A 121896-nucleotide genomic window follows, 5' to 3' on the forward strand; every position below is an offset into this window, starting at 1 on the left:
ATAATAACACTAAGTTCTACCGCTATTTGAATTCTCCAGCTATCCTTATTGCGAAAAAATTCAAGACTGAAACAGAGCTTTAGTCTGTAAAATTATGTTTTTTACGATTCCCTCTGAAAGCTACGCTCTAGTGCTCTGTCTACATCATTATCAGCTAGTTGTCTGAATTTATCCCTTTTTAGTATTACCTAATTGTGCCCAGCTCGCAATGTTCTCTAGAAAGTATTTTTATACCTTTTTATTTAGCGTCAATATATCAATTTCCAAGAATTTAAATTTTGCTATTAAATCGATAAACATTATATGTAGAAAATACCATCTGTTTTTTGTACATTAAAAAAAACCAATGGTGATCCAATCTTTTACGTCAATTAGATTTGTATGTTCGTGATCAATTGTTTTGTCTAATAGGCATGTTCGTGATCAGTCTTCTGTGCCTGACGAGCTTAAAAACGACTGTTAAATGCGCATATAGGTAGATATTCTATTGTTTCACAGCCGGGGTTCGAACCTACAATGAGAGTCGCACGCTGAAGGCACTTGGTCACTGCTCTTATTATACATAAGTCCGGCAAAACAGGCATTTTCTTGATAGTACTTTACACCCAGTTAACTTGGGTGTTCAAAATAATTTAATTTATTTAATGTTTGGTCCTAACCGCTACATCGAAATATATAAACGCGTTCTTCATACTACATTACAATTTACTGTTAAGATAAGAAGCTTGATATTAATATCACTTAGTTGCAACAAATGTTTGAATCAATCACAACGCATAAGTGGTCATTAGTGAGCAAGAGAGTACACTCTTAGTCGCGTGGCAAAGCGCTCTCCTCTCTAGTGTCTTACACTACATGTCATCATCTTGATATGACGGATATTTTGACTTCACTAAAGAATATATGACTCTTAAACAATGTCGCATAATATGATTGTGACAATTACTTGTATCGTAAACCTTTACCAAATTTTTTAACATTGCTGTATTTCTTATTTTTATTCTGTATATTTTTCTTTTTTTGGCGCCTAACAATTTTTTTTAGCAATCGCCGCTTGCTTGCTTGCAAGTGCTTTAAAAGCACTCGTACCGATGAATTATGTAATCAACATCCGTTGAATAAGTTATTTAATTCGTAATAATGCAGGTAAAGCGAAATTCACAGAGCTACCCAAAATGGGGCTGGCTTACTTGATATACGTATAGTCTGCACTACCTGGACTACTACTATAGGACCTTGTCAAGTCAATAATATATGGATTTATAGTTGTATTGGTATATAATCGTGTTGAAGGGAAATAAACTAACCACTAATAACCAACGCCAGAGTTCGATCCAAAAATTATTTATCGCGTTACTCGCGATTCTTTTAAGCTCATAATTAATGCACATAAATTACGTGAGAGTACTTAGCTGTCGGGCATATTATGTGAAATTACGTATAATATGCAACTCGGGCGCATGTGAGGGCCATTACGGTAAAAGTGGAAATTGTAATAAAGCCCGCTTTAGAAGTAGGCTGAGCGATACAGCCTTTCATGAAGTTTTTTGCTGTATTAGCTTTTAGTTGTTGAGTCCCCGCTTAACTTACAATTATTGTTACCGTAACTACTGTCAATTATTTTCAACTTTGTAGAAATTATTTTAGGCTCTATCTTTAGGAAACCAAACATTATGTTTTACTATTATTTCAAACAGCTAAGCGTAATGAAACATTTTGTTTTCTTATACATAGGTCAAGTATTTTTCATACCTTTTGTTTTCTCTAAGAAGCTGACCTTGTTTATGCAACGTAGTAAGAGTAACAACAATAGTAACCAATGTAAATACCGCCTACACACAGCCTCGTACCAATTAGGTTTGAAAAATCCCATTTGTCATTTGTTTACACGCCGACTATAAAGAAATAGTTTGTAATATGCAATTTATGAGGGATGGTAAAAGCCAAGAGCTTTATTAATTTAATTGGACAGAGCCTTTGATATAGATAAAGCACGGCTGAAAATGCTTCTTCTGTTGTTAATTAAAAAGAAAATGCAATGCGTAGGTTATATATAGTTTAACCTCCTTGCTCGTAAATTTTAATTTATATTGAAAAGACGAATAAAATCCTCCGTTTCGTTAAAATCCGGAATTTAAAAAAAATGTTTAGTCCATTTATGATTCTTATAATTAGTAGTCGCTTATGTTAATTAAAATATGAACGCGAGAGGAGCGCGGGTAGGAGGCTCACCTGATGTTAAGTGATACCGCCACCCATGTACACTCTCAATACCAGAGGGCTCGCGAGTGCGTTGCCGGCCTTTTAATCACTCTTGTATTCAATTTTTTTAAACATACTTCAGTATGCTGACAACCTCAAAAACAAGTATTTAACGAAAACTTCGCGTTTCATATATTGAACTTTGATACTATGCTATTTATACCACATCTTTAAATAATATTTGCCAAAATTAAAAAAAAAAACACATTTATTGAATGGAATATTTCGGAATTTCAGCATTCATTCTTGTTATTGGTTCCATTGTCTTAAAATGAAGCCATTGTATCAGATCCTATTGGAATATATGAAGCGGGATTTTAAGCGCTCTCGAACTTTTTCGTTGAACTTGTACACTGATTGGACCCTTAAAAACGAAACATTAATTACATCAACTTTTATGTATACGTTTCTAAGCATTGTCAATTGTCAAATTAGGTTTGAGTTTAGGTTCTCTTGTGGGTCTCCCGTATCTACTATTTCATAAATATATTCGTCTTTAATGCAAGTTGTGCCCCACGACTCCACACACATTAATTATATTATTGCATGATTATGTCTCTCGATACATGAACTATTAGTAGTTGTTATATTTTATAACCAAAGAAATCTCTTTAGCATTGAGATATTAAAAACTTAAAGATTCGCAAAGATCTTTAAATTTAAGGAAAGTAATATCTAAAAATCACAAAAGGCTGGTTTAGGTTACAAGTAACAAAAAATTTGCTTCAATATCCAAGTTTAGCGGTTCATTAAAGTTTCAAGACTCCAAACATAGAAGAGTCTCCGTAACCGCGCCGACTTAAAAAGGGGACTGAATTTCGCGTTTGAATTTTAAATCATGTCGTATCGCGATGTAAGAATTTTGTAAACGGTTTTCATACCTCGTAGGTCTTTGTGTACTATCTATGTATGTATGTAGGTAGTGTGACTCAGTTTGACCCGTTTGACCCATTAAGTTCTGGCTAATTAAGTCAGCTTAGCTCCTACCAGAAGCTAGGAAATTTCCTGGTCACAGAATGACTTCACAGAATGAGCTCACTGCTCCAACGATTTCTGTTCGTTTGCTTCCAGGACTACGTGGGTGACTCATAATTCATTAGATCAAAGAAGCGTGCATGCTTCTTTGATTTACACATTTTATTAGAATATTTGTTCACGTAGGGGCGGTTATAAGTCTGCTCCAGATTTTGGCTGTTTGGGATTTTTAATTTTAAAATTTATTTTCGTCGTTTCTATGTTTTTATTTTCTATTTCTTATTACTACACGTACCACACTCCAAGGGTCTCTTGGGTTTTACTTATGAAATTCCGAATAATAAGAGAGCGACTTATCATTTCGGTGTGACCATTTTGTTTCATCTTTCATTAACAATACCTTATACTGTATAATATGTGAATACAACCTCTCTATTACATACCCTGGCATTATATTAATAGAAGGAGAAAGTTTAATATGTACGTGTCTCTACTGAGTCGTAAAAGTATAACAAAAGGTTATATGCTAAAATTGAGGACCCTTTGTCCCTTATGACCCCGTCTAACTAATTATAACAGATCTGTGGGCATATTGATGTTGAGATGTTTCGAGTACAAAAATAGCTTTAACATTTTTGATCGTTGGCTGAGGACCAAATGAAGTTTCTAAAAACAAAAACAAAAAATCATAATTAACAATACATTCAATTAATAATAAAATAATTATCGAATCAATTATTTACACGGACTGTATGGAAAACAGTGCGGTCTACCCATACAACTGAATTACTATATAAGACTTTTATATTTGTTACACTTGCTTTATAGGAAGTTAATTAAATTTAGGATAAAACTCTAGGTAAGTTGACTCTTGAACTCGTAATAAGTTTGCGAACAAGGTCTTCTCTCTATGCTTATAGTGTCTGAAGGTAAAAAGTCCTCCAATGTAATCATTTTGTTTTTCCAGAAACGTCACGTTTCAAACTTCAATTTAAACTATTATAATTGATTTAAGGATAGACTGTGGATGCACACTAAGGTCACATTTATCGTAGCGGTCCGTGTGTTCTCTATAATCATTAGATATTAATGCTATATCGTACAAAATGTACGTCTAAATGCATAATGAGTTGTTCACATCAACTTCAAAGCAACGTAATACTATAATTAAACTAGGTTCTCAAACGTTTGAATCGCTCGGGAATGACGTTGGCGGTGAAATGCAAAATTAGCCCATTGAGAAAGCTTCCTTTTGCTGAGTATGTGCGAAATTGCGGCTCCCAGCTTGTCGTAGCAACAAAGCCGAGAACCGACGCCGGAGGCTTATCGCTCAGCGTCCCTTCTGTTGAGCTTTTAAAAGAATTCTATATTTGCATAATAGCGGTTCAGAGAATTTCGGCCTAAACGTACTTCAAGTCTTAAATAGCTATTGTATAAGAATCAATCTCTCGTACCACTTTGCAAATAAATGTTTAATAACTGTTTAAGATCTAGATCTAGATCTTAGGGAATAGGTACCAACTATTATGTAATTCACACATCATGGAAAGGATAAAAATCAAACGGCCCAAACGGCGACCACAAATGCGATGGGAGGATGACCGTTCCAAAACTGCTAGTTCAGACTGGCTCCAGGTTACTTGTGTAAGAGAAAATGGATTTTTGAAGCCTATACCTGTGAAGGGGGTTTTTCTACGAAAATATTAACTTGAATATATGTTATATGTATCATGCATTTTTTTAATGTATGTGTATTATGTAAGAACTTGTAGCTCAACTAACTGACTAATAACTCTTTATTTCGAGATCGATAATTTGGTTCAACTACTGTAATTAGACTAATTTAGTTTTATTAAAAGGGTATGTAATGTTAGGTTTTGAGACAATTTAAACTAATATTGTATTTTACGCGACCTATACACATTTATATTAAACGTCTTATACCACTATAAACACGAATCTGTTTACACAATACGCGGCATTCGAAAATTATAGGAATAAAGATCAAATTCGCGTTTATATCTGAAGTTTTATTAGAAAACTGAAGCTTAGAATTAACATAATACTCGAGTATATGTGGTTACAGTGGGTTATTCATATTAAAAAAACCTCAGTAGCTATGGCCGCTCTAAATGTGTTTGTGTGAGATCATAGAGAATTCATTTGTTTTTTAATGAAGTAACATAATTTTTAGCCATAGTTGCAAAGAATAAATTCGATAATTAATCGTTTTAAACAACGCTTAGTTAATAACGCATCGATTTAATTTTCGGCTATACCGCGTCAATTAAACCCTGAAATGGAGTGCAGCGTTCTGATGACCTTAATCAAGACTTAAATCACACTCGCCGGTCCGTGCATGGAATTATTTGGGTGATTGGACCGATTAATCCGTGGATGTGTTTAAACGACACCACGCATGACCACCCACTTGTTATTTACAATCCTTTATAGAAGTTTGATTTTTACCATTACTTTGAGGAAGAAAAGAATGCTTTCAATACGTGTATAATAGTCGTAAACATTTAAAGAGTTGGTTTGTAGCAGCATTCTTGTCTATGCTTGATTTGGTCATCTTTCTGTCGTTTTAATTATATTTTCTTAAGCCTTGCTGGTGTTTAGCCAATACGGTGCGGAGGTGAAGGCTGAAATGAAAGGATATTTTAGAAAACTTTACTGAGAAATTCCAAAAAATTTCAGCATTGTTAAACGGAATTATGGTACGGATGAAGTTATGAATAGGAAAAATAGCTTTCAATTCCGTTGAAACAAAAGATTCATATAAGCGTTCTCTTTTTATTCAACCTATCAAACTTTATTGAACCCGCTTTAATACAATATCCGCCTGGAACAAAGTGGAGTGAAAATCCTGAGTAGACATCGGATACATGCCATCGAAATTCCAATCTAAGATGTTTGCCTTAAGGAGCTTTGACAGGGACGAGCAATGATGCCTTAAACAATATTAAAACGAAATACTACATGATAGATATATAGAGGGGGTAACGGAACAAAAATCTAGCTTGGGATGATTCTATGATTTTGATTATGTTTTCGAGGTTTTCCGTTTTTAATTCGTCGAAAAACTCATATCGAATACCATTTTATAACGATTGAATTGTCTGTTAAATAATTCCCTTTTATTCGAGTCCTATGGCATATTTTGATTAATGTACGGTCTCATATCTGACCGTGAAAATAGTACTTTAGTTAAAACTGCGTAATTAAACTGATTTATTATTATGAATAAGGAAGATAGAGATGATGAATAAATTAAATGTTCGTTTGAATCGAATTTGATTGTGTCAGACTGCAACAAAAATATCGTCTATCGCATACTAATATCAATTTCGTGTGAAACGTATTCCGCATATATGATTCATCATATAAATGTAATAATGTTTTTCGTCGAAATACGAAATAACAATTATGAATATCCGTAAAGTGATTAATTAATTAATATTTGATATTACATTGCAAATGTATTATAGATATTTGGAGCTTACAGAGTGCAATCATGATTAATTAATAGCTAACTAATTAGCTGGATGGTATTTGAATCTGAAATAATTTCACTACCCAGAGAGTAGATATCTCATATAACGGTAATAAAAAAAAAATCAATGGCGCAACAACCTTTTTAGGGCCTGAATCAGGTGATAAACCTTCTGTGCCTGACGCCGTCGACTTTTTGGATCTAAGGCAAGCCGTTTTCCTCACGATGTTTTCCTTTACCGTTCGAGTGAATTTTTAAATTACACAGAGAAAGGAAGTCCATTGGTGCACTGCCGGGGATCGAACCTACGACCTCAGGGATGAGAGTCGCACGCTGACTCCACTAGGCCACTGCCCACATATAACGGCAAAGCTTTACTATAAAGCTTTTACTAATACAGTCGAAATCTGTTATACTTACATCGAATGGTATAAAAATGAAAAGTGCGTATTTTTGTCATGTAGTAGCAGAAGATGCTATAGCAAGAGAAAGCCTAAAGAAAGACTCAATGCGTGTAGTCTCTACACGGTGGGGTATGCTGATGACATAGCTATTTTACTATAGAACTTTGAAAGCACTTTATGTGATATCATGAGAAGGGCCCTCTGAGTGATTGAGCGATGGTGTACTTAGCACGAGCTGTCCGTTAATCCAGTGAGAACTGTTAACCAACTAAAGAGTCTTTAGTTGGTCCCAAAAACTTTAACTAAAACTCAACGGTGAAATCAAAAATTTAGTTGTTATTCTAGACGGTAAGCACAACTAGCGCATTGGAGACAAAGTAAATAATAAAGCAACGATCACCTTCAATCGATGCAAAAAGTTGGTAGTCGTTAAATAGGGTTTATCGCCTAAAATAACATACTGGCGTAATTAGGCCAATGCACTCAGCATTAGAGCTTAGGCTAAGATTGGAACGGAAATCATGAAACTAGAATACTTCCAAGGGCTCACTAGTGGTTGCATGAAAACAACGCCAACAGCGGTGATGAAGACAGCCCTACAAATCGTACCCCGAGACCTCTACATACAGCAGGAGGTGGCATCAAACTTATGCGTATAGATCCATGGTTAAAAGCACTACTCACACACAGCTGGTAGTAATAAAATACTCATATAGAATGGAAACAAATAATGCCTTTCTCGAGCTCAAATGAAGAAAAGTAGTTAAACATATCACATAATAAAAAACATACCTTTAATCGAACATTTAATTTTTAAGCGTAATCACGAGGAGGATTATCGCAGGCAAGGTTTATAACAGTCAGTAATGATAATCAAATAATTGTCGAATTAGAAATAACATAAAAATATATTATATATATATATAATATAGTGGAAATAAAATATATTGATAAGTTTATATCAGATCATTAACCCATATGTGGTTCAAAGTGTTAGTCGTAATTTAGTGTTGTTTCACAACATCAGAGTAGAGGTCAAAGCACTAGGTCAAAACTCCTCCTAAAGAACTATACTTCTTTAAATAACAGACAAACTTAATAAAGAACTATTTACAGCGTTTGTTTTAGCTGTGGCTTAACTTGACGACTACGCTAATTTGCAAGAATGAATACTAAGCGTGTGATAGTGACTGCCAGCTTCTTTGTAATTCATATATCGTGTGAGATGCAAAGTGCTAAATGCGATATTATGTAATTGCTGCTTTTTGCTTGTGTTTCTGTGTATTTTAATCATATTACCAAGAATTGTATTTGTAATATAATATGGTTACATAAACTCACTGAGGTTATATATTTTTTGATTTGATATATATGGAATTACCATATATCATTAAGATATTTTACCATCATTTACATAAATATCTTATGTAATTTAACTTTTAATAGATTTTCCAAGACTTTCAGTTTGTTATCTGTGGGGGGGGGGGGGTATTTAAATGATACAAATGTTGGACTCTTAAACGTCTAATGAGCTGAATATGTGTATGTTAACAAGCTATCAATCATTATCAATATGAAGTTTAACTAAAAATACACATACATTACATACAATTTTTTTTATTGGCTAGGAGATTTCTCTCTTTTTTTCGCTCCACCTGGGATCTGAAACCTATGGCACTACGAGTAGTGGCTAGATATCGAACAATAGATTTCTTTTCTTTTTAAGCAAACAAACACAGATATTATACAATGTAAAAATTAAATTATGTCAACGAATAAAGTCTTTACTATTATGGGACATTTCTTATCAACCCCTTATTGATCATAATTTGACCTTTAAAGGCTAATCATTAGGCAATATTATTGTAAATCCTACATAATTCCGATGTTTCATAGATGAATTTAAACGAGGAATTGATCCTACGTATCCAGAAAGTTCGACCAGAAATGTAAAATCAACTTAATCCAATAAATTCATGAGTAATTCCACTATATTGCGATTTTAACAAATAAGGCTAAATTGAATATAAACGCTTAATTTAATTGCACTATCATAAAATGTGTGTATGTATGTATACCAGAGAAAATTACAATCCATTACTTATCTTTGATATGACGGTTCCGTTGAATCTATTTAATTAAAAATTTGACTATGTGATTCTTCTGTACGTTCTGTGGCGACGATTTTCATATCTAAAGCGTAAGTATAATTTTTTTTACTAATCTGGTCCTTTATCATTGACGGACGGCTATATATGGGGCTAATATTTGGTACAGGTGAGTACCTGTATAATACCCCGAAATCCCCGCTTGGGCAGCCCTACCATTATACAGTACGTATTTATTTGCCCTGTAGAAAGAAAACTGAATTGGTACAAAGACATGTTTCCAACACATGGTCATAAGTTACGCACGCCCTATCACAAAGTTTGTATTCTGTGTATCTGCGTAGGAAGACGACTTAGAACGTGGATAAACCAAATTCAGAAAAAAAGCTGCAGGCAGAATGGCAGAGAGTGGCACAGTGCTTAAAAGAATGGCGAGATTTGGGCGAGGCTTTTGTCAAAAAAGGCACACAGATATTTAAAAGAAGGTTATAGAAATACAAATGTTTTTAAGATTTATTTTTTGAAAAGATTATTAAAGGCTATTATTATTCTGCAAAGGTTTCTATACTTATCACTCGAACTGAATCTCATCTCATGTATGCATTTAAACAGTTATAAAAGCGTAATCTGTAACTACTATTGGGGTTGTAGGATTTTATTTTCTACAAAAAATATTACAAGGGGAATATTTAGTTGATAATAAAATGTAGCAGCTCTGTCTTAACTTAAAATTCGCTATGATAACTTCATTAGGATTGCCTTCCGGCTATTCCCTCGGTGTTGCGGAAAATTCTGCTCCAGCGGCTAATCGATAATATTAAAGGCAAGATAAAAATGCCGGAATGGAAAACGTAATTCATGTTCCATAGTTTATTTTTGGTATTCATTTAGAAAAATCTTCAGTATTGTGTAGAAAATTTACAACTGAATGTGGATGAAGAATTTAGATACAGACATCTTATACATAGATAAGATCAGATAAAAAATATAGAAGAAGATAAGAAATATAGAGAAGATGTAAGATGGTCTTTCTATCCTCTGATTTGTAATCTTAGTACTATATACTTCATACTATTCCGCGACAATTATCTCAGAACTTAACAACATACAACTATTTTCCTTTTTTACAACAAATCTCATGCAGGGGGGGGGCATACATAGGCAGGAGGCTCACCTGATGTTAAATGCCCATGGACACACCCTGCTAGAGCCTGTTAAGTCGAATGACATTTATTACCTATGCAATAATAATAAATTTCAAATCGTGTATAAGCTTGTTAAAATATTTTCATAACGAAAACTTTGTACGAAACGTCCATATTATATCTTTAATTAACCTTATTCAAAACACAAATCCAGAGCTTAATCTCCGAGTCACGTTCAATAATACATGAAAATCCCTATAATACGCTCACATCACGTTTAAACTTCAGTAAAATAACAGTATATTCATTAATCTGTATGTCATTCTGTGATACAAACTTATAAGCCAATGTAAAAAAACAATTGGTGTTCGAAACTTATAATCATTAATTACAGTATAAAATTGTGCATGAAAAAACACGTTTGCATTCATACGTATTCTCTTGTACCCAGTTAAAAATCAAAATAAAATGTTATAATTCAGTTATCCTAACTGGCCCACAAGGGTACCTACTAACATCGTAGTAGCAACGAAAGGTCCCTTCAAGAAAAGACCGTACGAATTCTTAAAAGACCGCAACGCTCTCGCGTGTCACTAACGTCAGGTGAGCCTCCTACCCGTTTATCTCCTGTTCTATAAAAAAGCAGAATATACCACTACGCGTACTATGGCTGTATTTATTAATTCCTCGTTAGTATAATTCAATAACATAGAGCAAAAGTGGAAGACAATGAGGTACTAAAATATTATCTATCCTTAACAGATTTAGGTGAGGTTAAAAAATTACAAATTTCATTCATAATATCTACCCGCTCACCGTCTACAATCTAAGAATACGACTAAAGGACTGGCTTATGAACACACCCTACGCAGTGTTAGAGCTTCTTCTGAGACCTAGTATGTAGTCAAAGACTTTATTCATTCACTCACTGACTCACTCACTCACACATTTGCACTTACACATTCACTGATGCGTGTTGATAACAGTTGAAAAATCAATAACAAAAATAAATAATATAAAAGATGTAATTAAATTATATATAAATTAAATATTTTAAGGAATGTATAATTAAGTTTGTTATGAAAGAGCTGGAAGCCCTGTACACGTATTTTTTACTTAAAAGGGTTCCCAAATCTTACACATTGTATAATGCATATGTACTTAAAATGAATAAACACATTTATTAAAAATATGAAATATATTTTAAACTTCAACACAATATTTGCCATAACAATTCCATTTTATTGCATACTAAATTGAACTAGGCTAAAAGTTAACTAACTATTTACGACCTTTACACGTTTAAAAAAAATATTGTATACTCTCTTTTTTATAATAATCTTTATTTATTGCAGTCTGTTTGTTCTTAAGTATTGGAGTAAAAAAATAAATTATCGTTACAAAAACATTATTTAACTAAAAATAAATAGTTATTAGTTGATATAATATTTCTACACCTATTATATTTCCTCTATTTAATAGGTATATTTTTTCGAAACAAACTAATATATGATTTTTAAATGTGTTTTTCATTTTTTGTCATAATTGGTTGAAAATAAAACATTTTTGCTGTAAAGTGGTGAAATATTCAAAAGTTTATTTTTTGTTATTTACGTAGTTAAACGAAAAAATAAGTTGCCTATTTATTAAGAGAAAATTACTAAACTTCGTCCTTACGTTTATAGCATGGCACGTAGCAAAATCTACAAATTCTTTAAAAGTGAATATATTCATTCAGAAACTTTGTGTAGCCTTTTTTGTTACTTCGTTATTGCTTGTATTAAGATATAATATGATATTCGGCAAAAATTTAAACTTTGTACGAGCCAAGGCTGTACAATAAAAATAAAAGCAAAACTTATTAACAAGATGCTTAACACTCCGTAAACATTATTAATGGTTGAGATAATAAATATCCTGTATTTCGTATTAAACCACTATACCATTTATTACACATGAAGTACGTTATTGTTTAAAAACAAGATAAATCAGGTATATAAAAGGATTAAAACTATTGACAATGTTAAATAAAATAAAGGAAACAAATACAAAAAAGGAACTTAATATAGTCGTACTAAATAATGTTTTACATAATACAAATGATATTTATTATTTATTAAGCGGATAAGCGGTCATAATAATGAAATAACGTTAAACAGTTTCTATGCTATTTAAACTAACTAAAATATCGATATTTCTCTTTAATATTAAATACGATATTCAATACTAGGAGATAAAGTAAATAAATAAATGGGTCGATCAAACGTTTCATAGACAGCCCATAAGTTACCTGTCCCATAAAAAAAGTATTTGTTTTGATATACGGATGACAATCATACAGGCATTAGTCATTATCGGCCTGATGCTATGCAACATATCTGATGGCTTAATAGTGGGAAAGATGTCTGCGTTGATAGACGCCTTACGATTTGATGACAGTCCTAAAAAGGAAGATTTATCTTGGATACGTATTTGAATTTCTACTCTAATTTGAATGCTTAATATAGTCAATGCACATTTAGACACATTTGTCTACTGTATTGACATATACTTATATATATGAGTACATTAAAGTTTGTTTGAGATTATACACTTAGAGATTATATTAATCTTTTGACAACTAAGTCAGTTCTTTAAATCGATTAGGCTGTAACTAAGTTATGGCTTTCTATTGAGGCACAGACTCATTTTGCCCGTTTTACTGACCTTGCATGAAAACAGACAACTGTATATCGAGCAATTTACTACGGTGCCGAATTTGACCATTTTGTTTTCATCATTTGTCGTGGCTGAATCTGACATGCATTTTTGGGTATTTCCTGCTTGCAGTGATTTGTGAGTTTTTTGGGTGGAGACTAGTAGTTATAGTGCAGAGTTTACTTAGTCTATTATATTACTTAGAAGACAAAATAATTTTACGGATCTCGCCTTTTTCTTTGGGGCGATATTGATATTACATAAGCATAGGAGAATTACCTTATTTGTGGTGTCGCACTTTAATAGGTATAATAATACTTGGACATCGTCTCAGCACTATATTCAGTTGCAGAGTTGAGGTATTATTCGAAGTAGTTCCAACGGAACTTTCTATAATACCCGTTTGTGCTCGCTTTTGGGAAGAAAGTGCAACGTGGCTTGCATCTAAACGACACTTTGATAAAACTGGCAAAACGAAATACAAAGAAGGTAATAGCAACGTTGATTGAATACGAGAAACAAAAACAAAGGCTATAATAGGCTTTTGTATAAAAAACCTTCGACCGCCTCCAAAATATTAAAAGCTTTAAAACAAAAGTCATTTTGGAAAGTTATAATGTAGGTGGCATCAGTATAAATACTGAAATGCTCGGTTTTTGTTTGCCACGTATGCTACAACATATAATACGAGAGGTATCGGGCAAGTCTAATATAACGTATTTACATTTGTAATTGATATTTCTAAAATAACCTGAGCATTATTTTCCTTCTTGTCGTCCTTAGTTTTTGTATATATTTACTACCAACTGGTCTATACTAATATTATAATAATTCATCCATTAAAGTGTTCATTTTTCCTTCACACTTTGTGATTTTGAGTTCCGGCCCTTTAGCCGTATTAAAATCATTGATGACCAAACTATTCCCTATTGAGCTTAAAACATATTGTTAAAAAAAAAACAATTTTTTTTAAGGATATGTAAGTGTCACCATACCAGTTGTTAGCTATTAAGTTAGCGCAGATAATATTTCTATATGTTACCATGGAGTGTTTCTACTAAACTGGAATTATTACATTATGGCTGTTATGTATATGGGCGTTTCTGCCCAAAACAAAAGGCGGACGTTGCAAGAAATCAAGAGATATTTTAAGGTAGGCAAATTTATAGCAAGTTAAAATCCGATGGAAAATCAAAAATAATAAATTAATTGATTGCCTTGTACAAAAACAAACCAATAATTAAAGATATGCAATCAGACAAAGAAAATACCATAAACACATTGGATCTACAGTCTATACCATAAATAGTCTTTGACAGTAATTCAAAGTGAGACCCATTTAGATAATTGCAGGATTGCGTCGGAACTTTGTTGGTTGAAGCTTTTGTATTGTCCAGAGCGCTGTGAAGTGTGTAACGATAGCTAGATTGGTGCATTGACGATGACGCCTGACAAATTGTGACGACTACATGAATCATCCATTGCAATTATTGTCTGTGCTTCTTTGTTAGGCTACACAATGCCTTACTTTATATAACATAGTTGTTCTATATGTGGCTCTCAATACGATTATAAAATAATATAATAAAGTCTATAATATATCTATGAAGCCATATAAGCCATATAAGTAAATTTGAAATAAAAAATTATTTCAAAATTAGCATTTAGTTAAACTATTTTACGTTTCATATTAAAATGTTTAAGATTAAAAAACAGATATTAATCATTAAAGGAAACGTCAGTTTCTTTAGAGTAATCTCTTGTTAATTCAAGAGCGCATTAAATGGCTATTAAAATTCTTTATTATTTTAAATATTAAATAGTTGTACAAAATGTATATACATATGAATATATCAGGATCGAGATGTACTTATATGGGATACAAATCATGTTTCGGACCATTGGGCATAAATGGATGCACTTTGATCTGACATCGTCGACATTGTACACACATAAAGTACTGCAAATTACGTTTTTATTGATGTGAATGTCAGGGTTTGTCATAAATTTTTTCAAATTAGTTTTTTATGAAGTCCTTTGCCTTATTGTCTATTATCTAACCCTATGCTGGAGCGTATCATGAGTTTCATGAAGCACAAGAATATGTTTTGTTGGTTCATCTACAAACCTTCTCATTTTTATTTGCATTAATAATTACACCTAGACATCAATGTTATTTTTCAAGGTCATAGAAATACTTACAGCATTATATACATACTGATTTACACGTAATAAGCGCACTAAGTATTTTTATCTATTTTTACATATTAAGTACATTACATATCAAATGTAAAAAAACATAATTTTATTGTTAATTTAATTATTTCTATTTATATTATAATTCTATATTCGGTTGTAGTGAACGTGTTAATAATGAATAATAAACAATGTTACAGATTGATGTACTTTGTTACTTTTTTAGGTCTAAAATATAACAAAATATATTATAGTACAAGATAAGAAATATCGCACTTTTATTCAAAATACGTAAATAAAATAATGTTATCTTTATATGAATAATAATAAAGTAAACAACCGTTTTTGGTTCTTCGCTACGGATATTCTTCGTCTTCAATTTTTTTACAGTTATATTTCTATCCGAGGCACGTCTTTCGGGTTTAAGACGGTTTCCTTACGATGTTTACTTTCACCGTACGTTACTCGTACGGTACTGTTCACGTACTGTACTGTTCACGTACAGTACTGTTCACGTACAGTACTGTTCACGTACAGTACTGTTCACGTGCAGTACTGTTCACGTATAGTACTGTTCACGTGCAGTACTGTTCACGTGCAGTACTGTTCACGTGCAGTACTGTTCACGTATAGTACTGTTCACGTTACAGTACTGTTGATCGACCATATAGATAAACCCCTTTGGTGACGAATAATACCCGGTTTCAAAAGAATGCCCCGAAGATGGACAAACGCATGAAACATTTATTAATTACTACTAACTAATACTAATATGCTTCCAAAAAATGACATTAAACACAACAAGCTCAGACAGAAAACATCAAATGAAACAATACAGTTTACCAACGAACTTGTCAAGTATTTAGCCTTAATAAGTCTCCACACAAACTAGATCTCACTTCGCTAGGAAATTAAACAATTTTAAAACTACATATCGTTACTATATTATAAATATACAACTTTATACTTAAATACTGGCTGGTAAAAATAACATTAGCCATACAATTGTTTAGGTTCGGCCCTTACATTTCTGAACCGTTCCATGAACATTTGTTTTTTATTACGCAAGTAGAATTAGCCTTCTGTGCCTGACACACACTGTCACTTTTGGGTATACGGCATGCCATGCCACAGAAAATCCTTACGAGGAGTCGTACGCTGAAGCCAACATCACATACATTATATTAAAAATCATTTTATAATTTTACAATTGTGCAAAGATTCATCACAGGATAGGTTACAGTTATATGGTTCACCGGGCTTTAATGGAAAATGGATTACTAGCGCACCTATAAAGCCAGTTATCTATTCAGCCGTAGAGAGCTGAAACGTTGGATACATAAAGTTTGAAACATATAATGGATATTTTTTTAACCTATTTAATTTGATGAACAATTACACTACACCGTCCAAGAAAACCAGTGTCAATTGCGATATAGGATTCAAAAATGCGCTAGATTTGTTCGCTTTCGGAGAACGAAGCGTTGAAGGAAATTTTTGTTTGATAAGTGCTAATTATATTTTTTAGCTCTGTCAAAACAATTCGGCTGAAATTTAGATTACCTGTATCAGGCATATAAGAATTACTTCATGGATAATTTGTTGTATAATTAGTCACGCAATACCTAAGTGGTATAGTGATTACGAATGTTAAATTTGTGTATCTGTGTAATATGTGGTTTTCACTACCTTAAAAATGATCACCTGTGAGAGACATATAAATGTACCATGTCAGTACCATGCTCGATATTACGGGTATTTATACAAATAAGAATACATTATTGAGTAATTATTAGATATCTCATAAATAATATGCATACAATTATGCATATTATTTAATACGATACAATATTATCAAAACAAAACACGTTCCTTCGTAAAGGTTCACGAGTTCAGATAAGCGGCATTGCCTCAACCGGGATAATGAGACCGCTCTGTACGCAACACTTACATGATTACATTATACTCCCTTTGTGTTAAGGAATATTCATTTTTAAAAATATACTGTGAAGCTTTGTTATATTTTTAGTGGCATTGTTGCAAATTTTAACATAATGATTACTCTAAACAAGCGCTCGCCGCATGAGTTCCAAGTGCCTTTCCAGCCTATAATGATACACGTTTTTAATTAAAGTGTGTCGAGAATTACACGATGAATAAACACCGATTAGCACTTGGTTCGACTTTTGTGCCTGACGCATTTCGTCACACGCGTATGATTGGAATATAATTCGCTGTTTGAGTAGTTTCCCAGATAATAAATAAAATTAATAAAATTATATCACTATTTCAAAACTTTCGTGACTGTTTTTCCTATGGAGCGCACATTTTTGACATGTAGACATCATGGTATAATAAAACTTTTAATTATTGTTATAAATTATTTCATAAATTTATTTTTATTTAAAATATACTTTTCTTAAAGGAGGTTTGAAATTGAAAACACAACTTTTCCACAAAAACAGTACATAATTGAACAATATTTACGAAAATGAACTAATTTTAGTGAATAAAATATGCAGTGGTTAATTTCTTTTCATATAACATTAAACACATTGGTATTAACGTCTACAGTTTAATACCTACTAACCCAGTTAACATCTTGTGCGGTTCAGTTCGGCGTTTCACGCGTCCGTTGCGATAAAAGCCTCTTTGTGTAAGGCTGTATGGCAACGGAATAACTCCTTCAGTGATTGTACACATGAGAAAAATACCAGGGGCAGCTTTTCAGCTCGGATTTTTGCTCGTGATACATTTATTTTAAAAAGGCTAAGGGCCATTGAGCTACTTGATTTTTTTAGGAAATAGCTTCTGTATAAAAGTTTTAAAGTTTGTAATTACTAAATAAAACGATATAAAGCTGATAAATGTACATTAAAACCATATTATAAGTTATAAAACATTGTGTCTGTTAGCGAAAGAAGTCAATAAAACATTTCTATAGCTTAGTATTTCACACTATACTAACTAGTATACAGTTGTTTTATTCTCTTAAGAGCAGAGTAACTTTCTGCCTGCTAATAGGAGAGGATATAATTCATTATTTGTCAATATAGTTTTGATATATTTTTGTGTACGTTGTCTAAACGTATTTGTGATAACATTTAGTTAAACAATTGTTATGAACAAGATATTGTTAAATAATTAATTAATTAAAAACCTATGTAACTGATTAAATATAATATACAGTGTAATCTCCATGTAACGACCCTTAATTTAACGACAAACTCCCTAAGGCGTCGAAATTAATTGGCTTTGGTTGATTTAGCTTGTCTTCCATTCGATACACTCATAGCATTTATTTTATTACACCCACTCTCAATAATTGAGTAATAAAATACTTTATAAATAATAAATTGCTAAAATTCGTTAAATGTGCGCGGCTGGTTAAGTTCTTTTGTCGCTTTATTATCCTAGCCAGCAATAATCTCGACTATCGGTATCATGCATAGGAACTTTTTAAGAAATTCGTTCTTTTGTTTTAAAATTGGGATTGTTTGTACGTGCAGGCTATTGTTGACCATGACTAATAAGTAGGAGTCATGGGTTAGTAACCGAGTGGATTCAACAGTTCAACATGGCAGGAAATACTGCAAATCTTCAAACCTACATCGAAGTAGACTGTCTGCTTAAAACGGCTTCACTCACAGACAAATAAATTTTGGATTCAGTGAGAAGCACTGAGGATCAAGAACAAGGAGATGAAGAAGATGAGACCTGAGCCTTCACCAAGCATTAAAGAAGCTCCTGAGGAAGAAATACTTCCTTTATCACCAAGATGCCTCAATATCGCAAGATATGAATGAAATAAGTAAAAAAATACAATTAACTTACTAGTGCAGCAAAAGACGTCAGACAAAAATAACATACAGATAAGTTTCTTTTCCCATATATATAACTACTAACAGTATTTAGAAATAAAAGTTTTCTTTTTCTAATTCTGATTTTTCTCTTCAGTCTCTACAGTCCCATCAGTGTCGTTATAAAGAGTTTACACTGTAGTTTCTTTGTAGCCTTTTATACTCCAAATCGCGTAAATTCTAATGTAAATGAGAGATTCGCGTCGTTTCCTCCCAACATGATACAGCTTTTAGCGGCTTGGTCCATCTGTCGCTTTTAAACTTTTATTTCAATCGGGTTTACATTTTGAAGGATTTACTTTTTTGTTGAAAACCGAGTTGATAAAAGATATTCATTGTTTATTATAATAACAACAGCAGCAAAAAAAGTTAAATAATTCTTGCATCTTAAGAATATGTTTAGTGATATAATCTCATATATTTGTTCTATGATTTATAAAGTATATAATGTTAATTTATCGAAAAAATGTGTGCTTGTACTAGTGTACACACGTAAGAAGTGAAACATCTTTAAGACCTTATTTTTAAAAAATTATCTACTATATGCTTCTGCATATATTTCTATAATTTACAGAAATTTGTTAAATAAAGTTAAATAATATAAAATTTAACAAAAGGCTTTTATTGTCATAGACATGAATGCAAATAATACAATTATCTAATTCATTTTACCTTATTACTACTAAGATTATTACAGAATTTCATTAATTGTAATAGAATTATTACTATTATTGTTAGTGTTATTATATATTTTGTTATTAATGGCTTCGAATCAATGGCGCGTAACGGAAAAATGTGACACGTAACCGAAAAAGGTGACTGTTTTTTTATATTTTTTTTAATCAGCGATTAAGAAGTTTCACATAAAAAAATAATTAATTCCTTCTTTGTTTGATACAAGCAAGATAAGACAAACAAATATAAAAGTATGAAATTTTTCATTAATGTTTTCTTATGACGATATTGCGTAAAATTATCGTCCATAAGCCGACTTTACACACAACCAAAATTTTTATAAGGTAAAGCAGACAGCGGATTATATTAATTACATAAAACTGTTCTCTATAAATGGATATAAATATATTATTTATTGAAATCCAGTACATTCATTGTATCCTCTGAATCGTGATTACCGTCAGTAAGGAACTCGGTAATTCAGTGGAAGTCACGACACATCCCGTTTCACGTATTGACATTAATTGTTCGTTAAACATTGGAATTTCAGAAGTGCATCAACGTTTTATAATTAATATTGACATAATCGATTTAACTATGGCATAATTATATTGCAGTAAGTGCATGTTTAATAACGAGTTCAGCATTCAGTGTTTTTTTAACATAACACAAACTAATAAGTACCTACTATGTTATATTTATTTTAAACTAGCCTCCGGCATCTTCATGAGGGTGAACACAGCAACAAAAAACTACAGATTTCAGCAAAAAAATAAGTCTTTAGCACCTGTATTCTACCCTGCATCGAAATTGTTCACTCTCTAACCAGTATATAGGGACATGCTAGCACACTGCCAAAGACCCATGGAAAGAAGCTACTGAAAATAAGAAAATTGGACGAGTAAAGAAACGCAGACATAACAGCTTGAACAGGTGTGACAGACATTCTCACTAAGATCAAATGAAATAAAGATGGACGGAGCATATGCTGCGGAGCCCCCGCGAAAAAGATTGACGCAATGGTACTCTAGAGACGGAAAACGAAAAAGAGAGAGAACGAACTCAAATTGACGGTAGGCTACAACTGGTGAAAAGTCGCAAAAGATAGAGAACAGTGGAAAGGGTTAGAGAAGACTTTTGCCAAGAGGCACACAGAACCAAGATATACTGTAGTAAAAATATATTAAAGATCAGAGATCACAGAGTTTCCGAATGTAAAGGCTATATTATAATTATTATTATTGTACCTTTTTAATAGCTACATACCAACATATGGAATACTTTGCTATGCTACCCCGTATGTGTCAGTAGTATTTATTTAGAAAAACTATAATTGTATTTTTTTATAAATTTCCAATTTTCCATTCATAGAAACCTTCCTCAGAGTTTAAGGAATAAATAAAAAATAATCGTGTTGGTCTTTAAAGTTTTGTGCTTATTATACAATTCAATTTTGTTTATTTAGATTACTAAAATTACTACTCCTTTATAACTTTGAATTTTTTAATAGGTTAAAAGAAAATACAATTCTCCAAAAATACCAGCATTTAATTTAATAATGAATTTAAAATTGTAACCTTGCATCTATATTTAAATAGATGCACGGTTACACGCGTTATACGTTACTTTATTTTGGCGTTTTAATCTTTATACGTATCTTTATATATATCGTATGTATGTAAAACTCCAAATTTAGATTGTTCGAATTATTGATTTCGAAATCCATTCTCTCTTATATAAATATACGTTACATAAACGTCGAGTATTTTTAACCATGTTTAATGACTATATACAACGAATAAATAGCTCCTTCTTTGATAAGCGACATATAGAGCACACGACAATATAAAACAGTTTATAATTACATTATACGTAGAGTTGTGCATCCAATCTCGCACATCGTTGGAATACCTAAGTAATTACAGTAATATAAACTACATTACAAGAAGGCTAAGACAGGAAATTTTTCATCCTTCCATCATCTAAAGTAATTGAACTCAAAGTAGGCAAGGATCGTCGCAAATAAACTCTCCCCAGTGAAAGGACTATGCAGGAAATGAAGGTTGTCTACAGGGCGGCACCATTTCCTTCTCGACCGGGCCGGAAGTGAGCACTCGCACGACCATTATCTTTGCTGCCATCTGCCTCTATTGTCTCTGCTCTTTGTCATGATTAACAGGTGTCAAAATGTGACGTTATTGTTCGCGCGCGTTTGATGTTATTTTTTCTGAGTTTTAATAATATCGTTCATAATGAATATTCGTTGCCTATATGAATTTTGTAAGCCGTATTTATAGTAATACAATGGCGCATAAGGGAGATTTCTGGCTTTATTTCATCAGTATTTTACCCGAAAAAATATGGAGGAACCCAACACATTCATGCAAGTTAATCACTAAGCTAGAGGCTTTATAAGAGCAAACATATGTTAATTAAAACCAGATAATGTAAAGTTTACGAGTATATGTTCGAAATCCATACTTTTATTTTCAAACACTTTGATGAGGGTGATCTTCTTTGTTTCGGTCGGGTTTAGACGCATTTTTATTTTGAATAACTTTGCCAATTATATTAGTTTATTATTTAGTTACGTCCTCAATTGTATATTTTTTTATTGATTGTTTGTGCGTATTGTATGTATAAGGGTAAAGAATTAGTAGTTTATTATCAGTCTGACCTCTCTAAGTGTTTCCATACTAATTATCTCCATATGCTCACGACTGACAATTGTGGTGGCCTTTCCTGGAAACGAGGTATGGCTCAAAGATCATTATTTTGGTAAATTTGTTGAAACTTGACTCCACCTTTAAACAGCTCCAATGTTTCTATCGTTCACTACGACTTATATGTAGTACCCCAAGTAATATTAAGGAGGCGCATGGGTTTGGATCTCTTTAAAAATTTAAAAAACTGATAATATTACATGCATGATGTAAATGATATTGTCTGGGTTCCCAGTAAATTACATTAGGTTAGGTTAGGTTTTTTTTATAATTTTAAGTGACGTTTGTGTTTTGTATGACATTATAACCTTAACAATATGTTACACAGAAAGGATAAAGACAAAAGGGGTTATTAAAAGCCACAAATTTGGGCCTTCTTTCATTCATTTCACGTGATGTTTTAATTAATTTATATAAGGGTTAAAGAGGATGCGCAACCACATTATTACATGTGATGAAAGAATTTGGAGGTTTAAGGTGGAGCCGTGATTCGTCAAATTGACTATTATTTTAATATAAAATTCTATACCAACAGCTTCGGATACCGTTTGTAGTACAATATATAAAAACATTATACAGGCAATTGGTATTGGTATCAATTAACATTAATAACAGTAAAAGGTATACTCAGAACTATAGAAAACTTGTTATGAAAAGTTCCATTGTCTCGATAAGATTTCTTATAGGTACGTAGGTAGGTAAACATCTTGTACAACAACTACAAAGAGCATTTGCCTTTTGACAACCCTTCATATTACGATAGTGCATACGAGGAATATCAGTGGGGAGTCTTATTATATTTGTAACGTGAAATAGTGTGATTACTTATATGTGTAATGTAAGAACTATTATTTGATACGAATGTATTGATAAGACTTAATTTTAGATGTGTATTTAACATATTTTTAAATACATCATACTCTGTTGTTTTAGGTTGAAGCGGATACTACACAATAAAAAAAAATATTTACCTGATATAAACGCTAATTAATTACATAAGTACTTTTTAGAAATCGTAGGCAACGAAGGATTATTAAATTTAGTTGTGGATCCACCAGCGCTGTGGCATTTTTACAACATATACTTGTTACATATTATACAACTAAAAGACATAACTCGATAGTTTTAAATATAGATTTACTGAAAACTTCATCTAATTATAATAATCCAGTGGCTTTAAAACTGTAAATAGTTCTTGGATTATTTATTTCGTTATGCAATTTGTCTTTATGACACATTATGCTGGCTTTCTCATGGTGTTTGCCTTCACCGTACAGGCAAATGATGAATGTGAATCCATCCATCTGAACCTTAATGTAAATTTTTATAGATTTATAAATTTAATTTATTAAGAAACATACATATGTTTGTGACGGTGGAACACAAATTGGAGACCATTTTTCCGGCTACTGACGATTCAACATACATACATAAAAAATATCGAATTAGGGATGCTAATTGATTTGCAATTGGATTTATGGTATAATAGTAGGTAATATATAGTAATTTGTTTATCAATCGATAGTAGAAGTTAAGAAAATATTTCTCTGATTAATTATTACATACACGCATACAGTTGCTTTATTACCTTCAGAACGGACGAACTTTATGCATAATGAATATTTGTTCGTCTGCAAAATTTGAAATGTTAGTATCGATTTGGCTGTCAACAATTAGACTAACGATTTATTTCAAGTTTTGTCCAGTCCTGCCTTGATGTTTAACTATATTTATATGTACAATATGAGGTCAGTTTGTGAGATTTTCTTTGGATCTATTGAATCAATTTTGCAAATTATTTCCCAAGTACAAAGCCACTGACCTGTTTGGTTTGAGTTGACTTATTTGAATGTGATTAAGACTTTCACTTTCATAGGTACACAATTATTATTTATTTATTTATTTACAGACCATGCATGGCCAAATTCTAACTAAAAATTATATGAAAATTAAAATTATATAATAAAGTTGTTTTACAAAAGTGACAGAAAACCTCCTGCTTTCCTTTAATCTTATCCAAGTATATTTTTAAAACACAGTATATTACCACCATACGCTTCACAAATAGGTCGGCTTCACTCTCCGGAGAAGAGTCGAGAAATCCATTAAGCACCTAGAGTAACCGGTGAATGGAAGCTTATTGACGCTGGACAGTGCGAGCCAATTGCACAGCAAAAAGGTTATAGTTCCGGCAGCGGTAATAATTGTCCTGAACGTACAATCTCATAATCTCTCCCAGCAAGTGTGCGCCGTTTCGTTTTTAATTATGCTTAAACAGAATTTGAATACAGCTAAGTCTCTACGTTGTTCTAATGAATTATATCCTAAAACCACAATCAGAAACTTAGTAGGTTTAAGGTAAGGAAAAATGTATACCTTCTTTTATACAAATTTATTTTCCACCGTTTCAATCATATCTCCAGAATATCTTTTATAAGGAGACCATTGTCCCCAAATGGCGCAGCTGGTTTTTTAAGAATTGGCCATACTAATGCTAAAGATAGCACCCTAGTGGTAGTGTCCGACAGACCAACAGAATTCAGCAGGACAAATCCCAATCTCCTAAATGCAGCATCTGTTATCGTCCGAATATGCTCCACAACTGAGAGATCTGGAACAAACAAAACACCCAAGTCGCGGAGCCTAAGCGGCTAATAACTTTAGATCGTATGCTATATGAATTTTATTCGTACAGGCACTAAAGGTCATCGCAGTCTTCGCATTTGTCTTAGCTAAAGTGGAGTTTATTTAATTCACTCCAATGAAGCAGTTTAACCAAATAAAGTTGCATACAAAGACACTTATTGTTTATCCTAATAAGTTTTAAAACCTTAACGTTCGGTAAATAATAGGAATTTTGAAATAAATAACGCTTGGAAGATGACATACCTTATCATTAAAATATAGTAGGGACATAAAGGATTTACTTGATGATTTTCAGTTACAATTAACGCAATCATTAAAACGTCAAATGCCGTCTAATAACCTTTTTCTTACTTTGATGTGTAAATTTGATTTTGAACACAACATCAACACATCGTATGCTAAGAGGGAGTGAAAATTTAGTTACTTTAGTTTTATTTCGTAGCTTTAAAGCGTACAATTGCTCTCAAGAGTTTGTCGCGAAACTTATGCATAACCTGCACTTAGTGACAAAGATAAATAAGCTTCAACGTTGAAGAAAAGTCCACTTGCTTTAATAAACTTTATAGAATACTGGCCATGATGAAAATGAATAAGGCTTTTCTATCTTGGTTGGATGTATAAAAGATTTACTATAAATCTACATTAACATTAACATTGTACATAATAATATAACGTCTACCATTTCATTAAATTCGCTAAAAAATAATAATTTTAATGTAAATTCTTTGAAAAAAAAGTTTTTAAAGGATTTTTCGTTAACCAATAATGTTGCACTAACACTTTGATCTTAGCCAATAGGCCGAGAAGTGATACCCGATAATAGTATAAAGATTTTGTAGTTTGTCATTCGTTTTTTATATTAATAAAACATGTACCGTTAATTCTTTCAACATTTCTAAATAACACTTTCTTACCTTTTAGCTAGGAATTTTCAAATGTTCCTTCCATACACTAATAAAATGAGCGTGCCAAGTCCAGTATTAGTACAATTTGCATTTGTAAAGCGATATCGCGACAAAATATTTGGCAGCCTCCCTTATTAACACTTCCTTGCTTATGATAACACGTGCAACTGATATATGAGTTTAATTTAATTTAAGTAATTCTCTCTCTATATATGTATTTATTTACACATATACATAAAATATATAACATTACTATAATATTCAGCATTACTCAAGAACTAACGCTTATTTTAAACAGATTCCATTTATGTAATTGGTCTACGATTTACTGCTATTTACGCCTGAAGATTAAGAAGAACTTTTATACAAATATATTTAATATAATGTCTAGGTGGTTTATGCACATACTACGCTTTGTACATATATTTTTGTAAAAATATATTTTATATTAGTCGCTAACATCACTCACGTAATCTACATTTCTTTCGATTTATAATTACTATGCTATATCAAGGACCAAGGATTAAAGTTCCTTCTTTATCTTTTTTTACCCGAGAGTAGAAGAACCAGTGGCACAATAGCCTATGGCCTTGGTTTCGTGTCTGTAACGTTCTAAAAGACGAACCTCCGGACTAATGCGTTATAAGCAATGATTTCAGATTATTTGAATAATAATCTATATATAATCTATACATATATTGACTGAATAAGAGTGTACTAATTTAGCAACCAAGCGATATTTAGATTCTACCCACGAAAAATAATTATTCTAGAAATAAATTGTAACAATCCAGCAAAATAACCGCTGAAATTATTAAAAAACGAACAGAATATCGCACCAGCGGTTATGCAGCAACTATTTGAATGCAATGTTCGCCGGCCATTTTACAACGCAATTAAATGTTGCCATCTGAATGAAACTTTGAAATAAGCCTCGTTTCTATTCTTTCGCTGAAATGTCCTTTGTCTCTGAAGGAAATAGATTATGTCCTTTCGAACAATAGAATTTAAAGCCGTAATTTCGTCTCGCTTTAAAAATACGTTCTTGATACTCCAATAATGCAAGCTGTGTTTTTAGAACTAAAAGATATAAATAATATATAGTGATAAAAGTCCGCTCAAAAAGATAAGAGTTATTCATTTGTTTTAAAATAAAATCATTTTGCGCAGTTTTAACGGAAGTGGTTATCTATGTCTTTAGCATAAACACAATTTAAGTACTACGAAAGTTCTTAAGTTAAAAGAGTGCTTTTGGACTGATCATTATGTTAATAATAAGTGAGTTTATACTGATAGTCTATCTATTACTATAATAAAATGTTTAAAAACCCCTTAAAAACCCCTTTAAAATGTGACCTGTCAAAATCTGTAAAAATATAAATGATCAAAGGAACGGATGAAACGCCGCTAAATTATTATTATATAAATTAGCGTAATTTTTAACATAAGTTACGTGTTTGTTATGGCTAAAAGCTCTTTATTTACAAAGGTGCTAATAAATTGGCTATTGGATGTTTTGTCTTAATCGTTCGCATGTCACTCTACAAAAATTTAAATAAAGAAAGTTTTTTAGATAATTGTAAACCGTAAGAACAAATAGTAATTGCGCATGTATAAAGAAATACTTTGCATAGCTCGTCCGAACATCAGGCCTGAACTGACTTACTAGTCACAAAGTTGACTGAAAGCATTTTTTACATTTTAAAGCTACTTTATTCGATTGCTTTGAAATTTCCTATTCAAAGACGCCACTTCATGTACAGTAAACTATTTATACTTCTAGATTAAATTTAACTACCCTTTAACAGCATCCTTATCTATGTGAGAGGGTGTTACCCACCCCCAGGATACTTTCCTGTGCCAGTCTGCGCGGGAACTCTTTGGAACGTGGTCGTGACGTGCAGAGTTTCAAAACTTCACGCGTAGTATGGCTCGTTTAAATGTTTTTTGGACTGTCTAACAAGTATGCGTGTGAAGTATAAGACTATTTGTGTTCGTGTTACGGAATGATTGGTTTGTAATTTAATTAGTTATTAAAAAAAGTCGTTAAACGTCGTTTTTGTAAATAAAAATTGGCACTGACTAACTAATAGACATCATATTTTCAAGTTTTCTTTTCTACAAAATATCTACTGTTGTTATATGATGTTAATGATAACTATTTGAAAAGTTATCGAAAGAGAGTTAAATTTAAGAAGTATCTCTACTTTAAAACCTTCCTTTGTCCTATTAACTTCGTTTGCTAAATTTGTTCTTTAATTAAAAACTAAACGTATATTTTCATATTCTATACACACACTAGTACACATACTAGTATACTAGGGAAATAATATTTATGCAAATTGAAAGATTTTTAAACGTGTGAAAATTTATTTAGTGCTGAGAAATAATAATTGTTTGACAGAATTTATTTTACCCGTTCATTCTCAGAGCGACTTTAAACTGAATTAAACCGTCATTAAACAGTTTCATGTATATGTATATTGAATCCCTGGTTCCCTTGGTCACGGCGTGAACGCCTGAACCGATTTCATAAATTTTTTCTTTCGTTGTGTTTGTTATTGTCAGGAGATGGTTCTTATGAAAGAAAAATTGCGAGGAATATTTTAAAATTTAAGAATACTGCTTAGCCACCATATTAAGTAATCCCGAATTTTGTTACGATATCTTTTTTTCAGTGCTTTGTATAATTCAAACTTTTTTGATGTAACCTTATACGCACCAGAAACAAATAATGTTGTATATTATACATAATAAACACTTTCTTTCTAAAATATTTTCTTTGTTTAAGACAGGACAACGTCTGTCGGGTCCGCTAATATGACATTTAATTATAAACGAAATTAAATATTATTCAAACAAATGTTATTTAATTTATAAATGACATAATGGAACTTCCTTTGCTTAATACTTAACAAAGAATGTGATGGTGAACTTAGCGGTCAAAAAATTATTAACTTAGCGGGCCAATGGTAGATGGAGACGACACGCAGAAATTGACTTATCACCCAGATGCATATATGAAACTGTATAATTCAGTTTTTAAATTTACAACTGAGGACTTCTCAATTTAACATTATATAAACTATTAGGTGTTTTAATATATGTATATAAATTTAAATAAAAACAACAAATAGTAATTGGGAAAGAGAATAAAAATATCAGTTTTTTCGTCATAAATTGCACATATGATTATCCTCTGATGGGATGCAGGCCTTAAAGGCTTATGGGTCATAATGCTGGCCAAGTGTGGGTTGGACCATAACGTGGATTTTGCGCATTACAAAGCGGGTTTTATTGCTATTTATTTTTCAAGGAAAGTTTTAGATTAAACCAAGAAATTATATATTTTAATTTAGACACTAAATTAAAATGTTGTCTTTGGTTTGGTGAATGTGAATTTTAGTTATCGTCAGCAAGAACAAATACTCATGTTATTTCGAAACGAATTTCTACTTCTTGATTTTATATGTGGTGAAATATAATTTGACTTGGATCATGAAGGCAGGCATTAAGAGCACCTACTTCCGTATACATCAATTATCACTGAAACATACATGCAGACCTCATGCCCATTATAAGGGTTACAAACCCTGACATCATGGCGAACGTGAATACATTTTTTATAACATAATTATTTTTGTAGGGCATATGCGATGGGTGTTTGTGGTGTCGCTAGCGATCGGCCTGGCTGCAAGTGCTGATAAGCGGCCGCACTTCACCACAGAGCCACCCCCTCGGGTGTTGTGGCCGGCCACGAGGGGCGCTCATGCAGTATGCAGGGCCAATGGACATCCGACACCAGAAATTCACTGGGTTACCGCTGAGGGACAGGTCATTACTACCATACCAGGGTTAAGGTACGTAATGAATCAAATTTAAGGACAGTTTCCCTACAACTCAACTGTATTAACAATATTCGTTCCAACAATACTAAGAATAATCAGTCTTACAAATGGCATAACACTCCTTCATTTCCTTCTATCAACTTGTTTTTACGCTTTAATGAGCAGAGATAGATCAGTTTTTAAGCTACAACGTTGCCAAACAACGAAAAATATCATCTAAAAGTAAAGATGCTTTTTACCTAAGTTGTATGTTTTTAAGTAGAAAGTTTAACAGTTGACATAGAACCCGTACATTGAGAATACAAATTAGAACTTCCACTTAGCAATAAATTAATCTTCAAAATCCATATCAGAACCATCAATCGCGATCGACTAATTCGGCTCTTCATGTAGTTAATAAATTGGGATTTCAGTTTCCAATAGTGGTCAGAAGTTTGCACGTCCGAGCAGGCTTTGAAACTTTCTAGATATATGAAGCTTGATATTGATTCGTCAATGTGTATACACTAATAGATAGAGAAAAGCATTGTGAAATCAATTAGTCATTGATGACTATTCGTATTGAAGTTAAAATAAAATATAAAACTGAATGAAAAAGCTTTTTAATTATATAATAAACAGCTATGATAGTTTTTGACATTCAACACCTTTTGTCTTCAGTTACCATGACCAAGCACGCTGTAAAGCACGCGAAACGTCGGAAAAAATATATTTGAAATTATGAAAAATAATTATAAGTTTATAACAATACATAGCATGTATCCGTTAAAAAAAGTGTTTTCTTTAAATGTAGATATCTGTATATTTATATTTTGATAAGACTGTGATAATTTAGAAGTATAATAAAATATTCATGACAGTTACATGTTAGTGACACTATTCGGCTATCGCTAGTAAACTAGAGAGCCACTGTGTTGTGGGTAACTAGATAATAATTATCGCGTAAGAAAAAGTAGTCTTAGTGTGACAACTCATCAAACACAAGTTGTATTCTTATAATATATTAAGTATGCGTGAATGTAAGAGTACATTAATAGGTGTGTGTGTGTGTATGTATTTGAGAATGTAGCTGAGAGTTGTTATAAGCGTCTGTGTTAGTTTTTGTAACCTCAGTCATAATACATAGTAAGGCCTCTGTAGAATCGAAATCCAATTCGGCCCTTAAACGGACAGATTGTTGTAACCTGTATAAAGGTTACACTGACGACAATATGTCAGTATCTAAGCTAGTTAGAGAAAAGCCTTTAATGAACTATAATATAGTTTAGTAGAAGATTACGTAATAAATTCCTTTAGTCAAATCAAGCCAGATATCTCGCGAGTGGCCTTTCGACTTTATAAGAATTGATACGCTTTTCTGTTTGTTATTTACTATATGATTAAATACAGCTATAGATGTGTCAAAAATCTAATGTTGTATAATAGGGAAGAAGATAATAGATGAAATAAAGGATAAATCATTAAGAAAATCCACTAAGATGTTACAATCAATAAACTTAAGTGGAAATGAGCAGGGCATATGACAAGAGGTACAGAAAACTGGATCAAGAAAGTACTAAATTGGTACCCAAGGTAAAAGTATAATAAACAGTAAATCGGAAGACAATTTGGAAGGTGGATAGACCAAATATCAAACAGCAGGTGGCAGAAATGACAGATAGGGAGCAGTCAGAGTTACACATGAGGTGCACATCATAGACAAAGTTATATTATGTATATTTATTTCCCCGGAGCTGATATCAACTAAAAGATTAAGGGGTTTTACAGAAATGACTCACGGTGTCCTTTATCTCGCGGATTTGGCGGATTAATATTAATTTTAAGTTTATAATAATACATAGCTTCAATCCGTTAAAAAAGTTCTCTTTAAATTACATATTTATGTTAATAAAAGACACTACTATATCTACTAAGCATTCATTTTCGAAGTAACCGTTTATTTTACTTCAACTATGAAATACTGTATTACCATCAACGTTATTATATCGAGAACGTATTTGGTAACTATTAAAACTTTGTGCTAAGGATATTGAAAATTTCACAAGGAAATAAAATCAACATATACGATTAATATGAAATCTTGCAATTGAATCCATAACTCAAGAAGTATATTACCAAAGTTGTTAATGTTACGCTGCGAACGTGATAAAGTTTAGGCACAATATTGAAACGGAAATTTGTTATTAAACTGTGTCGCCTTGTTAGTGAGTGTTGTAAGTATTGGGGAAATTTATTACAAGACTTCGGTTCATTCGGAATTACATATAATGTGACACGTACATATAGAGCAGCGTCGCAGTTGTGAAGGGTCTCGTAGCCTAGCGATATTGTTAGGTGTCCGTTAGGTGACTTCGAGTTCAATTCCCAGTCTGAGCCCAATTTCGTTTTTATAAGTTGTAATTTTTCTCTGCATTTGGTAGGGATGTACGGTAATTGGCGAGTGCTCAAACTGTAAATGGCGGGCACGATCTAATTAACTTTAATTAGCAAGGAGACTGTGAGGCTTAGGATGTACGTAACAGTATATCCTAGACCGAGGATGGTAGTTGTATGTGATTGGCAATTCAACATTTCTTTTTCGAACCCTGGAGGACATCTTAAGGTCGTTTGGAATTATGTGGTGTTTTTAGGAGTTCGTTATTTTAATGTAGTCTTGCTACCCTTCTGAATAGCAGAGGGCTTTGGGTGTAGATCCAGCCCCAGAGTCCCCGTGTCAAGCTCGACTCGTAAGCGCATTCAGAATATAAATAAAAGCTTCGCGAATCTGAGCGTGCGTTAGTAGTTAGTGAACGCTCGAAGTTAAGAGTAAATTTATCATTTTATGATTTATATTTAACAAGAATTTATTTCTCAAAGTAATTAATTCATTAAAAACGAAGTCTTTGTATTGGAGTTTAATAGATTGAGTAAGTTACAACGTGTGACAATCCCAATGATTCAGCAGCATACAGATCCAATGTATTAACAGGCTGTACTCGGGAATCAGTCGTTAAATACCACAGATCAAAGAAAAATCATCAGCATTTACGGGAGAACGGAACGAAAACGAAAAAAATGGTACCAATGCCAATAATGGACCCAAAATATAGAATCGCAACTATCGTTCGAGTTTGTTCGTAATAATGCTACGAGAATTTTGACTTTTGTTGAGGTAAGCTAAAGTTGGACACTTAGGCGAACTTCACTTTAAATTGACTTAATTAAGAGTACCCGTGACTAATGATGCTTGATTTTGGGAATCACTTTATATTTAACCAATTAATCTTTCCTTATACAATTAACTTATCCGGAGGAGTGAATGTGCCGATACATTAAAAATAGAATCTATCAAAATACCAATATGGATTAGATACACAAATACTCAAATGAAAAAATCTTAAATTAGCAGTTAACAATGTATCACCAAACTTTAAGTTATGGTGTGCGCGTTGTTCCCACGAGAATGTTAGTGCGTGCTCCTATTTCACCATGCCTCCTGCTGATTGAGGACAAATTTGTTTTTAATTTATTTTATTATTATTAATTAACCATCAATTACTTAAGAAGTCATGTGAAACATGGTGGAAAAAAAATGGTGATAAAACAGAGTGACGGAGATTTTATTGCCAGTTCTTCTCGTCCGTTCTACGCCCTTGATTTGAGAACTGGCAGAAATGTAAAATTAGAAGCATTTATTCTGTATTTATTCTTTGACGTTCATACGTGTACATTGTGTTACCTATATGAATGATGATTTTGACTTTGACATTATAATGCTCAGTTTAAAATCAATAATAATGTATTTATGTCCCATGATTTACAAAGAAAATTACATTATAAACAACGTGCAGCAAAGCGAGCATTCCACTGGGAATGCGCGAAACATGTATGACTTTAAAAATATAAATAATTTCTTATACCTCTTTAAGTTTTCTAAAAGCATCCTTCATAGCATATGTCAATGTTTGTTCTAAATTAATGCATTCTATCGGAAACTGTTTTTATAACATTATATCAATCCTCGAATATGAATACGTCATTAATTAGGCGTTGCTAGCTTTGAACAAAATGGCTACAGACATCATTTGATTTCATTGAATGTCTTAGGAGATAACAGTTTTTAACTTGCTAACAAAATAATAGTCAAGTACCACGTGTGCATGACATGCACGGACTTAAATCAACATGGTTGAAACCGCGGGAAGCAGCTAGTACGCTATATAGTTCATTGCCATCGCTGAAAAAGAAACAACTTGCCTTACGGACAACGCACTGAAGCCTAGACTAATCAAGTCAAGCAAGACAAATGACAGTTACAATATTTAAAATACCAATCTGAATATTTGCTTTGAAACTTGGTGATTAAATAATTTCCTATGTAACACAAAACATTATATAACATTATAAACCATCGTTTTTCTTTATGACCTGAACCTAAAAAATAACGAATGATATTTCTCTTATTTTCTCTCGCGAACGAAATGGTTGTAATATGATTTATAACACATTAGTAGGTTTTTGCTTTGAATATCAATAACAATTAATCAATGTAATTCTTAAAATGATCGAAACACATTATTTTGCATTATAAGTTTTTGTTTTATTGGTTGATTATAATACATAAAAAATAAAAATATGTTTTGATGTGAAACATCTATAGCCGCACGTGAAACCGATTTGACGTGAACCGTACACACTACTGCATATAGACTGTATATATATACCATCGTATATATATATCGTATATATTGTTACAATAATAATTAACAAACAAATTTATTGTAAAACATTCATTATTTATACTTATAATTTACGATTTTAGTAATATATTGAAATAACTAGCTAAGATTTTTGAATTTACTAATATATTGAAGCCAATTAAAATTTACTAATGTTATGTCCAATACTTTTGTTACCATCGACCAATTGTCACAGTAATACCGTGCTCAGAGGCAACATCGAATATAACTATTACCGAAGTCACTGATTAAACGAATTAAGTAGTCACGATTTGAAATAAATTCGTAAATTTATGTATTTAATGAAAATAAATGTTTATTCAATAAATAGTCATCGATATCTGGAAAAAAATCGTAATATTTTATTTTATCATTATGACATATTTAGTTCCTATCACAATATGTTCTTTTCTGCATATTACTTTTACAAAATAATGTCGATGTTTCACATCTGCCAGGCGTCCCGTGACGGCTCACATTTTTTTTTACATTTCATTATTAATATTTCATAACTAATGAAAGGCAGAAAAAATTACTTCTAAATTTACGTTCTAAACTGTCTAAGGGCGTAGAAAGAGAGGAACGGCAAAGAACTCTCCGTTAGGTACTTTTCTACATCGCCAAGGTTTTGTTTGTATTTTAGAATGTATGCCTATTTAGGTCATAATGTATACGTATTTTTTTAACAACGTTACAATTATGAATTGCCGCCTTGTAGTTGACACATATGGCGGCAAAATTCAATTAACATTTTGTTATATTATATAGATTAACTTGATTTAATCATGGTATGAAAGCTTATAATATATATTAATACAGCGCAATTACATTGTCTGATTACATACAAATTATTATAATATGCCGTAAAGAACTTTCTAGAAGATACCTATAGGCTTTTAATCGTCAAAGTTAGATCGTTATAGACCCATTATTATTCTTGTATCGGTTGAATAACGGCTAACGGCAAAATATTTTGATGTTAATGTTTAAAACAAATATTTTACGGCATAAACTTGGTAATATTTATGGTACTTTGCGCTTTTCAAGATACTTTGATATCGATGGCTCATAACGGTAAGATTTTTTACTTTAACTTTTAACTCGCCATCTTACAACTGCTGTTAATTTTAAAGAGGTTAATAATTAATCAAAACCTCCTTTAACAATTTCGGAGTATTTAGTATTTCATAATTTCTCTGCTTTTCGTAGGTATTTAAAACGAATCCTGTTTTATGTGTAATTCAAACAGCTAACATTAATTAATATATTTCCCTATAATGTAGATTTTTTCAATTCATTATCCTGGGCTCGATGAAAATCTAGAAATTTTTAAATAGCCATTTATATTTCTGTTAAAATCACTATTTGTCTATTAGTAAAAACTCTTGACCTCTTGAATAATTTAATAAATTTTTTAAAGTAACTTTAAATTTCTGCAGGCATGTTCTAAGCGATGGACGTTTAGTAGTAGGTGCGCGTCGGTCCATGCTGGACGCTGGAGGAGGTGGAAGCAGCACCATTCTTCGGTGTCGAGCATCAAATAAAGCTGGCGTCACACTTTCTCGACCAGTTCTTTTACAACCAGGTAGGTTATACCTTGTATCTAGTATGTAGGTATCTGGTATTCCTCTATAATTGTATCTCAATTATCAGAGAATTAAATCAAGACAAAAAAGGTTGTCAAAACTAAACTCTCAAATATTCTCGGATGTACGGACCTCATCGTGTAGTAGGTTGAATTTGCGTGTTCACACATGTGTTTGTGCCATTCAGTCATAAATACTGGGTTTAGAATCGAAACAAATAGGCGAAAATCATATCAGGATTTAATTTCTTTCTGATATAGCCCGATTTACCTAAGCACTACTACCGTTGTCTCAAAGTTCAAAAGCTAAATTATGACTCTATTAAGTTGACCAATTAACTTTTAGTTACGAGAAACATAAAAGTGGAGACAGCCCACGGCCGAGTACATATATAAACTTTTAATTAAGGCATTAAAACTGGCACATAACATGAAGTTCGAAACTGTCTTTTGTTTAAAGAATAATTTAAAAAGGCGACGTTTTCTAAACGAAGTTTTCACGTTTTCCGAGCTCGTTAAAAGTTATAATAATCTTCTAATGATATCATGTTACGAAACTTAGCGGCAGGTGGCAGATAAAATTCATTTTTATAGTGTCATTCATTATTGAATGGCTTGGTTTAGTTTTTTTTATAAATCGGCCGAAATATTTTACTATACACAAACATTTATGTTTTCGTTAAAGGAGCCGGTTGACGCTTAGCTTTTAAATTATTTTTTGTATTTTTTCCCCTTTATTAAAAATACTTTCTTCTTATATCGAATTAAAAAAAACGGACTTATGGAACGAACTTCGAAGAATCTTTGGTTCTTTTTGCGACGGCGGTGTTTGGCGTATTCGTAACAGTGAAGAACTTTATAACATCCTGCACAACGCCAACAGCGTCCAATTCATCAAGGCTCAAATGGCTGGGACATGTGCACCGAACGGTGGACGACAGAACTCCAAAGTCGTTTCTGAACTCACGCCCGGTACCAAGATAAAACCCTTCCGAGCCTAGGGGTTCGAAATTGGACGCGGGAAACACTGGATAGATTGCGATGGCGTAGTGTACTTGAGCATGCTAAGGCACAAGAGATGATGATGATGATGATGACATGCAAGGAACAAAAATACGAAGCTTTTATATTGTGGAATTGGTGACAGGGCTAAAATGTGCTGTCGAAAACATATTCAATAGAATTACTTTTCCATTAAAAGAAAAAGTTTTAATTAAAGATTAAGCGACGAAATTTGCTGCGTCTTGTACAAAGCCTTGTTATAAAGAATTCAGAATATTTTTCATTGAAAATAGCGCTTTTATTTTACGACGATTTTTCATTATAGAGAATTTATGCACCCACTGTTTGTGGAAGCACTTAAAGATTATAAATAGACTCTGGGCGCTTGCCCCGTGTATTACTTATTCTTTTATTATTACCAATCATTTGCAGTACTATTTTTATAATGTGCTAAATAAGAAAATGCCTAATAGGTAAGATGAGATTAGTTTTATGTTAAGATATTTATTTACAATTTTGTATTAGCTTCATAAAACTCTCAAAACATAATTTGACCATAAATAAGCAGAAGCTTGAATTTACAACGTTCGTTTTTTTATAATAATCCAGAGTTACCTACTAAATTTATGAAAACCGTTTCCATTTTGTCAGTTAACTAACGTTATCGTTTTTGTAAAGTCTACTTGACAATACTTGACAATACTTGACAGATGATTTGTACATAATATATATATATAACTTACTCTTGTCACCTATATCTAGAAAATGACCAAATTTATTTAATATTTACTGAAATATTCCAAGACGCCCTACAAAATATGGACTACATAGGTTTACTTACCATATTTTCTTATTCAATGAACTTTACTACAAAGGGAAACATATTGGAGGGTACTGGGAGCTGATTTATATTCAAATAACTTTTAAAATATTCGACTCTTGTTAGACTATAAAGTATGCATTAGTACTTTATAAATACATGTTGTATATGGTGCAAGAACCGGGGGAAAATGACAGCGAATCGAACCTGAGTTCGATTCCCTATAAATCATTGCTTTTGCTTCAGAGATTCCAAATGCGGTAGCATGCGGACCATTATCGACGAAACACTAAAATATATGTGCCCTATTTCGTTCTGAATCATGCTATTTTTTATAGCATGATTCAATGGCGCTACAATCTTTTTTAGGTCTGGGCCTCAGATTTCTGTATCTGATTCATGATTATTGTTTAATGTAATAGGCAAGTAGGTGATCAGCCTTCTGTGCCTGACGCACGCCGTCGACTTTTTGGGTCTAAGGCAAGCCGGTTTCCTCACGATGTTTTCCTTCAACGTTCGAGCTAATGTTAAATGCGCACATAGAAAGAAAATTGGTGCACAGCCGGGGATCGCACCTACGACCTCAGGGATGAGAGTCGCACGCTGAAGCCACTAGGCCAACACTGCTCTGAATCTTGCTATATACCAAAATAAAATGGTATTTTGGAAATGGTTTTAAAAACCTTTTTATGTCATACAAAAGACACTTCTGTTAAAACTGGTATTTTTTTATCAATAAATTGTTTCTGGTTCCTGAATCAATAGTTCAAAAACTACCAGAACTTTTGATCTACGAATAGCGTAGATGCCAATAAAAGCAATACCAAACAATATAAAAAATTGTTTGTGCAAATTTTAATTGGCGTAAAAAAATTCAATGACAAGGACTTGTAATTGTGCGACGTCAATACGCAATAATGAGGCATTCCAGACAAAACAGAATCGGATTTATTTTATGTTTGTTATAAGAAAATTTTAATAGTTTTAATGCCTTAATTGGCAGTTAATTGTTTAGTTATTTAGTGAATGAATGAAGCATTCATTTGCTATTTGGTCTTAGAAAATATAATCCCATAGAATAAATAGAAATTCTTGTTGAAATCACAATGGGTGTTAAGTTCTACGGTTACGGTTAAGAAACGGTTAAAACATTCCTTCTCTAATCTCAGGATAACTGTGTACCCATTAGGTACGTATTGAGTCACCAAACCCGCAAGTGAATAAACTAAATTTTTGTTATCCTTCGTATGTTATGTCACCAGCATTTCAACTTAAAGGAAGGAAAAGATTACACGAAAATCAACCGCTTGAAACGCAGCCAAAATTTGATAATGATACGAAAAAAACATCCCATTTTTATTCTAATTGTATTTGTAGTTGACGACAGCATCCTCACAACTACAGTGAAGCAGCTAACTCCCGCAAAATTAGGCGGATCAGTAGTTTTACGATGTGAAATATCACCACAAATAGGCTTCACAGACATCAAATGGCTTCAGGATAGACTTCCTCTTACTACCGGTTATATCGGTACAGGTACGTGGTTACTATGTCTTGTTTCAATAAACAGTTTTCCTTCACGAGTATTTACACTTTTTGATGGAAAGTTTTATTTATTTTGTACTTCTTCAGCTAACTTAAATTATATAAAACAAAAAATAATTATACTAAAGATATAGCCAGATATGGAATACATAACATATACAAAAAAGTTCAAATATTTAGAAAACATAGAAATTAATAAATAAATAAAAATATTATATACTCGTATAAATTTAACTAAGTAGTACCAATTCGGGTGTTTTGTGCGATAGTTTGTATGTGATACGTGAACTCCTTTTAACTATATTTCGCGATACTTTTGAGTAGTAATCTAATAAAAGTAGATGAGTTCGATATTAAATCTTATAATGACTGGAAGCTGAGTTATACGTTGTATTTTTAGAGACAAGGTGGATATCTGGTGCGGGAGGCCTGTTATTGGGATCAGACCTGACGCAGGCTGACGTAGAAGCTCAATATACATGTGTTGCGGTAGATACACCCAGTTCCACTTTAAAGATAGCGACAGATGGTAAGAATTATTCGTAAAATTATGAAACGTAATTTTTTTTTTTTGCATCAAAATTGTAAAGCGTATGCAAATAATTATATGTAAGACGTTTGTATGCCGTTTTGGTCAATTATTATAAGCAAGTGGTAAGGTTCGAAAAACTTTTTTAACCTACAATTCGAAAAAAAAAATAGCTTAATTATATGTTTTTTTTATAATAGAAAGCACCTGGTTAGAAAGCGTGGAGGTCAATTCCATTGAAGCTCGTATGGGCGACACAGTCATATTGCCGTGCATTTTTCGACACATCAGCAAATACGCGATTATGTAAGTTTGTCTTTAGTATAAGATGTATTAAAGTAGGTTAGTTACAAATTTATATTTTTTTCTTATTAAGTAACTTATGTTTAATATTATTAAAAATATTTCCCATTTTAAACTTAACATATATCTTAATCAGTCTTTTAAGTATCTCAAGTCTGTCTCTCGTGGGAGAGTATTTAGATCATACATTTTGACAATAATTATTCTTAACTGTTCTTTTGTCGTCAATTATGACATGATAATTAGTATAACAATATAATGCCTATTTTTATATGGCTAATTGTGCGATACTGTTTTTGTAATTGATTAATCAAATTATTAGAATATAGTAATAAAGTCTTATTTAAATTTTTCAAATTTACTTATCACTATTTACTTGTGTCATGTACACCCTGAATATGCATGTGAGACAGATATATTTAGTTGAACACTGGCTGAATTCGCAATGATTGAATTATTTTGTCTATGTAATAGGAGGCAAACGGGCAAGAGGCTAACCTGATTAATATATGATATTTCATAATTTGTACAAAAAATATTTATGTTTTCACGTTTTGTTTATAAGTTATATTATATTTTTAGTTAAATTTTTATATTTAAAAGTTTTCTATTGAATATGAAATAAAGTACTTAAAAAATAATAATGTATCGACTTTCTGTGCCTGATACGCCGTTGACTTTTCGGTCTAACGCTTGTCGGCTTCACATGATGTTCTTGGTCGGAGTTCGAAGCTACAACCATTTGAAGGATTGGAGTCTCACGCTGATGCTACCAGACTAGCACTACTCCTTTAGCGTATACATATTTTTTTTATTTTAAGCCTTAAATTATTTCCTGATCCACTAATATCCGGTTATCCTATGTGTTAGTAAATATTTGTAACAGTTAGTATGTATCAGGAACCCTCTCCGGTAAGGGGCTCCTCCAAGGCTTGCCATCTTTCTCTATCTCGAGCTATTTGCATCCATTGAGGACCCGAGATTTTTTTGATGTCATCATCCCATCGAGCGTAAGGTCTGCCCCTGTACCGTTTGCCTGGTGGGCCTCTCCATGAAGTTACATCTTTCGTCCACCTGTGATCTGTTAGGCGTGCTACATGACTCGCCCACTTTCACTTCAGTTTTTTAGCGTGGCTGAGAGCATCAATTGCTTAGGTCTCTGATCTTAATTTTCTGTGTCTGATCCTGTCCACCTTTTTAATGTAATACTAGCGTATACATAAAGTAATACTAAATCATTTTTTTCAAAGATGGCAGCGACAAGACGCGAATGGAGTTTGGGTGACTGCCTCTGGTGAAGGGGTTGTTCGAAGTGGCGCGTTGATCTTACCGAATGTGCAGGTCCGACACGCGGTCAGATACGCCTGCTCACCTGGTACAGAGAGCACACCGCGTCTCATTGTAAAGCTAGTCGTGTATGAGCCATTGACTGTAACCGTTACGCCGAATCCTTTGGTAAGTCTGGTATATCTCACTAGGGTATTTTAAATTAATACATTGTGATTAATAGTTTGATACACAATTTCCGGATCGAATACTAGAAACAGACACAACTAATGAGCCTTCTTTGAATAACAAAATAAATAATTAAAAAATATTACAAAATGTCTTACACAAAATCGAAATACTACCTACAGTTTAATTGTTAAAGGATACAGTTCAGTAAGTTAATAAAATAATAGTTTTATTAGGAATATAAAGAGAGCTTTAAGTTACAAGCTACAAGTAAGCTCCTTGTTCTTATAATACCATTGATAGAAGATATTGTTTCTATAGCTTTTGATTAATTAAATCTTAAAGTTTGTTAACATAAATACTTTCAAATACAGATTCTAACACAAGTAGGATATAGAAGGCAACCGTGGATTGTGAAACCGGGTTAGATAGGCCTGTCATACTTACCTGGACCAAATCCATGAGGTACCAGAGAAGGTACAAGATAATAGTGCCCACTGACATGCATTTATTTATTTTATTCATAATATTAAATAGAACAGAAGTTGCTGTGGTGGAAACACAAACTAGATACAGTTTTTCTGTCCAGTAGGACGTCGAACTTATTTAAATAATTAACTTATATACTAAGGCCAGTGACATATACACTATAACATTATAACCATTAAAATTGGAAGCAAAACGTCACAAACCAATTGAAACATTGACTCTCAACAGATAGCCGATGCTATCTGACGAGAATTCTCATTCGAATACAGCATATATATTTGAATAAATAAATTAAATGAAGATTATGTCTGATTACCATAATATTTGTCATGGAAAATTTATAATTGTTTGATTTATATAATAATTTTTAATTTAAATTTAATATTGTTTCTTGTTATATTAGTAAAAAGTGCAGCTGGTAGCAAGTTTTTTTAAATATGGAAAAGATAGTATAATGTTTTTTCCCATACATATTTGTTTTTTAATTTTCTACGTGTGAATGTGAATGTGCGTGGTGAATGTCATGAAGCGAGGTCCGTAGCCAGTGGAGGTCCGATCTCTGCCTACCCTTTTGGTAGGTAGTAGAAACGCGTGACAAACTATTTTACAGATTCGTATGTATATTTAATTTGGTTTATCTACAGCGATTAACGTAAATACAATTTTTAGTTGATAGGTACTGGAGGGTCTGGCCAGTTTAACTGTTCAGTATCAGGAGGTAGGGGTGGAGGGGTCACACTAAGCTGGCAACATGAAGGCAGGCCGTTACATTCTCCACAGTCCAAACTAACACTGGGACCTGTGAGGGCTCACCATAATGGTGTCTACCAATGTACGGCGTATGATCACTCGGATTCAGCAGTTTCTGGTGCTGAACTTATAATTGCTGGTAATATTTTGTGCAATTCACTATATTAATTTTATTGTTTGCGATTTTTTGTACTTAAACGAAGACAATAATTTATAAAAATACATTTAGAGCTAAAATGAATAATAATAAAGAAGGCGGTTTAATATATATGAACTACGTTTTAGACAGACCTCCAAGACTGGTGACGACATTTAGTGAGGCCATAGCTCGTGTTGGGCAAAGCATTGTTCTAAGATGTGCATCTACTGGTTTACCACCCCCTAGAATAGTCTGGACTTTGGACGGCAGACCTCTTCCATCAGCACCGGAAAAGTGAGATCCTAAATATTCATTATCCATACCAACGGACACCAAATAGGTGAAGTTTATGATGCTGTAGGTATAATCTCTGGATCTACTGAACTGATGTTGAAAATTCTTTCGTGCCTTAGATTATAAACACTTTTTGTGGTAGTCAGATTAATAACTATATAAATAAATTAATAAAATATAATAATTTTTTTCTTTAAAATATTAAGTATTATTTAATGTTAAATTTCAGTTTTCTTTAATTTATTTTTGCCTATTAATGTACGTACTTATGTTTTCTCTTTCATATATATTGTTTATCTATGTAATCTGTTTTGGCGTTCTATATTGTCGAAGTGTTTTGTTTTATAATATGTATGTTAGCTAAAAGATTACTAATAAATACAAAACGTTCAAACAAAAGAAAAACGAATAAAAGGTGAGCTTGTGAATGCCTACGAAAAAGCAGTCAGCGACGTATGACAAACTTTTATATTATGTTAAAACAAGTCCTTCGCCTGACTGTTCGCGATAAACTCTAAAACTACAGCACGAAGTTTATTGCGGTTTTCATCAATATTTTTCAACGTCTACGGGTCACTGTTGGCGTAAGCCGGGCTGGGTCACTAGTAGTATATAAATTCTTAGAACATATCTGTCTTGCGCTTGCAGAGCATTTGTAAAGGCATATGACACGGAAATTGAAGATCTACTACAGCTTGTAAAAATAAATATTTTTGTAATATATGTATGTAATACTGTAATACTTACAAAATTCATAATATTTAGTTAAACGGCACGAAACACTAGTAAAATATTAAAGACTTGACATTTATTATAATTTTTATGTTCTAAATGGACTAACTATATTAATGATGTTATCATTGTACATCTTGTTTATATTTTAGATATACAATAAATACGAGGGCAGAATCCCTCCCAGGCAGTGAGGAAGGGAGCATAATCTCGATTTTAAATATAAATATTAGAACTGCCGATGAAGGGGGCCGATATGGGTGTAATGCATCAAATTCTGGCGGGTCTCAGGCGCATCATGCAAGGATCAATGTTTTTGGTATTTACTAATATGTCAATCATGCGTTCACTCTTTTAATCATAATCCGCTATTGGCCTTACTTCAAAACCATCTGAATTTTCCTCTCTTTTTGCATACATAAACTGAAAAAGATTCCATGATTTTTTTATTATTAGATATTATTCATAGTTTATATGGAATTTATAAATATTAGAATTACTTTCTTCCGTGTAATATACGTAAAGATGTAGAATTGAAAAGAGTTGCTTGCAAAAAAATTTCAAAACAAAATTTATTGTAATACGATTCGGTATCAAAAACCAATCAGTTTCGTAATCTAAAACCTAAGTATATACGTGTATATAAATGATGACCATTCGGTAGTGTAAAGACTTAGGAAATCACTGAATACATACTTTTACTATGGTCCGCTCCCTTATACCCCGTAGTCAATAAATAAATGATCGTTTATCAGATTTAATTCTCTTGGTAATAAAATTAACTCGACTACTATTAACTAATCATTCCTACGTATTTCTTCTGAAATTCATTATGAACTGACAATGCTGCAAGCTCGAAAATCACTTTAAAAAACTAACGTGCCTGACGTGCTAAACGCACAATTGACATGCTTCTAAAATTTTCTTGTTACTTTAAGACTGATTATATTTTGCAGACTATTCTTTACAGATCGTTTAGCCAAATATATGATGCAGTTCCCTCCTATCTTTAATATATTTTAATGAATTTTCAAAAATGGTTTGTGAATAATTTTAGGCTCCCCCAACATCAGATATTTACCACCGCTGCATGTTAAAATTGAAGCTGATGTCATAATTTATTGTCCTTACTCTGGATATCCTATAAAGTAAGTAATATATTGTCATACATTTCTTTATTTTTTATTAAATTCCTGTTTCCATACATGTATATTGAGGCTATTCAAATTCAGGAAGGGCTAATGTCATTGATCTATCTGAATTAGGGAGTAAGTTTTAAGTCAGGTTACTTTTAAATGGTCGTAAGTGTTAATAGAACACAAGAACAGAGTGTCTTTAACTCTAAGTAATGTTATTGGACATTTTCTTAATATTGTATTGTCTTTCCTATTTTTTCTTTACTATCTAATTAGTGGAAGGTTAGATTAAAATAAGTTTAGACATTTATAAAAAAATCTTGAATTATAATTATATGCAATTAAATCATTGACCGCTTTCTAAATTACAACAGCAGGGCTTTTTGTCGGACTTAAACCTTCATACTTTTAACTACCTGTTTTTGGGTCTAAGTGTAATTTAACATTTCTTTCTTAATTACTATGTTTTTTGGCTATATATACGTTATTTAAACTAGTCACTAACCAATGTTTAATTGCTTACTAATTAATGTCTTTTCAAATCATTAAAACCATCATAATCAAAACCTTTACGTAGTATTTGTCTATCCTCGAGTGCGCGAGTACTAAGCGCTAGTCTCACTGCAAGATACCTGAAAATCACTAGAAATGTCCAATTGTGTATATTATATAATAAGGCGTGATTAAGAAGTTTAAAGATAGACAAAGAAGTCTTATATATTAATAGTTTATAAATTTAAAATATAGAAACAAAATCAACATAAGTATCTTTAAGGGAGGTTGTTTGGAGGCGAGATGATGGATCATTGGTTGAATCACCAATGGAATCTGCAGAAGAACGTGGCATTTTGAGATTACCGTCTGTGAGGAGTTCTGCTGCTGGAAGCTATACTTGTGAAGTTAGAGCTGAGAGTGGGGAACTGGCAAGGAGGACGGTTCGGATCGAAGTACATAGTAAGTTGTACAAATATTAATGTAAAATAACGTAAAAGTTTAATATTAAGTATAGAGAAATAATTTTTGATTTCCTTATATCCAATATTATACATTTATCGTATTATCTTTTACAATATTTAAATTTTAAGATGTCTACATAACTTATTTTTATATAGTTTAGAATAGATTATAAATCATAATAAAAAATACCGGAGTTTGTACAAATGCGTAATCAAATATAGATATTTATTACTTTGCGTATTTAATTTCGTTCGTTTAGGAAAGACTTTAGTGCCTTTGTTTAAAACAGTCTGATACACGTGTGCCTTTGACTTTTTGAGTCTAGTGAATGCCCAGTTTACTCACCATGTTTCCTTCCCCTTATGGTGGAGTGTTCAATTCTCACAAAGACAAAGGTGTAAGCCATTGGTGTAAGGCCAGTGGTGGAATCGAAACTACGACCTTACTGAATGCCCAGTTTACTCACCATGTTTCCTTCCCCTTATGGTGGAGTGTTCAATTCTCACAAAGACAAAGGTGTAAGCCATTGGTGTAAGGCCAGTGGTGGAATCGAAACTACGACCTTAGTGAATGCCCAGTTTACTCACCATGTTTTCTTCCCCTTAGGGTGGAGTGTTCAATTCTCACAAAGACAAAGGTGTAAGCCATTGGTGTAAGGCCAGTGGTGGAATCGAAACTACGACCTTAGTGAATGCCCAGTTTACTCACCATGTTTCCTTCCCCTTAGGGTGGAGTGTTCAATTCTCACAAAGACAAAGGTGTAAGCCATTGGTGTAAGGCCAGTGGTGGAATCGAAACTACGACCTTAGTGAATGCCCAGTTTACTCACCATGTTTCCTTCCCCTTATGGTGGAGTGTTCAATTCTCACAAAGACAAAGGTGTAAGCCATTGGTGTAAGGCCAGTGGTGGAATCGAAACTACGACCTCAGGGTTGAGTTTCGCAAGCTGAAGGCTAATTTGTCTATCTAATTAAGTTACTTAGTAGTACTTACCCTTTACTATGACTCAAATAACGTTTTTTAATTAGAACCTCCGAAAATCGCATCATTTCAATTTCCGGAAGAGTTAGAAGTAGGTGGAAGTACGCAAGCGACGTGTAGTCTGGTATCTGGTGATAAACCGATACAATTCACATGGCAAAAGGACAATCTACCAATCCCTTCATTGTTAAAAGTACGTAAGATTAACGTTTATAACTTTTAGTCTACATTTTTACAAAATTCGAAAAACTCAATCAAAAATTGAATCACATCATCTTCTTATTCATGAATTTTTATGTGTTCAATTCAAAATAAATTTAAATTTAAGTATGGACACTCTGCATAGATCGTTCTGTCTCTTTCTTTCTTAGGATTCATCTCATAAAGTCGGAATACCTCTTGACCTACAAAGAAGATTACTACTTATATTGATATATTATTAAAACTATTATTTACTTCAATTATTTGCTTGCAAAAAAAGTGTTTTCTTTAAATGTGTAAAACAAAAGACAATACTATTATTTACCTGGTTCCTTGTGTATTAACTTTAAATTATTTATCAGGTTGAACAAAAAAATATGGATTTTTTCACAATACTAGTGATACAGGAATTAACTTCAATGCACAGCGGAGAATATTCGTGTCGGGCCACAAACGATTTTGGAAGTGTTAGCCACTCGGCATTTTTGGTTGTGAAAGGTTGGTGTTTAAAATATTTGTTCTAACTTATTTCAAAACGTAGATTTGTCTGGTCTTGTTATTTTTTAAACATATACGGGGTGTTTTCTAAACCACTTTATTATCTTTTGTGTTATTTACATGTCCTACTTGAAATTATTGTAGACTTTTGTATAATATTTGTATTTTTATACTTATATCGTGTCGCGTTTACGTTTTCCATAGCATTTTTTAAATTATTTCTCGCTAGGGAAAGAAAGTTTCCTCTCTCAGAGATTACTTATTAGCGATAAGACCTCTCGTTTCCTCCCTAATTAATTAACTTTTCTTATCACTGCGTTAATTACGTATAATTAATAACTACCTAGTGAGTGTTATATTTAACATTAGTTCAAATACCGACTTCTAACGGATATAAATAGTAAATTTAAATTGGAAAGTAAAATAAAAACATTATAAGCTATAATTATAATATTGTACATATACAACATTAACGTACTTGTATAGTAAAACGATAGTGTGAAATAAGAATAACGCTCTCTTATCAATTAATAATAGGCAATTGAAAATAGGCAACACTATATTCGCAAACAGCCTCACAATTAACTGCGCTCGGTTTGCCGTTTGTCAAGCGTGGCGAGTATTAGAAACCCAAGTTCCCTTATTTCAATAAGTAATAGATGATAAACGAAACAGTCTCGCTACAGAGGCTCCGTTGTGGGTGTGGCGAGCACAGAACACTTCAGTTTCGGCCGGGGCTGCAGTTCTCTTGCCATGTTCTGCCAAGGGACAGCCTCAGCCGAGAATAACCTGGGAATTTTCTAGTGGTAAGTTTCCGTAGACGTGGTACAAAGATTTTATCATTTATTAGGGCTTTAAAGAATACAATGTTGACTTTTCAAATCACATGGACATGGTATAGGTAACGTATGTAATGCACTTATGTAAATGCACGTAAACAATCTAAAACTTTTGCTTCACATAAATAAAATAAACAGTTCATATAAATTTCTTAACAATTAATGATAATTTATATTTTTGTCGTTTTTCGTAGCTTTTGCAGGAGTGTTGAGAACAAGACTGATTCATTTTATTCTCGAATATACTTCTTAGTTCCAACATTTATATATTGACATTAATGCTGTAGGTAGACAGAGTACTAAGGAATAGTTACGATTTATACGAAGAATAAATTTGGGAGTGAAGTGACATTTTCCCCTTATTTATTTTATATTTCCTATTATATATTTAATTGTAAGATTTGTAGTTTTAGGTCCTAAAGACTCACTTATGTATTACGTATTGGATTTTGTAGTGTAGTTATAGTTTTTATACTGATTCAAATAGATGGCGAGAGCTGGCGTCATATTCTATGGGGTCAGACCGAGGGTAGTGAAATCAGCGAAGGATCAATTCTCTCAGACGGTACAGTGTGGCTTCGGACGGCTACACCAGAGCATGAGGGCTGGTACAGGTGTACTGCCAGGGTTCAACATTCATTCTTACACCATGTTTTCTTTTTGGATGTTAGAGGTGTGTTCGATGGTTTAAGAAAGTTTTCTATTTATATATATATTGTAATCAGCTGTGCATGTTTTTGTAATTCAACTCATCTTAAACGGCTCGACCGATTTTTATGAATTTTTTGTGTGTTCAAGAATAGTTTGACATTACAATGAACTGTGTGTCCGCTACTATACAGTAGTTTAAAATATATATTACTAAATCTTTACATAAACACAAATTCATTACATATTAAAAGTTATTATATATACGTGTTGATTATTATTTTTTAACACAAAGTTTCACTAAACAGAACCACCAAAGTTAAGCCGTGGGGGTGGGGCTGGTGAAACTCAATGGGTGGTACGTGGTACTCCTGCGAGACTGACTTGTATAGTCAAAGGGGAACCAGAGATTCACGTGCACTGGACTCATGACTCGCATCCGCTTTCTCTACAGTAAGTGTCCAATTTTAAATACTTTTTATCTATTGATTTGCCCCGGTAATCATAGAATGTTGTGTGTGTTAAACACTAAATTATCATTGACGTGGCAATTACTTGCAATACCCACATCATGAAGTGACCAATTCTACGAGCGCCCTTGACACAATAACCGTAAATAAATATTTTATAATAAATCTAAATATATGGTAATGAGTTAAGTAGTTTTAAGGTTGGTTTCAGATATGACAAACTTTCTTCATTTACGTTAGTAACGGCCAAAGCTTTTATCTCTAAGTGAGACACAGGTGCAACCTTTAAGTGCGTTTTTTTATATTCGTAAGATATATAGAGACTGTGTATATCTACGAACTACCTTATTTTTATTGTTCATATCGACTTGCCAGATTCCTTTGTTCTCCGTCCAAGGAATGACTGATTGTGTACATTGAAAAAATGCGATGAACATCCTGGGGTTTTATAGCAGGACGTCATTACAACTTAATCCTTACCCACTAGGGTTAGACCGCTCTCATTCGATCTTTCATAAGATTTAAGCCCTTTAAGAATTAAGATTCTTAAGAGTTGGTTTGGGTGAACGCACTAAATAAATGGAATTAAGCTATCTAACAACATATGACCAAAGAAGCGTGAGTAAAAAAACAGCAGATAAAATCATATAAATTAATAATAATAGTATAAAATTTGATCTACATCCTGGCCGAACACCTGATCATGCTCCATTAATTTATTTTAATAATAACTTTTTAGTGGTTCTGGAGGAGTAGAGATGCAAGATTTAGGTAACGGTGCAATGATGTCAGAAATTACGATCGCTCACGCTGAGCCGGAACACGTGGGAGATTACCGATGCCTCGCGAGGAACTTGTACGGCACAGACGAACTTGTCTTCAAGCTTTATGTGAAAGGTATTATACAGTAATATAGTCTGATAATTAGCAAATATTGCTTTATGCAAGCAATTATTTTTTAATTAAAAATTATTAATATTGTAGCGTAATAACTTAAGAAATCTGTGCTAATAGTTTATAAATATTAAGTAATGCACTGTATATTTATATAATATTAAGTAATTGTGTATATCGTTACATGATTATTAAAATTGGGCATGTAACATCAAATTTTCAGTTTCCTATGATAACGAATTATTAATATAAAATCTTAAAATTTTTTTGGAGAATAGATTCATGATGCAGACAGGTATCCACTCTAACGAGGTTTTACCTACTACTGATGCGCAGATTTAGGTTTGCTATATAAAAAATATTATTTTATTATTTATAGAACGTCCAAATACACCCGAAGAGGTTCGCATATCGGAAGTCTGGTCGCGAAAAGCCCGCGTAACATGGCGTGTTACACGACAAATCATTGTCTCACACTACTCGCTACAATATCGCTCCCTCGCCCGCGACGTAACAAACGCTCCGCTCAACACTCTGCTACCCGCTCCGTTACCCTCCCTCGAGACGTGGGACTCGCACGAAGTCCTCAACGTAACACTGGCTAATTCGGATTTGCTTCATGTCGCGTAAGTTAGCTCAGGCTTATGAATATGATAATTATTTGCAGATTTCAACTTCGTCCTGTTAATTTATTTATGCTGACATTTTTAGGATATGTGATTGGACGTTGGGTATTTTTGTGATATTTTACATACTATTAGGAAACTTTAGAGTGTTGGCCTAGTGGCTTCAGCATGCGACTTTCATCCCTTAGGTCGTCAGTTTGATTCCCGGCTGTGCACCAATGGACTTTTTGTCTATGTGCAGATTTAACATTCGCTCGAACGGTGAAAGATTACATCATGAGGGAACTGGCTTGGCCTTAAACCCAAAAATTAGACTTCACGTGACACACAGGAGGCTGATCACCTACTTGCCTATTAGTTTGACTGATAGATGAAGCAGATTCATAAGTCTGAGGCCCAGACCTGAAAGGGTTGTAGCGCTATTGCGTTTTTTACGAAACTTTTCAATTTCTATATTTTCAGAAGAAAAATGTTTAATAAGGGTTTTTTAACAAGCCTCAAGGTGACTCAATGAAATGTCTACACTTTAAGAATATTGGTGTAGCGTTACAACAACGACTTTTATTTCTGTGTTTGAAATGTGGACAATTCACATCGCTAAACACAGCAGAACATTGAATTTATGAATAAACTTAACCGTTCCCACTCAGGTCAGAAGGACCTAGTCGAGCAGGGGCATTAGTGTCCGGATTATATCCTGACACTCGCTACGTGCTACGAATAGCCGCCCATAACGATGTCGGTTCCTCCCCGTTCACATTACCGCTACACTTCACTACGAGGGAGGAAGGTATGTACTACGGCGTAGCACTTCGTAGCCCCTTCACTGGTACATCTCATAATAGTAATGGATAAAAATCTGGTTTGATCCTAAAAAAATTGCTGTATTTAAATTCATTATTAATTGTTTATTTAAAAATTTCTAAAGTATATATTGTTTATGCTTGAATAACATTGTGAGTTATAATCTGCGACAGTTTGTTACCTTAGCGATAAAGATGTTCTTAATGTTTATTATTAACTAAATGAATAGTCGTTGAAATCAACACAATATTAAATTAAGCTTAAATAAAAGGCATTCAATGTTCTAATTAGCAATAACGTCTGTACTAATTCAAAGAAATATTTTCTGAATGCGTCTATTTTATGCAAAGACTTATAAAAGCAGTTTACATTTAATGATATCAAAAAATCTGAACTGAGAAAAAAATTCGAGGATTTTCATAGCTTAGTCGTTGTTAGTTTATTGTTACTTTCTTCATTATAAAAGGCATATTCAAAAAACTAAACTCTGTTGGTTGACAATAATATAAATGTTTACTATTATTAATAAACACATTATCAGAGTGTAACTCTGTAAACGTTTATATATTAGTTGTCCCTATTACTGTTGCGATTCAGATAATTAAGTAGAAACAATATTTACTAGAGGCTTTAATAACACGGTAATTCCTTAGCTCCAGGAGGAGTGCCACGTGACATATCGCTGAGAGCTTTGCGCGCTAGAGAATTACATGCTACTTGGCAGGTATATAGTTATTTATAGTTGATATATATATATAATTTCATGAAGTACCGTAACCTTAGAATAACTGAAAACCAAAACTATATGTATAAATTATGTATTTGTTTGAATGATGAGTCCAAAAACATACAGTCTTAATTTTTTAATAAAAGTTCTAAATTTATCTCAAAGTATTTTTACACATTAATATATTTGAAATTAAAATAATTTTACAATGTTTTCTTAGTATTGTAAATAAATGTCTAACTAAGCGAGCTAATAATCTATAATTGTAAATACTGAATATATGTTTAAATTAAATTAAAATGTTATAATAATCTAAAAATTAGTCTTAATAAACTTAACGATTTTTTATATGTAAGAGATAATAAATGCTTAGACACATCTTCAATCTTAAATTTATAAAAATTGGTTTTTTTTTATTTTTAGCTATTTTTAATTATTATTATTATTAGTATATATGTTATATGTATGTAATATATACATGTAATATGTTATTATCATTAGTAGAAATCTACATAATACACGAGTTTTATATTACAACTACTTATATTACAAGATTCGCTATACACATACACATTTTTGTATCAGTATAAGCTTTATTTGGGCTATAGCTTTACACCTAAACTCTTTCCTTTTAGCCACCACCGCGTGAATCATGGCACGGTACTTTACTTGGCTACACAATTCGTTGGTGGGAGGCATCAGAAGAAGGAAAAGGTAGCGATAATGCCTCGGAGAGTGGAGCCAGTTCCGATGCCACAAGTACGACAATACGAGGTTTAAAACCAGCTACTCGGTACGCAGTTACGATCAGAGCGTATAATGCAGCTGGGAATGGTCCTTCATCACAACCTCATTATCGCCATACCTTGGAATCACGTGAGTATTTATAATGTGAAGTAATTCGTGTATGTGCTTCATTCCGGGCTATCGTTTGCAACTGTATAAAGCGCAAAATCGACCCCACATCGAGTACTATTCTGTTTTGGCCTGAGCTCTCCAAAGCCAGCTCCTTCAGCTTGACCGTATCCATAATCGTTGACGACCAATCAGTGTTCGAGTGGCTTGATTGTTGCGTAGAGATGTTTTAGGTACCAGAGAGGTCTTTGCATCGCCTCGAAGTCCGTAGCTTCACAACGTTATTTAAAGCGATTTCGCCGCGTGGAACCAACTAGCTACTAAACTGGCCTTGACTTAATCTTCAAGATATGGAAGAAGGCATGGTCCTTATACCAATTCTTACATGATCAGCAACGTATTCGCGAGGCCATTTACGTCCCGGGAGTAGGTATTCTTTTAATCCTGCCGAACGTTGTCGCGCAGCGTTGTCGTTTTTCACTGTCCACTAGTATACATGAATTTGCAATGGTATTAAATTTATCGCCCAATTTCAATTTGTTTGTATGAAAAAATAGGTTTTTATTTAATTACATTTTCCTTGTACCGTCTAAAATATGCATATTACACTTATTCCCTTGCACTTCGAGTTTTATTTTAGAAATTAATACCTGAATTTTATTTTATTATCTGGTTGGTTTGAGCATTATTAGTTAATGTTAAACTTGGCAAGAATTTTAGTAGCTGTAAGCCTGGAATCTCTCAAGACAATTTCCGTTTGAACCAAGTCTAAGTGGAAAATCTAGTGAACTATCATGTACAAAGTAATTACGAAACTGTCCCGACCTTTGTAGAAGTTCTCGTTATGAAACTATTCCCAGAATGATGTCATCTTCCATCCCGATAACTTCCGATGTAAAATTAATTCATCTTAAGGTTGTTTGGAATTTGAATTCTTAATAACATAAGATTTTTAAATTTCTTTAATTAGTATTATGAACATCAATTTTAATTTCACTTTTAAATTAAGATCTTTTCAAAACACATTTCATCTAAGCGCGTTAAATTGTCACAATTTTCTATGTATTGAATTTTGACTAAATACTTATAAAGTATGTTTATTTTATATCCAGGATGGTAACATAAAAACTAACTAAAGTATTTCTATTTTTAAATTTATAATGATTTAAAACGTGATTGTCATTTGTCGCGTCATTGGAATAATTATTATGCTTTTATGGATTCTGTAAAATTTCTATAACATGATTTATTAATTACATTCAAATAGCCCCAATTGGAAGTCCAGAAAGCCTAGCATGTGTATCGAGTGGTTCAACGTCGCTCCGCGTGTCCTGGCGCCCGCCCGCCCTAGACTCACAGGGCGGCCTCATCACTCACTACACTTTGCAATACACGCGCCGCGATGTCGATCCATTACTGCCGGTTCAAGATGCACATTTACGTGTTCAGGTATATTCCACTAAATCCAAAAACCTTATAAGTGTAACCTGTATGTATGTGATATGTTATGAATTAGATTATTGAATGAAGATTCAGGATCGCATTCATGTGTTTAAAATCGTTAGTTTGTTTATGAATTTCTTGAATATTTTAATAAATAAAATAAAAAGAAATGTTCTTTTTGTATATTATAATTTTTTATAGTGGTTTAGTAGTAAATCTGACATCGGAGGGGGAAGTCTATTGTTTCGATTCTAATTTCTAGTCTAAATTATTAATAGGGAGAAGAAACAACTGTGTCTCGGCTTACACCATTCGCGGAATATGATCTAAGAGTCCGCGCACACAATGCTGCTGGAGATGGTCCATTATCCCCAGCACAGGTCTGCAGGACTGATGAAGATGGTGAGCTGTTTATGACTTAATTATCTATATCATCAGTCACTTGATCTTTATAGTAATACGATTTCGGCCACCTGTTTAATTCATACGAAAATAACGATTGTTTAAATCGCTAAAATGATTTCGTATATAAGAACCTCATCGTATGCGTTATATTAAACTTGAAGAAATCGCTTATTTTTATACGATTTACCGACTTGCTTAGTTATAAATTAATTAGATATATTTTTTAATAGTACCAAGTGCTCCAAGTGGTATCAAGCTTATTGCCCTCAGCGAGAGATCCCTTCGCGCCTCTTGGCTTCCGCCAGTGGAACCAAATGGCAGATTGACCCACTACTCACTTTATGTCAAAGATATATCCGGGTATGGAATTTTTACTTACCTCACAATAAATGTTAGAATATTTAAGGAAGAAAAGACACCGTAAAATATATTTATCAGTATGGCAACATCTTTTCTAGTAGACTGATATTCGTCCAATAATATTTAAACCGAGTTGTTATCGAAGTATTTTTTAAATCGAGCATGTTTTTCGTGCCGCTGTCTATTGCATACTGATCAATCGTTGAATCGAACCATTAAATTAATATCATAATTGTAGCTCTATCATGAGTTTGACTAATATTAAACGCATATGCGTCATGTTTGTAAGAGAATCGACTAAAAATAGATTTTTTCATGCAAATATATAACGAAAACGTGTCATACTTTGCCAAACCCATAGTCAACACAGTTACAAAATAGATTTCTTTTCACTTGATATTATCTAGGTCACAAGAAGCAAACGTGACCCGTGTCAACTCGTGTACTGAGAGCGAAGGGTCACCAGTGGAGTGTATGAAGACCCTAAGAGGTCTACGTTCAGGACGGACATATGAGGCCTGGGTGAGAGCGTCTACTGGGGCGGGAGAGGGACCTACCTCCACTGTCGTTGAGTGTCAGACAACTGCTTTAGGTGAAGAATTAGCATTTCCTATCGTATAATGAGAAATATGCGTTAATTTATGCCTAAGTTATAATTTATCCGTGTTGTGAATAACTTTACGTTATTGTAACGAATCCAAGTTGGATCTTTTGCTTATTCACCAAATTATTTATGAATGATGAAGTACCAAATTAAAATCAAAATATTCTTTATTCATATAGTAATCCAATGTATGTTTATCAGTAAATACAATGCTTTAAAATGTATACTTACCGCCAGTTCTTAAATCAAGGGCGTGGACATTCTTTTACCGGCGCTTTTTTTTTAAACACATGCAAGCAATTTTCTACGTGTCCTTCCAGACAAACTTAACTTGTATTACCATTTACTGCTATATAATGATAAGGACTATAAATAGCCGACCTCTTGTTAAAACAACTTTGTTTGTTTTGATTAGTTTTATAAATCTTTAGAAGAAATGTTATTGAGGACAAACTCCTAAATTACTTTTTTACACTACATCAGAAGGCATAATTTAATTATTAATCACCTAGCTCCTGCTCGAATCTCTTCATTCGGTGGAGTAGCAGTGGAGTCAGCAGGCAGTTCTCTTTCACTACGTTGTGTAGTGGGAGGAGTCCCTCCTCCATCCAAGCGATGGCTCCGAGGAGGAAGTCCTCTTTCCATTAGGTCTCCATTCCAATTGGATGGAGATGCTTTGATGATACGAAGTAAGTAGACAGTAGAAATTTGCCAGTAAATTATTTAAAATTGTTTTTATTTCGTCTATTTAGGCGATTTAACTTTTGTATCTTCTAATGTCAATGTCAATGCACTAAGTAAATTTGTAATGATATACTATCGTTGTAAAATGTAATGTATCGTACAGTCTAAAACTCATTTTGTCTCCTTAAAAAATCAGAAGTGGTATAACCTTTTAGGCCTGAGCCTCGAAGTTGTGTATCTGTTTTGTGACCATTTGTTTTTTCTAAAAGGCAAGTATGCGATCGGCCTTCTGTGCCTGACACACGCTGTTTACATCGTGTCTCAGAGTCCGTCTTAATTTCAGATCAATTATTCAACGAATAAAATTACGCATAACATTTCCTTTAAAAAATGACTAAATTTTTTATTTAATATAATTTTCATATATGTACATTGCTATATATTGTATATTCTTAAAAATATAATTTTAGACTTAGAACTGGTCCACGCGTATAATTACACCTGTGTAGCTGAGAATCCTCATGGATCGGACTCGGTGACTTGGCGGGTCTTCGTCTTACGATCCCCCTCACCACCTGCATTGGCACTCATTGAAGCCAGGTCTAGGGAACTAGAACTGGAGATTAGGGCTTCTCCAAGGATCCCAGGTCACGCCATCCCAAAAGAGTATACTCTACATTGGAGACTTGCAGCACCTGAGGTATCCTATTAGTTGTTTAATAGTCACAAATTATAATAATACATTTTAATTTAAAAATATACTCAGAAAGTATTATAAATAATATGGAAATCGTTAATTAATAAGAGAAGTACGCCAAAAGAAAACATTTATACATACATTCACTGTTACTAATTTTCATGATTTTCCAAATACTGAAACACATTTTTTTCTAAAAACGTCCACTGTGCGCTGAATCTATATTCTATCGTTCTTAATTGTCGCTTACCTGTAGAAATAGTAACAATAATTATAAGATAAAAACAATACATGATTAAAATCAGATTTTTTTAAATATTTTAACGTATGAACACATATACTGTATGAACTGCAATTTACATAAAGCCAAGTGCTTGAATGTAATTCTATCCTACTATGACACTTGCATATCAATTTAAATAATCTCTAGAGTACTAAGAGAAACTAAGAAATTTAATTATAATTTAATACGTATAATCGCCAGTCCAAGTAATTTTTTCCTTATTTATTCGTTTTGAAGACTTTGCGGTCTCGTTTTGTAAGATATCTTCTTTATCGGTTAATCATTATATTAAGACAAGTTATAATACATTGATATGCTTAAAGTACTTACGTATCAACAGAAAATCCTTTCCTTAGCTGCTTTATGGTTTCCAAATAGAAGACAATGCTTTTAGGGTGAATGGCGAGTACAAGTAGTCAACCCTGGTCCAGCTATACTGACCGGCCTTCGATGTGGCTCAGCATATCGAGCATATGGGTCAGCCGGTGGTGCACCTGGTACTGAAATATCGATTAGGACATCTGGGGGTCCGCCAATGGCCCCACCGGATAATCGCTGGATAAGGTCTAATTCCACTCACGCGATGTTCGACACAACTATGTGGTCCGATGGAGGGTGTGGTCCCGTAGCCTTGAAGCTTGAATGGGCCGGGTCAGGTGTGGCTGGAGCAAGAGATGTACCGGTTGCTGGTGAAGTTATATTGGGAGGTGAGTAAGTAGAGATAATAGAGGGAAATAATTATTTATAAGAAAAAGATACGTTTATTTTTGAAATTATAATAATTTACCTGTAATAATAATTTATACAATATATTGTGTTTTAAATTTGCAATTCGATAATAAAGACATGCTTTTAAATTATAATTTAAGCATTCTATACTTTTAACTATCATTATTGTTTTATATAATTACAAAAATATTACTATTATTATCGCAAAAACAGATTGTTTAACTAAATAGTACTAAAACAATTATGGTCATTTTGAATAGGTTTTATACCTGGATCGAGATATCGTATCGCGGTACGTGCTTCAAATGAAGCTGGATGGACGCGGGAAGTCTACGAATTCTCTACGAGCCCACCAGAAGGAGGTTTCGCGGAGGAAGTGGATGCGCCTTTCCCGGCTACGGCTGGAGAGTTAGCCTTGTTGCTCGCTCTATGTGCTGCGCTTTCCGTTGCGGCTCTTACGATACTTGCTATCTTACTCAGACGGACGAGGTTAAATTATATTATATTTATATATCCAAGATATATCGTCACTCCCTAGATATTGACATCGTTATTAGCGCTTTTATTGGGCGTTATTTCAGTAAAGTGCAAGCACAAAAGATACGAATCAGTATCGTACAATATATATTATATATAAATACTAGTTCCTTATAACACTACCTACCACTACCACACCTAAATTATAACGAGCAGCGGGTTCACGGCACCGATCTCACTTTTAATCACGATTCAACTAGATCTAACCTCTCAACATCACAATGCTCCACTAAATACTCAATCAGTAATGTCTAGCGATCCCTGGACGCACTGTCAAGGTCAAAATTACGCCTGCACTGATTGGTCGTATTCGTTAAGTAATGATTCAAAATAAATTATAATTGTTAGAAGTAACAGATGGAATTTCAATGATTAACAAAGCAACAATAAAAATCGATCGATCGATCGTCGATATCGTCGATCGATCAATAGACTCGATCATATCATTTCCTGGTAATCCGAGCATCCCCTGACAAATATTACTATAGAAACATTAAAATATTTGTGATTATTCAGTGTATTTTTTCTAAGTAAAACGGCTGTATTGCAAATGATGTGAAGAATGTACTAAAATCTTCAAAATAATTCGGTGGGTCTAAGGTACACGAAATTAAAGGCAAAATTCGTCTTTCAGCCGTCCCTTAATTAAATTTTGCTAAAAAACATAGGCTTGAGTCCGAGGTGTAAGTCAGCTATTCCAATGTCGATCTGTACTGACGGTACATCTGCTTTCGCACATTTGAGTTCGACATTAAGGCCAAAGAATTTATACAATGGAGCCGATAGCGCCGTTTACCAATCCTTTCGATATTACACCGTAACATAACTTTTTCTCCTACAAGTATTTCAAGCTCTGTTAGTAAGCCTTAATATTATCTATTAATTCAAATTATCTGTATTTCGTATATCAAGTAGCTAGTTCAGTGCTTTTATTTTATAAATAGGGCATCCTTGGTTCTGAACAATATCAAAGTTGCAGCGAGCGTTGTGATCGTCTGTTGCAAAAGTACTTGGATCTTGAATAATTCTTTGTTTTAAAATACCATAATGGTTGACGGTTAACCGAGTCTCAAACAATTTAATAGTTCAATAATAGTATGATCACCTTGCCGAAGCATTTCTCACTCATAAAGCGCAAATAAAAACCAAATCTTGCTTCTTACTAAGGACATTTTATAAGTATAGATACTATTATTGTAATAAATATAAAATGTTTCACTTGTAATGGATAAAAACATTAACATAAGGGTATGTCATTACGTACCCTTAAGCATTCTTAAGCTACATTATAAATTGCTTCCAAAAACGATTAAAAGATACTAAATGTATTAATTTTTTTTTAAAAATTTCATTAAAAAGTTGCGACGAACAACATTCTATACATAGTGAAACAATCTTGAATCACTTAAGCCGAGTTGGCACATTTAAATAGAATCTGCAAATGACGAGGAGCTGACACAGAATCCTCTTACACTGATTTCATTGACCCATCTCACCTTTCTCATTTTTTCCAGCTGACGATTAATATTGAACTACTTGCAATATTGATATTAGAATATAGTAAAGCCAAACCATAAACATAAAGATTCATTACTTATGCACATGTAAAATAAAAAGAACTTACCTAAATGAATCGCTTTGATAAGTTTTCTTTAATCATTATAAAATAAATATATTACTTTGTATTACACAGTTCAGGCCTTAATACGAATCATTATTAAAATATATAAAACAATTTAAAAGAAATACATAATCCATATACTACCAGTATTAAAGATACATTACCACAGGGACCAAGTTGTTAAGATTTATTTTAGTTTTATAATGGTTTGAAAATTCAATAGAAAATTGTCATAACATTTTAATTAGGAAGAAAATAAAATAAAAAAATAATACACTACCTTGTTGTAATCTCGGTTATCCTTCACGGTAATATTATGAAGTTGTCTTGTATAAAATAAATAGTTAAAAATTATATAGATACTTTGAAAACCATATTAAATTGTTTTATATTAAAGACTTGCTACTCCGTAGAACTGATGGCGCAATGCCTCGAGTGACAAGTGCGGACAAGGCACCCTGCGGCACTTACAGGCCCCCACACTCGACGCCCAAGCTTCCTCCCGATCCACCAGGTAGCATTTTATTCAATTATGTCATCGTTTGTAATGGGAGCTTTATTTTTTAACATAAGTGCAATACACATTTTATAAATTAAATTTTAAATATTTTCTATACGCTACTTCCACTTCTATAACTGATATTTATGTAGGTTACACGTTCCATTTAATGTATGCATACGTTTTAGATGGAAATATAGGATGATAAGGTTATTAAACTATGAAAAGTCGCAATTTTGGTCCTTATTTAATAAACATTTGACCATAAGTAATGTTCACGACTGTCTACTGTGAGATCGTTCGTTAGAATCACGGCTTTTCACAAATTTCTTTGTGCGTGAAGAAATATAATGTAACGAAATTGACACGCCTGGAACCCAAAAATAATCACCTGATTACGTATTAAAATAGAAAAATAATCATGAAACATTTCTAAACCTTTCATATACCTAAAAAAAATACATTTATCAAAAGCCACATATGGTCATCGTGCTTGATTGTTTCATCAAACTGTATTATTAGTATTTTTTATTTAAAAGTGGCTTTGAATTGTACAGACGTATACGAGATAAGCCCGTACGCGACTTTTGCGGGTGGAGAAAGTGTTTGTCCGGGGTCTAGGGCATACACACTTCAGCTTCGAGCGTTGGCTCGTCATGATGATGAAGCCGCACCGCCCACACATCACAGTACTGATGGTAAGAGTCATGTATTTAGTTAAATCGTATGCATTTAATCGTAATACTTGATCGTTCATTAATATGTAGTCATAGGTAGTTTTTTAGTACTAGAAAAGGTACGTTGATACGACAATATTATTTCTGTCATTATTTTATCTATCAATATTATTACTGACTTATGCAAGACTGCGCACATTTTCCTTACATGAGAAAAGTTTATTGCACTAATAAGTTTGCAAAGGTTTTTTATACAAAAAATTTATTAAATCACATTTATTATTTCAAAGAAAACAATTTTTTTATCGGATTAAAGCTATTTGTATTATTATAAACTTATAATTATTCTACATAATTTTCAATTTAAATTAGTCCGACGGTGGTCACGGTGACTGAAGACAAAAGTTGTTGAATGTCAAAAAGTATCTCAGCTGTAGAGAAAGTTGTGATATCTGTATTTATTTACACGGAGTTGGTATCGACTAAAAGATGATGGTTTTTTGCAGAAATGATTTATTATTTCATTTCACTTGAAAGAAGATAATCGTTACTTCAAATTGAAATGTTATTGTATACTGATTAACTCAACAACAATTGACCTCCTAAAAGTCTAGTATAAATTAAAAGTGGATTAATTAATTCCAGAAGAAACGTGTTTGGATGCATATGAAGCACAACGGAGGCGGAGGCGCAGGCGACATTATTGCTCCGATCATGGTATAATGTTTGTTCTGTAATTGTTTAAAAACTGATAGATCCTCATTATCTTCACCTCAAGTTTTGATTTGATTGTCACTATCGTAGTTTTTACCGCTAACACGATACTACACACAAGTCTCAACAGAACTTTATCTTTAATTTTCAATGATTTCCTAAGCTTTAAAGCACGTTCAGCTTGACATATTGGTTGTTTTTAATCTCCTAGTTGCATTAAAAGCAAATACATTTGTCAGATAAATGAAATGATTAGTTAGGCAATGGTAATGATTATGGTTATGATGTAGAATTTATAATACAACATTAATTTTTGAATGGGTTCAGAAATATTTAGAATACTTTTTTCTCGCTGTTTAGTGTTGTGCTTGAGCTTCTGACTCATTACCCTGACGTTATGGGTTCAAATCACTGCCACGGCAAGAATAACATACCTTCGTGTGTCACGCAGAAGGCTGATCATCTACGTACCTATTAGAAAAGAACATATGCTCACAAAACGGAGATAGCAAAGCATTCAGACGTGGAGGCCTTGATATAGAAATAAATACGGAATTTTTATTTTTTAGTTATATTATTTTTTGTTAGCAGGTTGTTCACAAGACTCGGGAAGTTGAGGAAGTACACTGCCGTAAAATTTGTGAAACTAGTCATCTTAGTGAATTCTGTTATTAATGTATACAATTTTTTTACAATTATAATATTTATTTATATTAAAAATTGTTTTATTTTACCTTAATATCATACAAGATGAGTGCACCAACACCGGCTTTTGTAACTTTTTGTAAATTAAGTTTGTCTTCGTGAATTCTTATTTATCGGTATAAATGACAATTTACCAAAATCAGCTTATCTTCTGACATTGACTGATACAAGCTTTGTAGCATCAGAGGTCAAAATTACCTTTATAAAGCGTTACTCATTTGTAGAGAACAATTTAGTATACTGAAAACCTATTTCATTGGATGAAAGTAGCTTACTTCACTGATGGACTTCCCCTGTTCTTTGCTAGAATTTATGTTCTGTCAAGAATCAAACCCAACACTTATTTGTAACAGACTTTTGTGAACAAATCACGATTACTAAGGTACGATTGATAAGTACGTAAGGGACAAAAGTCATGTTAATATTTTTTTAATACTTTTTGTAAAAACCTGTCATCGTGACTTCTTCATTTGAAAATAATTTCCGTAATGTTAAACAAAACACAAGTCAATGAGACAATATATTTTTTCGTTCTGATATAGCGGCATCTGGTGGAATTATTAGATAAACAGTTTCGGCTACTACGTCTTTTTTGCTTATCTAAATTTTGATAAGTTATTATTTGAAACCTTCAAGTCTAAAAAATTACTCGTATCTTGTCATAATATGTATTCCGTAAATAACGCCATCTGTCGGCGCCTGGCAGGAAAAGATGGAGTAATAAAACCTATTACCTAATATCTAATATTTAACAGGTAAGATTAACTATATTTATTTACTCGTATATAAAAAAAACAACATTCTGTTGACAAAACTTATAAATTTAACTAACAGAATAATTTTTTTGTCTATTATTGACAATCGCTTGTGGCGCGAACGTCACAATTCATAGTTATTGTTTACTAGCTTATGATATTAAAAATTTGCCAGATTGAAAACCGATTCTTTATAACATTATGTTATTAATATACAGTTTAATAATGCTAAAGTAGTATAAACATACAATTTTATATGAAAATGATTGGTCGGGTAAGTGACGAATGTTTTAGTTTTGCCGAAATGAAAGTTACAATTTTGGATAAATATTTTTCTAGTTAAAACTACCGTTTAATCGAAGTTGGGTAACATGTCCACTCGCTATGAATACGCTTTTATCCCAAATAGAATGTGGTGGTGGGGCCGAAAAGTGCTCAGAGGTACATAGTTAAATGCTACTTTATAAACCAGATAATTACCTAACTGTTTGAAGCCCCGAATTCTCTGTATTCTTTTATTAAGGCAAGTAGGTGATAAAACAGTTTCTATAATTTTAATTAAATAAATTTATTTAGAAAAGTAACGTATTTACTTAACGTACTTTACTTATAAAAATATGTATATGTCTAAAATAGTATAGTTTTAGTTACCATAGCATATGTTTTTTTTTAGATAACCACACAATTGAAGGATGTTAAGGGATTAAATTTTCACAGCAGAATTTTTGTGTCCCCTGACTCTGCATTAGTGTCAAAAAATGAATGTACTATTGTTGATTTTAGTCAATGTAACGGGCAGACGATTATTTCTGATTGGGTAATGTTTTGAATTTGAATATATTTGAATAAATTTCGTTAGCCGTTCGACATCGACGGCCTATTTCTATTGATACTTGCAATGTACGCAGGAGGTATAAATGTGTGCATAGACAAATACAGCTCTATTATATACCTCTGATACTATGATGGGAGGAATGACCGACACGACTGCCGTATTACAAAAGCAGACGTACAACATACCATTAAAAAATTTAATGACTTTTTGCAATCGAACATGCTAAACAAATGAGGATGTGGAATAGAATATAGAAGATTTAATAGGTGCCTTTTTCTAGCTAAACAAATACGGCTTTAAAAACACCAAGATGTGCAAATATCTTCCGGAAATGACGGATTATGCACTAGTTAATATTGCTGAGTTACAGGTAATGTTTATTTCAATACAAAAAACACTGCTTATGGACAAGAATACAACTTTACAAATATTCATATAGAAAACCCAGCAGCCTTACCCCTGAGTCTGGGCCGTAGATTTATATAACCACTTCTTGATTATTTGTTTTTTCCAATAGGCAAGTAGGTGATCGGCTTTCTGTTATACACGCCATCGACTTTTTTTGTCCAAAGCATGTCGGTTTCCCCACGATGTTGTCAGTTTCCCGGTTCACTATACAAGCAATTATTGAATGTCCACAATCGAATTGAATGGTCGAAGTTGAAGAGAGAACTTCGATAACTGAGCGTTATTTAAGACAATTTTTGCCGCGTACCACTTACTATGTGAAACCAGCTACCCACTAAAGTATTTCCGAACCAATTCGATTACGGAACTTTAATAAAAATGTGTAGCAAGTCTTAAATGGCCGGCACACACTTGCGAGCCCTCCGGCGGCGTTATAAGTACACTGCACTGAGACTTGTCACTACTACTGTTTGACAACTTCTTACTTAACATCAGGTGAGTAAACTACTATATTTTTCAGATGCCGTGGTTTAAATCAAAAGGGTCTAATCCAGTTATGACAGTATATAATAGTTATAGCTATACGGAAGATATAAAATATGAGGCTAGGGTAACCTTTCATGTTTTTTTAATAGCCGTGTCTCATCTAAATCATAAATGGTCATGAAATTGCAGTTTCAACACATAATAAAATTCACTAAATTAAACAAAAACATCTTTAAAACAAATATGAGTAAGGTTATTTAAAATAATAATGATTATTAATCAGTTTTGTAAGTTACTTATATAGAGGTTTCGAATGCTTTAGTTCAGTCTAAAAATATAAAATTCATACTAAACACTAGAATAGTCAAATAATTATATAATAAATTGTTAAATTAAAAATTAAATTCCCTAGTTACTCAAGTTTCCATTGGATTATAGACATTTTAAACTGGTGATTCTTGTACCAACTGAAAAAAGCACGGTTTGCGGTCTCTTCCAAAGACTGGTTGAAAACGGTGTTAGCTCTGCACTCCAGTCCATTCAACCACTGTTTACTGTAATATCTGATTTGAAATCTCCAAACATTAATTTTTACGAAGAAAATGAATTTACGTTAGAGGTATGTATTCATTTGTCTATTCTCATAAAATAATTATAGACTACGCTTTCGTGTCACAAATGTAATGGAAAATACAGTTAATTAGTCCGACTCGTAAAGTTAACGTTAAAGTTTGATTTAACCTTTAAATTTGTAAACAGCAAGTTTACCACGTACTTACAATAAGGATTCCGATTTGAATAAAAACGTAAATATTAGCTCTACAAAACATGAGTTATATATTTTATCGTTTAATGGCCGTCATTTTTTATTCGGAAGTTTTGATTATACAACTTTAAAATACAAATGTTTGTAGAAAAGTGAGAAAGATCAGCCATGCCAAGGACTAAGTATAGGTAGTGTCAATATAAACGACGAAGGAGTTCTATTAAAATGTCTAACATGTATGTAGTACATACATTTCCGTTATATTTTTTGTGTAAGCTCAAGTAGATATGATAATGGTTTAGATTTTTGAAGTGAAACTTCTTTAGGCGCACGTGGGTAATTATTTTGCGGATATGCAATAATAATAATATTAATATTAGCGTCACGAAAATGTGCAGCGTTTCTGTTGAATAAAAGAGAGCGATTGAGACCGATTGAGAGAGTCAGAAAGGGCGAACGTAGCATGAAGCAAATAGCCATGGAGCGAGAGTAGGAAGCAAGCAAGCGAGAAGGGGAGTGAGACAAAGTGAACGTCGCATCACGCACAGTGCCATGGAGCGATAGGTGGGATAGAGCTATAGTGAGAAAGATTGAGAGTAAGGGAGATGAAGAAAAAAAATATGATTGGTTGATGTATGCACGTCTTGCGCAGTAAACGTAGATTTTTTATTTATTTATATTATCATTTGCACGTATAGTGTGGAAACAGTGTGAATATAAATAAACAAATACATGGAATTATCACATACTGGTACATGATCATCTATTGGGGGCTTTAATAGTAATAATTAATTTGCCTTAGTAATAATTAATTTACAAAGAAGTTTCACTTCTGCCGTGAGTACTTTGTACGCACGCACTTTTTTTTACATTTAACACAGTACGTAGATATGTCGAGTTTGCTAGTAACTTATAGATAGACATTGTGATGTTAAGAGTTTAGCTGGTTTAGCTTTTCAAATAAATATTAATCGGAAATGTCACTTGACACACCACATGTTGGTAGATGCAGTTTCATTATGATTTCCATTTGGTCGTACAAAAATTGCTGCATGCCAGGGCCCTTACTTACCCTTTAAACTTGCATAGAAAAACGTCGCTAAGCTAAAGCCTAAATAAGGGTCTCTATTGGAAGTCGAGATAAGGGCACTAGCTTGATAAATATATATTGAATAAGTTTATTCAAAAGGAGTTGTAATACATTGAATTGTTTTAGGTATACATTCCCAAGGCAGCTGCCAACCCGATACTAAATCATGTTCTAATCTTGCAAAAACAGAAAGATTTTTATTCACAATTATGTATAACGACTTTGCAATATTTACTGGACAGTATGTGTCTCATTAAAATTAATCTCTTACATTTGTATTTAATTCAAACAATTATACTTTTTTCTCTCCGAGAAGGTATAGTTAAGAAACTTGTAAATAATTGTTTGACATTGCAGTTTATAATATATTTGAGTAGAGGCGTATAAATGTTTTTATCTCGAACTATATAAGTAACTGTACTTATAACCTGTTATAGATATATAAGTTTATCATATTGTGGTAATTAAAAAACAAAATACATTTTAAAGTAATCGTTTATTGAAATGATTATTCCCAATTCAATACAACATTGAAGGATGGCCAGTGTCTACGTTTCACGTAAAACACAAAGGTCGTGATACAAAAATGAAATGATACATGACATGACACCGGTCTGCGCTCAATGGTGACTCCTCAAGGCACTTAAGGTTTTGTTTGCTTTATTTTTAATGGCAAGTCGAAACTTTCAAGAAAAGCTCGGGCTACAGAAATGAAGGCAAGCAGAAACACAGACCGGCCAAGGCTACAAATTATTGCTTATCTGTCTTCAACTGAACTTTTACAACTAGCAACCGTTAACGGACCAAAATCTAGAATATATCTATGCAAATCCTTTAAAATCAGTCTGATCTAGTTATGGAACTTTGTTTTCGCACAATAACATTTGCAATTATCTATGTGGATCAATTTTGACACAGAACAGGGTCCGCCGAAAATAAATATTGGCAAGTAAAATTGCTAGGAAAATAAATCTGCACAACCCGCTTTCACCACAAAAAGTACAAAAGTCCCCCGAACTTATTACCTAACATTTCACTAATATGAACGCTATCCGAACCTCAAGTAGCATTATATATTACGTTTCTATAAATGCACTTATTGTTACAATTTACAATTTTAATTACAACGGATCAGTGTTTGTCAGAAAAAAATAATACTCGACAATACTGTAATTGCGGCATATTCTGCGAGTCGCTTACATAAATATCTCTTTGGTGCTGTCATTTCCAGTTTATTGGACGCCATCTTGCGCAAACTAAACGCGCCAACGTACGCCATTTTTAAATACCTAACATGTCCAACGAGCTATCTTAATTAATATTTACATTTAAACTATTTACAAAATGGAATCATTGAGATCATTACAATGTTATCTACGAGGTATGTCTAACGTTAAATAAAATAATACTTGGAAATAAGACTGGTTCGGTACGCGAACGTACGGAACCGTACATTCGAGTTGAAACGGCGCAATGCATAAATAAAACATTGTATGATAACAGAAAGCCGTCAACGGGCGTACCGTTTGACGCAACACGTTCTATTGCACATTGACCGCAATGTATATAAAAATAAAGGTGCTATTCGCCTATCAACCGAATCTTTCTTTAACGAGGAACATTAGTTTCTTCTTGCCTTTGTATTTTAGTTTGATTTCCTGTAACAAGGCAGCGAACTGGTGCGGCCCGTCGTGGGCCAGGGCGAATGTGTCGCGGGCTTTGCCTAAAAACAAACAATAAAGTTAATTATAGAAAATTATTAATTAATATAAGTATATCATGGGACTATAGGACTGAGTGAATTAAATTAATTCTGAATTTTAAGTAATTATGCTTATTATTGTAGCGCGTAAGTGCGTGCATGCTTCATAAAATAAGTAAAATACCAACGTGCTCCCTTATAAAGCTAAGGTAAAAATGAGCGATTTCCAAGAAATTTAAATTAACAATTTTTTAAAAACCCACTCAGTAAAATAAGTCATCATTTAAAATGTCAAAACGTGATTATAAGTCATTTAATAACTCAAAGAGAACTTACCAAGAAAGTCGACAAAGTCCGCATAATGTCGTGGCGATATATGTGCGAGTCGCGCGTGAGTGGTAGAAGCGTAGGCCCGAAGCGCGGCTTCGAGCAGCGGACGCAGGGGCGTGGGCGGACGCGGGGGCGGCGGCCGCGACCGCGAACATCCCGCTGCCGCCACGCAACAACGCCGCAACACGTCCGACTGTGAAGACAATTGTTTTGACTATCATTCTGTACCATTTTGAGCTCTTAAAACCTTTAGTAAGACTATATTATAAGAAAAACACTTTTTGAACCGATTGAAGTTATGTATTATTATTAAAAACTTATAATTATTTACATAGTGACCACGCATGCTGAAAAGCACGCGAAACGTCGGAAAAAAATTAAAATTATGTAAATAATATTATAACTTTTTAATAATAATACAAAGCTGCAATCCGTTCAAAAAGTGTTTTTCTTAATGTGTAAAAGCTATTTTAACAAAAGACAAGATGATAGATCACAAAAAATCTAGAATTTATGTCAATATGCCCAATTTTTATTTCTGCCACGTTCACACATCAATAAATATAGACGAGATCTGAAGGATCAAGATATATACTACCTCTGACCCTTGCATATGGTAACATTTTTCAATAATCTTTCATATGATATTTATTTAAAATTACTCCCTTTAACATTAGCCACGCATAATTTTAATCGAGGTGTTCATATGTCCTCCTTAATATGAAAAGGTACAAAGAAGTATAGCCCCTTTAATTATATTAAACAAGCAAATTTTTGGTTATATAAAAATAAATATTGCTTTTAATAAAATGTAACTTACAAGTACGGGCGCACACTGCACGTTCTTAACGAGTAAAGGCAACATAGCTTGAAGTTCCGCTCGGCCCAAGGAGTGCGCCAGCGCAACTGCCCAGTGGATATCGGCTATCGCTGGATGACTATCCTGTAATTCAGCTAACAATTATCAATACTATTTTTTACAAAAAAATTATATAGAGTACTGTTTCACATAGTATTGTCTTTGGTTTACATAGCTTTTACACATTGAAAGAAAACAATTTTTGAACCAGATTAAAGCTTTTTGTATTTTATTTTGTATTTTGTATTTAATTTGTATTATTATAAACTCATAAAAAATATATATTAATTATAAGTTTATAATAATACAAATAGCTTTAAGCCGGTTAAAAAGTTGTTTTCTTTCAGAGTATTGTTTTCTCTCTCTTTCAATGTGTTTCATTTTTGGCGATGGTCATAAGATATATTATATATAAGTTATAGTTTAACATGCCTATTTGGTGATCATGGAGCAATAGCTGACGGTATTTCAAAGGGATAAACTTTAGTGTATATATATATATATATTTATGTGTTTCCTAGAATTTCGTTTCGCCTAAATATTTTATTATAGTTTTCATTATTATTTTATTTAACTTAGCCTACCTTTTTAGTAGCTGTATCCCAGCATATGGATTAAAAAGCTTATAACTAAATAAAACTTTAATATTTTTTTAATATAATTTATATATATATTTATCTCCATAAAACTCTCACAAACCTAAATAAAAAAATACCCAAACTGGTCCAGCCATCTTCAAGTTTTGCGCTTAACAACATATTTTGCGATTAATTTTTATTTATATATATACACGTCTCTATAATAAATATTTTTTAAGCTAACCTGGTTATAATGCAGATGCAAATTCCGCATGGCCAGTGTTGCCAGCCGCATCGCTCTGGCGGGTTGCCCGCGTTGTTCCATATACCGGGCCACTGCGAACAGCTGGCTCGAGGCCAAGGCGCCTCTGGCCGCCGCTCCACCGACCGCTACACACGCTGCTTCGAACGCGCCTGCCGAACCCTCACACACCGATAGCGCACTAAGAGCGCAGCCAGGGGGATCCTGATGATTAAATTCAGTTATATAACGCCATTACCCCGGGAATATCTTGATGTCAACATTAACTTTCACAGTAGACAGATATACAGACTATACAAAAGGATATAAAAAATAATAATATTTGTTTACATATGTTTAAAGTTACGATTTTTGGAGACACAAATATCTTGCTTGGCCATTTAGGCCTTAGATTTGAAAATCTTCAATTTAAATATGAAATTGTTGACAATGTATTAGAAATGAATGGCAGAAATTGCAATAATGTTATATATTTAACTTGACCGTCAGCAAAAAAAAATTCACCTAACGCTTTGCACTGTAATATTATAATTTTACCTTATTCGCACACTGCAAGGCCAATGTCCTCGCACAGGAACTAAGTTTTTCTTGTTGTTCGAAGCTAAGGCCTAGTCTTAGCGCCGTGGCGTGCGACATGGCGGCTGCCGCCACAGGACCAGTAGCTTCAGTGGGCGTGAATAGTTCGTACCTGGAAATTTAAAATTTAGAGATTAAAGATTATTTTAAATAATGGATTTCACGTGAATTTCACTCTATCAACTATACTGAATTCAATTTCAGATAATATATAAAAAAATAAAACGTATCCACGTGTAGGTTTTTACCGCACCACAAGAGAACAAACAAACAAATTAACATACAAAAATATAAAACGCAGTGCCGGCCCTACAACATGCGGACACTTTCTTTCTTCACAACTATTGAGAAGTCACAGATGTCACATCAGCCTTCTGCCATTTACATTTAAATATTATCTAATTATAAACTGTACTCAAAAGTACCTTTATCTGTGCAATTTATTTTTATAGGACGGGGCAAATCGGCAGGAGGCTGTGTTGTGGTGCGCGGCAAAAACTGCCTTAAACTCTAAGAAAACACTTTTTAAACGAATTGAAGCTATATATTATTATTATAAACATATAATTATTTACATAATTTACGTGGTTACCGTGACCACGCACGCTGTAAAGCACGCGAAACGTCAAAATTTTAAGTTGGTAAATAATTATAAGTTTATAATATATATATATACATAGCTTCAATCCATTTAAAAAGTGTTTTCCTTATGTGTAAAATCTATGTTAACAAAAGACAATACTATGCCTTAAACTCGTTCAGTTGTTGACAGTTGTTTCGTAATTCAAATTGTATTTTCACCTAATATATATATAATTTTTGTCCACTTACCACTTTTGCATAATGGACAGCAATGCGTCCAGACCTAGCTCCGTAGCGCACGTGACCAGCCATCGAACCATCTCGCGACGTCGCCAGTTCACGGCTGACAGTGTCATTCGTAACACCTGCGATTTATATTTTAAATAATTTCCTGGTAAAGGATATGTGATATTATATAACTCATATGTATTTATTTAGTGTGGGAGTTTTCCATCAACATAATGGTGCAATGTTTTTAGTAAACCAAAATTTTAACATTCTGCATAGATCTAGAGATAGAGATAGAGAGACCCAAAGACAAGAGTGTTGATTAAAATTTTATATATAATTTAATTGCTGATATAATAATTTATATTTTCGTTTTTATTTTTAATGTAACGAAGTTTTAATTATTAATTTAAACACAATATCAATAACATAAAATATTGTTTTTTTATTCACACAACCTGGATACAAGTCCATTGGCCAAAACCTTTTATACTGGTTTATTTTCAAGGGTTGAAGCACATCTGAAGTCGCCTACATTACTTCGATGTTCTTATTGTATTACTAACCTGTAGACCCAGCTCGAATGCAGCAGCCAATAGATCCCGATGGTGGTGAGGCGCGTCTGGCGGCGCAGCGTGACGTAACGCATCTTGTGCGAGGCGGAACAGCTGCGCAGCTGATCGCACGTGTCGCTGCGCAGCCGCCAACGCAGCGCGTAGGCGACTGGGCGTACCACGGGCCGCGCCTACAAATGAGAAAATTATCAATTAATAAATGTGTGAATATAGGACGAAATAAACAAAATTTCGTTCCCAATTAGTGTGAATAGAATGGGTGTGAATAGAAAATTTAAAACGAGACCTTTTTCTAAGAAGATGAAGAAGAATAACCATTCCCTGAGCATAACATAACACATTCATATGTAAATTTGAAGTTAAGAAGCTGTTGATTTTACATGAGGTGGGGTTTTTTTTGCTGTGTAGTACGAGAGTTGTAGATTGGAGGAGTTCAGAAAGAATTAAGATAAATAAAGAATTAATTTATAAGAACATAAATCGTACAAGAGAACATGTATAGCAAGAGTTATAGCATGAAAATGTAAATAACAGTTACTAAGGTCATATTATATACGAAAGAGGTTACAACGCAAATACGTTGTAACAATTATGGCTGTGAAGACTTTCCGTTTGAAGCAGCCGTGATTTAGGTAAAACTCAAACTTAAAAATAACTTTATTCATATAGGTAACCAAGTACACTTTGAACGTCAACAGAAAATATGTTAAATTGATTCTGAATTTACATTTACTACGCAGTTCGCAAGTCAAGGGCGTAGAGCGGGCAAGAAACTCTCTGCCACTCTTTTTTAGTAGCCAAGTTTTGAGTCATACAAAGGCAGTGCAGCCATAAATATCTGAACTGGTGTAATAAATGCGAAGGATTCGAGCAAAATAAGGGAACTTATAGTTTCATTGTAACACACAGAAGCCGTGTCTCTACGATGATGCGTGTGTTGGAATTGTTTGTGTGTATCATAATTCTACTACTACTGACCCAAGAGCGCACTGGCCAAAGCCGCCTGCTGCTGCTCAGCGTGCTGTAGGGTATGCCACGCCCCCGCTCCACCTGCGCCCGCCCCACCTCCGTCTAATGCGTACGCCTCTTCCACCATGGGCAGTCTGAAGAATATCATCACGGTTAGTCTTAGAATGGTTGGTTAGAATTGTTACGATAACTTTAATAAAAAAACTTTTTTACAAATAGAATTTTTGGAGAAAGAAAGATATATCGATCACTGGAACCAAAATATATATCACGCAAGACTTCTGAAATTTATTTGTACATGGAAAAAATATCATCAAAAACTTGTTTTTTATGGAGCACGCAAAATAATAATTGAATTTAAAAATAAATTAGTGTAAAATTATTTGTAAAGAAGTCGCTGATTATTAGATATACCTCATAGCTCTTAATCCAACCCGATACGCCAAATCCGGGTCAGTAGGCAACAGAGCCAGAAACAGGAACCTCGCGAAGGTATGCGCCGGAGCAGACCTGGGATGGACCTTGGTGCCGAGACAGGAGGAGGGTCCTCCCGCCAATAGGGCCCGCGCTACACGACCACACACACCCGCAGCTGCCTCACCCTCAACGCGCTGGAGCTGGCTTATTAATCGCTCTTCCTGTAATTAGAGCCACATCGTATAGGAACTGTGTTCTGTGTAGTATGTATCATAGTATTATTTTTAATAAGATCCTTAAGGTTAAGGCTTGGGACAAGACGAGATATATACAATTAAATAATGATAATGCTGATGGGCTATTATTGTTCGGAGCGCGAGGAAGCCTCATTGAATCTTGCCCGCTCTACGCCCTTGACTTGCGCACTAGTAAATGTAAATTTACAATTAATTTACCTCCTTTTTGACGTTCATAAGTGTACGTGTTTAACTATATGAATAAAGTTATTTTGAGTTTGAGTTAAACAATCGTAAAGGAAGTACGATTATATTTTTGTAAAAGAAATGGTAGGAGTCAAAAAGGTCCTCTTTTTGACGTAGAAGAAGCAGCAAAGAAGACGTAATGACAAGGATAGAGATAGAGGTGATAAAAGGAAAGTTTTGGTGGTTTGGCCATGTAGAAAGGATTAATGAGAAGCAGTTGATTGTGAAATCGTGTTAGGAAGGTTGGAAGGGCCAATTTAAAAGTGCCCATAACCCACTGGCATGCATGGTCATGAATGTGGATGTAGTGCGAGAAGTTTCTCAGGACCGTAGCTAGTGGAGATACTTTACATTCTTCTTCTTTCTATACTCTACCTTCGGGAAAACAAGCCATAATATAAATAAATAAATAGACCAACATGCCTCAAATTTATGCTATATGATATCTATATGTATGTTTTCTTGGCTATTTATATGTCTTCTGTTTACCCCCACCCGAATCAATAATTGCTACCATAGAATTCAGGCCCAGGACCCCAGCCTCCATGGATATAACCAATCATCAATACGAGGTAATAGTACTAATAAATTTAAATGGATTTTTGTAAAAATCACTCACCTGCTTACAATACCTCTCCTGCGCGTATAGTCCATTAGGCAGCATCCTTTGCATTCCAAGACCAAGCAGAGCGGCTTCTAACGCTAGGGCCAAATAGGTCTCTTCTGGGTTCTTACTGCCTGCTACCGGTACATGTTGATATCTATAAATTATTAATTATATATGGTATAAAAAGTATTCTATAAACAGTCTATTAAAAAGAGAGAGGACGCCCACCAGAAACCTGGGAAGGTGAAATAAACGAGATTGGACAATAGTAGTGAAGATGAGAGACAAATCGAAGAACCTGGAGTAGGCATAGTAAATAAACCACATGAAGTAATGATCGCAAATTAATAAAAATATTCAGTAACATAATACACGTATGAACGTCGAATAATTTTTGGATCGCAGAGCTAGTGATTCTAAATTCAGCAGTACTCAAAAATAAGTCGCGCTACAACCTTTTTAGGCCTGGGCCTATAGAATACCATGATCAATCTAATAGGCAAGAAGGTGATCAGCCTCCTGTGTCTGACACGGGAAGTTTGAGGTGAGCAAATTTCCTCACGATGTGTTCATTCACCGTTCGAGCGAATGTTAAATACGCGCAGAGAAAGAAAGTCAATTGGTGCACAGCTGGGGATGGAACCTAACGGATGCCCGCTGGAGCCACTAGGTCAACACTGCTCAAACTAAGCGTAAAAGGGGCGCGAAGAAGAAGAGTTTTGTTTCAGAGATGATTGTAAGCTGCAATTACTATGCTCGACTATTGAAGCAATAAATCTTAAAGAAACTTATCATGACGAGGCTTACCGAGGTGGAAGTCCGGTGTTGGGCTCCTCATCGATATAGGTGTGAAGTCGCGGCGATGCCCGTTGATCGTCCGGCGCCAGGCACGCATCAGCCAGACATTCGTACACGCACCAGATGGCCTCCAACGTCCAGCCCGTCCAACACCTACTGTCTATGGATAATAAATGTGTAAAGATTGTTACGAGGTAGTAAGTCTTTGGTACAAAACGCATACCACACCATAACATTTAGAGAAATTCTTTAAAAAAATCAATACAATTCAGTGAGAATTTGAGAAACCTCTGGAATTTCAGAACTGATTTAATAAACCCCTACAAAATTTAGATTACGTTGAAGGAATAACAAAAAGAATTTTTTTTAATAAGCTCTGGTATATATGGACTTTGGACTTTAGATAGAAATTAATATACTTTAGAAATGCTAATCGCAGCTTTGTTGTCGAGTAAGCCCACAACGAAAGTCACAATAAATCATTGACCGAAAATTTTCTCGCGTTAGGTTCATTTTCACAAGTAACAAGAGTTTTAGCCGCCAAAATTCATAAAAAGAAAAAAAAAAAGAAATGACAAATGAATATTGCATTCATTTGTCATTTCTTTTTTTTTTGAATTTTATGAATTTTAACCTCTAAGGTTACCAAAGTGTTCTAAAATTGAAATTCAAAAAGTTTTTGTGAGCAATGTTTCTAACTGGCCCGTTCTAAACATTTTCAGTGTTACCCACGTATAATCATTTAATTACCTAAAAGAGATCAACAATGAATAGTTACCTTTTCCAATACATCGGTGCGTATGCGATAGCGCGCACGTGTCCGTATTCGATAAGCACGTGCCCGCGTCCATATGAGCGCAAATCATCGACAACTTCACTCTATCACATTGTCCGCCGCACGATTCGCTGCCACATTCCCTACTCGAGTTGTTACTGGAGTTAGAGTTGGTGGAATTACTACTCCCTGACGCCTCCCCTCCACCCGCGTCTAGCCATCTTTGTTGCGCTACTTCCTAAAAAATAATAAAGTAATTCTTTTCAGACATTGATACGATTACGAGAACCATGGTTTTTTTTGTATTAAACGTGTTTTTTTAAACTAAAGAGTTGATAAGGAATTTCAAATGTGTACTGCGGCGTAGTCCTTCAGGTACCAAGGTAAAACTCGTTAGTGGGTTTTTTTGTAGTTTAGTTTACATATATTAAGCAAACATAATTAATAATAAAACTAAATTGACTTTCAAATAATAACATTTAAATTATTTTGATAGTATATATGAAAAACGCAAAAAATAATGGTTGATAAGCAGAGAAATGTGAAATGCAAGTCAATGCAACATTAACTTTAATGACGCCATTACGTTAAAAATTCCAAAGCGCAATATTTCTTTTAATTTGCATTAAAATATGTTAACTGAAGTTGGTCTAATATATTATGAATGAGAATTATAATATATACCTGTCGATGTCTCATGGCCCTCGCAGCGGCAACAGCAAGTCTAAGAGCGGCGGGCGCGCGCCCATGGGCACGTAAGGCCTCTATTCTGGCGCCCACTACTGGTAAATGTTCTGAAATAATTACCTTAATTAGTTATAGTATAATTATTCAATATTTATCACAAAATTATTTATTAAACATAATATTTATAACTTAATAAAATTTGTAAATTTTCCGTCCGTAAAAATATAATACTTTTATTAGTATGTAGCGATATTTGCATTCTAACGATGACGTCATGCCCTGAAACGCGTTAACTACTAGATTATGAACTACCTTTAATACTTTATGCATTATTTAAGTTCAATTCCAGAAAAAAAACAACAATTGTTTCCTGTTTGCAGGCACAGAAGACTGTTGTAGATATACTCAGTGTTATACGTAATATTACGTAACGCCGATCGCTAAGGTATACATTTATACGTACGCACAGATTAAGATTTTGTTTACAATTTTTCTATAGATTAATGAGTAATCATACCATGCCATAAAGGTTGGCCAATTTCGTTGAATTTGGGGTAACACTGAAGGGTGGTGGATGCGCTGGAGGCACCGGCTTTGTCCAGTTTATCTGGGTCACAGTACTCATCTGAACTGAGGATGTTCTTGAGGTGATCATTTTCCCATGAAATATCTACAGCGTCCAGTGCTCTGTGAACATAAATTACATTTTTATTTATTTAAAGAAATCTGTAAATAGTCATATGATCGTTAGTTAATTTAGGTTTAAAATTTAATAGGATACAGCAGTTCGCCCAGTGGCTTCAGCGTGCGACTGTCAACTCTGAGCGATACTACGTGTAAAATGGATTCTCTAAAGTAAAGAAACTAGAGTAAGATATTATTTACAACAGTGCAGTTTGACGCATCGATTTTACAACATGCATTGTGTATGATAGTAATAACTTCTTAGACTCTTAGCTCGTTCACAGATATCAAGAAATGCTAGAAGTGACTTTTTTTACTTAATCTAAATTTTATTCAAATTTATATTGAATATTTATGATATTTTTTACACAATACACTAATGCAGTAATATAGGAAATCGCATGGTATTCTCTTAAAACACTGTGTTTAACAATTCAAAAACTAGCAACACGAATTAAATAAACTTATTTACTTTAATTTATTAACACCATAATTGAAAAAGGGTACGCAAAACTAATTATGGAATTAATAAATCATTATAAATTTAACACTACAGAAATATACTTGAGAACTCTCCGTGTTATATAGCGGGACAGAAATAACGTGTAGATAAAAATAATCAACTCAACTTACTTATGAAACACCGTCCGTGGTGTGAGTGGTTGTGATCTTTGATTGTGTAGCCTTAACCGTTTGCTTGCTCTTCTATATTCACGTTCATAGCTAGAGAATAGAAAATACGCTTTTAAAATCACATATGATTAATGCAAGAAGGGCTCGGAGTTCAAGAATTCGCTGTCCAGAGAATGCTCGCGTATCGTGTCGAATGAGAGACCGTATGAAAGTCTCAATGATCCGAGCTTGTCGAATTTCTAATGAGTGTGACAAATTATGAATGACACATCAAGTACATCATCAAAACTTTTGTACAAATACTAGCGGACCCGAACGACGTGGTATACGCCTTAAATAAAACAAAACAAAATGTAGATCTAAACCATAATCGATATTTCTTGGTCACAAAAATATCGGATTATTTTTATATTACATACACATGCACAGAAGATTAATGTATATAAAGGATACTTTGTTACGGAATTGGTTCTAGGGAAAGGTTAGTAGGTAAGGAAAGGAAGTACCCTAATACCATCGTTAGCGATGCTGAACAGTTCATACCTGTTGTGATAATGGAAATATTAAAGACTACTTACAATTTGCAGTAACGTATGTAAAAAATATTTACTTATTTGGTCTAGATTCTTCATCGGAGCTTTCAGAGTGGGAATGGACTTCTCTTCTCTGACGTTCTCTATGCCTGAAGAAAATATTAGAAATCTATAAACTCATGTAATAAAATATTTAATAACAACAAATCTTTGAGAAAACGCATGAATGCCGCCAAAACCGACATAACTGCTAAAGTGCGTGTTGCCACAGATAAACCAAAATTTTACCATAATATAGAGGTCACATTCATGTCAAAATAATTAATAGATTTTTTAACTTAAGAGATTGCTTATGTATGTGTTTCGTGTAAATACAATTTAAAGAATGTTGTGAAATTAAATATCTATTTACTTGTTTAGTGTTGCATTTATCGAATACGTCATTATGTATTTGGTTAAAAATGAAAAGTACCTGTCCCTCTCTTCCCTTTCCCTCAATCTCTCCCTGTCCCTCTCTTCCCTTCTCTCTCTATCTCTATCTCTGTGATCTCTGTCGCGATCTCTTTCATTTCTCTCCCTTTCTCTCGCGTACTGAAATACGAATAACATAACAATAATGTCAGAGAACACCAAACTTCCACTAATATTAAATTAGCTCAAATGGTAGAAAAAATATGTCTTAGAACAATTCTCAGCTCCGAAATTTTATTGTCGATTAGCATTTAAGAAGGTATGTAACCAAAAGACTACTTCTCGTTAACTTAACTTTTAAAATTTTCATTGACATGTGTTACTATAATAATAATTATAAGGTACTAGAGTAAACTCATAATGTTTAGTTATTGTCAAATAAGCTCATACGAAGTATAAATAAACGTAATACTATTGACACTCACCAAGGGAAACGACCTATAATCGGGATCCTCTGTGGGGCAGACTTCCACAGCAGACCATTTTTCTAACAGTTTCCTCCACTGTGTCCTATAGCACTCATTGCTACCCGGGTCCAGCACTATGCTGACCCATAAGGCACCCAATTGTTCCCACAGTTGTCTGCATTTCTCTGTCATGGGGGTATTCTGATTCCGCCACAACAGAAGCCGAGGGTCTGATAGGAACTGCTCCGTCATCAACATAAGCATGCGTGGACCGTTCGAGTCTTGCGCACGGAGCATCTCCCTGACCTGAAATGTTTGATTATAATGATTTTAATTAGCTATATTATTGTGGCCTAGTGGCTTCAGCGTGCGACTCTCATTACTGAGGTCGAAGGTTCGCACCTCGGCTATGCACCAATGGACTTTCTTTCTATGTGCGCATTGAACATTCAATCGAACGCCGTAGGAAAACATCGTGAGAAAACCTTCGCCTCAGACCCAAAACATCGATGGCGGATGTTAGGAAGATTATATTGATAAATGATCATGAAACAGATGCAAAAATCTGAGGCTTAGACCTAAAATGTCTGTAGCGCCACTGATTATTATTATATTATTGAATTATTCACGACGTTGTAAAAATATTTAATGTGCTCTACATTTTACTTACTTATTTTTGTATTTTACATCTCAACCAGACCAAAACGACTTTTAAAAGTCTAAATAAAGGCATTGTTATAATTAAAACTCACTTGTAATTTAATTGAAGGAATATAAGGATAAGACTGAATGTTCTGCCTGAACTGAAAAGAAGTCTTAGTCCATGTCTAATGATCGCGAAATAATTAATTCGTAAAATTCGGAATATGATTTGTGTTTGAAAATAAATTACTTGTAAATTAAAATAATATAATGTACGCTTACCTTCGAAAATAAGGAGTTTAATTGCTTGTTTGCGTTATAATATGTTCCCTGTAGTAAATATGCCCGCACTTGTTCGCAAACCTGGAATTAAAATATAGAGAAATTACTCATAATATTCAATATTTATTTATTTTAAACTTATTTTCTACCATCACAGAGTACCGTAATTCGAAGGAAAAAATCTTAAATCTTCCTATAACAAATAATCAACATACATGACAATATGTTTTACATAATACGCATAGTATTCACACGTTTGAACTATACACATACGTAGAAACATAGACCCAGAGTACAGAGTACATACTTTACAAGATATCTCATAACACATCAAAATAACATTCGATAATATACAGCGCTTCAAAGATAAATAAGTTCAGAACAATTCATAAATTTAAACGTAAAGACAAATAAAAAAAAATTATAATGAAAATGTTATTGTTGAAAATAGTGAGAAATTGTATATTTTTTATTAATGATGTGTTATTTATAAACTCCAATGTTTGTTAGTAATTGCTGAACTAAATAAATATTAGTTTTACACAACAAACATGTCTGTTTTGTTTTCGTAAATGTCCACCATAATATTTATCTTTGAAATGATCGTAATTATTTTTTGTTAAACATTTGAATGAAAAACTCTTTATATACAGAACTGGACAGACGTTTGGCCTCAATCCCGTCTGATGTTAAGTTAGATGTGGCCTATTGCAGGGTACGCCTGTCCTGGAGGTGCCTATCTAACCGCCCCTTAAGTAGTTTCAATACATACTCTTAAAATGTAACACGTTTTTTGGTTACGATGTGCATTTGTTTATTTTACAGTTAACTTCCACAACTTTTAAAACTATTATTATTAAATATGTAGTTTCGGAAATATATTCCGAGTTTAAAGTTCGGATATATGTCTTGACTGAGTCACTATTCATTATAAAATTTTTGCCATTATACCTGAATCTCGTCCAAATGCCAAGCATGATGTGCGTCAGGCGGGGGTCCCGCTGTTGGATCAGGTGCCCCACAGATCCTGTTGATAGCTGATCGCGCCTGCAGCACTTCATCAGCCAACTTCTGCGCGGTCGGCAGTACCTCCGTGTGATGTTCCGCTATTAAATACTGTACAAACTTCTGGAGCTGCTGCCGATCCATCTGCAGTAGGGTTTCTGTAAGTTAAACCGAAATATTGTGTGTTTTAGCTCTCACTAAAGGACGCATTCATTAAAACAAAACACGATCGAAAATGTCACAGACCACGTTTAAATGTTAAATTCACAGATAAATTATAATATACCATATCGTAAATATACGTCTGAAAAGTTATTAGTACTTTAGTTCGGTTCCAGTATTAATAGAGTTAATAATAATCACATCATTAAATTAAATTACGGCCGCCCTTTGTATAAAATATATATTATACTTTAATGCATTGAAATTTTTGACATTGATACATTGTTTGGACAGTGAGTCTTCCGCGAAAATAATATGTTCTGTTAATTATCTAGACTATTGAGTGAAACATTAATAACACGTCCTTAAAAATAACTGTTCTTATTGAGGTTTTACAGTAAAACGATTATTTTGAATATAATCAGACGTGAGACATTACATTTAAGTGATACCGTCCTTTACGTGTCAAAATTACAAAATAAGTTCACTGCCCGTTTTATAAAGCTTGTATACCTGATATGGGAACTCGCAGCCTCACTGAATCCGCATTTCTTATGCGGTACAGGGCCAAGGCGACTACATGCTGACACCAAAAGATGTCGCGCGCTTCGCAACTGCATGTTACGCCAGTTATCTTGCACCTAGAAAAGTTTTAAGGGTTTCGTGTAACAATGTATTGTACACCATGTAACATTTCATACCAATGTTGAATAAAAATTAATCAGTGGCGCTACAACATTTCTAGGTCTGGGCCTCAGAACCTATTTCAAGTTTATTTATCAATCTAATAGGCATATTAGACTTTTTGGATCTAAAACAAGCCGGTTTCCTCACGATGTTTTCCTTCACCATTCGAGCAATCTTAAATGCGCAAATAGAAAGTCCATTGGTGCACAGTCGGGGATCGAACCTACTCCCTCACGCTAATACTGCTTTCAAAAAACAGTTATAGTCTTACGTAAGTTACTGTTTTTGCTTAAGTTAAAGTTTATGTAGTAGTTTATTTGATAATTATTATAGTGCATTTGCGAAAATGATACAACTACTATTTACGCACTACGATTTTCGGATGACGTTAAAAGCTTTTAGTTCGTTTATTTGTTTGGTTTAAGATAACTTGAAATTAATTAAAAATCACGTCATACTCAGTTTATAGTTGAATTTAAAGAATCAATATGTTCTTTTGTACAGTGCATGTGGATATTTTTATTATAATTGTTTTAAAATATTTGTATTATAATTATAAACAGAAATATCGTGGCAATGAGGAGTTATCCTCGAAAAATTATACACCTAAACCTTCCTCATGAATCATTCAGATATTGATGAAAGCCACAATAAATTCCGTGCCGTAGGCATTATTATCAAACTCAACTTTTCTATATATCTCATTGTTACGACAGCGTTCGTAAGAAACCTTTTCGTTCGTCCGTTTTTCGTTCGACTTACTTTGCAAATCTGTCTACCGCTATTATTTTTCATTGTTCGGGATAACGTATAGCATATTGCACTCACAGATTAGGTGGCATCCCATTGGTAGTCACAAAATCCGGTCAGTAGAACCATATTATCCCCTACTACCTCACAAACTTTACCTCTTTATAAGTAGAGAAGTATAAACTAGGTATTCTAAATGTCATCATTAAAGTAATAACTTTATAATTAAACTGTACTAAAGAAGTATTAAGAGTTTCGTAAACAAAATGTCTATTATACGACCTCAATTTTAAACCAACTTCGAGAAGTCAAAGAAACCATCAAAGCTTTCAATGCTATGGAGGCATGAAATTACTTTCTATAATTTCGGTTCCTTTATTTAGAGCTGGTTCAATAAAGGACACAATCGTTTACGATCTCCAAGGTGACAAAGTTTCGGATTACAATAGATAGTAGAATCCTCGATAATAAAAGAACTACGTCCTGGCTCCAACAATGCCTTTAATAGCGGTTTCTTCTGCTGTATTGCGTCAGAAATCATGTTGATTTAACTTATGATAAATCATATAAGGTATAATTATAAGAAAATAGAAGATTTAATGGTATTTTATAAGGTAAAATCTCATTTATTTTGTAAATGCAAAACCATAATTTATAGTTATTGCTTCCTCCTTTGAAGATCTTATGCTTTATAAGGTGTTAATACGTCATTAGGTATATACCGTCGTAATCAATTACCTCAAATATTTTTTTTTCTTCTTTTTCCTTTTTATGTACATTTTTCTCCGCATAGAATCTAAACGTACTAAAATAAAGAATAAATAAAAAGATACTCGAATTGATCCGTCTTTGAGTTTTGTGCTTGGCAACATATTCTTATTATTTATATATATATATATATATATATATATATATAATTATTCAGTACAAATCTACATATCGACTAAAATATTAACCATAAATTCAAATACCTGTCAAATGAAACTGTAACTCTATATAGTCTTTCTGGTTCAGCTGAACAGGGGCTGATGGCCGCTGGTGCTCGCACTACTCCACTCAAATGAAAACCTGGAAATAACAAACAATAACTTTAAAATAGCAGTTACTCAAGGTACAGTTTTAAGGCCCATAAGATACAAATATTCCAGATTTTACAGAAGTAAACTGTTAAAGTTTTTAATACACACACAATAAAAGTTATTAGAAGTAATAAAAATGATAATAAATAATGCCGATAAGCGATGAATGACTACACCAATGATTTGACAATTGACAATCGCAACCATAGACAAGCTTATAGAATATAGACCATGTGGGAGAGATCTTAAAAGTGGTGTTGGCCTAGGAGTTCAAGCGTGCGACCCTCATCCCTGGTCGTGCATTCGAATAACGGCTGTGCACCAATGAGTTTGTCTTTCTATTTGCACTTGCTCCTACGGTGAAGGCAAACAACGCGAGGAAACCGGCATTTCTCACAGTCAATCGTTGACATGTGTCAAACACAGAAGGTTGATCACCCGAGGATGTAATCTGAGGCCAAAACCTCGAATTATTACACTGAAATATGATTAAAGATCATTCGGTATTTAATAATGACTTAACAACAAAACGTTTAGGACTATTCAAACGGAAACTAGAGCAGATTTTATCGAACATTCAAAGGTTAGCTTCACTTTCAAAAGTCAATTCCCAGGTCGGTCTTGTGTAAGAATAATTGCTCTAAAATGTCAGCCATATAATTTGGCCCAAGTCATTGCCCAAGGATAGGGTGCTTTTGTTACCGAAGCCCTAAATGAGCGATGGAGCATTACGAAGTTAAACGTGGCAATTAGTGCGTATTTTACTATTTTAGGCCTATTCACTAAACGAAATAATACGCGAGCATTTTACTTTTGACTTGCTGTAAAATTGGAAGTCATACATGTATTCTACATACACTGTGTAGTATGTACTAGTCATACGTTGCGTATGTAGATTATAAAAATAATTAAAAAACGAGTACATTTGTCGTGTGTTTTTGTGTTATGCGTAAGACTACCACGAAATATACCTACTTTCCTATGAAGAAAATCTATACATTATTAAATAGAAAATCGAAGATATGTCACTCGATAATTAATCAGGCTTAGTCGTAGCAAAGTATAAAACTGTAATATTTATAAAAAGCGCAAAAAAATTGTAATACAATTTCCGATTACAATCGCTTCGATTATAATTTCTTTGACGTTTAGTTTCAACTTCCTGTTGTGTATTGGTGATTTCTTTTTAAGATTAAGAATATTTTGCTTAGATCAATTATAAGTTATTTTTAGTTATCAATTCGTAATTCACAAATGGCACAGATTATTAAACTATAAATTAATGTAAATAAATTCCAGATCCAACAAAACGTAGACAGATAAATCATACTCTTAATACAAATGTTTGCAACTTCTACATACGAAAACAAAATTATATTTAGTAATAAATGAATACTTAAAAACAAATGAAAAAAATGAATTAACGTCAGAAGTATACGTATGTGAAAACGTGATCCGATTTAATTGAACACTCAAGTTACATATAAAAAACGTTAAAAATATATTTGGCAACCGAGACGGAAGCGAACTGGCACTTGAGAAAAAGGCAGGTTATGAAGAAAAAGTTAAAAAATGGCGGCCATAGCCGCAGCTGCGATATTGCATCGCGACGAATGTTGATTTGTTATCGTATACGTTCAATACAGCTGAGTACACAATCTGTGTTGGAGTAAAATCGGTTTTAGGTCCTTGTAATAAGATACAATAAACCTTGGGAACCGACACGCAGGGCTGGCTAATCGGTACATACGCTTCGATAAGATTTTGATTGGAATCACTTATTTTTACAGCTGTGGTTTGCGGTTACAATTTGTGGATTTCAATTTTTCTCACAACTAGTCACAAGATTTTTGTTCCGCCATTTTTGTAACTTGACATAAACAGGCCCGCTATTCTGTAAAATCCAAAACAGATTCCGACGTTATTGTATGTAATTTAAATGAAGAAATCCTTCAAAATGGCTTCGTCGGTACACTGTAACTTTCGATAGCGAATGAGATTCCGACGTGTTTGAATGGAAATTTAATACTACTTTCATGAGCTGTCAAACTATTTTTTCTGTATGAAATTGGACACATTTGACAGCGCTCAAGGAGACTGTGCCTTGATATACGATGAAGAATATGGAATTCAATAAACGTAGCGCACGCCTTTGGAATCTCGTGGTAGAAATCCTCAATATGGAATTTGGAATCAATCACTATTATCATTATTACAGAGTAACGGCGCAGGGCTGCACATCGCTTACATTTCTATCATAGTATCGACTATCGATCCAAGACAAGATTGTGACTCGAGATACGTTTAAGAATACGAGCGTAATTTACCTTTTAATATATTCCTATATAAACCTATATTAAATATTAAAGCAAGATTTAAACATTCTACCAGTATTTATTTATTAGTACCAGTAAGTATTTATTTAAATAGCGTTTATTATAAAAGAGGACACATCCATACTCAGAGTCGCTTGATTAAAACTAATGGTTACGTATGTTTAGAAATAGTGATTATTTTTAAATAATTACGCATCAAATTTAGTTTTTTGCCAAAAATAACTAGTGGGTCTAATATCAAAGAAAATAAAAATCTAATAATACTTAAAAAGCTTCTACAATTCCTTTTAATGGATCTCGCTGTTGGCTTGTCAGCTGACAGCTCAGCTCGGCCAGAATGGGCGCTGTCCCGCGACTAGAGCAAGGGTTTCTTCCTGCGACACCTCTAGGTGGGTTTATACCTGTATGTATTATTTATCATCATAAAATATGTTAATGGAATGTGTCTGTTTGCCTGAAAGGCCTTGACAGGTCAGCTCGGACTGTTTTATCTAATCGGGCGCGACTAGTATCAAGACATAACATAGTTTTTTTGTTGAATGGAATCCCACTATCGGCTTTAACGGTGGTATTTATAGCCCAGTTGAAAGAAGAAGCCAGCTGATGTTTGGCAAGCGCAGTGCGGTTTTTTTTTGAGAATGGAATCTCGCTGTTGGCCTTAAGGGCCTTTACAGCTCAGCTCGGGCTGTTTTGGCGAGCGTAGCTCGGCCAGAATGGCGTTTTTATCCCGCGGCTAGCGCAAGGGCGTCTCCTGTGAGACTCGAACCTCGGCTTGGGCCGTCGCGGGATGGTCAATCGCCTGAAGGGCAGGACGGAAGCTCACTGGAGTGAGCGAAGTACGAAGTAAAGGTCCTCGCCTTCCCCGGTGAAGGCAGTTTTTTACACTAATCTGTGATTGGCTATTTTTATTATTAATATTGGCGCGGGCGGCTCGCAGTGAGGACAAAACAATCAATATAGACACGTACTTGATAAATTAACCTACCAATAAATATAATTTAATTGACTCCAACTGCCCAAAGTTTACAAAGTTTTACCCTTGCCTTCAAAATATTGACGAAATTATTATAAGTTTTTTTTATTAATATTCGGCTTCATCTGAATGATTGAGCGAATGAGTATATTTCATAACAAAGTGTGTTTTTCTTACGACCTTCTTCAATATTCAGGTCAGTGGCTAGGTCAAGGCAGCCATTGTGTGACTGGAGACATACTTTAATTACATTCGTTGTTATGTATATTACGTTCGCGTGAGACTATAAAAGACAATATTATACAATGATATCGGGAATAGTATAAACTAAGGAATTAAATTAATTCTAATTTACCACGATTATTCAGTAGTAGACTGATCAATTTAAAAGCGTAGTGGTAAAAGCTAATCTGCGAATCTATAAATAACTATTAAGTTATAGATTTTTTCATTATGTTTCTCATGCCATATATTTATGTGTAAATGTGTCCACCATACACTATAGAAATGTTATTATGTGATGTTTCGCGCTATAAATATGACAAAGAATATTTTGTACAGGTATTTGTAACGAACAAGCGTGTAGACTTTGCTTCGTAGGTTACGTCATCGGTTGAATACTCTTTAGATTATGTCCGTCAAGGATAATGTAGGGTTTTAATTGGGAACGAAGTTCTCAAATTCGTTCAGTGGTTTTGGAGCGTTTTTAATGCAAACAAATAATCCAATTAAATATAAACTCAATAACTACTGAGACAATTTCAAGTTAGCCTAGCGGCTTCATCGTACGACTCTCATCCCTGATACGACCTCAGGTTCGAGCCCAAGCTGTGCACTTTCTATATGCGCATTTAACATTCGCTCTCCAACGGTGAAGGAAAATATCGTGAGGAAACCGACTTGCCTTAGACCCAAAAAGTCGATGGCTATTGGATTGACAAATAATCAAGCAATAGATCGAGAAATCTCAGGCCCCTAGAAAGGTTGTAGCGCCACTGATTTTTCCTAAGTATATAGACATAAGTATATATATAGAAGTAATGTAACAAAATCATGTGTTACATAGATCATTAGATATTTAAGTTAAAATTTACGCCGCTGTAATAATAAGTTTAAATAAAAAAATGAGCAATAAATACAAATTTATTATAATTAAATCCGATTTAAGCCAGTTCGGGACTTTAGAAAGTTGAATTTAAATAAGGACTACTTTCTCGTATGTTTGTTAATACTATCATATTTCACAAGTAAATTTGGATCAATACTTATTTTTATCGACTGAGACATACTTAAAAAATTCATTTTTAATCCTTCAAAATTTCGGAATTTGTTTCTGAACGGACATACATATATTACAGTCAGTCGGGGAAAGGAGAGGAAGTACGGAGGGGGAAGAGACCAAAGGGCAGTCCGACGGATAGTCCAGGTATCACTAAACCTGAGCACTAAGGTGTCTAAAACTAATTAGATAGCTGGAATCGATGGATCGGCAGTGTAGCAGTACAGTAGCTAGTAGATCTGCCACAATGGGGTCGGAAGCATATAGATGCTCAGCAATAAGCAAGTGATCAGAAAAGCAGTACATTACAGTCTACCAGAACTTAATTGTCCTGAATAAACTATTAGAAACGAATTTAGCTTTATAGTGCAGCTACGGAATTATAATTGTTAGTTCTGCTATCTTCTCTTGTAGTACCCAATGATGCATTCTCGACATGCAATTCGACTTAGGGTCCAGAAAGAAAAGAGCGTACCAATTCTTGAAAGGCCGGCAACGCACTTGCGAGCCTTCTGGCAATGTCCATGGGCGGCGGTATCGCTTCACATCAGGTGAGCCTCTTACCCGTTTGCCTGCTATTACATAAAAAAAAACACAATATCGTCATACGAACATTCAAAATTTCGAAAATCATTTAAATACAATTTGTAGAATTGATACCTATAAAATTGGTCTCTAAATCCGGTTAAAACCAGAAATATTAAAATAAATGTCGTAAATTTGGCCTTATAACAGTGGCGTGGGCACCGCCATTCTTTTTTATTTACGATTATACTCGCATCAAGTCATTATAACTTTTGTGCGCGACTGTGTTGTGAATTCTAATTTTGTTAGACTCCGCTCTTTATTGTTCGGTTTTTATTGTTCTTTGTTGTAGAAATTTGTGGTTATTGGCCTTGTTTTACAACGATGTTATACACCGTGACAAATATAATATGTAGATGACTTAACAGACTTTATAATTCAAATCGCTCCGATTTTAAAGGGAGTATATTTGATACTGCTGTTAAGAATTTGGCACATAAATACTTTGTTTTACGTAATAATGAGAATGAAAACGAATTTGATACATATCTAGTTCCTATAACAGATGTCCCACTTTCAACCTATGCCCGAGCCTTTGCATGAGTGCGTCTAAGTAACCGGTTTGTTTACATTAATCACCGGCCGTTGTGTGCGACGCCGTGATCAATGTGTGAGTCATATCTTTACGTCACTTTGTTTACATCGGCACTAGTGTGCGTGCCACCGCTACAGGGATTGCTTCACGGAGGGACGTCACGCGCGCACGTGCGCGTGTAGGTGTGTTCGCATGAGTCGTGACGTCACAGAGCGTTTCGTCACGCGTTTTACTGTGTGCGTGAGGCGAAATAACCTCTGTGCCATTGTGTGCGTTCAGGCCAAGCCAATGTTACATTTTTGTGACCTTAACCGTCGTATTGCAAGACTTGTCCTTACGTAATTGTCGTATTCCTATTATAGACATCATTACTCAATTGAATTCGACATTTTCATTCAATTTTAAATTGAATCTTCTAGAAGGAAGACGGTAAGTTTATATTGCTACCATCGAACAATTTCTATAGATACAGAGTTATTATTATTTCGTATTTTTCATAGATATATAATCAATTAATAACTTATACATAATGCGCTTACATTTAACAATTATAACCTATGTTTTTCTATAACTAGATTACAAAATCCAGTTTTATGCAACATGTTTTAAATACACTACATAAATGCAACATACTTTAGTAATAAGTTACTAATGGTGATGACACGAGGCACACCTGCTGCTTCACAGGTGTTTCGAATGTATCAACAAAGTGTTTGACCCTTCGTTGCTTCCACCCTAAGGGTAATATACCAAACAAAGTAACTTTAATATAACTTCCGCACACAGGTTTACATGTAGGTGTAACTCATAGGTTTTTGTACACAAGAGTTACTCCTTAGTCTGGCCATAAATACTGTTACAATTTAAAATTAACTAAATTTTACATTTGAATTTGGAATCTGTCATTTTTATATGATTGTTCATTAAGTTTTGTCATTTTGGCGCCAATACATTGTACAATATTTTGCGATATTAAAATGGAGTGTGGTGATAAAGAGAACCGAATCGCTGTGATTGCATTACACAAAGTAGGTATGGAGCCAAATGCAATTACATCTATATGTCCAGTTTTCACTCGTGGGAAAAAAATTTGGGGCCCGTCCCCAACTTTTTTTGATTGTTCGGTCACTCTCTTACTGACTCGTTCAGGTCCTCACAAGCCATGGTTGTTTATGTTTCGGGGTATACCCTACAGGGTTGCCAGGAGGGAAGCAACCCCCATTTGTCATGAGTGTGGTTGCAGAATGAATTTAGAGGTTTGTGTGGCGTGGAGCTCTGAACGTTGCTCCGTAACCGCCACCTGATTCCATTAGGATTGGATGTGTCGCTTCCCGTCATAGTGAAAGCTATGGTAGAGGCTGACAGCAACAGCCCATGGAACACTTTCAAAGCGTTCTGTAAGGCCGTCGTAACACTTAAAGAGACATTTCTAACAAAAAAATATTAATTTTGAATAAAAACCTTAAGGCGGAACCGCAGGCACAGCTAGTACATTATATAATAGGATATTAAGGTAAAAGGATAGAATTTGTGAAGGAAATTACGCGGTAAATGACGCAGATGACATTCGGCAGTTAAGTCATTAAAATGACATCTGTAAAAGGTTTTTGTAATTTTAATAACATAAAATAATAGTAAGTAATTTTAACAACATAAATCTTTTTGACGAGAATTTAAAACGAATTTTAATCTGACTAATCTTTGTACAGACGTAGTATTGATGTCCATCTTCTATTTTGTTTCTTAAGTCTCGCTCTCGATCTCGCTGTCAAATTTGCCAAACTTCATACAACAGAAAAGTGACAATTGACAGCTCTTGTATATATTTTGGTCTGTTTCACTAAGCTACTAACCATAAAGATATTGTTAAAAGTAAAAACGTAAACGTGTCAGCTGTCAGTTTACACAGACTATACACGTATAATGCAAAACAAGTAAAATTAAAATGATAATATGCAAACAACCGCCCACATTCACATTAAATATCCGGACTGAAGGGAAGTGGAGCCGAGTGCATTTACATGTATGCGGGGCATATGGGATGTAAATATATTCGGTTTCGTTATAACGTCCATTGTCTGGTACTGATTATGTCGTTAACTGCTATATGCCAGTTAAAAAATAGCGTTCGATGACTATGTTTTAATATAACTGTGTGTTGACGGTACTTTGAAGGATTCAAAATTTCCCGCTCTGCATTCGCTTATTCAGAAACAATTATTAGAATAATAATTTAGACATCGAATACCATTTAACGTGTATTCATTGTCTTTAGTACAAATATAGTTATCGAATCAGTGACATGACTAATATAGGATTAAATTAAATATTCTATCTAATACATTTTTGACGTACGGAAGTCAAAATTAGCGCTAAATCTAGTTTCTGAATATCGCTCTTGGAGCGAATTTTCATCACTCTCAAAATGAAGTATGACTTCCGCTTGTCAAAGTACAATACATTTTTGACGAACGAGAGTCACGCTTAGCGCTATCTCGTTTCTAAATAACACTCTCAAAGCGAATTATGACTCCCGTTTGTCAAAATACAATACACTTTTGACATACGGCAGTCACGCGTACACCTTAAGCTAGGCAACAGTGAACGTTGAACGCTCGTAACTTTCAAAATTATAAACACTGAATCATAATGTTTTCACTTATACCACTCATGGCCAGGGTCGCTTATACAAAGATATTCGGTACCTTGTAAGTATGTCATCCAAGTAATTGAAGCCTTTTTATCATGTATTGTATCTTTTGTATTGTAAATAACCAATTGAGTTCGCAAGGCGCTATTGTGTGAATACAATGTAACTATTCTTTCTTCATAATGGTGATTTGTCCGAAATTGAACATTTATTAGATTCTACTGATACGTATTGGAATACAGATAAGGCAAGATCAAAATATATTGTATTAGCCTGTGGCGTGAAAAGAGAAGAGAATTTCGAAATTTAATTTCTTAATGAAATAGGCAGGCCGCACTGTGAGCCATAAAACATCATAGACACCATAGAGTTGCCGGCGTTTGCTGGAAAAGTAAGCTCGTTTTTAGCTACTCTACACGACACCACAGCTCGCTAGCAAAAGAAGGGTTGTATATCTCAAAATGTACTGGATAAATGTAGAATCTGTAGATTGCATTGCATGGTTTTATTTTTATTAAAATTGTATTGACGATTTATATATATTTCTACTCGACATGTGATATGTTATGCATGATTAATTTGTCACGTAATGTGTCGTTCGTAGATATCACAGGATAGATTTAATTTTTAATCGTCTTTTGTTTCAGAAATAACTCATTCAACGGCATTTAAGAGATTGTCGTTGTACTGACCCTGTTGACGATTCATTGGTATTTTGAGGCAAGATTTCGTATTTCCGTCGCGACACCACAGCCTGCATTTAAAAGCTAAACAGTTATTAGTATTTAAGAGATAATTTTACGTACAAACGCCTTTGACCCTATGTACTTATATTTACACAATTTGGGACGTACGTAATATAAGTACATACCATACAAATGAAGGTATCTCACAAACACCAGCTCTGTCAACATTTGCTAACAGATACCGCGTCGCTCTTTGTTTTACTCGTATTTACAAAATTCTTGAGCTGTTGCATTTGTGAGAACTTGTATGAGAATGGCTGCTTTAGCCAGAAATGTATTTGCTATAATGGTTCTTACTTGGAATCTTAAGATACCTTTAAATAAGTCCGTGTCATAAAGAACTACCCTATCAATCCCGGTAGGTAGACTGCCTTGGTGGGATGCAGTTGTCAAGGACCCCGAAACAATAGGGATTCGAAGTTGGACGCAAGAGTTATGAAATAAGCGATGGCGAAAGGAGGCTTAAGGAGGCAAAGGCCCACAAGGGGCTGTATAGCTATTGATGATGATGAAGAACAGCCAGTTATGACTCGTCTTAGTTATTTTCAATTTAATTCTCTTTGGATATTTAATGATATATGTAGGAAGTTATCCACTCCACAAGATGTTTTCTTTTGCGAACTAGCGAACTGTGGAATCAGCCTTCAATTGTTAAAACAGATCATACTCTCAAAGGCTAAAATGGGTGTCCATAGGCAGCGATTACTACCATTTTTAAGCGACCTAGCAGTTTCTTGTTTAGTTCACATAAATTCAGGCCGAAAGCACCGTTTACGTACGTTTTGTAATCAACACTTGTCTTATGATATAAATTCTATTTTGTACATAAATATTGCCAGTGATTTCGCGGAAGAACGAAAATTTAAAAATGGAACAGCCTCGTGCGCTTAATTTACCTGTCAGTGTCCAAAAGTTAAACAAAACGAGGCGTTTCCGTGGCTTTAAATTACTTCCTCTGTATGATAACTGTATCTAGATACATATTTTTCTTGATAATTTGATGTAATCATGTAATTAATAAAAATGTCCAAAATGGGAGACTAAGTGTGGAAACTCACTCCGCACTACATACATACATGTATCGTTTTTAAACTTTTAATAAGGCAACTAACTAAAAGGCGAGTTTATACATTAATTTATTTTTAGTTTAGATTTTTTACACGGCATAGATTGCTTTAATACAGAATTTACTAACTTAATTTTAAACATAAATAAGCAAAACTTTCCTATCTAAGTTTAATGACAGTTGACAGATGGGAAAGTTAGACGTGTCTCTGAATTTTAGGCCTATAAATCTACCTTCCTCTAACGCTGGATTATTTCATTGGTTTAATAGAATTATGTATATTGTACGTTTAGTATATTGCTTTGTGTTGATTATACAGTTGCATTTCCTTCCATTTAAGTTTGAATTCACAAGAAACAAAAATAAAATTCCAACAAACGAAAATAAAGAATAGTATTAAAATGTATTGATCGAAGTGAAAGGAGCGTCCAAGTATCAATTAATAAAAGTTTAAAGATTAACATTAATTAGTCTAAATATAAGTTCTAGTTCACACGCAAATTTCTTTATGCAAGATAATAAAAAACTAGTTTCCTCAATTGGATTTTGAAAGAGTCGGTTAATAATTTATCGGCGGATACTAGATCCGCCGTGCCCGCATGCAATTTGCCCATCACTTTTACATAAGCAGTTGGACATCAACATCATTACATTGAATACATAATTTAAATGGAATATTTTATGTAAGCGAAAAATATGTATTAGCACTATTTTGTATGTGTTGTATTTTAGGTTTCCATTAGTAAGATTCCTTGCACTCTACCAATATCATTACTTAGCATTCCTGATAATTTTTTACCAGTACTTTTGAAGTGTGTAAAATTTACGAAGTGTTAATAAAACGAAGTAAGTGCTCAAGTTCAAGCGTATACGAGACTAAGTGGACGATTGGCTAGTAGCCGCGCAAGATTGGTCACTGCTAACGAATTTTTTTGTTGTTGTGTACAGAAACGTAAATAAAACCTTTTCCATTTGAAATATTGAGTGAAAGCCTCCACCAAACCTCGCCAGTTGTCTCTAACTTTGCCAATAGTCTGCAAGTCTTCCTACTATTTCTATCAAGTCAACAGCTCACCCTTTTGACCTGCCCACCATTCTAAATATGGACCCCTCTTGGGTGAAAGCCTCCACCAAACCTTTTCAGTTGTCTCTAACTTTGCAAATAGTCTGCCAGTCTTTTCCTACTGTTTCCATCAAATTATCAGCTCACCCTTTTGACCTGCCCACCATTTCAAATATAAGGATATGGACCCCTTTTGTGTGAAAGCCTCCTCCAAACCTTTTCAGTTGTCTATAACTTTGCAAATAGTCTGCCAGTCTTTTCGTACTATTTCTATCAAATCATCAGCTCACCCTTTTGACCTGCCCACCATTTCAACTATAAGGATATGGACCCCTTTTGTGTGAAAGCCTCCTCTAAACCTTTTCAGTTGTCTATAACTTTGCAAATAGTCTGCCAGTCTTTTCGTACTATTTCTATCAAATCATCAGCTCACCCTTTTGACCTGCCCACTCGGCTTTTACTGGGTGGACGCTTCCATTGTTGATTTTAATCTGTTGTCTAGGTATCGTGCTAGATGACCAGCCCATTGCCATGTTAGTTTGTAAACAGCAGAGCTTTGAAGCAGTATACTATACTGTTATATTTTTTTAAACCAATTACTATATGTAAAGGATTGACTTTTCTTTGATCATTTAATAATTTAAATTGCGATCACATACTAATTACTGTTTTACAATGACCAATTATCGTAGAACACTTTTAATTCTGCCTCCTCAAAGTTTTAATAGATATGGAGTTTTAGCGAGTAGAACGAAGGTTAAGTTAAATAACTGAACTAGTTAAATATATAGTTTTAGCAAACAAGAGGTATTTGCACATACATTTTGAAATTGAAATGAGATGCAATGTCATTTTATTTATAGCAAGAGCCATGTGCGGATACGTGATAATAAATAACTTTATCACACGAAACAAATAAATCAAAATGTCCACTTTGCGTATTAATGTCACACGAACAATTTAAAAATCACGATCGTATTTAAAATCAAGTGAGATTCGCAGAGTAGATAAAAAAATATTTGCTTATTTAAACAAAAATCATATTTTGTTGTATGCAAATACTGACAAACGATTACTTAACAGTATCGTCGCAATTTATTTTACGAGTACTATTTACGACCCTGTGGCATTATACTGTATCTTGACCTACATCAAGATTTAGCACTCCAATATTTTAACCATCATCACAGTTCTAATTCTCGACTATGAGTCGTTCTGACGATATCAATAGATGAAGCTACTGGCCGGTTGGTAAAAAAATATCAATATTGAGATAATCCTTGTGGGGGAGGCGCCGGCACTCATTGTTATCCAATTACGCCCGCCCGCGTTAACGCCGCGAATTCAAATTAGGCCGGGGAGAGGTCAGTGACCCCTGATCAATCGCTGGACCGCGCGTAGGGTCTCATGTGATAAATAAGGGTTATTGATATTAGACGTGGAAACAAAGTTATGTCCATATTTTAAATTAGGATTAATATTTTGTATGTTATACTAAAAGAATAAATAGCAGATACATTTTACCGAATCTGCAGCGCCATCTATCGAGGCTGATTGAAAACTGAAAAGGAATCTTACGTAAACACGAACATTTTAGGTCATAGTAAATGTTTCCTATTGCGAATGGTGTCATTTAATATCTAAAGCCCTGGTCACGAAAACTGGCTATTAATAAACAAATGGAAAAATAAATTTACAGTCCATACAAGTGCCAATGTAATTAGTATCGATTTACAATAAACGTAAAAGCAAATTTCCAATGAAACGACCAGTCATTATCCCGAAATGCCAACAATTTCATAAAACATTTTAACTTCGCTTAGCAAATGGCAGTGCATATTTTCATTTTTATGGACTGGGGGCTAGGATTCGATACTTGGCGCACTCAAAATGATGGCACTGCGCATGCGTTCTGCTAACAATGTTAGATGGCCAGCCGGGGGTGGGAGCAGGGTTGCCATCAATAAAATTGACACCAGACATTTGTTTGACAGTCCTGAGTTATTACAATTCATGTCTGGATTTATTTTTAGGTTTCCGTGATAATGGAGTGGTTTTAGGCTTGGGTATTATGTATCTTGTTCGACTAGTGTTGACGATTCCGCTCTCGAAAGCATGGAGATATGGCCAACCCTGAAAGTCATCGCTGAAATTCTATTACGCGTTTTATACGCAGGGCACTCCTTACTGGGGGGGGACCATTATAAGTAGAGCCCCTGTGGGGCCGTAACATTTCACGCGTCACATCCAGTTTGTCGTCTATGGGGGGTCCAGGGAGTTGGATGGTGTCGTAAAACATTAAAATCTCCGGGACGGCATAAGTTGGACGATTCGTTTCGCGCTGTTTATTTTAAATTACTGCGTGTGTGTTGAGCACATGGCGTCTACTAAGAACGACGTGACGAGCCGCTAATAAACTTAACATAATAATAATTATGATATACCACGAATAGTTTCCTATAATAGACGAAACTAATATATAAGGAAAATGCTATTTTAATATCTATATTTTTTATACTATGACTTCATTATGAACCTAATGTTAATTTTAGATACGGTAAATCCCATGATATATACCTAAAATTACACGAAAATCACTTAAATACCAGTCTGCGCAGCACTAATAAAAACTTATGGATCTCGCCGGACAGTAATTATTCTATATTAACTGATAATGAATTCAAATGGGATCTTTTTACGGCCACAGATGAAAAATTCAGTGTATTATCTATGCTATTTTGTCAAAATTCAAAATATATATGCTACAGGTGGTCGATACTTAATATTTCCAATAAATAAATAAAATTATAAACAAAAAGCTTATATATACAATATATTTAACTAACACAAATAATAATATGTTGTAAAAAATTGAGGATCCCAAATGTTTGAATTTGTTTTAATTTTCAATTTCATAACATTAAGAAAAATATTAAAATGACTTAAAGCTTTCAACCCCAAGCCCTTTTTCTATTTGATTTTGCACCCGTCACCTGTCACGATAAGACTTCCTCGTTCAATTCTCGCCAGGTGATGCAACGGGAATTATTCATTTATACTCAACGTTTTTTTTAATTTTTCCATAGACAATTATATATTTAAATTAATTTGTATATAATTCTTAAATTATATGTATAAATATTCAGGCTTCTACTTTATCCACAACGAAGTTAAAGAGGCTCGAAAATAGCCTTCACAGTATGGAGAAAAGGCCGTGTCGTTTGTTGCTTGACTTGGCGCGCCTTGCAGTTTGTGGTCAAACTTAGATAGGTGATCTGTGTGCGGTTTCTTTCAAACGGAAAATAATCAAACCACCCATAATATATATGAAATAAACAAAATATAATATCAACCTTATAAAGAGATTTTATATAAATTAAAATAAATAAAAAATTGCCTTTATTCGAGTACTACACTGAAGTACACTACCTCTATATAATTTATGTTTTACACTAGTACTAGACGTCCGACAAAGTGAAGGCCTTCTCCAAACTCTTTTATTTGTCTCAGTTCCTCGCAACAATTTTTATATACCATAGATATAAAAGATTTGAGCAGTGTTGGCCTAGTTGGCATCAGAGTGCGACTCTCATCCCTGAGGTCGTAGGTTCGATCCCCGGGTGTGCACCAATGGATTTTCTTTCTATGTGCGTATTAAACATTAGCTCGAACGGTGAAGGAAAACATCGTGAGGAAACCGGGCTTGCCTTAGTCCCAAAAAGGCGACGGTGTGCGTCAGACACCGAAGGCTGATCACCTACTTACCTATTCGATTAGCAAATGATCATGAAACAGATACAAAAATCTGAGGCCCAGACCTAAAAAGGTTGTAGCGACATTGATTTATGATTTATAGATATAAAAGCAGTTTTATATACCATGATTTATTATAAAACGCTGACATTTTAATTTACTAGATTATTATTACTACGTACAGTTTGTTATCTTTTCTACGAACAAACGTGCTTCAAGTCAAATGATATTCGTGCCACACCGAGCACGGACAGTATTATACAAGCCGAGATAATCTGTACCACAAATAAGGGTCCCCACGTTTGGATTAAGGGTTCCGTAGTCTTACTTCGCTTTAATACCCCCAGTTAGTGCCTAGAATTACGGGAGCAGAACATAAGTTAGATGTGCTGGCGTATCTGGGTTAACTATATTTCTAAGGTGATATAAAATAAATAGTGAAGTTCTGTGGTATTTTCTTAATAATATTAGTGATTGAATTGGAAATAGCTATTGAAAATGAAATATTTAAAAACCGAGTTAGAAACAACCAATTTCACTAGTATTATTTAATAGTTAGTCTCGTCATATAGTTTTACAGTTCATTCGCCCAAAATGCATTAGTTCCATGCGTGATGATGTTACTATTCAAATGTACTGAGCGTGCGCAGTGAACGTGTGGAACTAGCATATTTCCATATGCATTGATATCATAAAAATCATTTATCTACACATTCCCAGCTGCACGAATATCGAACGGTGCGTTCTACAATCCAGTTATCATTATCACGTTTAAAATAGAACGCACGCGAGCGGAGTAATCGAGTGAAGCTTTTATACCGACCGGTATAGCTTGAGCTTTCGTTTAGTACCGCCATTCCCCCTCAATGGCCCGTTTTATTAGCGGGTGCGGGGGTGACTACGGCTCCGGGTTAGTGCTTTGTTGCCCTGAGGCATGCTTATGTGGATGGACAGATAAGCAATGGCATCCCTACTCGAAAACTTGTTTGATAACTGGGTGTTGTCTGGATTTGGGTGGCGCCTAAAAATTGCTCGGCGAGGGTTTAATAGTGTGATAAAAATTACGGACGTGGTCTACTTTGATTGTTAATTAGAATTTCTTGCTATTTAAAAATAAGTTACTGAAGAAAATTAAGTATATTCTAGAATATAGTATTTTTAGACGGAGCTGTATGCATAATTAATGAGTATGACTAGTTAAGTTAGCATAATGTAATTCGTAACTCAAATGTTATACCAACACAAAATTAATTCAAATCCTTAAGACGTCTCTGCCGTCCTACTACGAATGTCGACTAATCTTCTAAGACCCGTCCAGAACATTAGGACCGCCGACCGTCCCAATATACAAAATGCATACCGTCGAACATAAATTCTAGCTCTAATACAAACGAGTCAAGACTCAAGGGAGCTCGTACCAGAGATCGATATCAAGAGGCAGCGCGCCAATGTAAGCTCCCCTCGTCCAATATCGTAGACCTCTGCCATTTAAAGCGTATTACTCAATAACTGCAGATTTAGTACACTGGGAGGTGCCAAGGGGTCTTGTTAAATTGGACGCTCTCGTTTGTAACGACAGAACGCAACGCATCTGTGCTTTTTACATTTAAATGTGTAATTTTGTGAGGGTCGGTTAAATGCAAGTGCAACATAACAGCATTGACGACTGTTTTGATACAGAAGCTTTGATAATATAGATTCAAGTTATTATTTTGCATTTTAAATAGAGTTGGAGTGAATACACTGTGGCGGTTTTGACTACGGACAAAAAAATGGATGTTATATTAGTCGGGCTACGGATAATTTTTAAAAAGATCAACACATTTCTTTTACCTTTTTAAGTCTAAATCTCGGAGTAGATTTAAGCTCCAATTAAGATTGCAACATCACATACCTGAAACAAAGAGGAATGGTTAATAATAAAGCGAAAGTATTACTTCCTTCATATATATAAGTACATCTAAAGTAAATGGGACACTCCTTCAAGTGGCACTTCCTTGATCCTTAAGAGCAGAGTGAAGTGGCGGCCATTCGTTTGATCATCCTAGCCAGATGTGTGAGAATTTGATAAGAGATAACACTTCTAGTCTTCAATAGACTATAAGAAACAGCAACACATGGCAATTACGGCATCCGCTTAAAGAAAATGCTTACCAAGCGAAAATAATTACTGTAGAGTAAAATTTGCCTGTAATAAATTCACGCAAATCTGTTTAAAAAATTATAAGACAATGGAATTTAAAACAAATACTCCATTCCGAAAAGAAATAATCCGAGTCATGATTGGCATCCAATGACTATCCAGAAATGATCTAACGAATTTATTCATTGAGTCTCAAAATTGGGTTTTGTCTGCCTTAAGAGGGGATTAGTAGATAACATTGTTTAATAATTTTGTAACTCTTTCTCTTGTGAATAAAGTTCGAAATTGCTTAAACGCTTTGAGATCGATTCTTATTATAATCAGTTAATTTCAATTTCTTCATGACGTATAAGCAGATGCTTCATCTGATAGAGCGCTCACTCATCATTACTCGCAATTAATATGATAAAATAAATATTAATTCAAAGAAAAAAGCAACGAATATATGCGTTAAACATGTATCTTACAATCTAGCGGTGAAGACGAATTTTAAAAACGATACATTCCTACTTTAAGATCTTGATAAACCTTGAAAGAACAATTCGGAAACGCGATTGCGGAAAGCTTAAAATGTCTTTAGATAAATTTATAACTAAAGACAAAAACCGTCTTAAATTTGAAACAGTTTCGTTACTTTCGTCGTTATGTATATTCTTATCAAAACATGCATTTTATTAACGTCCGGGTATTGCCGGATAGAAACAGGTATGATACAATAGAAGTCACTCGTCACGGATATAAGCTGTAACCAGTTATGATAATGTTGATACATTGACCGATCTGTTTATCAATTGTCGTACTGCATGAACTGATGGCACAGAATTATCTGCTAAAACTATTTGATGTCCATCTCGGACGAAGTAATCATAGAGGATTTTATCTTTTACAAATCTTAGGTATTTGTCTTTTACTCTCTTTAATATGTATTGTGTGAAACTTTTGCATGCAAGATGTTCGTAGAACATGTGTAAACACGAGATACCGAGTTTTTGTCCGAGCAGGTAAAATTACAAAAAGCTCTATAAAACTCTTTTCTCTATGGGGGTCTGTATTGTGCTGTTGAATTTACTACTTTAAAAACTTTGGCTTAAGAATGAGTTTTGTATGTTGGGGATTAGCTTCGCTTGGGTCTGATGACACGTGAAGGATTTTATCGTTCGTTTTTTAGTTGCAGTTAATTAGTGATTTTCGATTCAATCCGAAGCTTCGAGGGGGATAAAGGCTATGGTTAAGATGTCATGTCTAATTTCTAAAGGATCTGATATATGAACTTCCTTGGAAGAGAAATACTCTGAGAATTATTAATTAAAATTCCAGCACTGTAACAGCAATATAACGATTCCTATAGGAATAGTAGTGTAAATGGTAAATCAGTAGGCGGTTGTAATAAAAATAAATGCAAATGCCAATGTTAAAACAGTATTTAAAAAACAAAGCTATAAATGTAACAAAGTAATTATTGGCACGACTTTAATTTGGCTGATCACGTTAACTCATTATAGAATACATACTATTAACACTAATTATGCATAGCAAGTGTATTTGCTAAAGAAACTAGATAACTTACAAATAATATATGAAGTACTCTCCACGTTACACAAAATTTTCGAAAAACTCGTTTTTAAAAATGAATCAGAAATTTGGTAATCTATACTCGATAAGAAAAATCGTAATATGTCTAATAATACTTGATTCGAATTACATTATAAAAACGAGACATCAGCGAATATTGAAGGAATCAGGTTAAACACCAAGTTTTATCTCCCTTCGTATTAAGTTTCGGGTGTTAACCCGCCAGAACCGAGGGGGTGGGTTCACCTGGGTCATATTTATTACTATCTATCAAATATACTACCTACTGCAACATGCCAACACACTCTGGCATCTAGCTATATAATTTGTTCTCAATTGGTTACATAGAACAAATTAATACATATTGAAATTTCTCGTGAAATCCATTAATTTGGACATAAAAGTCGACCCAATGGACAAACAAGGCAACTCAAAGTGGCCGGTTTAAAATATAACTTCAACAAAACCGCAGGATTTATAATATTCTATTGTTTAACATTGTAGGAGTTGGTCAGAATAGCTGAACATTTAACCATAATGTCTGTGGTTGAAATATGATTCCGGACGCTTGACTTCATACATAATACAGTAAGGGTCTTTTAAGGAAACCTAACAGACAGTTAACCTTACAAATACATGAATCATAATCATAGAAATATTATCAATGTTGTGTACTATACATGGCCCTAATACAGATGTTGACAAAGTTCTTATGAGGAATGAAATGAAGGCAGCAGAAGTGGAAGTGATCAATTACGGTGCTAGATTAAGTTCGGATAATAATGTAGGTCAATTCAGTTTCCGTTCGAATTTTAAAGTGCAGTGGATACATTAAAAGAGTCCTTGCATATTCTTGTATTTTGAGAAAGTTATCGCTTATAGCAAACTTGTTTTCTACGTTGGAAGTTGATTGGAATAAATGCGTCGACATTAAGGGAGGTAACGGGCCAATTTGTTTGATTATTGATACAAGTTATTGCCCAAAATTACAGATGATTGTTGCGGTGCGTTTTGGGACTCTCTGACCCCCGGCTATTATATGTTTGATATTTCATGTGGTATAACAGGTTATTTCAAACAATAGTTTTAACATGGCGGCTTCGCAATTTTATGCTTCTTGATTTTCAGCACACATCTAATTTTGGCGTCTAGCGATTTTATAAGAACAAAAACATGTATTTGTAATATGTATTTTTTGCTTAACAGTTCATGTAATTTGTACGTGAATTACATCCTGAGAACAAAAATAGCAGGGAATAGGTGTGAACGACTGTCTTCCGGTTAGATTGACCTGCGCTAGCTTACCACAAGCAAGGCAATACATCTAATAAATAGCATAATATTAGTATGTTTGTGTCAGTTCCGCAGTCAGCTGAAGTTTTGTTAGACCCTAAGTTATAAAAATAATAATGGACGTGAAGCATTTGTAAAACAAAGAGGTACAAAGGCGTTTTCTTATCTCGATTATTCATATTCTGACGTTTTTAGTTTTGTCAGTGGAATAAAATCTTAGTGTGTAACTTTAAAAAAGTATGGACAATGATTCAACTTTAATGTTCTTAACGGAGTTACCAAAGAATAAATAAAACCTTATAAAGTATTTTGTTATAGAATTTTTTCATAAACTGTTCTGTGAAGCAATACGAAAGTGTCCATATTTAAGCAAAACGTGACAGAACGCAGCCATCTTGGAACACATTGTCGAAGCCAGTAATTGTTAAGGTATTACAATGTAAGACCGCGTACACAAAAACGCGTTGAGTTTGTCAAACTTTTTGTTTGTCGCCTTTCCTGAATAACATTTATAGCAAAATTATAATTAGTTTCTCTCCTGTTTGAAGAATTTTCGTCATAGAATACAATTAATGAACAGTGTAATTTATGTTTAACAAATGTTCTGTTTAACGTATTTTTTTTATATTTAAGGAAATTACTAGTTTAGTATACACAATTAATACGAAAAGTGTAGATAATATAACAGTATTAATAAATGTTCGTATGTATCTTAAACAATGCTCTATGGGAGTATTTAAAATGAAAGAGCCAGATGGTTTAATGGGTCATATGCCCCCATACGAGTAGACGGGTCGCTTAGTGTTTTCAGATGCCCATAGACAACTGTAACACAAGACTGTAGACTCCACATAGACGCCCATTTGGTCCGCCGTGCGTGGTTTGCAAATCTGTTGTCCTTAAGAACAGTTGTACGCTTTTCTCTTGTGTTAAGGGACTAAAGGAGGTTAAGGCTCTGAAATACATGGAACGGCAGCTGGTTCCATAAAGTGGTAGCACGCGACAAGAAGCGTCTTAACGACAACGTGGGACGGGTGGAGTTTTTGCATTTTGTCTTGTCGTCGGCTGATATAATGTATAAAACTAATGTTTAAACGCTTAAGATTCATATGAGTGTAATTGAATTATTAGTAAAAGTATCCATGCTTTAATTATGATATCAAAGAAATATTTGCCAAGCCATGGGCTCACGAGCCGTGATGAGGCATTAATGAACGCACAGACACATCGATCTTTGACGCTAATGGATAAATATGGGTTAACCTTAAGGTCTGGGCCTCAGATATCAAGTACGGTTTCTCTGAAACCTTAAAAGTTGCTATGGCAACGAAAATTTAACTAAAGCGATGGAAATTAGTTCAGAAACACGTTGACACGAACACAGTCTAAAAAACATTCTAATACGTAAAAATATCGTTGTCAACATCTCTTGAAATAAAGAATGTGATTAGGAAACGTTTAAAAGCATGATCAAGAGCGTTTTTAGGAAACTTTAGATATGGTCACGAAGTGTAACCAAATTATCAACGTTTGGTAACACCTTTTCTGGCAATCATAATGGTATCGAACAGAACTGGGCCGAGACTATCGACTTTGATAATAAACGATTATTTGCGTAACACCGTTCAATATAACCTCATTTTGTATTTGGATCAACTTAAGTGTCGTTTAACGTTATAGATTCATAACTGTAGCTTGCTTTACACGGTGTTAGTGTCGCTAAAATAATTTATTTATTTACAAAAACTTACCAACGCTCAGCACAGCACATTGGTATCAAAGAAAAAAAAACAAATTTAATGTGACAAACACTCATAGGCAAACATAACAAACACGAAGAAAAATCATATTTTAGTTTTTGTAGGTTTATTTTTGGTAAAGATTTTGTGCAGGTTCCTAAGTAGTTGGTCTGGCCCGGTCCACCGGCAAAGAGATAGGTAGGCACTGGATGATGGAATTAAAAGATAAGAAGAAAATTTTGGATAGACTTGCCGAAGAATAGAGATAATTGGAGAGGTCTGAAAATATTAACATTTGAAGATGGTCTCTACAAATCAGGATTGACTAGAATTAAGTTTTTTATTTTACATTCGATAATTTTTCTAATATTAATAAATTCACATGTTTATATACATATTTGTAATTGTTAAGGAATTAAGAACTAAGAAAAGGACATTTTTTAACGAGAGCTGAGTGCAGAGCAGAGCCAGTTTTGGTAGTGATGGAGATTATGAAACAGAATAATTATTGTGAGATACAAGAATGTGAATTTCCTCTTTCTACACAAAATAGAGTAACATCTCACTAACTACATAGGAATTCTCCATAATCTAAATCGAGGTGAGTTTGATATTGTGTTCGAATAAACTACAATTTCTTCACAATTTCCGTGTGTGCATAAAAAGCATCACATACCATAAAGCCATTACTCTAGAGGTACATTGATTGATATTTGATAGCAGATACCATTTGCATTGCCTTTATAATGTCACTATTAATCATAAAAGACTTATCTACTATCGTAAGAATTCCACTATAAATCAAAAGAATTTGTCATCATTTAATAGAACGCAATTTTTTTTTTATATAAACAAAAGTAGACGATGGTGTTTTGTTTGAATTGTACGCAACGGCGAATCGTGTCGCGTATCTGTGGATCAGATTCCATTGACCAAGCGAAAGACACCGTTTGGCATTTCGTTTACGTCACTCTGTGACTCGAATAGACAATTGTCATTGTTGACCAATCACAATCAAGCGAGAGTCTTTATACGTAAGTTTCTAAATGTAGTTTTTATTTTAAATTTTAGTATGGGTGTAACATTACTTATAAAAAGGATTCACAAAAAACTCGATATTCAAGTAATTCGTGTAGCTTGTCCTTGCTTCGTTATACAATATTTAAAATATGAATTAAAGAAATGCAGTCAGTAGATATTAGAAGATACTATATCTTAATAAAAAATCCAAGGGCTACTTAAGGGTGGGTTCACTCATATTCACAAATAGCCTACACAAAACGTATTCAACAATAGACTGCCTGTCAGACCGGCACTATCATTATAAATGACAATAACTAATGGTTCTGATCTATACTACAAAACCGCTGTGTCTTCGGTGTGATGGATGTCCATAGCTATTCGAACATATATTTAAGGTTAATGATTCAGTTTAATTGATGCTCAGAATTTTATTTCATCTTTGAGCTGTCTATGTGAGCAATAAATTATATTATGATCTGTTCAAAAATATAGTCTGTGGTTAAATATTACATTTACGTATGCAACACTGAATATTTCTATTTACGTGTAGAACGGCGCTAATTAGATATTGTAAAATGTCGCCCGTAAATTAGTAAATAATTATAGAGTTTTTAATTGTACATGTAGATCAGAAGCTTTCTATATCATGAGGAAGAGGAACGCAATAAGTTAGTGTTTCAGAGATTATTTTATCCGGCATCGAACGAACACTTTCAGCTTAATAGTATTAAATGGACCAAGTCCTGCACCAACTAAGCCACTTAAGCACATTCTTAAAACTTAATATAATTTTTTTTTTAAACTAAACTGGATTATTGTTTTTAAATCAAAACATACTAGAATAATCTTGTGCAAAAACAAATACTGTCGGAAAGAATTGGCGGGAAAAACCATTTTAAATAAATAAATTCAAAAACAACAATGAAAATTATTAACACTATATTACTCAAATAATGTGCATACATAGCTATCGAAAATTATGAGCAAGTTTCTGGAATTTATCCATAAACAGCCTAATAATTCTTCACCAAATATAGATGACGGACTACGACCACTTAACCACAACAGTCGGTCATTCTATTCACATCCGTGAAAAACCATGTGTCGATACAATCGCGATTCATAGCAACAAAGATACACTAAGCAAACGGACATACAAACACGCTGAATGAGCCTTTTACAGTACCGGTACAAAAACCGCTCTGTCACACGACCTCGTCCTGCAAACCAAAATATCTCGACCCCTTTATTTGACTCGGCATCCCTGTTCTTGTCTGATTTCGCACCCAATTTACGGGCTGTCGGAGGCCACCGAAACTGGTTAGATTTACAAAGACACGTTGTAAGTACTGAGAATCTTGTTCAAGCTAAAAGCGAACCTCTGTGGTGCGAACAAGAATTCATTTAGGTCAATTGAATATTGCTATTCAGCGTTGAAGGCGAACAAGGTACTGAAGAGGCAATCGTAGACCATTCGATGGAAGCATTGTTTGGGAGTACATGGAAATAAATAGTACTAAGTTTAAACAGATGCGCAATTCACAAAAGTTTAATATCGTACTTACTAAGGCCTCATACAAATATGAATTCCTTTGAATTTTATGTGTTCTGCTAAATATTTCATAAGTGTTGATGTGTTTGTATGACGTGTTATGTGTGGTGAATTGTAAGAGTACATATTAAAGATATAATAATTCTATATAAATAATCTTTATCACCTCAACGCAAGACGTTCTAACAAAGTGCTTTTAAAGGCACTTGGCCGCACTCCTATTTTGTTTCAACCTTGCTTTTTGTGGAACCCAGTACTGATAGTAGACTCCAAAACGCTCAGACTTAAAAGTCTTTAAAAAAAGGTATGTAGGTACTAACGTAACGAACTGAAAAGGCACCTTGACTAGGAAGTCTCTTAGTTATTTAGGTGTTCATGGGCGGCGGTAAGCACTTACTTCTGTAACCCGTCTACTCCCAAAGAATCCCCGCATTTCGGTCGTAGCGCGATGTTTTAACCATGCTGGATAAATAAACTATGCAAGGCAAAATAATGTTCAATACAAAACCAATAATTTCTTAGTCTAGCGTTGCAACCAAGCTATCCTAAAGCAACATTCCTAACTAACGTTTGACCCCATCACACTAACGGCTACACAATTTGCAAATCTATTTCATTGTCAACATTCGCATTTTTTTTGTTTTTTTATATAACAAACTAAATTTATCCTTAAATATAAAAAAACCTTGTAAAACCGCTGTTTCAAAATTTCTAAATAGCTTTGATTACGATGCAACAGAAAAATTATTACCCATAGCTATTTGATTTAAAATTTAATTCAAACACACCCTTTCAGACTCAAACCCCACAACCACTAATAAAAATCGTTATATTTTGTTTGTTACTTCAGTTTAATATATATATATATATACCAAACTGAAGTCTATATATACTAGACTTCTCTATAATGCTGAATATTTTCTATCCGCTATGTAAGGCAGGTGACCTGTTAACGAAGGACTTTTAAAATGCAATTATAGGAACCCCTCTCAGAGGCAAATAAACTTTATTATTATTATTATTAAAAATATACATAACTATAATCAAAAGTTTATGTATATATTGGAATCGCAATCAAAGAAATACATTTTACTCCCAAGGCTCTTAATGATTATCGTAACAAAGCTAATTTGATTTAAATATCATTGCTATAAAACCGTTTTAGTGTTGGTAAAGTTACTAATTAAATAAGCCTGTGTAAATTATAAATTAGCAAGTGATGATATGTCGTGGGAAGGGAAAACAAATGGTAATAAATGCTGACACGTTGATGTAGTATCTACTACCTACACGCCGACATCAATAAATTAAAATATCAATAACGTATAGTCATATCCGCGTTATAACAGTTTATAAAGAATCAGGACTTTTACGTCTCTGAGCATTTTTCATACTATTACCTAAGTTTAGCAGCTTTCAAAGACTTTAAAACTCATGCTATAAGCATTTAGCAGTTAGCCAAGTGTGTATATAATTCGCTTCGATAATAAAGTTTTTTTATATTTTGAGGTCCTTGCGATGCGTACAGAAATCATAAAATTGTAGCTCTGTTCCGCGGTAATTCAGTCTTGGTACGATTTTCTATAGCCTAAAGCTCTCTTCGGTAAATAGACTTTGACTTTTTAGTAGTTTATGATTTCTTCTATAAGACTGTAGAACATCACTTTGCTCTATCGTCAATAGTTTCCATAGTGTACGCGATTTAGGATTTGTATTTTTGGGTTGTAGCGTCGTAATTTCATAGGTTTTTTCAAATATTCCACAGCTTATATTCATGTTAACGTATTTTTCTAACGGTGAATAATTTTTGTAATCAGTCCTCTAGTTTTGGAGGCAATTCGATGCAAACAATCAAATCTATCCCCTTTGCAATATTATTGTAGATAGGAATTAAACATGAATTCGAATCCTTGTCAATATGAATTTAAGATGCGATGTCAAGTCAATTTATTTAATGAATCGCGTAGTTGACAATTGATATGCTTTATTTAAAGCAAATATTTAGAAACACTCCACTGAAGGCCGGTTTATTCAATAAATATTTAATTTGATGACATCAATGCCTAGTACTTTTGGCTTGGCTAATTGGCTTTTCGTTCTATGAAAATTGTCTTAGCATAGATGAAAAATCTTAAACGGTACATTAAAAAAGGAAAAGTTTATATATATTTTAAAGTCATCAAAAACTACTGGCTGGCAATAATATTTTATTTTAAGCCAGTCCGGTAAAGTAGTTATGTCTCTTTTCATTACAGCGTAAACGCAATTTGATAGATAGATACGAATGATATTTTAAAAGACTCTACCTGTTTTTAAATATGGTAAATGGACATATGTTTTCAGTAGTGAGTGCACAGATGGAATATAAATGGAGACATCGAAGGGTCATCTTAGGTTAATCAATTATTGGTGAGGGGGTGAGAGGTGGCAGGTCAACAATTAGCTCCAATCAGACGCAGGATGACAGAATTAACTTAGACAGCTTTGACCTGTACTAATTAATGTTTTATTTTTAGTAACAAGTATATTCAATTACTGAAGCAGTGTTGGCCTAGTGGCTACAGAGTGCGACTCTCATCTCTGAGGTAGTAGGTTCGATCCCCGGCTGTGCACCAATGATTTTCTTTCTATGTGCTTATATAACACTCGCTCGAACGGTAAAGGAAAACATCGTGAGGAAACCGGCTTGCCCTTAGCCCTTACCCAAAAAAGTCGACTGCGTGTGTCAGGCACAGAAGGCTGATCACCTACTTGCCCATTCGATTTACAAATGATCATGAAACAGATACAGAAATCTGAGGCCCAGACCTAAAAAGTTTGTAGCGCCATCGATTTTTTTTTTAATATTCAAATACTAATGCAATTAAACTCATAAAATCTGATTCCTAAAAACGAAGAGTGCATCTCAAAAGAGCCTCGAATACACGCATACTGTGCCCTGGGGTTTCCAATAAATTCTGGATAGGGGACGCCCTAATCGTGTGGTTTATATATTTTACGACCTTTTCTCATACCTACATTACATACATAAAAAAATCATATAAATCGGCTGCCATTACTAGTGGTTGCGACTCCCGATCTCACCACAATCCCATACCCTAACTGGTTGCCTGGAAGAGATCGCTCGAAAGCAATGACTGACAGTTGCGCCCCTTTTTATTTCATTTTCATTGTACTATATTTCTGTATACTTGAAACGAAGTGTTAATATAATAAATAAATATTTGTATGAAGGGTTTAATGATATATACAACGTACATTGACATAGCTTTTCAGTGTTTATACACAAACTAAACATAACAAAATATGTTGAAGAAATCGAAAAACAAGACAAGCTACAATAAATTAAAAGTTAATACATCAAACAATGTATCATACTTGGATTTAAGCCTAAATTAATTCACAATTGTTTTCTTAGAATAATTGTTTAATTATGGGAAAATGTCAATGTATGCGTCCGAATTAACCTTACCAGAGAGGTAAGATACGAAAACATGTACTAACCAAATGTTCTATTGGAAATTAAACCTTGTTCGATTGACATAAGGATGTATTTTAAATGCGTCAAATACTTAAAACTGGAAGGTTTCAATATGCCAAATGAGTGGAAACACTATAGAGAAATGGAGCCACAGATATCGTTACAGCGAAACAGCTGTAATAACTAAGTTATTCCTTTCAAATGGTTCGGCCTTTGGGATAATTATATAAAGCCTTTTTTTATTTATTATATATAGCAATACAACTGAAAAGACGGTGTCCAATGTATGGATACGACAGTTGTAACACTGAAGCTATGGGAGGCTACCAATACCATTTACGAAAGTTATTTAATATCTCCGGCGATAACAAATATCTTTTATTTACTTAATGAAACTGTTACTAGTGTGCTTCAGAACGATGACGCAGTGGTAGCTCTATTGAGAAGACATCTTTGTCCTCTGTATTCCTTAACTCGCATAGCAATGATTCAAAATAACCAGAATATTTGCAATAGGAGGCGTAAGCGCATTATTTCTTGTAATATTTCGTCCCAATTGTTTTTATTCAATTTAAGTTTATTACAGTTTGCTGGTGTTTTAATTTCTTCCTTGTTAGTTTACGTTAGATCTTAAGCATACATTAGGAAATAAATAAATCAATTTCGTCCCAACACGGAATGTTAACAACACAAAAAATGACTAGAATCGGCAATGACTTATAATTTGGAACTGTCAGATAGAATTGTTGCGAATTGGTGATTCATAAACAAATACATTAGGGGTCAAGGTGCTTGTTTCGAGTGTGTGTTTCATTGTAGACTAATCATAATTTACTAAAATTATTTCTCTGTGACACTACATATGTATATTATAATATTAATCAAAAAAATCAGTGGCGCTACCTTTTTTTTAGGTCTGAGCCTCAGATCTTAGTATCTATTTCGTGATCATTTGTTAATCTAATAATCAAGTAGGTGATCAGCCTTCTGTGCCTGACGCACGCCGTCGACTTTTTGGGTCTAAGGTATGCTGGTTTTCTCACTATGTTTTCCTGCACCGTTCGAGCGAATGTTAAATGCTCAAATAGAAAGAAAGTACATTGGTGCACAGCCGGGTTTCGAATCTACGACCGCAGGGATGAGTCGCACGCTGAAGACACTAGGCCAGCACTTGTCTTGTATGTATATACGTCTAACAAACACATCAAAAGTTTACAATATGTGTTTTTTTTAACTTTAACTACACAATGAGGAATATAGAACAGCTTTTAGGAAAACGACGTGTACCTTAATATACACATTATTTATTTATGTTAAATTTCAACAGTTAAATCACCATAAATATAATACTTGTTCTATATTATGTACCTAATCTATTTAACTTAATATCTCTATTATGGTCGCAGTTTTCGATTTTGCCATACAATATATCAAATTACCAAGATTACAAATAAAGCATTTTACGTAAACGATCTTTAATATAATAAGGCTATTTCTTTGAACCTTCATAGTCTTAAAGCTTAGTTTATCTGTTATCAGAATAAGAAATTTAACTATTCCAAGCACATACTTCCCAAGAAACTTGTCGAGATATCAAAGATCACGGATGAATCATGACGGCTCGGGTAATAAAACGTTTTGAAAAACCTTCTGAGAAACGCGTTATGAGAATTATTTTAATCATCAGACGGATGGGAATTAATCTGTGTGACAAAGCGTATTCCCAAAGTTTTTAAAATGTTCCATGTTCAGTAAAGTATACCACAACCACAACGGTTTAATAAAATTAGCATTAATGACCCAATAGTTAGTTAACATTACCACTCCCCAACAAGAATAATAACATTGTATGTAATATTGCACAGATGTCGCAATTGGAATTTCTTGGTACGAAGGCATTTTTTAAAGGAATCTAGCTGGCTTGTTGGGATCGGTTTTACTAGCGCAAGGGCGTCTTCTGCGACACGACTTGGGCCATTACGGGGTGGTCAATCGCCTGTAGGGCAGGACGGAAGCTCACTGGAGTGAGCGAAGTACGAAGTAAGGGACATAGCCTTTCCCAGTAGAAGCGATTTTTTTACCATAATCCTGCTTTGCCGTGAAGTTACTCCTGTTAAGCCTCCTACGGACCTTTCTTGTTGGGAAGAGGCAATCGTTGACGGTTTTACGCAGCAACGGGTTGAAATGGTGGATTAGTCGTCAAAATGGCGTGTGGACGCCAACTTCATCCAGAGGAGAGACAAAAATATTGTAATCTCTTTAATTTCACGTAGGCTTGTTATATAAGTTTTTGTATATAGTATGATATAATATGAATTAATTATAGCAGTAATTAATCCATATCTTGACAGTCAAATGGGCTCATTAATGTCATTTTAAAAATAAATATAGTATTTACCGATGATGTTACTTTGCGCAACCTATGTACCGTAATGGCGTATCTAAAAATTAAAATGCCAGACATATTTTTTCGATTCGATACCACGATTCCAGTTGAGTATGAAGCTTGAAACACGAATGATAAAACATAGAATACTTAACAAAGTCAAGATAATAACCCATGCAAAAGTATTGATCCACCAGTTTCAAGTTAAAAATTCATAAGAAGCCCACTGCACTTAGTAGGAATATTAAACAAAAACCATAGTTTATTCAATAGAGCCGGCATTATGGAGTGTTTAAATTTTTAAATGCCACCTACGCTTTCCCAGAAGCCATATATATATGCTTTGTTAAAACAGAATATTAAGTATTCTTTATTATATAAATATAGAGACGAAATGTTGAATTCGGTTAGGAGAATTCATACTAACCTTATGCATTGATAAGGAATTACACACATTTTTGTAATATTTTAAATAATTTCAAAAATATTACAAAAACTAATAATAGTTACCAAAAATATAATGAATCTGACAACAATGTTTTGACTAGCTAGAGCTAGAGCAACACTACAAATTTGGTTCACATAGAAATCGAATAAAATTAATGCAGAGAGATGGGGTCTGTAATTCTTGGAAATTATTGTACTAGGTTAGATAATTGTACTTATACTATTGATTCTAAACATCATACATACATCGTCCTCTCCGATTTGAATATAAACAGGTTCCTGATATAAATGCATGCATAGATTTGAATTACTTGTGTTGCATATATCAATGACATTTGCATGATAAAATTGCAACGCGTATACAACTTGGATCGACCCAACTTCAATATTGCATTCTTTATCGTTCTTTTATTCACGAATCTGGCATTTCTTGTTTCGTAACCAGTTCCTCTAATGATGCCAGCAAGTTGCTTTTAGTATAGTCAGGGTTTGGGTACAAAATGTTGGTATTCTGATCCAATATTGGCTTTGAGACATGTTCCATTATAGTTTGACCTATTTCGACCTATAGTATACAGGAAATTCAGGTTTCGCAATGTAGTTGAATTTGATGTCAGTCGTCTGTACCCTTGATACATTGGACCAATTAAAGTTACTTTGTTTTTAAAATATGCAAAATGATACGGCAACAATTTAACACTTAAAACGTATAGTTTCGTTACCAACCATCATCAAACGTTGGAAATATTCACCTGATTCATACTTAGTTGCTTCATTAAGTGGGTGGATCCACTTCGATCGAAGGTAAGATAGTAGATTGTGGGAATCATACATAGGTATCGTAATTTATCGAGTAGATTACCAATTTAAGCCGCAATACGTTCGTGTCGAAATCACAATGGATCTAACCATTTTTAGGTTGCGTGTTCCATAAATTTTATCACAATTCTCGAGCGCATTAAGACCAAATGCGGCGCTGTGACCGCTGCCCGACCTCATAAGACCACAAACGAGCAGCAATCATCTCGTGAGATAAGCGTAAATGAATATGAAACGTCCTCCCACGCCCGAAATAATAACTCGCTCGACCCCATGCACATAAAACAGGCAATTAATATGGTTTATTCGCATCCGTCTACGGGACACGGCTCAGCTCTCATGAGCCTACGTGGACCGCAAACTAAAGCCGGTTGTATAATTCCCTATATAACGGGACATCCAGTTATGGTAATGTTAGCCGAATTTCACGAGAACGTCGTAGTTAGTAGTTTCGAAAGTAGACATTCTGATCGCACCCAAATTTGTGTAAATACGACGCAATATGACCAACACTCGCACTGATTAATACTACTATTCCAACTTCCTACTACACCGAACTTATCATTTCGCTTTAACCAGTTTTGTGGTTCAGTTTTTCATAACCATACTGGAATTCGATGGCCTTTTCCGAAGCCCTAATCTTGACGCATGAATAATTTCCGAGAGCTATCGATCGCACACGTCGAGGTTTTTATTTATACGGCGCGGGTGGGCGAGGCGCGTATTAGTAAACAGGCGCAGGCGCGGTTTGACACTCACCGACTTGGAGGACGTTCTCGACACAGCCGGCTTCCAGCAGCTTGAGACCGCGGCAGAAGGCGATGTTCCTGTGGTCGTCAGGTGGAGCTCGGGCCAGCGAGGAATACATACAGATGTCCCGCTCGTCTCTGGGGAAGGACCAGTAGACGACGCGGCGTTGCACAGGTTCCGGTATACGTTCATAGCGCTCTTCGATGCGCTGAAAGGGTATAGAGGCGGCGACTATCTTCGCGGTGATGTCGAGAAGGGTCGCTGGGGCGCGCGGCCGGCAGCACGCGCGCGGCGCACACGTAGACATGGCGCTTGCTCGGCCGCCCAGCGCGGACTGACGCCCTCCGATCCCCGCGCCTTGCTCCGCCCGCACGCCTCACCCCCGGGGGATGTACGCCCCGGATCGACAATGCAATAAATTATTCATTTGACAGCCATAATGTGTCATATATTATTAAAAAGTTGGTGTTTTCTGCTACTATACTGCGTATCGGTTTTCATCGAATATGATAAGAACAAGACATAATCTTTGTGCCTACATAATTTATGAATGTTGCTTCTCTATAACTTTATTATTCAGGTGCGGTTTTCAAATGACAGCATAAAAGGTTACTTACTTTAGTCGAGTTTACATTTTATAAATAATAACATTAATTTACAAAGAATCAATGAAACTACCTACATAGGAAGAAGTGCTTCAACTAAATATCTTAGCTGAACTATACATATATGATATAGTTAACAAAATTAAATAAAATAACATTTACACTACAAATATCCATTTGTGATTATGAAAAGGCTGTAAGCCAAAACCTTACGCACGATTTTATTTACAATGTTTAAACTAATCATTCTGATCAAATTTTTAATTTCCAATAAGTCATACCGACATCTAAAACAATATTACAATTTCAAAACATAACACATTTTCCAACGTTTTTTAATTCGTAAACAATTATCATGCGCTAATAAATTGTAGTAATATATTTAAATAGCGTATCCATTTTAGCCGTAGCTCCTCGCATTACGAACGAAGGGGAAAGGTGGGGGTGACATTAACAGCTGATGGCTGCGGGTGGGAGGGGTGACGACGTCAGGTGCCCAACAACTCAGCTGAGATTTGTAGAGCAGCGCTAAAGCTGCTGACTTGGTTATTACGTACAATGACCTTTTATTTGTTTATAATTTTTCATATCAAATATTAAAACGGTATTTTTTAAGACTTCCTTTAAGTGTATAGTAATTCTCATCTCGTAATAAAATTGCCGCAGGTATATCGGCCATGACAAAAATTATTTTAATCGGTATTAATCCTTTTAAATACCATTTTATATCTCTCTATATTCATATTTAAATTTATAAAATTATAAACAGAATAATTTAAAAAATACATCTATGATAAAACTCATAATTCATCCGTAATATTATTGTTTTTATCTTCCGTTTTCCTTATCTAACGCTAATGACGCGATGAAGCGCTTTAATTAACACATAAGGCGTAATGGGAATGACCTTCATTAAATGAATTACTATCACATAAAGCGCTGCAGCTGCTAGCTTGGCTGAAATGTACAATGAACTCTATTTGTTTATATTTTTTTTATTATTTGTATAGGTACAAGGTATGCAGGTATTGTGTGAAGCAGGTAACAGATTGTTGCAGTATAAATTCTGTAACATTTAAGAAATATATCTTCCAAGGATATTTTTGTGTCAAAAAATATTAACTTCTTTTTAAATGTCAAGGTCTTATTGATTTAATACTATTTGTTTAAGAATTCAAATAATAATAGTGACATATCCTGGATTTTGCGTTATATTTTGTAAGAGACTAGCTATACTAGCATTGTTGTGTAGGTCATATAAATGAAAAACTAATCCATATATGCAAAATATCTTAATTTATTTTTAAAATAATTGTTTGTTTATTTTCTTTTCTTTCGGGTTTCTGCTGTAATAACTTCAAATCAGTCTAAGCCAATTCGAATAAATATGAAGATAAAAAAAAATAGTAGTGATTTTTTAAATAACTTACCAAATACATTCTATTTAACCAAATATATTCTATTTACCCTTTAGAACCGACTCATTTATAATCATAATTATTTATACAAAAGTCTTAAAAGGGAACATAATGGAATATATTTCGAGCGCATTAATGAAAAGGAAATGAAAAAGCGCTTAAGCGGCTGAATGGTACATTGCATGTCTCGGGTGAAGACTGCTATACTATATGTATAAGTATATAGAGTGAAACGTTGCTACGTATAATAATACGAATTATGTCAGCTGATCAGTATTATTAACGAGGTCAAGGTCGCCATTGTTTATTTTTTTATTTTTCGTAGTTAATTATGTTTTACGAAATAGCCGCTTCGGTGGACGGATAAATTGTTTTAGTACTCACTGTCACATGAATTTTGTTTTTTTTTACTAAAATAGTGTTTCTTATAGTTTTGTTGATTTATTATATATTGCCAGATGTATAAGATGTATCTTTAAAAAACTACTTCATTTAAGTATTTCTTTTGCGTATCACGTGTTGTAAGACATTATTTTCGTAAATATAAACGTTAAGCGATTCCGACTTTAATGTTGTGTAACGCGGTCTCAACTCGGATGCTACGGATGTATCGAAATCAAACTGTACGCTTCCTGGGTCATCGAGGCGCTTTAAATAATAGAGGTTTCTTGGTTAACTCTATATTAACCACTTGTGTATTACAATAGAATATGAGCGAAATAATGACGTGCCAATTGCTATGTACCGAATGAATACAATTTAACAGTCAAAGAGAGTGCCTACGTCTGGCTATACTCTCGGGGCGGAACTCCGACGATTTAGGAAATCGTCACGCTTATAAGTTATCAAAATGTACAGCCATGGCACGTACATACATAGCAAATCGTCACGCTTGTAAATGAGCAAAATGTACGAATCTTGGCACGTACATAGGTATCATCACGCTTATAAAAGTAAGAGATCCTGAGTGAGCAAAATGTACAGCCTTGGCTCGTACAAAAACAAAAATGTCGCCATAACATTATCTAGTTTACAGAGTAGACATTCGGTGGTCGCCAGGCAACATTTTTATTCATTTACATTATAAATTGATAAAAAAACGTGTGTGTACTGACGTACACGCGTTAGATGTTATACTTCTTTGGCGATTGACTCTCATCAGTTTTCCCTAACGCGCCAAAAGATGTATAACTTCAAAAAACAAAATTGTTGACTATGCTAACTACAGGGTGTCGGTTTTTTGTGACGGTGTGCGTGCGCATCTTTAAAATTTACTCTCATCATTTTTCCCTAACGCGCCAAAAGATGTATAACTTCAAACAACTAAATTGTTGACTATGCTAACTACAGGGTGTCGGTTTTTTGTGACGGTGTGCGCGCGCATCTTTAAAATTTACTCTCATCGTTTTTCCCTGACGCGCCAAAAGATGTATAACTCCAAAAAACTAAATTGTTGACTATGCTAACTATAGGGTGTCGGTTTTTAGTGACGGTGTGCGCGCGCATCTTTAAAATTTACTCTCATCGTTTTTCCCTGACGCGCCAAAAGATGTATAACTCCAAAAAACTAAATTGTTGACTATGCTAACTACAGGGTGTCGGTTTTTTGTGACGGTGTGCGCGCGCATCTTTAAAATTTACTCTCATCATTTTTCACTACGCGCGAAGTTTTACTACTAAAGAAG

The 121896-nt window shown here is 33.9% G+C and overlaps 3 protein-coding genes across 3 annotated transcripts; 2 read left to right on the top strand and 1 right to left on the bottom strand.

Moving 5' to 3' along the window:
* The first annotated feature begins 28036 nt into the window (after window positions 1–28036).
* Window positions 28037–63908, top strand: LOC123715234 (Down syndrome cell adhesion molecule-like protein Dscam2). Its single transcript, XM_045670164.1, has 34 exons — window positions 28037–28105; window positions 29739–29952; window positions 36098–36243; window positions 39443–39601; window positions 40011–40139; window positions 40340–40445; window positions 41693–41897; window positions 43056–43275; window positions 43422–43569; window positions 44454–44620; window positions 45359–45449; window positions 46213–46391; window positions 47423–47568; window positions 47939–48074; window positions 48761–48880; window positions 49401–49586; window positions 49870–50014; window positions 50771–50928; window positions 51305–51551; window positions 52202–52341; window positions 53009–53079; window positions 53718–53958; window positions 55205–55386; window positions 55659–55782; window positions 56016–56145; window positions 56553–56737; window positions 57262–57438; window positions 57904–58133; window positions 58808–59120; window positions 59403–59631; window positions 61714–61814; window positions 62357–62497; window positions 63122–63193; window positions 63782–63908. The coding sequence occupies exons 1-34, from the start codon at window positions 28099–28101 to the stop codon at window positions 63805–63807; spliced, it is 5271 nt and encodes a 1756-aa protein (XP_045526120.1). The 5' UTR covers window positions 28037–28098; the 3' UTR covers window positions 63808–63908.
* An 878-nt stretch (window positions 63909–64786) lies between these two features.
* On the top strand, window positions 64787–66826 carry LOC123715098. Its single transcript, XM_045669925.1, has 6 exons — window positions 64787–64924; window positions 64990–65091; window positions 65324–65467; window positions 65766–65855; window positions 66414–66503; window positions 66818–66826. Exons 1-6 carry the CDS (start codon window positions 64907–64909, stop codon window positions 66824–66826), a joined length of 453 nt encoding a protein of 150 aa, XP_045525881.1. The 5' UTR covers window positions 64787–64906.
* Window positions 66827–68712: 1886 nt separating this feature from the next.
* Window positions 68713–118510, bottom strand: LOC123715044 (zinc finger SWIM domain-containing protein 5-like). The gene is made up of 23 exons (XM_045669831.1): window positions 118198–118510; window positions 85890–85986; window positions 83995–84122; window positions 83266–83477; window positions 82315–82395; window positions 81409–81696; window positions 80985–81103; window positions 80590–80661; window positions 79980–80069; window positions 79180–79349; window positions 78660–78769; window positions 77979–78213; window positions 77210–77360; window positions 76415–76556; window positions 75311–75534; window positions 74906–75030; window positions 73919–74097; window positions 73374–73489; window positions 72504–72654; window positions 71949–72170; window positions 71088–71210; window positions 70274–70460; window positions 68713–69958 (listed from the first exon to the last, which is right to left on the bottom strand). Exons 1-23 carry the CDS (start codon window positions 118493–118495, stop codon window positions 69828–69830), a joined length of 3651 nt encoding a protein of 1216 aa, XP_045525787.1. The 5' UTR covers window positions 118496–118510; the 3' UTR covers window positions 68713–69827.
* Between the last annotated feature and the right edge of the window lie 3386 nt (window positions 118511–121896).

Source organism: Pieris brassicae, chromosome 10 (genome assembly GCF_905147105.1).
Source record: "Pieris brassicae chromosome 10, ilPieBrab1.1, whole genome shotgun sequence".
NCBI classification, from domain to species: Eukaryota; Metazoa; Arthropoda; class Insecta; order Lepidoptera; family Pieridae; genus Pieris; species Pieris brassicae.

Excerpts from the sequence above, each read along its gene's own strand:
- LOC123715234 (XM_045670164.1), top strand. Across the intron at positions 43,570-44,453 it reads CTTCCATCAGCACCGGAAAA|ATATACAATAAATACGAGGG; the intron begins GTGAGATCCTAA and ends TTTATATTTTAG. Across the intron at positions 63,194-63,781 it reads ACATTATTGCTCCGATCATG|GTTGTTCACAAGACTCGGGA; the intron begins GTATAATGTTTG and ends TTTTGTTAGCAG.
- LOC123715098 (XM_045669925.1), top strand. Across the intron at positions 65,468-65,765 it reads AGACGATTATTTCTGATTGG|CTAAACAAATACGGCTTTAA; the intron begins GTAATGTTTTGA and ends GCCTTTTTCTAG. Across the intron at positions 65,856-66,413 it reads TTAATATTGCTGAGTTACAG|ATGCCGTGGTTTAAATCAAA; the intron begins GTAATGTTTATT and ends TATATTTTTCAG.
- LOC123715044 (XM_045669831.1), bottom strand. The coding sequence starts at position 118,495 with ATGTCTACGTGTGCGCCGCGCGCGTGCTGCCGGCCGCGCGCCCCAGCG. Across the intron at positions 85,987-118,197 it reads CGAGAACGTCCTCCAAGTCG|GTTTTCATTTGAGTGGAGTA; the intron begins GTGAGTGTCAAA and ends TGTTATTTCCAG. Across the intron at positions 83,478-83,994 it reads GCTGCGAGTTCCCATATCAG|AAACCCTACTGCAGATGGAT; the intron begins GTATACAAGCTT and ends TTTAACTTACAG.